At 42.9% G+C, this 142529-nt stretch overlaps 4 protein-coding genes, 1 long non-coding RNA gene and 4 other non-coding genes across 10 annotated transcripts; 8 read left to right on the top strand and 1 right to left on the bottom strand.

Moving 5' to 3' along the window:
- The first annotated feature begins 9541 nt into the window (after positions 1-9541).
- On the top strand, positions 9542-26221 carry LOC109871553 (flocculation protein FLO11-like). The gene is made up of 5 exons (XM_031824491.1): positions 9542-9654; positions 10530-10668; positions 15213-16418; positions 23590-23865; positions 24178-26221. Exons 2-5 carry the CDS (start codon positions 10633-10635, stop codon positions 24622-24624), a joined length of 1965 nt encoding a protein of 654 aa, XP_031680351.1. The 5' UTR covers positions 9542-9654; positions 10530-10632; the 3' UTR covers positions 24625-26221.
- A 7768-nt stretch (positions 26222-33989) lies between these two features.
- On the top strand, positions 33990-39516 carry LOC109893860 (60S acidic ribosomal protein P0). The gene is made up of 8 exons (XM_020487067.2): positions 33990-34110; positions 34622-34728; positions 36154-36329; positions 36729-36816; positions 37259-37405; positions 37828-38013; positions 38452-38592; positions 39039-39516. Exons 2-8 carry the CDS (start codon positions 34675-34677, stop codon positions 39192-39194), a joined length of 948 nt encoding a protein of 315 aa, XP_020342656.1. The 5' UTR covers positions 33990-34110; positions 34622-34674; the 3' UTR covers positions 39195-39516.
- On the top strand, positions 36527-36655 carry LOC116376303 (small nucleolar RNA SNORA63). Its single transcript, XR_004211727.1, has one exon. It is a non-coding gene; the product is annotated as a small nucleolar RNA SNORA63 (small nucleolar RNA).
- LOC116376302 (small nucleolar RNA SNORA63) lies at positions 37007-37135 on the top strand. The gene has a single exon (XR_004211726.1). It is a non-coding gene; the product is annotated as a small nucleolar RNA SNORA63 (small nucleolar RNA).
- LOC116376299 (small nucleolar RNA SNORD15) lies at positions 37521-37669 on the top strand. Its single transcript, XR_004211724.1, has one exon. It is a non-coding gene; the product is annotated as a small nucleolar RNA SNORD15 (small nucleolar RNA).
- Positions 38248-38376, top strand: LOC116376304 (small nucleolar RNA SNORA63). The gene has a single exon (XR_004211728.1). It is a non-coding gene; the product is annotated as a small nucleolar RNA SNORA63 (small nucleolar RNA).
- Positions 39517-64236: 24720 nt separating the features above from the next.
- On the top strand, positions 64237-72351 carry LOC109893871 (golgin subfamily A member 7). Of its 2 annotated transcripts, XM_020487075.2 has the most exons (6): positions 64250-64595; positions 64966-65091; positions 66171-66323; positions 66812-66913; positions 67084-67143; positions 68164-72351. In XM_020487075.2, the coding sequence occupies exons 1-5, from the start codon at positions 64587-64589 to the stop codon at positions 67129-67131; spliced, it is 438 nt and encodes a 145-aa protein (XP_020342664.1). In that variant the 5' UTR covers positions 64250-64586; the 3' UTR covers positions 67132-67143; positions 68164-72351. The 2 variants fall into 2 exon arrangements, 1 of the variants encoding a protein (XP_020342664.1); XR_004209952.1 differs by having other exon boundaries at positions 64237-64595; positions 66812-67143.
- Positions 72352-80057: 7706 nt separating this feature from the next.
- Positions 80058-84431, top strand: LOC109871627 (uncharacterized). The gene is made up of 3 exons (XR_004209951.1): positions 80058-80346; positions 80498-80622; positions 83569-84431. It is a non-coding gene; the product is annotated as an uncharacterized LOC109871627 (long non-coding RNA).
- On the bottom strand, positions 80781-133572 carry LOC109893880 (lysyl oxidase homolog 2A). The gene is made up of 14 exons (XM_020487086.2): positions 133458-133572; positions 127954-128293; positions 126674-126849; positions 95466-95674; positions 94086-94302; positions 93263-93446; positions 92382-92533; positions 90394-90561; positions 87622-87787; positions 87162-87402; positions 86741-86856; positions 86498-86634; positions 84926-85037; positions 80781-83380 (listed from the first exon to the last, which is right to left on the bottom strand). The coding sequence occupies exons 2-14, from the start codon at positions 128246-128248 to the stop codon at positions 83307-83309; spliced, it is 2247 nt and encodes a 748-aa protein (XP_020342675.1). The 5' UTR covers positions 128249-128293; positions 133458-133572; the 3' UTR covers positions 80781-83306.
- Positions 133573-142529: the final 8957 nt, after the last annotated feature.

Here is a 142529-nt window from a genome sequence, read left to right as displayed (position 1 = left end):
TAAACCATAGCAGATTCTCCCTCCATCTTTCATTCCCTCTGTCCATTCTCTTGTTGTTTGACATACGGTATTAGGGCTTATTACAATACATGTCCCTATACCAAGTAGCCTATTTTTAAGATGGGAACACACAACACAATGACATTTAAAGTACTCATGTTGACCTCTCATTCTGCATAACAGTGCCCCCCCACCCCCCACCTTTCTCTCGCTCAAAACCCAATGACATTTAAAAGCTCACTGTTGACTTCCCATTCTGCATAACAGTCCCTTTCTCTCTCTCTTTCACGCTCTTTTAACAATTCAATGTCGCCCTCTTCAGTCTGCAACAGACACTGGTTGATCTAGAATGAAGCAGAATGGTGAACAAGACTACTGAAACCCATATTAGCTCGTGGCATCTATATTTTATATCCTAAGCAGCAACACATAATATCATCCAGCATGAACATTTATAGTGAATAAAACATTTGTGGCTTACTTAAGAGAATAATTAGGTGATAATGCACGAGAAGCCGGTGTTTGGAGGATATATTGGCACGGGTGTTGTTAGGCTCAAGACGAAGTCGATGGCCTGCAAACCGTGCTAATATATCCTTCAAACACCGGCTTCGAAGGCATTATCACTTTTATACAACGGGTTGCCAACATATTCAAATAATGATTGACATGTTTTTATTAAAAACATTATTTTGCTGAATTTATTCATACTATTTCATCCTTCCACAAGATATAGTCCCGACACAAATCTAGTGTTGCTACCTCAGCCGGCTGGTCGTTTGTTCTATTGGTTCGGTTGCTAGAGACGGGACCCAGTCGTTCAGTCTTTTTGTTCTGTGCTTATGAACACGACCCAGTCGTTCGTTCTAAATGTTCTATTACCATACTGGCTGGCAACGTTCTTATCCCATGTTTGCTATTTAGACATCTACGGCTAACTTACAGTCACGTCAAACAGTGCAGCCAGAATAACAACAGTAGCTGCATTTGCATTTGTTTAAGCTGTTTTCTAGTGACATTTATTTGGATACATCCATAACAATGAGCAAATGAGGCACGATTTTGCCTGGCATAGAAAATGTGCTCACTCGTCAGGACACTTGTTCAGAGGAACTAGCCAACAACACAGCTAACACAATCACTTCAAACTGAAGCTGGAAAGACTGCAAACTAGCTGCACTTCGTTTCACCTTTTTTCAACTGACATTTCATTAAAAAAATGATGCCAGCTGATTCATGATTTGGACTCGCCTAGAAACGCTGCCTGCCTGCCTGTCTGTCTCATCCGGACACGTTCATTACTATGGGACAGCTGGAGATCGAATGTAAATTTTGAAACAATGTTAGAGAGACAGACAGCAAGGTTTATACAAATCTCTGATGTTGAATACTAAATGTTATTCTAAAAGAAATGTGAGATAATGTCTAGATTTAGCCTGTGGTAACTTGTAGAATAGACACCAGCTGGAATGAGGTTTTAACCAATCAGCATTCAGGATTAGACTCACCCGTTGTGTAAATCCTCTTAAGGATCGAACCCTTTAAAAAAAAAAAAATACCTGGTAATGACATACCTGAATCTAACAGCCTGTAGTTCAGGCCCTGAGGCAAGGATATGCATATTCCTAATACCATTTGAAAGTAAACACTTTGAGGTTTATGGAAATGTAAAATTAATATAGGAGAATATAACACATTAGATCTGGTAAAAAAAAAAACATGCGTTTTTTTTGGTATTTTCTTCTTCATCATCTTTGGCCATAATGTATTATTCCAGTCACAATTTAGATTTTGGCCACTTGATGGCAGCAGTGTATGTGCAAAGTTCTAGACTGAGCCAATGAACCATTCCATTTCTGTTCAGAATTTTGTATCAAGACTGCCCAAATGTGCCTAATTTGTTTATTAATTATTTTTCATGTTCAAAATTGTACACTCTCCTCAAACAATAGCATGGTATTATTTCACTGTAATAGCAACTGTAAATTGGACAGTGCAGTTAGATTAACAAGAATTTAAGCTTTCTGCCAATATCAGATATGTTTATGTCCTGGGAAATATTCTTGTTACTTACAACCTCATGCTAATCGCATTAGCCTCTGTTAGCTCAACCGTCCCGCGGGGGACCCACCGATCCTGTAGAGGATTTATGACATGCTCCGATGGAGAATTTTGTCTGTTGTGCTAGTATGGAAAAGCGAGTTTGTTAGCTAATTGTTGCCTAAAAGCAAGGCATTTTTGAAGACACGATCATTTACGATAGGCAGTGTCTTGGCAAAGGCCTGCTATATAGCTGTGTGGGTAGAACATGGGACATAGTGAGTAGCACTGAGAGTGCTGAAAACATTTTGGCTCACTATTTAAAAAGAAGATGTAGAACAAGCTGTAGGCTGAAAAATACCAGAGTTTTTGCGCAGGTACAGCTGACTAGCGCTAGCAAACGCTACCTAGCAACAACAACAAACAAAAAGGTTTATTTTAAAAAAAAAATTACAAATCGGTACTTCGAGTCAAAGTATAGATATAATCAAATCAAATCAAAATGTATTTGTCACATACACATGGTTAGCAGATGTTAGTGCGAGTGTAGCGAAATGCTTGTGCTTCTAGTTCCGACAATGCAGTAATAACCAACAAGTAATCTAGCTAACAATTCCAAAACTACTACCTTATAGACACAAGTGTAAGGGGATAAAGAATATGTACATAAAGATATATGAATGAGTGATGGTACAGAGCGGCATAGGCAAGATACAGTAGATGGTATTGAGTGCAGCATATACATATGAGATGAGTATGTAAACAAAGTGGCATAGTTAAAGTGGCTAGTGATACATGTATTACATAAGGATGCAGTAGATGATATAGAGTACAATATATACGTATACATATGAGATGAATAATGTAGGGTATGTAAACATTATATTAGGTAGCATTGTTTAAAGTGGCTAGTGATATATTTTACATCAATTCCCATCAATTCCCATTATTAAAGTGGCTGGAGTTGAGTCAGTGTGTTGGCAGCAGCCACTCAATGTTACTGGTGGCTGTTTAACAGTCTGATGGCCTTGAGATAGAAGCTGTTTTTCAGTCTCTCGGTCCCAGCTTTGATGCACCTGTACTGACCTCGCCTTCTGGATGATAGCGGGGTGAACAGGCAGTGGCTCGGGTGGTTGCTGTCCTTGATGATCTTTATGGCCTTCCTGTGACATCGGGTGGTGTAGGTGTCCTGGAGGGCAGGTAGTTTGCCCCCGGTGATGCGTTGTGCAGACCTCACTACCCTCTGGAGAGCCTTACGGTTGTGGGCGGAGCAGTTGCCGTACCAGGCGGTGATACAGCCCGACAGGATGCTCTCGATTGTGCATCTGTAGAAGTTTGTGAGTGCTTTTGGTGACAAGCCGAATTTCTTCAGCCTCCTGAGGTTGAAGAGGCGCTGCTGCGCCTTCTTCACGATGCTGTCTGTGTGGGTGGACCAATTCAGTTTGTCTGTGATGTGTATGCCGAGGAACTTAAAACTTACTACCCTCTCCACTACTGTTCCATCGATATGGATAGGGGGGTGTTCCCTCTGCTGTTTCCTGAAGTCCACAATCATCTCCTTAGTTTTGTTGACGTTGAGTGTGAGGTTATTTTCCTGACACCACACTCCGAGGGCCCTCACCTCCTCCCTGTAGGCCGTCTCGTCGTTGTTGGTAATCAAGCCTACCACTGTTGTGTCGTCCGCAAACTTGATGATTGAGTTGGAGGCGTGCGTGGCCACGCAGTCGTGGGTGAATAGGGAGTACAGGAGAGGGCTCAGAACGCATCCTTGTGGGGCCCCAGTGTTGAGGATCAGCGGGGTGGAGATGTTGTTGCCTACCCTCACCACCTGGGGGCGGCCCGTCAGGAAGTCCAGTACCCAGTTGCACAGGGCGGGGTCGAGACCCAGGGTCTCGAGCTTGATGACGAGCTTGGAGGGCACTATGGTGTTAAATGCCGAGCTGTAGTCGATGAACAGCATTCTCACATAGGTATTCCTCTTGTCCAGATGGGTTAGGGCAGTGTGGTTGATATTGCATCGTCTGTGGACCTATTTGGGCGGTAAGCAAATTGGAGTGGGTCTAGGGTGTCAGGTAGGGTGGAGGTGATATGGTCCTTGACTAGTCTCTCAAAGCACTTCATGATGACGGAAGTGAGTGCTAGTCGTTTAGTCGTTTAGCTCAGTTACCTTAGCTTTCTTGGGAACAGGAACAATGGTGGCCCTCTTGAAGCATGTGGGAACAACAGACTGGGATAGGGATTGATTGAAAATGTCCATAAACACACCAGCCAGCTGGTCTGCGCATGCTCTGAGGGCGCGACTGGGGATGCCGTCTGGGCCTGCAGCCTTGCGAGGGTTGACACGTTTAAATGTTTTCCTCACGTCGGCTGCAGTGAAGGAGAGTCCGCATGTTTTAGTTGCGGGCTGTGTCAGTGGCACTGTATTGTCCTCAAAGCGGGCAAAAAAGTTATTTAGTCTGCCTGGGAGCAAGACATCCTGGTCCGTGACAGTGCTGGTTTTCTTTTTGTAATCCGTGATTGACTGTAGACCCTGCCACATACCTCTTGAGCCATTGAATTGAGTCCAAAATAATATTGTGATATGTAACTTAATAACACATAGTAATGCACTCAAAGTTTATCTTCATTCCCTCTTCTCGTCCTGTTCTCTCACTCTTCTCTTAAATCCTTTTTCTCTTTTTCCTCTGTCTGGATCCCTTCATCTTCCTGCCGTCTTCTCCTAAAAAAACACACACCGTTAATTTGAACAGGGAAGGAGCCCCCACGGTCTCACCAACCCACTTCTATGCTCTAGGGAGGGGCTTCCCCTCTCTCTGTGTCTCTAACTCTTTCTCTCTTCCCTGTCTGGCCTTGTAATGAATCCTATGTGACTCTATGCTCAAGGCGGCATAGTAATAAATAAATGTAAATACCGCTCACCGTTAATATGAACAGGGAGGGAGTCTCCACGATCACACCAACCCACTTCTAGGCTTCTCTCTCTCTCTCTCTCTCAGATCTCTTTCCATTCTCTTTTCTCTTTTCTTTGTGTTGTGGCACCCTTCAACTCACCTAACTTGGCTTACAGGCTTCATTTCATTCAGGTGAAGTAGCCCTATTGTTCAGTATTTGGTTACGATACATTGCAAGGAAAAATCTAGAACCTTCTTTATGGTTGCTGATCCTGCAGTTTGGTCATGCTCTTCACCCAAGCACATAAAGCTCTGGTGGTGTGTATATTTAGGGGCTTTAGGCTTCTTATTTTAGCCAGGGGGTCGCTCAACCTCTTACCCGGGGGCTCAAGTCGCCCTAGTTACCGTCTGTTGGGCGACTGGTTTATGAACTTCAATACGGCTCATATCTTTTTACCGTATTACATTTAAGAAATGTATTCTGTCCGTGATGTTCTCTTCCAAAGGAGTCAGCATTTTTTCAAGGGAAGAGGATTTGTTTAGTATGCAGAGGTTGAAATGCTATCTCCCAGCTGCAGGCGACTCGAGGAGACACTCCCTCATTCGGGGTACTTTTGACTTTGCTGCAGTTTCATTCCCGGCCACTGAGGGACTTAGTTCCAGACAGGAGTGCAAGGTCCTTGGCCAAGTTCCAATATGCACACTAAGTCAATGATACTATGTATTTGCCAATGAGAGGTTTTGAAGCCACCAGAGAATACCAAAATGGAGGTGTGGTGGCTTCAAAACAGCGCCCATATCAGTCATCTAGTGTATACATAAATCATTGCTTAGAATTCGTTCCCAATATACAGTGTCTTCAGAAAGTATTTACACCCCTTGACAGTAACCACATTTTGTTGTGTTAGTCTGAATTTAAAGTAGATTAAATAGAGATTTTGTGTCACTGGCCTACACACAATATCCCATAATATCAAAGTGGACATTAGAGTTCAAGAGTAAAAATTTGCTTAACAAATCATATTATAAATTGCACAGACTCATTCTGTGGGCCAAAATTCTGTTTAACATGATTTTTGAATGACTACCTCATCTCTGTACCCCACACATACAATTATCTGTAAGGTCCCTCAGTCGAGCATTGAATTTCAAACTCCGATGCAACCACAAAGACCAGGGAGGTTTTCCAATGCCTCACAAAGAAGGTAAGTGGGTAAAAAAAAAAAAAGCAGACATTGAATATCCCTTTGAGCATCATGAAGTTATTAATTACACTTGGATGGTGTATCAATACACCCAGTCACTACACAGATATAGGCATCCTTCCTAACGCTTAGGGATTTCACCATGAGGCCAATGGTTGTGATTGGAGAAAACTCAGGATGGACCAAGGACATTGTAGTTACTCCACAATACTAATCTAAATGACCGAGGTGAAAAGAAGGAGGCCTGTACAGAATAAAAAATATTCCAAAACATTCTGTTTGCAACAAGGCACTAAAGTAAAACTGCCAAAAATGTGGCAAAGAAGTTAAGGACTGAATACAAAGTGTTATGTTTGGGGCAAATACAACACATCACTGAGAACCACTCTTCATATTTTCAAGCATGGTGGTGACTGTATCATGTTATGGGTATGCATGTGCTTGTCAATGGCGAGGACTAGGGAGTTTTTTAGGTTAAAAAGAAACAAAATAGAGCTAAGCACAACAAAATCCTAGAGGAAAACCTGGTTGTCTAATTTCCAACAGATACTGGGAGACAAATTCACCTTTCAACAGGACAACAACACAAGGCCAAATATACAGTGCATTCGGAAAGTATTCAGACCCCTTGACTTTTTCCACATCTAAAAAGTTATTAAATATATATATTTAATATACTTTTTTCCTCATCAATCTACACACAAAAATACCCCACAATACCCCATAATGACAAAGCAAAAATGTTGTATTTTTTTTAATTACAGCCTCGAGTCTTCTTGGGTACGACACTACAGGCTTGGCACACCTGCATTTGGGTAGTTTCTCACATTCTTTTCTGCAGATCCTCTCAAACTCTGTCAGGTTGGATGGGGAGCGTTGCTCAACAGCTATTTTCAGCTCTCTCCAAAGAGAGAGCTGAAAATAGCTCGGGTTCAAGTCCGGGCTCTGGCTGGGCCACTCAAGGACATTCCTAGACTTGTTCCGTAGCCATTCCTTCATTCTCTTGGCTGTGTGCTTAGGATCATTGTCCTGTTGGAAGGTCAAATTTAGCCCCAGTCTAGAGTCCTGAGAGCTCTGGTGCAGGTTTTCATCAAGGATCTCTCTGTACTTTGTTCCGTTCATCTTTGCCTCGATCCTGTCTAGTCTCCCAGTCCCTGCCGCTGAAAAACATCCCCGTAGCATGATGCTGCCACCACCATGCTTCACCGTAGGGATGGTGCCAGGTTTCCTCCAGACGTGACACTTGGCATTCAGGCCAAATAGTTCAATCTTGGTTTCATCAGACCATGGAATCTTGTTTTTCATGGTCTGAGAGTCTTTAAGCAGGCAGTTTTGTGTGTTTTACTGAGGAGTGGCTACCGTCTGGCCACTCTACTATAAAGGCCTGATTGGTGGAGTGCTGCAGAGATGGTTGTCTATCTGGAAGTTTCTCCCATTTCCACAGAGGAACTCTGGAGCTCTGTCAGTGACCATCGGGTTCTTGGTTATCTCCCTGACCAAGGCCCTTCTCCCCCAATTGCTCATTTTATTCGGGCGACCAGCTCTAGGAAGAATCTTGGTGGTTTCAAACTTCTTCCATTTAAGAATAACAGCCACTGTGTTCTTGGGAACCTTCAATGATGAAGACATTATTTGGTACCCTTCCCCTGATCTGTACCTCGACACAATTCTGTCTTGGAGCTCTCCAGACAATTCCTTCGACCCCATGGCTTGTTTTTTTTTTTCAATTTGTAGAAACATCTCAAGGATGATCAATGGAATCAGGATGCACCTGAGCTCAATTTCGAGTGTCATAGCAAGGGTCTGGGGATCTGAATACTTTCCGAATGCACTGTACACTGGAGTTCTTACCGAGATGACAATGGCTTGAAAATGGACATCTAGCAATGATCATCAACCAACTTGACAGATATTTAAGAATTTTTATGTTTAAGGTTTGTACAATCCAAGTGTGCAAAGCTCTTAGAGACTTACACAGAAAGACTCAACTGTAATTGCTGCCAAATGTGATTCTAACATGTATTGACTCAGGGGTGTGAATACTTATGTAAATGAGATATTTCTGGATTTCATTTTAAATACATTTGCGAAAATGTCTAAAAACATGTTTAGACTTTGTCATTGTGGGGTATTGTGTGTAGTTGGGTGAGATTGTATATATTGTTTTCTCCTCCATTTTGAATTCAAGCTGTAACATAACTAAATGTGGAATAAGTCAAGGGATATGACGACTTTCTGAAGGCAAATTGTTTCATTCTGAGTGATATTTGAGTTTGGATATTGTAACAGAGCCGTGTGAATGGCTGGCTATAAGCTGCTGCGTTTTGGCATGTTCCAACTCAATCCTTTGGCAAGGAGGACTGACACAGGCCTTTTTGTAAGCCTCCACACAAATGCTAATGTCTACAGCAATAAATTTAAAAAACTGCCTCCATATTGCACAACCTGTTGCAATCAGTTTCCTTCATGATCTGAGTCCTCAGAACTACCAGAAACAATAACTGGAGGCTGTCCTAAAGACTGTCCCTCATCCACTTCTTTGATGGCAGGTGTACTAGCACACAACCTTCCACACAAAAACCTTCAGAAACCCCTTTTACTTGAAATCAAACGGTAATGGATCTTTGAGCGTTTTCATTGCCCAATAAGAAGCCTGACTCTAGATGCTGAGGTTTGCTACTTCTCTCTCACTTCCCTCTGGGCAGTTGGTTTGTTGTTAGACTATCTATCTCCCCTGAGAGGGAGTATCTGGCTGTAGTTAAATAAACACCCGGCTCTGCTGTATCCAGAATCAAATCCTCTGGAATGTCTACACTGTCTCAGAGTTGGTGAGCAAACCCTTCTGCTTCGGAAACCCTGTCATCATCTGGCATGCTAATGACGTTAACTCCAGCCAAGTGGATCTGTTCAGTAGCGATCACCACTGTCTGTCTTTGGCATCCATGATTCCCTGGGCCATGGGATACGCTCGGTCTGTCTCAGCCTCTCCGTACTGATGAGGGAGTGTGTTGTGTTATGTTTTTAAATGAATTGGTCACTGAAGTCAAGTGCACCTGGACTGAACCTTGAGACCGACAGAACAAGAGACGCAACATATATTCCATCACTTTCACAACTTTTTCACAACGTTGTTTTTCCCAGGCTTTGGTATAATAAGTTGTCGAGTTCGCTCGACTTGCCTAGTTAGCCGACCGTTCTCGACAGCAGTCGTGTGAGTGAAAACAAACTCTTACCTCAGCCTTCATGGAGCCAAGAACACTGAAACTTCAAACTTGCATAGCTAGGGGTAAACCTAATCCTCCTGCTGCTACCAACGTGACGCCTCCCCTCTTCCCTCCCTCCTTTCCTTTCCTTCCCTCCTGTCTCAGTCTCTCATTACCAGTCTCTGGTGCTAGTTAAGGGTAGCAGTTCCTGCCTGTCAGCCAGTGTGTTTGGGTTGCGTTCTTCTTCCCAGTCTTCCTCTGCATTCCTGTCTTCGTCCTTCCGGGGTGTGTATGTGCTAGTCTTTATCGCCTCAGGTATGTCGTTTCCACATATGTGAGTCTCAAGGTTTTCTTTTTACTTCTCACCTTTTGTCGGCATCAGTTTTCAGCGCATAATGCTTCAATCATCATATCAGTTGCTTGGTTCAGTGTGGCAGTGTATTGTTGACTTCTTCAAGTTTAGGTGTATATCGTTCACAGTTCATTTATGGGTGTGCTTTTGTTTGTTTTTCTGTTTCAATGTTCTGACTGAAGCAGAGTCTATTTAAGACAGTAGGGTAAGTATTATTAGTGAAGAAGGGGGATTGCATTGCACACAGTTTCACACACTTGTGAAATCGGAGGCATCGATTTAAGATCTTAAGAGAAGTGTCGGGACATGGGTGTGTAACAGTAGAGGTGGTTTACAGAGTGGGTGTGGATGATGTCGTCTTCCTCAAGTTCTCTTCAATGCCCACAAACTGTCTGGGAGGCTAATTGGCTTGCCGTTTTGTTACCTCGGATATAATGGCTGCATTTAGAGGGGAGCTGGGGATGTGTGGTGTTGAATCCCAAATTGGGTTTGGTCCATGTTTCCAAGGCATTGAACGGACATGATCTAGATGAACCAATCAAAGGTGGAAAGCAACAATTGGTTGGCCGTGAATACAACCTGGGCAGAGAAAGTTCTGGTAGTAGGCTTACTCTTTAGATGAAGGTATACTTAAAATGATTCACAAAATGTTTATAAGTAGTATATAAACTGTGTATTAATAGTTTGTTTAAAGGACAGCAAAGCAGTGACACTGCACCTTATGTTCCCGGAAGACCATTTCATCTTACACACTGATTGTACTATTCTCCTGTGTGTTTCTCATGTTTGACTATGGTCATTTATGGCCTAATGTTTGTTGTTTTTATTTGATTTCTAGTCCCATCCCCTTGGTGGAGTTTACGGAGGGGGAGGAGGAGACACCCTCCCAGCTGCAGGCCAGAATCTCTGCCTCCTCCGCCACGCGGGAGCTCGATGAGCTCATGGCCTCGCTGTCCGACTTCAAAGTCCAGAGCAATGTAAGTTTTACAGATTCTTTTTTTTTTTTTTTTACCAGGATGTGTCTATATGTGTATGTATATACAGTAGCAGTCAAAAGTTTGGACACACCTACTCATTCAAAGGTTTTTCTTTATTTTACTATTTTCTACAAAATAACACATATGGAATCATGTAGTAACCAAAAAAGTGTTGAACGAATCAAAATATATTTTAGATTTTAGATTCTTCAAAGTAGCCACCCTTTGCCTTGATGACAGCTTTGCACACTCTTTTCATTCTCTCAACCAGCTTCACCTGGAATGCTTTTCCAACAGTCTTAAAGGAGTTCCCACATGTGCTGAGTACTTGTTGGCTACTCTGCATCTCACAAAGACATGGCGGTTGGATCCAAAAATCTCAGACTCATCAGACCAAAATACAGATTTCCACCGGTCTAATGTACATTGCTCCTTTTTCTTGGCCCAAGCAAGTCTCTTCTTATTATTGGTGTCCTTTAGTAGTGGTTTCTTAGCAGGAATTTGACCATGAAGGCCTCATTTCACCATGAAGGTCTCCTCTGAACAGTTGATGTTGAGATGTGTCTGTTACTTGAACTCTGTGAAGCATTTATTTGGGCCGCAATTTCAAATCAAATCAAAGTTTATTTGTCACGTGCGCCAAATACCTTACAGTGAAATGCTTACTTACAGGCTCTAGCCAATAGTGCAAAGATGTTAGGTGAACAATAGGTAAGTAAAGAAATAAAACAACAGTAAAAAGACAGGCTATAGTAGTGAGGCTATAAAAGTAGCGAGGCTACATACAGACACCGGTTAGTCAGGCTGATTGAGGTAGTATGTAGATATGGTGAAAGTGACTATGCATATATGATGAACAGAGAGTAGCAGTAGCGTAAAAGAGGGGTTGGCAGGTGGTGGGTGTCAGGACACTGCAGATAGCTCGGTTAGCCAATGTGCGGGAGCACTGGTTGGTCGGCCCAATTGAGGTAATATGTACATGAATGTATCGTTAAAGTGACTATGCATATATGATAAACAGAGAATATCAGCAGCGCAAAAAAGAGGGGTTGGGGGGGGCACACAATGCTAATAGTCCGGACAGCTATTTGATTACCTGTTCAGGAGTCTTATGGCTTGGGGGTAAAAACCGTTGAGAAGCCTTTTTGTCCTAGACTTGGCACTCCGGTACCGCTTGCCATGCGGTAGTAGAGAGAACAGTCTATGACTGGGGTGGCTGGGGTCTTTGACCATTTTTAGGGCCTTCCTCTGATACCGCCTGGTGTAGAGGTCCTGGATGGCAGGCAGCTTATCCCCAGTGATTTACTGGGCCGTACGCACTACCCTCTGTAGTGCCTTGCGGTCAGAGGCCGAGCAGTTTCCGTACCAGGCAGTGATGCAACCTGCTCTCGATGGTGCAGCTGTAGAACCTTTTGAGGATCTGAGGACCCATGCCAAATCTTTTCCGTTTCCTGAGGGGGAATAGGCTTTGTCGTGCCCTCTGCACTACTGTCTTGGTGTGTTTGGACCATTCTAGTTTGTTGTTGATATGGACACCAAAGAACTTGAAGCTCTCAACCTTCTCCACTACAGCCCCGTCGATGAGAATGGGGGCGTGCTCGGTCCTCCTTTTCCTGCAGTCCACAATAATCTCCTTAGTCTTGGTTATGTTGAGGGATAGGTTGTTATTCTGGCACCACCCGGCCAGGTCTCTGACCTCCTCCCTATAAGCTGTCTCGTCGTTGTCGGTGATCAGGTCTACCACTGTTGTGTCGTCTACAAACTTAATGATGGTGTTGGAGTCGTGCTTGGCCATGCAGTCGTGGGTGAACAGGGAGTACAGGAAGGGACTGAGCACGCACCCCTGTGGAGCTCCAGTGTTGAGGATCAGTGTGGCAGATGTGTTACTACCTACCCTCACCACCTGGGGTCGGCCCGTCAGGAAGTCCAGGATCCAGTTGCAGAGGGAGGTGTTTAGTTCCATGATCCTTAGCTTAGTGGTGAGCTTTGAGGGTACTATGGTGTTGAATGCTGAGCTGTAGTCAATGAACAGCATTCTCACATAAGTGTTTATTTTGTCCAGATGGGAAAGGGCAGTGTGGAGTGCAATAGAGATTGCATCATCTGTGAATCTGTTTGGGCGGTATGCAAATTGGAGTGGGTCTAGGGTTTCTGGGATAAGGGTGTTGATGTGAACCATTACCAACCTTTCAAAGCACTTCATGGCTACGGATGTGAGTGCTACGGGTCTGTAGTCATTTAGGCACGTTGCCTTTGTGTTCTTGGGCACAGGGACTATGGTGGTCTGCTTGAAACATGTTGGTATTACAGACTCAATCAGGGACATGTTGAAAATGTCAGTGATCATACCTTGTTCAGCACATGCCTAGAGCACACGTCCTGATAATCTGTCTGGCCCCGCAGCCTTGTGTATTTTGGCCTGTTTAAAGGTCTTACTCACGTTGGCTACGGAGAGCGTGATCACACAGTCATCCGGAACAGCTGATGCTCACATGCATGCCTCAGTGTTGCTTGCCTCGAAGCGAGCATAGAAGTTATTTAGCTCATATAGTAGGCTCGTGTCACTGGGCAGCTCTGGGCTGTGCTTCCCTTTGTAGTCTGTAATAGTTTGCAAGCCCTGCCACATCCGACGAGCATCAGAGCCGGTGTGGTACGATTCAATATTAGTCCCATATTGACACTTTGCCTGTTTGATGGTTCGTCGCAGGGCATAGCAGGATTTCTTGTAAGCTTCCAGGTTAGAGTCCCGCACCTTGAAAGCGGCAGCTCTACCCTTTAGCTCAGTGCGAATTTTGCCTGTAATCCATGGCTTCTGGTTGGGGTCTGTACATAGAGTCACTGTGGGGATGACGTCCTCGATGCGCTTATTAATAAAGCCAGTGACTGATGTGGTGTACTCCTCAATGCCATCGGAGAATCACGGAACAGGTTCCAGTCTGTGATAGCAAAACAGTCCTGTAGTTTAGCATCTGCTTCATCTGATCACTTTTTTTATAGACCGAGTCACTGGTGCTTCCTGCTTTAATTTTTGCTTGTAAGCAGGAATCAGGAGGATAGAGTTGTGGTCGGATTTACCAAATGGAGGGCGAGGGAGAGCTTTGTACGCGTCTCTGTGTGTGGAGTACAGGTGATCTAGAAAGATTTTTCCTCTGGTTGCACATTTAACATGTTGATTGAAATTTGGAACTGATTCAAGTTTCTCTGCATTAAAGTCACCGGCCACTAGGAGCGCCGCCTCTGGGTGAGTGGTTTCCTGTTTGATTTTTCCTTATACAGCTGACGGTCTTAGTGCGGACAGCATCTGTCTGTGGTGGTAAATAAACAGCCACGAAAAGTATAGCTGAAAACACTCTAGGCAATTGGTTGTGCGCCCGTAAAACTGCTACCATTTCTTCTGGCTGGTAACATATCTTCTACAGCAGAAGTAATTCTGGGTCTTCCTTTCCTGTGGCAGTCCTCATGAGGGACAGTTTCATCATAGCGCTTGATGGTTTTTACAACTGCACTTGAAGAAACTTTCAAAGTATTGACATTTTCTGGATTGACTGACCTTCATTTCTTAAACTGAGGATGGACTGTCGTTTTTATTTGCTTACTTGAGCTGTTCTTGTCATAATATGGACTTTTACCAAATAGGGCTATCTTCTGTATACCACCCCTACCTTGTCACAACACAACTGATTGGCTCACACGCATTAAGCAGGAAGGAAATTCCACCTATTAACATTTAACAAGGCACACCTGTTAATTGAAATGCATTCCAGGTGACTACCTCATGAAGCTGGTTGAGAGAATGCCAAGAGTGTGCAAAGCTGTCATAAAGGCAAAAGGGTGGCTACTTTGAAGAATATATAATATATTTGTTGTATCACTTTTGTGGTTACTACATGATTCCATATGTGTTAATACATAGTTTTGTTGCATTCACTATGATTCTATAATGTGGAAAATAGTAAAAAATAAAGAAAAACCCTTGAATGAGTAGGTGTGTTAAAACCTTTGACTGGTACTGTATGTGCGTATGTACAGTACTAGTCAAAGGTTTGGACACCTACTCATTCAAGGGTGTAGAGATGGATAGGAAAGAGGGGTAGGCAGATGCAGATGGGTGAAGGGACATACTGTAGGGTGAAATGTGCAGTCAAATGAATGGTGCATATGTTGTTTTTAAAAGGTTGGTTGTATATTGATTTTTAGCATGGATGTGGGGGTTCTTCACACAGGTAGATTGCTGTAGTGTTGCTGTGGTCTAGACTCTAATGTACATTCGATCAGGCATTTCCTACCATTTACCTTATTGATACAACAATTTATTTACACTGATGCAATGAGTGTGGAATGTGAATGATTTGTATATCCATCACAGTGATATATATATATAATTCCAATTTTCACACAGCTTTATTGAGGAAGTAGTCATGGTTCATTTGCCATGGTGCATGTCTGCCGCTGTGGCAACTTCCCTTTTCTACCTCTCCTGAAACCATTTCCCCTTTTTTTCCTCCCTGTCTTCTATTATTGTTTCTGTGCTGCCCGTCCTCCAGTCTGGTTCTCAGTTGTCTGTCAATATGAATACCCTCCTGATCAGTCAAGGATCAGAACCCTCCTCCTTGGAGACGAAGTCACCTGCTTCCCCAGTAGTTGTAACCAGAGACCCAACTGGGCCTGGTGATCTGCAGCTGGAGCCCCCCAGTGACACGTCCCCCTCCTGTAACCCTGTTCCTTTAGACCTCCACATAGATGAAGATGCCTGTTCTGGCCCGCCCTCCTCCACCCACCTCTCAGCTGCTTCACCCTCCTCCGTTTTGTTGGCCTCGTCCCAGAGCCTCCAGTACACCCAGATTCACACACAGCTGGGAGGAGTAACTGATCCCAGCGTGAGAACTACGCTGACCTCCCACATGGAGTCCCTCACTGTGGTCTCTAACACCACAAGCCACACTTTGCCAAAGACCCCCTATCCTTCTGTTGCCCCCGTTGTAAAGTACAACAGTCCTGCAGTGGATAATAAGACCACCAAGACGCCTAGTCCAGTAACTGTTGCCAAGACCCCTAGTCTGGTACCTTTTGCCAAGACCCTTAGTCCCATGACTCTTGTCAAGACCCATAGTCCTATAACTGCTGCCAAGACACTTGGTCCAGTTATGGTTGCTAAGAGCCCCAGTCCTGTTCCGATTCCTAAAAGCCTCAGTCCTCTTCCAGTTGCCAAGAGCCCCCGTCCAGTTCTGGTTGCTAAGAGCCCCGTTTTTGTTAGTGTTGCTAAGAGTCCCACTCCTAAAACGATCACCCTTCATCAGTCACCCTCCATTGATCCATCTTCCTCACTGAAGGAGAAGCATCCAGAAACACCTGCTGCTCAGCTAGCAGAGCCCCCTGCTGCATGTCCTGACTTGGGGATAACATGGCCATGTCGGGAGCCCTTGCTGGAGGACACCCTTGACAGATTGCTGTCCTTCGACTTTACCCTGCCAGAGGGAGAAGTGAAGCATGCCAAGGAGACCCATCGGGACAAAGAGGAGCTTTATTCCATGGCAAGAGACAAGGAAAGGACTTGGGAGGACAAGGAAAGTATTAACCCAAAGCACGGCACGTCCCTGGACGGGCGCGAGGGGACGATGACCCCCCTTAACAAGGCCAGCTGGATGGACGACTGTTTGACCCCCTCGACGTGTCCAGGAACCCCCGAGACCACCCTGGACCTGCCCCTGAACCAGCCTTCGGCCGTGGAGAGGCTGTCCACCTCGGGCCAAGTACGATGCTCCCTCCCAACAGACCACCCACCCGCAACAACGCTCTCCCAAAATAAGCTGGCACGTGAGATTAAAGGCACTATGACACCGTATGGATTATCTTTTATTAGGCCAAGTTTGAGGCCAAATCCCCACTTTGACACATTTCATCTTTCCCATGTATCCTGGCACTGGTGGTGTCACACACTAATAGGTGTAACGGAGCCAGTAACATACAGAGATGATAATGATCGCTAATATATATGATGCCATACATTTTTTATCTGATGATGGCTCATTCTAGCCTGGTGGAATCAGTCTGATCGCTAAGTTCACCATCCTTTTTCACTTCGCTTATATGTCTGGGATTTCTCATCTTCGAGTCTGTGTCTGTAATGGGGCATTATTCAAAACTAACTTGTCAGCGATTGGATCACCTTCAACCAATCAGAGGATGGCCTAATTCAAAGCAAAGTTTGACTGAGTTGGTTTTTGTCCAAAACCCACCCACTGTTTCTGAGAGGATGCTGATTGGACTGTCAATTTTCTGGCTTATTCCAAATGCACATCTTTTGGATTAAGCAGCGATCAGACTGTATCCACTAGGCTCATTCAAGTTCAACTTAGCTCTGTTACAGTATGCCAGTTATTATCAAGTTGAAGTGATTGAGATGGGCTCTTATTTTGGGAGAGTGACTCACATGAACACAACATGAGGACACAAGGACTTAAATGTATAGGGCATCTTGTCAAAGTTTTCCCTGAGAAGTTATGCATGGAGTTTGTATTTTCTGCCTTGTGTAGAATGTTGGCTATTGTGAACTTAACAAGGATATACAGCGCCTTCTGCAAGTATTCAAACCCCTTGACTTTTTCCAAATGTTGTTATGTTACAGCCTTATTCTAAAATGGATTAAATTGTTTTCATCAATCTACACACAATACCCCATAATGACAAAGCAAAAACAGGTTTTTAGAAATGTTATCTAATTTGTACAATAAAATAAATATCACATTTACTTAAGTATTGAGATCCTTTACTCAGTACTTTGTTGAAGCACCTTTGGCAGCGATTACAGCCTCAAGTCTTCTTGGGTGTCATACAAGCTTGACACACCTGTATTTGGGGAGTTTCTCCCATTCTTCTCTGCAGATCCTCTCAAACTCTGTCAGGTTGGATGGGGAGCGTTGCTGAACAGCTATTTTCAGGTCTCTCCAAAGATGTTCGATCGGGTTCAAGTCTGGCTGGGCCACTCAAGGACGTTCAGAGACTTGTCCCTAAGCCATTCCTTCATTATCTTGGCTGTGTGCTTAGGGTCATTGTGAGCGCTCTGGGGCAGGTTGTCATCAAAGATCTCTCTGTACTTTGCTCTGTTCATCTTTGCCTCGATCCTGACTAGTCTCCCAGTCCCTGCCGCTGAAAAACATCCCCATAGCGTGCTGCCACCACCATGCTTCGCCATAGGGATGGTGCTAGGTTTCTCCCAGACAAGACGCTTTTCATTCAGGCCAAAGAGTTCAATCTTGGTTTCACCAGACCAGAGAATCGTATTTGTCATGGTCTGAGTCTTTAGGTGCCTTTTGGCAAACACCAAGCGGGCTGTCTTGTGCCTTTTACTGAGGAGTGGCTTCTGCCTGGCCACTCTACCATAAAGGGCCGATTGGTGGAGTGCTGCAGAGGTGGTTGTCCTTCTGGAAGGTTCCTCTATCTCCACAGAGGAACTCTGAAGCTCTGTCAGTGACCATCAGGTTCTTGGTCAACTCCCTGACCAAGACCCTTCTCCCCTAATTGCTCAGTTTGCCGGGCGGCCAACTCTAGGAAGAGTCTTGGTGGTTCCAAACTTCTTCCATTTAAGAATATTGGAGGCCAATGTGTTCTTGGGGACCTTCAATGCTGCAGAAATTTGTTGGTACCCTTCCTCAGATCTGTGCTTCGACACAATCCTGTCTTGGAGCTCTACGGACAATTCCTTCAACCTCATGGCTGGGTTTTTGCTCTGACATGCACTGTCAACTGTGGGACCTTATATAGACAGGTGTGTGCCTTTCCAAATCATGTCCAATCACTTGAATTTACCACAAGTGGACTCCCCAAGTTGTAGAAACATTTCAAGGATGATCAATGAAAACAGGATGCAACTGAGCTCAATTTCTAGTCTCAAAGCAAAGGGTCTGAATACTTATGTAAATAAGCTATTCTATAAGCTATTCTATAAGCTATTCTATAAGCTTATGTAAATAAGCTATTCTATAAGCTATAAGCTATTCTATTCTATTTTTTTTAATTATATATTTGCAAACATGTCTAAAATCCTGTTAAAGCTTTTTCATTGTGGTCAAGGGAGTTAACTGCCTACCGTGGTCCATGTGGAAATGTCCGCTCTGTGTTGTTTATGGCTATATTGCACGTCTCAACTTGCAGCTGTGAGCTTGTCACTTGGACAATCAAGAGTGATGCAATCCTTCACCGCACTGCTGTGTGTAGTGCCTTGCAGCCAGAGGCCGTGCAGTTGCCATACCAGGCAGTGATGCAACCAGTCAGGTTGCTCTCGATGGTGCAGCTGTAGAACCTTTTGAGGATCTGAGGACCCAAGCCAAATCTTTTCAGTCTCCAGAGGGGGAATAGGTTTTGTCGTGTCCTCTTCACGACTGTCTTGGTGTGCTTGGACCATGTTAGCGGAACTTGAAACTCTCGACCTGCTCCACTACAGCCCCATCGATGAGACTGGGGGCGTGCTTGGTCCTCCTTTTCCTGTAGTCCACACTCACTTGATCACGTTGAGGGAGAGGTTGTTGTCCTGTCACCACACGGCCAGGTCTTTGACCTCCACCCTATAGTCTGTCTCGTTGTTGACGGTGATCAGGCCTACCACTATTGTGTCATCGACAAACTTAATGATGGGGATGGAGTCGTGCCTGGCCATGCAGTCATGAGTGAACAGGGAGTACAGGAAGGGACTGAGCACGCACACCTGTGGGGCCCCCGTGTTGAGGATCAGCTTGGCGGATGTGTTGTTACCTACCCTTACCACCTGGGGGCGTCCCGTCAGGAAGTCCAGGATCCATTTGCAGAGGGAAGTGTTTAGTCCCAGGGTCCTTAGCTTAGTGATGAGCTTTGAGGGTACTATGGTGTTGAACGCTGAGCTGTAGTAAATTAAAAGCATTCTCACATAGGTGTTAATTTTGTCCAGGTGTGAAAGGGCAGTGTGGAGTGCAATAGAGATTGCATCATCTGTTGATATGTTATGGCGGTATGCAAATTGGAGTGAGTCTAGGGTTTCTGGGATAATGGTGTTGATGTGAGCCATGACCAGCCTTTCAAAGCACTTCGTAGCTACAGACATGAGTGCTACGGATCGGAAGTAATTTAGGCAGGTTACCTTCGTGTTCTTGGGCAAAATAACTATGGTGTTCTGTTTGAAACATGTTGGTATTACAGACTCAGACAGGGAGAGGTTGAAAATGTCAGTGAAGACACTTGCCAGTTGGTCAGCGCATGCTCGGAGTACACGTCTTGGTAATCCGTCTGGCCCTGCAGCCTTTTCCGGACTAATGTTGACCTGTTTAAAGGTCTTACTCACAACGGCTGCGGAGAGCGTGCTCACACAGTCGTCCAGAACAGCTGATGCTCTCATGCATGTTTCAGTGTTACTTGCATAGAAGTTATTTAGCTCATCTGGTAGGCTTGTGTCAATGGGCAGCTCTCGGCTGTGCGTCCTTTTGTAGTCTGTAATAGTTTGCAAGCCCTTCCACATCCGACTTAGTACGATTCGATCGCTTTGCCTGTTTGATGGTTCGTTGGAGGACATAGCGGGATTTCTTATAAGCTTCCGGGTTAGAGTCCCACTCCTTGAAAGTGGCAGATCTTCCCTTTTGCTCAGTGCGGATGTTGCCTGTAATTCATGGCTTATGGTTTGGGGTATGTACCTACAGTGACTGTGGGGACGACGTCATTGAAGCACTTATTGATGAAGCCAGTGACTGATGTGGTGTACTCCTTAATGGCATCGGAAAAATCCCGGAACATATTCCAGTCTGTGATAGCAAAACAGTCTTGTAGTTTAGCGTCTGCTTTGTCTGACCACTTTTTTTATTGACTGAGTCACTGGTGCTTCCTGCTGTAATTGTAGCTTGTAGGTAGGAATCAGGAGGATAGAATTATGATCAGATTTGCCAAATGGAGGGCAAGGGAGAGCTTTGTTTGCGTCTCTGTGTGTGGAGTAAAGGTGGTCTAGAGTTGTTGTATTTTCCCTCTGGTTGCACACTTAACATGCTGGTAGAAATGAGGTAAAACGGATTTAAGTTTCCCTGCATTAAAGTTCCCGGCCACTAGAAGCACCACCTCTGGATGAGCGTTTTCCTGTTTGCTTATGGCCATATACAGCTCATTGAGTACGGTCTTAGTGCCAGCATTGGTTTGTGGTGGTAAATGGACAGGTACGAAGAATATAGTAGATAGTGTGGTCTACAGCTTATCATGAGATACTCTACCTCAGGTGAGCAAAACCTCAAGGCTTCTTTAGATATCGTGCACCAGCTGGTGTTTACAAATATACATAGACTGTCTTACCAGAGGCTGCTATTCAATTCTGCCGATACAGTGTGTAACCCGCCAGCTGTATGTTATTCATGTCGTTGTTCAGCCACGACTCAGTGAAATAAGATATTACCGTTTTTAATGTCCCGTTGGTAGGATATATGTGCTTGTAGTTTGTCCACTTTATTATCTAGCAATTGTACGTTGGCCAATAGTACCAATGGCAAAGTCAGATTAGCCACTCGTCGCCAGATCCTTACAAGGCACCCAAATCTCCTTCCGCGAAATCTCTGTCTCCTTCTCCTGTGAATGACTGGGATGAGGGCCTGTTTGGGTGTCTGGAGTAAATCTCTCTCGTCCGACTCTTTAAAGAAAAATTAATTGTCCAGTTCAAGGTGAGTAATCTCTGTTCTGATGTCCAGAAGCTCTTTTCGGACATAAGAGACGGTAGCAGCAACATTATGTACAAAATAAATACAAACAAAACTAAAAAACTAACAATATAGCATGGTTGGTTAAGAGCCCATAAAACACTTCCATCCCCCTCCGGCGCCATTATCTAGGTTTGGCCTACAGAAACAAAATAACAAAATGTAATCTATTCCATCTTTGCTAAATATGTAGGTGTTTAGGTGTTTGCGGTCCACATTGTATGAAGCCTTATTGTAATGGCTTCAATTTGGAAATATATTGTTAAATATAACATTCACACTGGCTAGGCCTACTGTAAATTGCATTATGTCTGAGCCATAGACATGCCAAATGTTGTTAATAAGCTAGATTCAATTCACTATTAATAAGGCTTATAATCAAAAATCTAAACTAAACTAAACAGCAGCTTGTTTTAAAAAAATAAGCTATGTCTAATTACAGTTGCAGGCACCATCATTGCTTCCCGTGGATATATAAAGGTAGACTATATGGAGTCTTTTACACACGTCCAAAATAATAATGGGAGCTAAAATAGTGATAAATGGGATGTCTGCTCACTATTTTGCTGCTCCCAAACTTGGTCGTTTAATAACGTTTTGGCGATTTCACATGTCATTTCAACGCAGTCTTACGAGCGAAATCCTTTATTGATTGGCTGCTATTTGGCGAATGCATTGGTCAGCTGTTGATATGGCAGTATAGGAGGACTGAATAGTTTAGATGAGCGTGTCTTTGGTAATCGTACCAGGTGCACTCTTTGAAAATGGGCATGGATAGCCTACTTGAACAAGCTAAATTAATTATGCAGGTATGTAAATTGTGAATCATAAAAAAGCATGAAGGCAAAAAAAACTCTTATTTTAAGGCACTCTCAGCGGACCATTTAAAACCTCTTTATTCATAAGCGACTTGGTTTATGCATGGCCAGGATTAAAATACACACCTATCCGAAGCTGCTAAACCAGCCTTGATTAAGGGGGAAGGTAGGCTATTCATGTTCTTTTATAAAAATAAAAAAATAATGAGATGGGAGGGAAATATTGTTTTATGTTTCTAAATACGAGATTCACTGGTGCAAAAGGCACATTTCTCGTTCCATAGGGACTGTGCGTCAAAATCCATGCGTTACCGTTAAGACCTGCTTTTGGTGGGTCTTAAAATTTCCCTTCAGCACTGCATGAAATTGTCACTTTTGCCCTTGTTTTTAAGAACACACCTCAAATATTGCCACCCCTCCCATCTCAGCGAGCTGATGTTACACAGGTAAAATCCAGAACCTGGCATAAAGGTTGTAAAATGCCCATTTTATCATGACGAAATTGCAAACTAACATGTTTGACACTTGTGCCTCCTTAGCGGCAGCCAAAAATAGAGCCTGTGGTGTTAAGGAAGAGTAATTTGATTTGAATTGACCGCGTTACCTCTTCTTCCAGGTGACGTGAAGAAGGTCTGTATTTGCACCGTGTTGTCTCACTACGGGTGTTCCACAGGGCTAGGTACTACACACATTCTCTGTGCACATGTTTGGGTGGAGAAGGGACAAACCTAAAACAACATGCGAGTGGAACAGAGAGGGTTTATATGGGCCTGTGGAACCAAGTTTTTGAATCTGTTTAAGGACATTAGCTGCTTCTCTACAGTGACATTACTACAAGAATCTAAGACCAGCGGTTTTGCTGCTTGCATTTTACTCCTGCCTGTGTATTGCATGAGCATTAAGTGTTCTAGTCGTTGTTTTGCACATCGTGTATTTTACATTTACATTTGAGTCATTATCTTATCCAGAGTGACTTACAGTAGCAATTAGGATTAAATGCCTTGCTCAAGGACACATCAACAGATTTTTCATCTAGTCAGCTCGGGGTTCAAACCAGTGACCGTTTGGTTATTGGCCCAAAGCTGTTAACCGCTAGGCTACCTGCTGCCCTGTATGTTTTTGCGCTGAGAAGAATGGACGTTTGCTAAGTGTTTTCAATCACCCAGCATGCTTACACACTGCAGTCTAGCACGTGTGAAATAGACTGCCTCGGAAAAGAGTGTAATGGAATGCAGTCGAGTGGAGTGCCGTTTGGCTTTTGCGATCAGCCGGCCTGGCCTGAAGGATTGTGCTTTCTGGTGTTTCGTGCCTGGCTCTGCAGCACAACCCATATGTGCGTTGTCATGGGAGGTATGGGGAAGCACCACCATGCCCCCCCCCTTACTTCATTCTACCCAACTCTGCAGCTCAAGTCGGTTATCCGCCGCACCAAAGAGACGCCCAACGTGCACCCAATGTACCGAGACGGGCATGTGTTAAGGCGTAAACTGGGTCCTGTCATCTTCACCAAGAGCAGTTCCCAGGACTGTCTCATCGCAGAGCTGCAGGGCAAGCTGGGAATCGAACGCGCCGTTGAGCGCCGACGCAAGAAGCAGTCAGACGACTGGCTCACTGAGGGGGTCATCGTCATGAACAACCCGCAGCGCATGCGGGAAGACAAGGCCTCGCCGGTGGTGGACAAGGTACAGAGATGTGGCCGGAGCCAGTTCTAAGTCATCTCATTGGGCCAAATTTGGACCGACTAGTTGTAGAGCAATACAGCACCTTCCAGTAGCGTGTTTCTTGATTAGTGCTGTTATTCTAGAGTAACGTTATCAAGGCAATGTTCTATACCACACAGATGGACTATGACTAGCGAACACTTTCTCAACCGTATTCTTCTGTAACCACTTGTTGATGTTTTTTTGCTCCACCTGAGGCTTTCTATTTCCTGTGGTTTAATTTCACTCATTTTTGATGTCTCTCTCTTGCTCTCTGTCTCTTCCCACACCCAGATCGTCATCCCTCCTGACTCGCCTGTCCCTCAGAGAAAAGTCATCCCCCCTCCGCAGTCCCCCCCGGCGCCCAAAAAGCAAACCCCTGTCAAGCAGACCCCTCCGCCCCTGCCTCCTCCCACACCCCCCTCGCCCCCTCCCAGGGTACCCACCCCTCCCCCGCCATGCACCCCTTCCCCCCCATCTGTGGTGCATCAGCCCACTCCTCCCTGGATGCCGACCCCCAGAGAGCCCACCCCTCCATCCAGGGAACCTGCCCCGCCCAAAATCCCCAGCCCCCCGCCCAATTCTGTCACCCCGCCCCCTCCGCCCAAGGTCTTTGTGTCTGTTGGCTGCCAGACTGAGTACGATCCCATCTTCCCACCAATGGAGGCATGGAACACTCAATCCACCTTGTTCATTTATCCTTCTGTTTTCTCTATTTCTCCCGTTCTCTCTTTGGCCTAATCTGCCTCTCACCTCTTTCTTTTCTCACTATCACCAACTTTATTCTCTTTTTCGTCGTTTGTATTGAGTCGTCTGTCTGAGTGTCAAAACCAAAACTCTTCTCTGTGTGTGTGTGTGTGTGTGTGTGTGTGTGTGTGTGTGTGTGTGTGTGTGTGTGTGTGTGTGTGTGTGTGTGTGTGTGTGTGTGTGTGTGTTGAGAAAACAGATGTATTTTGGGCCCTATCTCTAGCCACTTCTCCACCAAGAGTCCAGGAGAGGGGTTGTGATAAGGAAGGAGCTCTTTAAGGATGTGTGAAATCCATTCTGTAGAGATGAAAGAGTATGACATCCAGGCTGGCGAGTGAACCGTCTGGGTTTTTGGAGAATGGTGCCAACTTGGGCCATGTTGTTCCTTGAAATCAGTATCGGGTGGTTGGTGGGGAACAGACATCATGGCTCTCTCCTTGATATTACAGCCACACTGTCCTGATACCTGTCATGACGCTGGGATGGTTCCCACCTCCCAGAGGACTTGCCTCCAACAGAGGCACTTCAGACCTAACTTTTGACTGTTTAACTTGCCAAGCCCTTTTGACCAAGCCCAAATCTGAACAGGTTGAAATAACTTGACTTGTGATTTAGCTGACTGCATAGTGTTCTGTTAAGACACTGTTATTATATGCCACTTTTTCTCTCCGTACCTAATCTAATTTTCTCCCTACCTCTTTCTCTTTAACAAACACATCCAGGTCCAAACCAAGTTGGTATTTGATTTTACTCCAGATGGAAGGGTGGTTGTTTAGTGAGGGTTGCCTTTCGTTGGTGAAATTTGCCTGTACGTGACTGTTAGTCCCTGTGTGCGTTTATGTGTGTGTGTGCGCGTTCATGTGTGCGTTTGTGTGTGTGTGCGTTTATGTGCGTGTTTATGTGTGTGTGTGCGTGTTTATGTGTGTGTGTGTGTGCACGTTTTTTGTAAGCAGTAGGCCCACTGACAGGCTATTTTTTCCCTCTGTGGAATTTGACTGGGTCAGGAAGCTCCAATGACCAAACCATTTGAGAAGTGTAGTTCCCTCCCACCTTGCTTCTGCCCATCAACAACCCACAGACAATCAATAGGCTCTATAGGTAGCTAATAAGCAGCGTTACTCTTGGAGACAGTAGTTGGACTGCAGTGCTTTATGTAATGTCAGCTTTTATGCGATGAGCCGAACATGTTCTTTCTAGCCTGGCATGCATGCCAGCGGCATTCTCCATTTCAGCCATTAAAAAGACTGATTTCTGTGGCGGGTCACATAAGCCCAGGGAGAGTGTGTTCTGTTTCGTCAAGAATAATTACTGTTGTGTCAATGAAGACTGAGTTCAAACCAAAAGACTTGATCCCAGGGGAGCAATTACGTTCAGATGTAATCAGCAGAGTTGTTGAAGAGAGACTCTTCTACGCTTTAATGGGGTTTTCTGTGAGTTGAGCAGAACATGAGTTGGGAAGGGATCTCTATTTGTGGAACTGTGTTTGCGTGTGTACGTTTCTATATGCGAGTGTTAGTGTGTCTGCTTATTGTCTGCGTGTGTGTTTCTGTGCGTCTGTTTCTTTCTCTGACATGTCTGTCTGTGTGTGACCCATCCACAGATTATGGCCCAAGGGAAGAGCTTGCCCAAGGCTCCCCCCAAACAGGCCAACAAGCTGGACAACATGCTGGGAAGCCTCCAGTCAGACCTCCATAAACTGGGCGTCCAGACTGTGGCCAAGGGAGTGTGTGGGGCCTGCAACAAGCCCATAGTTGGACAGGTGACCTTACGCACACACATACACACACACACACAAACAGGCCATATTCACACACTTACATGCACCCTTTACTGTGCTTATTACATCCATTTCTTTGGTCCCCGTTGAATTTATTCCTAGATCCATTTTGACGGTCAATACCACAGTAGGTGTGAATAATGTGCTCATGATTAGATTGAGCTGCCTACATGGCTCGCATGGTTTGCATTCCTCCATATAATCAATGTTAGCTGGTAATGGAAATAAGGTTAAGTACTTTGTCCACCATAGGAAGGTCACTGTTCCACAGTGAGGACTGAATCTGAACTGGAGATATGCACCATTAACCGGTGGAAATCAATCATACATTGATGTCAATGGGACATTAGCATAGTCATACGCACATCTCTGATTAGGATTCACCCCTGGGGCGCGTATTCGTGAAGGGATCAGGGGTCTTTTAGATCATAATGATTACGTTTACATGGACAGGGGGTACCTGTTCCTACTCTGAGGCGATTTATGAATGCGCTTACAGATTCACAGAATCTTAGGTTGAGGCTCCTAGTTTAGATTTGTGATGCGTCTGTCTTGTGCCCTCCCTGTGCCCAGGTGGTGACCGCCATGGGGCGCACGTGGCACCCGGAGCACTTTGTTTGTACCCACTGTCAAGAGGAGATCGGTTCCAGGAACTTCTTTGAGCGGGACGGAGCGCCTTACTGTGAGAAGGACTACCACAACCTGTTCTCCCCACGCTGCCACTACTGTAACGGACCTATCCTGGACGTTAGTATTACACACACACACACACACACATTATGCCACCTTGAATCCCACAGACCCAGCTTTGAGCCACCCGTCATCTCTGTGTCTGTCTCACTCCGCACGTCAACACTCACTCATTTTCTTGCTCTGACACACTGCAGCATGTGTATGAGTCACTGCACACATGAACACACACACACGTGCGCGCGCACACACACACTGCCTGGGGTGAGGCACCGCAGCAAAAGGGGAGAGCGACTGGACTTTAGCCTCGGGATAGGTCAGATTAGTCCCGGTGGAGACAAGCTTCCTCATTGGTCCAGTGTTGTGTGTTCATATAACTCCTTTATCTCTCCTTTCTTTCTATTTCTCTCTCTTGTCACGCTACTATGTCCACTGTCGTCAGCCTCGCTAGTGCTGCCATCTGTTGGATATAAAATGGGCAAAAGGCCTAAAACATTGATTTTAGGAATTCAATCTGCTGCTAACTGGCCTCAGATTAAGGACTGACTCTCGTGTTAACTTCGAAAAGGGGGGGGGGGGGGGGGGGGGGGGGGGGGGGGATTGTTCCAGGGAGGGACCTCTTCAGACGGACAACTCTCCCAACAAATCACTAGGCAGACATGCCAGAACGTCGCGGTTCGGGCGATTTGCAGGCAAAAGCTTTGTGGTGGTTTTAGTGAAGGGGGGGGGAAACAAGCAGATAAGACAGCGACGTAGTTCCTCTATCCTCATAGCTTTCACCTGGATTCACCTGGTCAGTCTATGTCATGGAAAAGGCAGGTGTTCTTAATGGCTTGTATACTCGGTGTATGCTAACTGCGTCTAGGGAAAAATATTTCTCTTTTTTTTTTGCCCCCTACAGAAAGTGGTGACTGCACTGGACAGGAACTGGCATCCAGAACACTTCTTTTGTGCTCAGTGTGGAGCTTTCTTTGGTCCAGAGGGTAAGCTATCTCTCTCTCTCTCTCTCTCTCTCTCTCTCTCCTCTGTTCCTTTCTCTCTAGCGTCTCTTCTTTTGCTCTCTGTCTCTCTTCTTCTCTTCTCTCCTCCTCTCCACTTTTCTCTCTCTCTCTGTTGTCTTAAGGCGGTGTCCTTCTCTGCCCATCCTCCACAGGCTTCCATGAGAAGGATGGGAAGGCGTACTGTCGGAAGGACTACTTTGACATGTTTGCACCCAAATGTGGAGGCTGTGCCCGCGCCATCCTGGAGAACTACATATCAGCCCTCAACTCCCTCTGGCACCCCGAGTGCTTCGTCTGCAGGGTAAGTGGGTGTGTGCTGTGGTGCAATTCTAAGCGCATTATCCCGCATCTACATATGGTGAGACATACAGGTAACGGCCAAAATAAATGAAACGCCAACATAGTGACTTAATAGGGCGTTAGACCACCACGAGCCGCCGGCTTGACATAGATTCTACAAGTGTCTGGAACTCTATTGGAGGGATGCGACACTATTCTTCCACAAGAAATTCCATAATTTGTTGTTTTGTTGATGGTGGCGCCGCTCCAGAATCTCCCATAAGTGTTCAATGGGGTTGAGATCTGGTGACTGAGACGGCCATGGCATATGATTTACATAGTTTTCATGCTCATCAAACCATTTAGTGACTGCTCGTGCCCTGTGGATGGGGGCGTTGTCATGCTGGAAGAGGCCACTCCCATCAGGATAGAAATGATTCACCATAGGTTGAAGGTGCTCACTCAGAATGTCTGTGTTATTGGCATTTACCTTGCCCTCTAAGGGGTTGAGCAGACCTAAACCAAGTCCTGAAAATGCACCCCACCCCATAACAGAGCCGCCAGAATCCTCATTTACTCGTGAGTTTCTTTTATTTTGGCAGTTACCTGTAGCTTCCATAGCTTTCATACAGTTCTTGGGAAAAAAGGGTATTTAGAAAAACAGTATAGAAAGCCTTGATTGCCTCAGCCATTTTGTGACAACCTCCTTTCCTTCTCTTCCCACCTCTGTGCATTACAGGAGTGCTTCACCCCCTTTATAAATGGGAGCTTCTTTGAGCACGAGGGCCAGCCCTACTGCGAGGGCCACTACCACGAGCGTCGCGGCTCTCTCTGCTCGGGCTGTCAGAAGCCCATCACGGGCCGCTGCATCACAGCCATGGCCAAGAAGTTCCACCCCGAGCACTTTGTCTGTGCCTTCTGCCTTAAGCAGCTCAATAAGGGCACCTTCAAGGAGCAGAATGACAAGCCATACTGCCAGGGCTGCTTCATCAAGCTCTTCAACTAGGGAGCTAACCCACTCCCCAGCTGTGTGTGTGTGTGTGTGTGTGTGTGTGTGTGTGTGTGTGTGTGTGTGTGTGTGCGTGTGTGTGTGTGTGTGCGTGCGTGCGTGCGTGCCAATTCTCTACAGTTCAGCCCAAAGTGTGCACTTGCACCCTTCATGAATTTAAAAGGAAATGACAGGTGTATGAAATACTGTGGAAAGTCCAGCCCATGCCTACACCAATCCAATGCTTTAAAATGTGTGGGGAGGAGTACACAGGAAGAGAATCGGGGACACGTGCGTGTCAAAAGGTGAAGGCGTGGATAGAAGGCCGTCGGTGGCTATGATGAGAGGAAGCAGAAAGTTGTCCCTTACTGTGCATGTAGCAGAGATGAGACTGGCCATTAGAAAAGCTCCCCTACAGTCACCTGGAGGTTACTGCAGACAGGACTCAATGCTCAACAGAGCCTTCAGGGCCGTGGGGTTGACATTTCAAGAGTTAAAGCATGAGGTTTAAAGCGAGCCCAAAGAGATTTTTGTAAATGTAAAACGAGCAAGAGAAGCCATTTTTGTGTGAGAGGCGGTTTTATGTTCTGTTCGATTTATTTTCCTGTCCTAATAATGGTAGACTGCGTTATCATGTGACCGACGTGTGGAGGTCAGGTTATGGGGTCCTGGGATGGGTTTAGACAGGTGTTCAGGCAGTACTTAGTACACATAGAATGTTGTTGACATTCACTAGGCAGCGTTTTGCCTATTAGTCCAAAATATGCAGTATGTCGGTGCCATTGCAAATGCACACATATGAACTGTCTCTTGATCTCAAACGCAAACACACACACACAGACACACACTTTATACTCTGAGAAGAGGAAAAGCTCTCGTCTCCTCTTTCCCTCCTCCCTTTCTCTTCACTTCTCTGTGAGACCAGTTCAAACACTTGGTGCTCACTCAACTCAATCATAGAGTCCTCTCTCTGTGGCCCTCTTGGGGCCATTTTACAGCCTGGTATGGTCACGATATCAGGGTCCTATTTTTGTACACTTTTCCTATGGAAATGTTCATATACTAACAAGGACAGCTCAGCGGCATAGATTTAGTACATCCGTTTTCCTTTTCCCTTTTTGCTTCATTTGTCCAATGGAACTGTACAAAACTCTGAAATGTGTTTGTGCAAAACGAGACACGTTGTTCAGACACACATACTCACACTCTTTCTCCAGATTACTGCTCTTTTCGATGTGCTATGGACTCTCCGTTTCTATTTTCTGTAGATCAGCCTTTGCGCCACCGATCTCATATGAATTCTCATTAATGTAATCTGATTTTAAAAGAACGTGCATTTGAATGTTGTCTTTCCCATGATGTGGACAGAGGGTGGCGGTGTTTGGGTGAGTGTTGGCGACCTCTCATCTCGGAGGCACTCTGCTCGTCCCATACTTTCCACCCGCTTTGGGTAGGGAGGCAGCTCTTAACCTGGCAACCAAACTGAGCACAGCGTTCTTCAGTCTGGTGTGACCAGGCTAGGATTCTTTCTATAAGGAAACAGGACAAAATACTAGAGCATGTTGATTTGAAACAACATGTTAATTGTGTGTATTTGATTTGCTACTGTATTCGCCCACACATTTATCCAAGTCTTAAAATGAATAATTCAGAGTGAATGGGGAGTGCTTTTCTTGGGGCAATGTTTTGTTGTACAATTAGCTACTGACAATGTGTGTGTTTTCCCTCCGATACTTAAAAAGTAACTAATAGAGGGGTCCTTTTAATGTACGGGGGGAGGATTGGTTTTTAACCTCACTGCTTATTGACTTATTGAGCAACACACATTCTGCAATACAAGTTGTGTAGAGGTTTTTGTCAGCATTTTCTGCATAATTTTATTACAATCACAATATTAAATTGACTTTAACATACTTGGTTTAGTGGCATGGAGCAGTATTGTCACTGTATGATTTTGAGCTCTGAAGCTCACACTGATATGCAAAGAGCTGGCTCTATGGACAAGGACATAAATGGACCCTAATACACACACACACACACACACACACACTGGGTTGGTTTCCAGGCAACAGGTACATTTCTAACCATGGGGCCCTGAAATGCCCTCAGAGTCACATGGTAATCTGTACACACAGATCTGCAGTCAGTACCTAGTCTGTTTCCCAAATGACACCCTATATGTTTCCCAAATGACACCCTATTCCCTATAAAGTCTACTGCTTTTGACTAGGGCCCATAGGGCTCTGGTCAAAAGTAGTGCCCTATATAGGGAATAGGGTGCCATTTGGGATGCACACCAAGTCAATAATGGCATCCAAATATCCTCGTTACCTGATCCCAAATCACTGCAGTGGGTCAGGTTTGAGCATTTGTTTTTGATATGTACGTAATTGATTTACTTATTTCATCATTCACTGTTTATTTTTTTCAAGTGTCCTTGTAATGTTGCATATTTGAATCATTGTGAAGCAGGTGATTTTAACTTTACACATGTTGCTTATATTTTTATGCTAAATGTTTGTTTTTTATGGTTTTCAACCCAGTTGTCATCACTTGGCATGTTGGTTGTGGTATAAATACACACATACGTTTCATTTTAATTTCTTAACGCTTTGAAAGAATAAAGATAATTGTGCTAGTGCCAAATTTTCAATGCAATGTCTTTAACACTGTTGAGGTATATGGCGCACTTCCAAGTCCTTGCTGCGATCGGATTGGTGAAGCCATTTTGGATGTCGTAGAACAACATTGGCTGGATCAGCCAGTGCCATCGGGTGCATCTCAAACATCTAAATTGGCTTCCTCTGCTTATTTCCTCCATTTGTGTTGATGTGAAAGTACTGGACAGGTGAAAGCAAACCCCTCGAATACAACCTCAATATAGCTTACAGTGAAGTGTAAATTAAGAAGAGACAAATAGGGAAGCCATTTTAGACTATTGAGATGCACCTCTGGGTTTTGGGTGTCAGTAAAAGAGAGGCAAATAACTTAGAGGGGGCAAACAGGATGGCCTCAGCACAGTATAGTCGGCAGATTAAAGGTGTATAGTAATTGTTGCTTTAAAATTACTACATGTTACTATTGGGTGTTTTTTATGTCTGGCCTCCTCAGGCTCGGGTGCCATTTCTGGTGATGTTTGGAACGGTTTTGTTTCTTCAACCCGCTGAGACGTGGGTTTTTAAAGCACTTTCAGCGTTGCTATGCCATAGATTCCTTGAGCTTCTCTAGTAGTGCAACTGTGTTGACATGAACATGATGAATCTACAGAGGGGCATTTCACCTAGCCTGGTTAATGAGGAATGCTGCTAACATAATATTCTAATTTAATTTTGAAATTCATAGACTGAGGTGTAACAGAAGAAGGGTTAGTACTACTTCATATTGACCCTGTTTTAAGTCAGGCTCTCTTTCTAAGCCATTAAATCCTAAATTGTTCAAGTTAGTGTGCCAAATAATGTATCAAGCTCAATGAAATATCCCTCTGATAGCCTTTATAGCCTTGCTTTGGAGACCGGAGACACAGACAATGAAAACAAGTGTAAGTGCTGCCAGGGTGCCTGAATCTAGCCCTGGACAGTTACAGTTCAAAGTTGAATGAGTTCCTCAATCAAGGGGAAATTACTGGAAAGATTTCTTGAGAGTAGCCATGACCACAGGTTTAGGCACCAGCCCAAATGTTGTAATGCAACAAATGGAGCCCTTTAAAGAGAGGCTTGAGAGCATGTTACTTTGGTGTATCTCTAGACACCCTATGTAAGTTTTTATTTTTTTTATCTACACCCTATGTAAATCATCAGGGATTGTAATTATTATTAGTTTTTGCTACATTTATTCATCCTAAAACATTTATTTGCTTTAGTTCTATGCTCTCTCTGTTGACTCAGCAATCCCAGACCTAAGTGGGAAGCAACCCGTCTGTCTGACTACTCTCAAAGCCTTTTTATTTTCATGTTTACAAGTTAATCCCTGTCATTTAATCCCCTTAATTTATCTGAAAGGAACTATTTTACCCCAATACTCCTGAGTGGCGCAGTGGTCTAAGGCTCTGCATCGCTGTGCTAGAGGCGTCACTACAGACCCTGGTTCAATCCCTTGCTGTATCACAACCGGCTGTGATCGGGAGTGCCATAGGGTGGCGCACAATTGGCCCAGCGTCATACGGGTTTGTCCGGGGTAGGCTGTCATTGTAAATAAGAATTTATTCTTAACTGACTTGCCTAGTTAAATTTTTAAAAAGTGGTTTTGTTTTTTCCTTTCCTCTTGCCTGTTTTATTTGCCCATGTACCTCTGTTGTCATGTTTTATGGGATGGCTATATGGTACCTGATTGCTGATCATTTTTAATTCAATGTGATTGATGCCAATAAAAAAATAGTTTATTTCTGACATTCATTGTTTTTGTCTCAACGACTATGCACACAAGACACACAATGAATGCTCAGAGTTAAGACTATGAGCAGATAGGTTGCTTTTTTTCTTCTTTTGATCTTGACAAACTCATGTCCCCAATCTAGTCTGCATTTCCTGCCTTGCTCGTTCTGGAAATCCACAGGCGGCGTGGCTGCTTTCACGCGGCATAAAACGATCGCACCCACGGATAGCAACCGACAAAAAGATTGACACAGCTGGCCAATCATGTCTGTGGAACATTGTTGTCGTAGTGGATTGTGATTGGCTGTTAACGCTGTATATTACTTGTGCGCTTCCTTATGTAGCTCTCTTTCTTTCACGCGTCCTTGGTAAGAGGTAAGGAGTTTTCATGGGCTTCATTCTTTATGTAGAATTATACGTTAAAATGTGTTTCGTATTATTTGATAAAATACTTTGATTACGTTGAACTACAGTACTGTGACAATGTCACAAGATCAATAGGATGACTTACTTAAATGTATTGTGTTTCATCTGCGGCCTATTCGGCACACTGCCGCCATGTGCTACCATTATTTCCGTGACATTTTAGCCAGCCAAACTTGCTTCTAACCCATAATGGTACAATATTTTCACCTTAAAGACACTTCCAATAACATGTCTTAACTAGTTATCTAGCTATATGTATGTAGCCTACGTTATATTTGCTACGTCCGCTAGCTACAAGTTAAAGCTAGTCCTATTTCGCAGTGTATTAGCGTTAGCTAGGTGAGTAACGATAGTGACTGTCAGTTTATCTAGATGGCTACTAGCAAGTTTGGCGCGTACTGTGATTGTAACTTGACGTTGTGGACCTGCTACCTGTCTAACATAGTTTTATTTTCCATAGAAAATCTTGTCTTTAAACCAGCTGTTTAAGCGATCCTTCGAAGCACTGCAAAGATGCCGAGGGAAGACAGGACCACGTGGAAGTCCAACTATTTTATGAAAATCATCGTACGTTGAAATAACTTACCACTTTTGATGCACGAAAGTGTGTTAACTATGGAACGCCGTTCGGGTCTTTGCGTGTCTAAGGCACGTCAAATAAGCTTGTTGACCAATCAGGACCTGTATGACTGCACGTCACATAATAATTTTACGGACCTATTACACATTGATTACATTTACTCGTATTTCCTATGTCACAACGATTAGTCGATACGTATGCTATGATGCAGTTGTCTCACGCATCTACAGTGCTGGTCATACAAAAAAAGCTAGCTAACTTATGGATGCCAACAATGTTTTTCTCCAAAAACCTAGTAAAATTACATCTGTTTCAGTAGCTATTGTTTTATCTAGCTAGGTGTCATCTAAAATAGCCACAATTTATAAGATAGACAGTCCGACAGAGAGCAAATAAATACTATTTGAAGCTAGCCATAATAGTGGAATTTGCGTTTAGCCTTCAAATTAAGTATGCCATTTTTAAAAAACATTTTAACCAGGCAAGTCAGTTAAGAACAAATTCTTATTTTCAATGACGGTCTAGGAACAGTTGGTTCAGGGGCAGAACGACAGATTTGTAGCTTGTCAGCTTGGGGATTTGAACTTGCAACCTCTAACCACTAGGCTACCCTGCCGCCCCATTGACAGTGGTACAAATAGTGGAATTATGCCATAATTGCTAAACAGGGTTGGAATGTTATAGAAAATCAACAGACTAATCTGAAATCACTATTATACTTTAGAATTACATTGGGAACTTATTGAACTCTACAGCCTTACCTGTGGGTTGTGGCTCAATGACATGGTATCAGTCTGCTCAGTGACACCCAGAACATTAGTGTGGTAGCTCTTATTGCGGGAATCTGAAATTACTGAATTGAGCCACATTTATTGTCTTTGTTATTGAGCAGACTGATACACAATTTCTTGATCCCAATCCTTACCTAAAGCAGTGCAATATGAATGTCAATACACACAATAGGCTGACTGGGGAAGGGATTTCAGTCCTTTGCCCAGGTGAAAACTAGCTACCCCAGAAGCTGTGGTCCAACACACAGTACAATATAACTGTTTGATGTGTCAAACTAAAAGCTTATTTGACATTAATCTTTTTTGACACGCAAAGACCCAAGCGGCATTCCATAATAAACCGTTTTATTGACCATGTACAACGCAGGATAAGTTACAGTGCATTTTGTTCAGTACTGCTCTGTCGTTCCCCCTGCACACAGAAACCTGTCTCCTCGCTATCCCGGTCTGCCTCCATCCCACGGCTGACGGGGACGCATGGTCTCAGACACTTTTGTACAGACGTTATAGCCAACGGAATAAAGCGTTTGCAGTCTTGTTATCCCATGGTAGTGGGTTTACATTTCCCCAAGCGGTGAAATTTAGAAGTTGTTGGTCATACTTTTACTTTTCTTTTTGCAGCAATTGCTGGATGACTATCCCAAATGTTTCATTGTCGGCGCCGACAATGTGGGCTCCAAGCAGATGCAGGCCATCCGTCTGTCCTTGCGTGGGAAGGCTGTGGTGCTCATGGGTAAAAACACCATGATGCGCAAAGCCATCCGCGGCCACCTGGAGAACAACCCCGCCCTGGAGAAGTAAGTTCACAGCAAAAACCTTTTGGCTAAGAGGCTGACCATGGTTGCATTCACTAGGAAGTCAAAGGGACAGCCTGAAGTTGGCCAATAAGATGCGCTTGTTATCAATATAGGTTGCAAACTTTTGCTGCTGTGTGCACGACCAAGTTATCAAAAGCTTAAATGCAGCTATCGAGCCCATGGACTGGCTATTTATAAAGCAGGATAAGTTACAGCGCTGCGTGTTCAGTACTGCGCTGTCGTTCCCCCTGCGCACAGAAACCTGTCTCCTACTATCCCTGTCTGTCTGCATCTCACAGCTGGCAGGGACGCTTGGTCTCAGACAAGTGTTTTCTCAGTCTTGCTAATCATGTATCCGTTGGGGATGGATTGAGATGTTAAGTGTTGCTGTCTTCACAGGTTGCTGCCTCACATCAAAGGAAATGTGGGCTTTGTCTTCACCAAGGAGGACCTGGCTGAGATCAGGGACATGCTGCTGGCCAACAAGGTGACTGCAGTGTTGGATGCTCTGGTCTAGCAGGGAATTGTCAAGGTTTGTCCCAAATGGCACTCTTGTAGCGTACTACTTTTGAACGGCACTATATAGGGCAGGGTGCCATTTGGACCAAATACAATGTTATTTAGTAATACAATGTAGCCGATCCAGATTTTGGATTATGCTTCAGGATGGGATGGCGACGCAGGATAAGTTACAGTGCAGCTTGTTAAGTGCTGCTCTGTCGTTCCCCCTGCCCATATCAACTAGATTCCTACTATCCCTGTCTGTCTGCATCCTACGGCTGACGGGGACGCTTGGTCTCGGACACTGTCCTGTGGATTTTGCTCAGTCTCGTAATCGTAGACTCATTTGGCATGCATCCATGGACGTTGCACTTTTTTTTTTGAATTGGGTCTATAGCTCGATTGTTCACTGACCCTCTGCCCCTCAGGTGCCAGCTGCTGCCCGTGCCGGTGCTATTGCCCCCTGTGACGTGACTGTGCCAGCCCAGAACACTGGGCTGGGTCCTGAGAAGACTTCCTTCTTCCAGGCCCTGGGCATCACCACCAAGATCTCCAGAGGAACTATTGAAATATTGGTGAGTGTGGCAACTGTAGTCATAGTCCTCAGGCAGTATCTCAGCCAGTCTATGCTTAATGGGCTCTACTATAAACTAGTGGGATGGTTGCGTTCAGTCATCAAAATAAGAGATTCTTCAGTGATGAGACGATGACGAGTCGGAATTGGACACGATCTGTCTCTGGGGTCACTGGGTCAGGGTCACGTTCTGTGTCTTTGGTTTCAGGTCCCCAGAGCAGTGTGTCTTTTCACTTGAAGACATCGAGGCATTTGTCTGAGAAGGGTTTCTTCTTGATTTGATGAATTATGTTGCTAGGCTTGTGTGGGTGTAATGACCTGTCCTGTAGGATATGTATCATTTATTATCTAGAAAACAAACAGGGCTTCTGAAAATGAAACACTTGTTGACTAAGTGTCTGATTGCTTAATTTCTCCCTACAGAGCGACGTGATGCTCATCAAGCCTGGAGACAAGGTGGGAGCCAGCGAGGCCACGCTCCTCAACATGTTGAACATCTCTCCCTTCTCCTTCGGTCTGCTCATCCAGCAGGTGTATGACAACGGTAGTGTCTACAGCCCTGAGGTGCTCGACATTACTGAGGATGCTCTGCACGCCAGGTTCCTGGAGGTGAGGAAGCATATACACAATGCCTTGTAAAGCCACTTACAAAACTCGTTGTATTGGTGCTTTGGGTAGTAAATGGACTGAAGTGTAGCGCTGTCCTATTATGTTGTCATCGGTTCCCCTTCCTCCATAGTCTTCCATCACATCTAAAGTTCTGAAAGAGTAACACAACCATTGGAAGAGGAATGTAATAGAAGCTGTGAACTTCGGGCTATTTTTTTCCTTTTGTCTTTGAGGTAGCAGGATAAGTTACAGTGTAGCTTGTTCCGTGCTACTCTGTCGTTCCCCCTGCACACATTAACTAGTTTCCTACTATCCCTGTCAGTCTGCATCCCACGGCTGGCAGGGACGCTTGGTCTCAAAACAAATCTTGATGTGTTGAACAGACTTGGGTGATGTGCTGTAAGTTGCTGTCATACCTGACAACTTCGTTTCTTTCAGGGTGTTCGTAACATAGCCAGTGTGTGTCTGGAGATCGGATACCCCACTCTGGCCTCTGTCCCTCACACCATCATCAACGGATACAAGAGGGTCCTGGCAGTCGCTGTGGAGACTGACTACTCCTTCCCCCTGGCAGACAAGGTATGTCGTCCCACCCACATTTGGACCACATGGTATTGAAATGGATGACGGGCCAAATAACGGCCCAGTCCACAAACAGTTGCTGTAGGGTTGAAATAATTGTATAGGTAATATGGTTGTAGCTCCACCTTGCCGTCCAGGCTAAGGAATGTTCACCATCGCTTATGCCTATCAAATCCTTTACTCTTAACATTTACATGGGGAATAGGTGCCACCGTTTTGAGTCCCAGCTGCAGGATAAGTTACAGTGCAGCTTGTTAAGTGCTACTCTGTCGTTCCCCCTGCACACATTAACTAGTTTCCTACTATCCCTGTCTGTCTGCATCCCACGGCTGGCAGGGACGCTTGGTCTCGGACACTAGGTTGCCCATCGGCATGTTTTATCCATAGCTTTCTACATTTTAGTTCACATTGCTTCTCTACCCCCCCCCCCCCTTTACTCCCAGGTGAAGGCCTACCTGGCTGACCCCACTGCCTTCGCTGTAGCTGCTCCTGTGGCTGCGGCAGTGACTGCTGCTGCCCCAGCCGCTGCTAAAGAAGAGGCCAAGGAGGAGTCTGAGGAGGGCTCGGACGACGACATGGGCTTTGGCCTGTTTGATTAGATGGCAGTAAACTCCACTCCTATGGTTGCTGACCGAATTCAAGAAGATCATTGAATTTTAAATAAAATCTAGAAAATGAATTCATGTTTGCATGTTTTACCAATGTTGCTAAATGTATAGTCTGGTTCTTGGGCCACAACCTGATTGGTGTGGCTGGCACACCTGGATGAGAAGGTTCTTGTAAGTCTGACACCATGTATTGTAAAAACCTGTAGTCGTGAACTAGCTGCTTAGCTATTTAGTCTTGTGGACTTGACTGGAGGATGTCAATGTTCCCAATAGATCTATATGGGTACAGAAATAAAAACCTGTAGTACCCGTGGGTAGAGTTCTATGATCAGTTCTCATCTTTCTGAACATGTCTTGCACAGGTTGAGAAATGACCTCAGATATTTGGTGTGGTACAGTGTTCGACCTGAAGCAGCATATGATGCGGTGTCTGCCAGTAGTAGTACATAAAGGTCGTCTGACCTCTGAAGCCGGCAATAAGAGGCCGGTTTCTTTTCAAATGTACAGATTTGTTTTGATACTGCACCTTACCTGGTCCAAAAATTGATTTTCAAGTTCGTACCACTTTAGTCAGCACTTCACAAAACGTGAACACTTAAAATTGCGGCCGACTCAATTTTCTATTCAAAAGGCATGGGGAAATATGTTGCCAAAGAAGGTGGAACGGACAAAGGGTAATAAGGAAATTAACATTAAACATTACGAAGATAAAAGGGCCATTTCAAGTGGTACGGTCTGTATAGTGAAACAATGCAACTAGTTGCCATGTAAAAGGGAATCAACATTGAATACAGCGTATTTTCTTGTGGTGCTATGCTATTGCAGGTGGTTAGGAGGTGCAGCTGGGTCTGTCATTCTGCTACTGTACTTTTAGGGTCAAATGGTTGTTTGATTCTTTCTAATGTTTAAAGTTATCTTGATTTTTCTCATGCTTTGGTTGGGTCAAATTGTGTTGCTGTCCTGGGGCTCTGGGGTCTGTAGAGTCCAGCTGGCTTAAGGGATTTTTCTCAAGGTTCATGTCTGTAGGTGAGGGCTTTATGAAAGTTGAATCTCTTATAGGTGGTTGTAACATTTAATTGTTTCTGGATTTTTATGAGCAGGTATCATATTTCTGCTCTGCATGCTGTACAATGATGTTTTTGCAGAGCCTCAATTTAGTGAATTCTTGGTGAGTGGACCCCAGACCTCAGCAGAGGGCAATGGGCTCTAACTGCATGGCCTAAATACATTCAAGTAATTTTAGCCAGATCCTAATTGGGATGTCAAGTTTAGTTAATTTTGATGGTGTAAAATGCCATGGCCTTTAATCAGATCGTTCACAGCTTTGTGGAAATTAACTATGGTGCTGAGGTAGGTATCATTTTTTTGTGTGCTCTAGAGCAACGGTATCTAAATGGAATTTGTACATGTGCTGCTGTAGGCGCTTCTTGGTTAGGGGACAGAAGCACCAGATCATCTGCAATCTAAACATTTGACTTGAGTCAAGTTGGGTGAGACCCGAGTGCTGCAGACTTCACTCGCCAGTTAACTGATTTATGTTGAGGGTGGAACTCGAGCTGTATCCGTCTCACCCCCAGGCCCCGAGGAAAGAAATACAATTATAAACGCAGTTTGTTTACATTGATTTTATGTCATGTTTTCCCTCAAACACTGCTTTCAATGGATATGTATATAGCAGAACATCATGCCAAATTGAGTCAGGTGTTTTTTTAAACCGTAAATTGCTAAAAAAGCCAATTTGATGTCTCAGGACATTGTTTTCACTGAGGTAATGATAATGTAGAGGAACATCCAATGTCTGCCATGTTTTTGGATGTCGTCGCTGCACCTAGTGCACGTGTGATGTCCAAGTCTATTTTCTTCCAAACTAGGTTAGTTGAAACCACAGTTTTAATCTACGGGTGTGTTCTAGCCTACAGTCGTGGCCAAAAGTTTTGAATGACGCATATTCATTTTCACAAAGTTTGCTGCCTCCGTTTGTATGATGGCAATTTGCATATACTCCAGAATGTTATGAAGAGTGATCAGATGAATTGCAATTAATTGCAAAGTCCATATTTGCCATGCAAATTAGCTGAATCCCCCAAAACATTTCCACTGCATTTCAGCCCTTCCACAAAAGGACCAGCTGACATGACCATGATAATCTAACTAATTAGACGGGCATGTCAGTCTGTTAGGCATCGTCAAAACAGATTTCCGTTGTGTTTTAGTATGCGTCTCAATAAAGACGGTCGTTAAGCACCTGGGAAAGTCGGAAACATGTTCAAGTCATGTTTGGAAGCAACGTTTTATAATAGGAAACAAACCAAAATTTGATAAAAAAAATATGCATTTTTGTGAAAGTCCAAATATCAATTTGTAGAGTAGAAACTGCACTAGGCTATATTCATAGGTGAATGGTGTAGGCCTATCTCGTATCCCTTCCCAGTCCTTGCAGGTATATAACATGTTACATCACAAGCTAAATATATATTCTGAGTTCAATATGCAAAGTTTATTGCATTTCAGCTGACTTTAGACTTTGTGGGACACACATAGCAGCTGTGAGGGTGTAAACTCAATTCAATCATTAGCGATGCTTTTAAAAGGACACTAGATGGGGCAGTTCAATTGAATGTTTATTTTACTCCCTTTGGCACATTTTTCAGATGTAAAACTGTTAACTGATAACACTTGTAATGTCCCCATCTTATGTTCAGAACATTTGTTGTGCATTCATTGGAGTTGAACACATCTTTCACCCCCGAGCCATTCATGCAAATTACATTTTCTGTGAAATACCATTTCAACATTTTTAGTTCCCAATGGATGATGGGCTCATTGTTTAGTAATTTTAACTAACATTTAACAAATATATATATATATATACACACATTTCTAAACTATTCTATTTGAAGTGTCCAATATAAATCAAAGTAGATGGTAAATATTTTCTATACAATATTTGACTATAGCTTGGAGTTCTTTTTTGACAAACCAATAAAAGTATAATTTGTATCCAATGGCAGGTTGTGAGCATTTTGAGAAATATGTCAGTCTTAGAGTTTCATGATCCTTATACAGTATACGTAGGATGTGTGACTGTGAATTTGTTTGTTGTACTTAATTGAAAATGTGCTTAGAGTTTTGAAACATGGGCCATTTTTATGATCTGCTTAGATCTCTGTGCTGAGAGTTGTGAAAATATATCATATACTTGTGAGATGTGCACACATTTATGGAAGAAAAGTGGATTGTGTTTCTTTTTTATTCATGTATTTTTTTTTACATCTTATGGAAACTGCACAGCAATTCGGTTTTATTCTAAACTGCCAAAGTGCTCTGTTGTAGCACATGTATTTGTATAAAATATAAGTTATCCCTCTAATATGACGGGGAAAAAATGATTGGATTTAAGCTGATTTCCTGTTCTTAAAGGGACACGATATCAATGACGGCCTTGGGGGTATAAACTAGATTTGGAAAGTGATCCTAGGTAGAATGGACCCCACTTTTGCTGCAACACAATGTACAGGCAATTAGGTATGGTATGTCCAACATGAAAAATGTACTCCATTTCTTCTTCTTTGAGAATGAGTTGGCGGATCGCATCCAACTTTTAAGGTGCATACACCGCCACCTACTGTACTGGATTGAGTACTGCATGGCCTAAATACATTCAATTTTCTTCATTAGTCCTGTACCTCTAAGAAAGTGAAATAGAGCCCTCGACACCACTTCCCTACTCTTACCTCCCCCCACTACACCACCCAAACCCCAACCCTGTCCAGCCTCTCTAACCCTTTCACACAATCTCTCCCTATCTACGCCATACAGTTTACAAAATATCAACACATGCGCCACCATTTCCTCCACGAAACACTCATCATACAGACCTGTTTCATGTCTCCCTATCATCCACAATGTGGCATTCAAACCTGTGTGCCCAAACAATAGTCTACTCCACACACCATCTCTCCTACATCCCATATTCTCCAACTCTTCCTCTACTGACCGGTGCATGCGATAAAATAGCCTCCCCTTACTACTAGCATCCCCCTCCATGGTAAGCAAATGCTTACCACCACTCCCATCTTCTCCAATCCCATTAACAGCACCATCTTCACATACAAGTGTCCCCTATCCGACCTGCCCGTCTTCACACTACTCAACACTGCAGCCGAATCAGAGCAGATCCCCCCCCCCCTGAGTGGTTTCACGTTCTCCCCCCATGTCAAACCTATAAAATTGGCCATCAACTCCGCCGCATACACTGACACAATCAGTTAACCGCTTACATACTCTAACATTGAAATCTGGGATATATACCCATGCTCCCGCCATACCACTGACTGGATCCTTTGAACCATCTGTACATATCCTCAAAAATGAATAAAACCGATTATCTATATATTGTGTCATCACGGTGAACAACACCGGACTAACCACACTTCCCTGAGGAATATGTTTTTATTATTAAACAGTAACATACAAAACACACACAAAAAAGAACAGGCAGAGAGATTACCCAAAGAAATAAGGAAGAGAAAAAAGAAAAATACTAATAATACAAATGCACATATCAAATCAAATACAGACATGTAGCGAATACATTTTTTAGACATTTTGTTTTGTATATGTTTTAATGATTCTAAATAGTTTTCCAAATCACTTTAAAAAAACATTTCATTGTATTTTTCTTCATAAATTTTGATTTGTGTATGAAACATTTTCTTAATAAAAGAGATGTATGATATATTGACATTCGATTGTGGAATCAGTGTAGTAAAATCATTTGTCAAACTTTATTTAGTTGCCGATATATAGTTTCACATCAGTCCAGAACACCTCACTATGTAAACAATTACAAAATAAGGGTTAAATAGACTCAGTTTCTAGTAGCCAAGCACAGCGGCAGTTTACATCAAACGATGAAACCCAACAAAATATAGCAGGAATAGAATTTCTGTAGAAAATATAAACCTATGCCATTCACCTGGATATCGCTTACAATAGGAGATATTCCAAAATATGCATTATTCTGAAGTAAAGTTTTTAATCCCACTAGGTATAGCTTTCATAACAGTGTCATATTCCTTGCTTGAAACCTCAAAGTTGTATCTTTCCATACATTCTCGCTCTCTAAATTGATTCCCACAAATACTAACTAATTGGTTGTCAATGACAATGTTTTTCGAGAACTAGTTACGGTAAAATAACTTCTTGTTTCTATGTTATATCAACCGATTATTCCATATAACATTTATGAGGTGAAAATACTTTTCAGAAACGTTGTGTTTATACAGCAAAGCCCAGCACATTAAAGTCTGCTTGTGAAAAGCCATCAATTTCACAGGAAGTTTACCCACAATATAGGGACATTGTCGTAAAAAAATGTATCCCTCTGAGCTTCTGAAAAGCAAAATGAGGAATAATATTCCAGCAACTATTAGGGTTTTTAAAGTACCTTTTAACCCAGTTGACTTTTGATATCTGATAAAAGAGAGTGAAGACATCTAAGGTACAGCAAGTGGATTTGGGAATGTCAATTGATGAAAAAAGATGCACGAGCTAGCCCCTCCTTTTAGATAAAAGCACCCTCCCTTGAAGACTTAAATCCCTCCCTAACCACGAGGATAATTTATTTTTGATAGCTTCACTTGCAGGATTCAAATCATGATCATTCACAACCTTAAGATTTTTGGTGATCTTTACACCGAGGTAGGTTGCACATGGTTTATGAACTGATACGTAAAACGACACCGGACTCAAAACTTTGAATATTTCTATTAAATTATTGCAAACAATATAATGTTATTTATATGGGGGATACAACCTTCCCAGCTCTGCAGATTTTGCTATGAAGAGACAGAATCATTAGATAATTTGTTTTGGTACTGTCCATATGTGGCATGTTTTTTGGTCACAGGTCCAGGAATGGTTGAAGAATTGCAATGTTTTCATGGAACTAACTCTGCAGATAGCACTACTGGGTAATCTGAAAAGTCATAGTCAATCGATCAATAATATAATAATACTTTTAGCAAAAAAAAAATGTATTTTCAATTTACAATCTGTAGAAAAAATGACAATAGAAAGGTTCAGAACTTGTGCAAATGTAACAGGGTTGGTTATGTTTCCACTTGCCTCTAAAGAAATGTATATTTAATGTTCAAGCATTTTTATTGGTTAGTTCTATTTTCTATTTTACAATGTGTACAAGTTTGCTGTACGTTACTGATTTATACATGTGTGGGTATATGGTACCTGTTAGGGATTGAGGGGCTTTCTGGGATGTGCTTTGGCATATGATTGCTGTAAATAAGTGTGTTAGCTAACATACACCAATGTAATGGTCACAAGCCACTGCTAACACAGTTGTCTTTATGCTACAGATTTTGCCATCGACAGCCATCAATACCGTTAAGCCCTGCACAACTAACGTGCTGTTTCCCATTTAACAACAGGTATTTACACGTTATATTTTGTATTGTATTTTTGTATTTTGTTCGCCCAGTATGAAAATGTGATGCAAGGGATTTTGCCATCGACAGCCATCAATACCGTTAAGCCCTGCACAACTAACGTGCTGTTTCCCATTTAACAACAGCAGAAATAAATTATGCTCAACTGGGACCACTGGCCGAAGTGATTTATTTTGAGAAAACACAACCCATGGAGAATACATATACATCTGTTACACTGGTGCCGTGACCCGGATCACTGGTTGCTGCGGAAAAGGAGGAGGTCAAAAGGGGGGTGAGTGTAACAGATGTGAAACGGCTAGCTAGTTAGCGGTGGTGCGCGCGCTAAATAGCGTTTCAATCGGTGACGTCACTTGCTCTGAGACCTTGAAGTAGTAGTTCCCCTTGCTCTGCCAGGGCCGTGGCTTTTGTGGAGCGATGGGTAACGATGCTTCGTGGGTGACTGTTGTTGATGTGTGCAGGTCCCTGGTTCGCGCCCGGGTATGGGCGAGGGGACGGTCTAAAGTTATACTGTTACACGAAACATCACAGCACAGTTGACAATATATGGCAAATAGAAATCTAATATGGATGGCGATAAGAGATAGATGGGAGGGGTTGAATGGAACTGAAGATTGGGACTAATAACAACAAGATAACTAATGTAAAACATATGGGGTCTGTAAAATGTATATAGGTTCAGAACTTTTGTGAAAGAGCACAGTTTGAAAGATATGACAAATACAAATCAAACCATATGGAAATCAGAAATAGATGGGAGAGATTGAGGGAAGAGGAAGGACTGGAGTAAAAACAAACAAAATATAGCTATTGTAAAATAGATTGTGTCCATAAATGTATATAGTATGTATAAGCTGGAAGTAGAAACCTAAGCGTTGTTGGTCACTAGTTTACTCAAATTAGGGGAGGGGTGGTAGGGTTAGAAAGTAATAAAGGAAAATATATTTTAAAAGTGGTTGAAAAAATAGTTTTAATGATTTTCAACCACTCCACAAATGTCTTGTTAACAAACTATAGTTTTGGCAAGTCGGTTAGGACATCTGAAAAGTGCAAATCAATCCCAGAACAACAGCAAAGGACCTTGTGAAGATGCTAGAGGAAACAGGTACAAAAGTATCTATATTCTCGATAAAACGAGTCCAATGTCAACATAACCTGAAAGGCCGCTCAGCAAGGAAGAAGCCACTGCTCCAAAACCGCCATAAAAAAGTCAGACTACGGTTTGCAACTGCACATGGGGACAAAGACCATACTTTTTGGAGAAATGTTCTCTGTTCTGATGAAATAAAAATAGAACTGTTTGGCCATAATGACCATCGTTATGTTTGAGGAAAAAGGGGGAGGCTTGCTATCCGAAGAACACCATCCCAACCGTGAAGCACGGGGGTGGCAGCATTATGTTGTGGGGGTGCTTTGCTGCAGGAGGGGATGGTGCACTTCACAAAATAGATGGCATCATGAGGAAAGAAAATAATGAGGGTATATTGAAGCAACATCTCAAGAAATCAGTCAGGAAGTTAAGGACAACAATGTCAAGGTATTGGAGTGGCTATCACAAAGCCCTGACCTCAATCCTATAAACAATTTGTGGGCAGAACTGAAAAAGTGTGTGCAAGCAAGGAGGTCTACAAACCTGACTCAGTTACACCAGCTCTGTCAGGAGGAATGGCCAAAATCTACCCAACTTATTGTGGGAAGCTTGTGGAAGGCTACCCGGGAACGTTTGACCCAAGTTAAACAATTTAAAGGCAATGCTACCAAATACTAATTGAGTGTAGAGGTCGACCAATTAATCGCAATGGCCGATTAATTAGGGCTGATTTCATGTTTTCATAACAATCGGAAATCGGTATTTTTGGACGCCGATTTTGCAGATTTCTTACTTTTTTTAAAACAACTTTTTTTTTACGAGGCAAGTCAGTTAAGAACACATTCTTATTTTCAATGCCGGCCTAGGAACGGTGGGTTAACTGCCTTGTTCAGGGACAGAACGACAGATTTTTACCTTGTTAGCTCAGGGATTCAATCTTGCAACCTTACGGTTAACTAGTCCAACGCTCTAACCACCTGCCTCACGAGGAGCCTGCTTGTTACGCGAATGCAGTATGAAGCCAAGGTAAGTTGCTAGCTAGCATTAAACTTATCTTATAAAAAACAATCAATCAATCATAATCACTAGTTATAACTACACATGGTTGATGATATTAGTAGTTTATCTAGCGTGTCCTGCATTGCATATAATCGATGCGGTGCGCATTCGCGAAAATGGAAAATGGTCGTTGCTCCAACGCATACCTAACCATAAACATCAATGACTTTCTTAAAATCAATACACAGAAGTATATATTTTTAAACATGCATATTTAGCTAAAAGAAAGGTTAGCAGGCAATACTAACCAGGTGAAATTGTGTCACTTCTCTTGCGTTCCTTGCACGCAGAGTCAGGGTATATGCAACAGTTTGGGCTGCCTGGCTCATTGCGAAATAATTTGCCAGAATTTTACGTAATTATGACATAACATTGAAGGTTGTGCAATGTAACAGCAATATTTAGACTGTATTTCACTGAAATAATAAACGTTTTGTTTTCGAAATGATAGTTTCCGGATTCGACCATATTAATGACCAAAGGCTCGTATTTCTGTGTGTTATTGTGTTATAATTAAGTCTATGATTTGATAGAGCAGTCTGACTGAGCGATGGTAGGCACCAGCAGGCTCGTAATCATTCATTCAAACAGCACTTTCGTGCGTTTTGCCAGCAGCTCTTCGCAATGCTTCAAGCATTGAGCGGTTTATAACTTCAAGTCTATCAACTCCCGATATTAGGCTGGTGTAACTGATGTGAAATGGTTAGCTAGTAAGCTAACCATTTCAGGGGGTGCGCACTAATAGTCTTTCAAATGTCACTAGCTCTGAGACTTGGAGTAGTTGTTCCCCTTGCTCTGCATGGGTAACGCTGCTTCGAGGGTGGCTGTTGTCGATATGTTCCTGGTTCGAGCCCAGGTATCGGCGAGGAGAGGGATGGAAGCTATACTGTTACACTGGCAATACTAAAGTGCCTATAAGAACATCCAATAGTCAAAGGTATATGAAATACAAATCGTATAGAGAGAAATAGTCCTATAATTCCTATAATAACCACAACCTACATTTTCTTACCTGGGAATATTGAAGACTCATGTTAAAAGGAACCACCAGCTTTCATATGTTCATATGTTGGCGCTCCAGTACCGCTTGCCATGCCACATTGGAGAGAGTCTATGACTTGGGTGGCTGGAGTTTTTTGGGACACCACCTAGTATATACAGTGGGGAGATACACTGCTGATTTTGCTGCTGATTTTGCATGTTTTCCTACTTACAAAGCATGTAGAGGTCTGTAATTTTTTATCATAGGTACACTTCAACTTTGAGAGACGGAGTCTAAAACAAAAATCCAGAAAATCACATTGTATGATTTTTAAGTAATTAATTAGCATTTTATTGCATGACGTAAGTATTTGATCACCTACCAACGAGTAAGAATTCCGGCTCTCACAGACCTGTTAGTTTTTCTTTAATTAAGAAGCCCTCCTGTTCTCCACTCATTACCTGTATTAACTGCACCTGTTTGAACTCGTTACCTGTATAAAAGACACTTGTCCAAACACTCAATCAAAGACTCCAACCTCTCCACAATGGCCAAGACCAGAAAGCTGTGTAAGGACATCAGGGATCAATTGTAGACCTGCACAAGGCTGGGATGGGCTACAGGACAATAGGCAAGCAGCTTGGTGACAAGGCAACAACTGTTGGCGCAATTATTAGAAAATGGAAGAAGTTCAAGATGATGGTCAATCACCCTCGGTCTGGGGCTCCATGCAAGATCTCACCTCGTGGGGCATCAATGATCATGAGGAAGGTGAGGGATCAGCCCAGAACTACACGGCAGGACCTGGTCAATGACCTGAAGAGAGCTGGGACCACTGTCTCAAAGAAAACCATTCGTTACACACTACGCCGTCATGGATTGAAATCCTGCAGCGCACACAAGGTCCCCCTGCTCAAGCCAGCGCATGTCCAGGCCCGTCTGAAGTTTGCCAATGACCATCTGGATGATCCAGAGGAGGAATGGGAGAAGGTTATGTGGTCTGATGAGACAAAAATAGAGCTTTTTGGTCTAAACTCCACTCGCCATGTTTGGAGTAAGAAGAAGGATGAGTACAACCCCAAGAATACCATCCCAACCATGAAGCATGCAGGTGGAAACATCATTATTTGGGGATGCTTTTCTGCAAAGGGGACAGGACAACTGCACCGTATTGAGGGGCGGATGGATGGGACCATGTATCACGAGATCTTGGCCAACAACCTCCTTCCCTCAGTAAGAGCATTGGGTCGTGGCTGATGGGTCGTGGCTGGGTCTTCCAGCATGACAACGACCAAAAACACACAGCCAGGGCAACAAAGGAGTGGCTCCGTAAGAAGCATCTTAAGGTCCCAGAGTGGCCTAGCCAGTCTCCAGACCTGAACCCAATAGAAAATCTTTGGAGGGAGCTGAAAGTCCGTATTGCCCAGTGACAGCCCTGAAACCTGAAGGATCTGGAGAAGGTCTGTATGGAGGAGTGGGCCAAAATCACTGCTGCATTGTGTGCAAACCTGGTCAAGAACTACAGGAAACGTATGATCTCTGTAATTGCAAACAAAGGTTTCTGTACCAAATATTAAGTTCTGCTTTTCTGATAAAATGCAAATGAATTACTTAAAAATCATACAATGTGATTTTCTGGATTTTTGTTCTGTCTCTCACAGTTGAATTGTACCTATGATAAAAAAAATACAGACCTCTACATGCTTTGTAAGTAGGAAAACCTGCAAAATCGGCAGTGTATCAAATACTTGTTCTCCCCACTGTAGGTCCTTGATGGCAGGAATTTTGCCCCAGTGATGTACTGGGCCGTACCCACTACCCTCTGTAGCGCCTTATGGTTGGATGCCGAGCTGTTGCCATAGCAGGCGGTGATTCAACCGGTCAGGATGCTCTCGATGGTGCTGTAGAACGTTTTGAGGATATGGAGATCCATGCCAAATCTTTTCAGTCTCCTGAGGGGGGAAAGGTGTTGCCGTGCCCTCTTCACAACTGTCTTGTTGTGTTTGGACCATGTTAGTTTGTTGGTGATGTGGATGCCAAGGAACTTGAAGCTCTCAACCTGCTCCACTTCAGCCCTGTCGATGTGAATGGCGGCATGCTCGGCCCTCCTTTTCCTGTAGTCCACGATCAGCTCTTTTGTCTTGCTCACATTGAGGGAGAGATTGTTGTCCTGGAACCATACTGCCCTATAGGCTGTGATCAGGCCTACCACTGCTGTGTTGTCAGCAAACCTAATGATGGTGTTGGAGTCGTGCTTGGCCACGCAGTCGTGGGTGAATAGGGAGTACAGGAGGGGACTAAGCACACACCCCTCAGGATCAGCGTGACAAATGTGTTGTTGCCTACCCTTACCACCTGGGGGCGGCCCGTCAGGAAGTCCAGGATCCAGTTGCAGAGGGAGGCGTTTAGTCCCAGGATCCTTAGCATAGTCATGAGCTTTGTGGGCACTATGGTGTTGAACGTTGAGTTGTAGTCAACGAACAACATTCTCACATAGGTGTTCCTTTTGTCCAGGTGGGAAAGGGCAGTGTGGAGTGTGATTGAGTGTCATCTGTGGATCTGTTGAGGCGGTATGCGAATTAGAGTGGGTCTAGGGTGTTAGGTTCTCATTCTCAGAGTAAAAACTCAACAGACATTATGAAAGCTTAACCAAGTTTAATTCTTCCCAGAGGGTCAATACAGCTGCATTAGACAAAACATGTTTCCATCAACACAAGTATATATACTCCAGTTTAGATGCACTCCTCCTTCTCTCCAACCCTGACATCTGTTATGGTTCGACAGGAAGATGAAGTGATGTAATAATCAACCGTTACTCCTCCCTTAAGCTGACCTGACCTCAACTGCCTTGATGTCTTATCCTAAACTCTGCACCCGTGTCACCTATAGAAACTCCCTTAATTGCCTCCCCTCTACCCAGCACGTTCCAGAGCAACCTGGCTCCTACAGATATTTCTAATGTAAAAACCAGTCTCTATCACTCCTCAGATACTATAGTATTACTCCTGATGTATCATCTCTCTAGTATAACAGTGTTCCATGTTTAACCCAGAATCTAACAAGGGTTTCCGGGATGATGGGGTTGATGTGAGCCATGACCAGTCTTTCAAAGCACTTCATGGCTACCGACGTGAGTGCTATGGTGCGGTAGTCATTTAGGCAGGTTGCCTTCACTTTCTTGGGCACAGGGACTATGGTGGTCTGCTTGAAACATGTACAGTAACAGTCAAAAGTTTGGACACACCTACTCATTTAAGAGATTTTCTTTATTAACAATTAATGAAGGCATTCACACGTCACTACATTCATGATTTCTTACTCTAAATGGGCGGTGGTTCATGTGCCAAGTATTGGGATTATGTGAGAGTAGTTTCCAAGTGTATCCAAGTGTTGTGTCTCCCTTTCCCTTTCTCTCTACCCCTCCCTCTTTTGGTAAACAAGCAGTCATATTTTGTCAGTTCACTAGGGACCTTTGTCTCATGTAAAGGGTGTATGTTTATTCTGTGTTATTATTTAGTTAGCTAGTAAATAAATAATTCAACTAATTTGTGTAGTACTGAATCATGAGCAAGGCTGGGGTTTTTGCAGATCCAATAAGGTTACGACTGTTCAGAATGATGATATGATAAGAGGTTATGATTAATATGTTGACTGTTTTATGGATGTTGAAGGTAAAGACCTTATAGAGTTTCATTCGGGAGATGGTAACTTATTCTGTGGTGCCCCAAAATCCTACTGAGTTATTTGTTAATTATTAATTTAATCGGGTAACAATTAAACATAGTTAGTGGGTGAAATAAATAACAGTCATCAGATGAATGAAAGTAAATTCATGACACAATTCACACCTGTTAATTGAAATGCATTCCAGGTGACTACCTCATGAATCTGGTTGAGAGAATGCCAAGAGTGTGCAAAGCTGTCATCAAAGCAAAGGGTGGCTACTTTGAAGAATATAAAATATATTTAGATTTGTTTAACACTTTTTTGGTTACCACATGATTCCATATATGTTATTTCATAGTTTTGATGTTTTCACTATTATTCTACAATGTAGAAAATAGTAAAAAATAAAGAAGAACCCTGGAATGAGTAGGTGTGTCCAAACTTTGACTGGTACTGTAGGCATTACAGACTCGGTCAGGGAGAAGTTGAAAATGTCAGTGAAGACACTAACCAGTTCACTACACCAGCAATAAAAATGGCCTATTTATTGCCTTTACCTCCCTTATCTTACCTCATTTGCACACACTGTATATAGACTTTTTTCTATTGTGTTATTGACTGTATGTTTGTTTATTCCATGTGTAACTCTGTTGTTTGTGTCGCACTGCTTTGCTTTATCTTGGCCAGGTCACAGTTGTAAATGAGAACTTGTTCTCAACTAGCCTACCTGGTTAAATAAAGGTGAAATATAAATATTTTTTAAATAACATCTGCTGAATATGTGTATGTGACCAATAAAATTTGATTTTATTTTATTTTATCAAAAACTCTTCCCTCCACATGGTATCATAAGCTTTCTCAATGTCAAAATACACAACACTCATCCCCTCTTTTATTGACAGGGCCTTGGCTATCTCTGTACTAACTGTCACCAGGGCATCCATGGCAGACCGGCCTCTCCTGAAACCCCTCTGTGCTACACTCATCAAACCCCTAACTTCCACAAAATACATCATCCTACTCACTACCATCTTTTCCATCAACTTACACGTTGGAAGTCAGCGCATAGGCCTAGGTTTCAACAACACCGCACGTTTCCACCCGGCAGGTATCACCCCAGTCCTCCACACCTTCTTATACAACCCTAACACTGCTTCCAACACACTGTTCGGTGTGTGCTTAAACAACACATAACACGCCCTATCTTCTCCGGGAGCAGTCAGCCCTCAAATACCCTACCATCTAACCCTACACTCATTAAAAACCCACATTTCTGATCCCCAGCCCCATGGGCACCGCTACAATTAGTACATAGTGCTTCTTCCCTCAATGCGACACATTCCTTTGTCTCATGCCCTTCTGCACACTTCTCACACCTAGGAACCTCCCTCCTACATGTAACAGTACTCTTCTTGCGTTGTGTACAATCAATCATCGACACGAACTCCAACTTGTAGCACCAGTCACGGAGCTTTATTCTGATAGGAACAGCACAAAATTCCACGTCATGCAATGCACGGCTCACCATCCAACTCTGCACTCACGCACGCTGGTTTGGTGCTTGTTCACTGGGCATGTGGTTACCAAAATAATACAATTACAATATACAATATAATATCTTTAACAATGTACCTGATAGGAACAGCAGAAAATGAAACGTCATGCAATGCACGGCTCACCATCCAACTATGCACTCACGCACTGTTATATACACACTTCTGCCACATGCCCATAAGCTTGGCACATGTAACACCATAATGTATTCGGCACAAAAGCTTATACGAGATAACTTATATATCCTAACATCACTTTGTCGGGCAAAGAACAGACAAAGACTCTTCTGTTTCACCACTCACGCCACTGTGTCTGTGTCGAACCAAACGACGAGCATCACGGGAATCTTCCCCTTCAGTTGGTCAACTTTCACATTTACAACTACCCCAGTAATCACTCCTGTCAATGGCACCCTTTTCTCCGGAGCAAAACAATTCACTTGTTTTGTTCAATTCATCTCTTGTCCCCATTTGTTTGAGGCTGAGCGCATGCTCCCTCTGACCAAAAGAAACACAAACAATTATCACAAAACCATTTCTGGTGACCTTCACCGATTCCACAGCACCCAACTCTGTTTTCACCCAAAGGCACCTCACTTCCATTTCTCCTCCTGTCTTCGATCTGACATACAGCTTGCTTATATAGCGCTTTCTGAAAGTATTCAGACCCATTGACTTTTTCAACATTTTGTTACGTTACAGCCTTATTCTAAAATTGATTCAATAGTTTTTTTCCCCCTCATCAATCTACACACAATACCCCATAATGACAAAGCAAAAACATTTTTGCTAATTCATATTTTTTTAAACCCTGAAATATTCCATTTACATAAGTATTCAGACCTTTTACTCAGTACTTTGTTGAAGCCCCTTTGACAGCGATTAAGCCTTGAGTCTTCTTGGGTATGACGCTACAAGCTTGGCACACCTGTATTTGGGGAGTTTCTCACATTCTTCTCTGCAGATCCTCTCAAGCTCTGTCAGGTTGGATGGGGGGTGTAACTGCACAGCTATTTTCAGGTCTCTCCAGAGATGTTCAATTGGGTTCTGGCTGGGCCACTCAAGGACATTCAGAGACGTGTCCCTAAGCCACTCCTGCATTGTCTTGGCTGTGTGGTTAGGGTCATTGTCCTTTTGGAAGGTGAACTTTTGCCCCAGTCTGAGGTCCCGAGCGTTCTGGAGCAGGTTTTCATCAAGGATCTCTCTGTACTTTGCTCCGTTCATCTTTGCCTCAATCCTGACTAGTCTCCCAGTCCCTGCCGCTGAAAAACATCCCCACAGCATGATGCTGCCATCCCCATGCTTCACCATCGGGATGATGCAAGGTTTACTCCAGATGTGACACTTGGCATTCAAGCCAAAAAGTTTGATCTTGGTTTCCTCAGACCATAGAATCTTGTTTCTCATGTTCAGAGAGTCTTTAGGTGCCTTTTGGCTAACCTAGCTGGGCAGTGCATCTCTTGGTCTGTCTGTGTCTTGCTTGCTTGCCAGCCACTTCCAGGACTGTGTTCTGTGACTTTGTGCATGACACAAGTGAGAGTGAAATACAACTATTTATTACGTTTGATAAACGGCAACGGGCAACAGTGTTTATAAATTGCAACTCGAAAAAGATAACCGCGTCGAGCGTGAACATGCGTTCAAATGCGCGTGCACGAAATGAAACTTGCACTTTCCAGCAGAAACCTCTGTGGGGACCAGTCCAGACGATATATGGGTGTGATGACACTCCCCATTGGCACACATCATTTTAAAACAAGACAATGATTATCAAGTCTCTCAGTCAAGGTTTAGTTACAACTCTGGACTAATGCAAGATGGAAAGCAATGGATTAACACTGACTATTGATTTATATGTTGAATTTAAAATGTTGATTAGCTGGGCATACTGGGCAATATGGATGTCCAGCTCTCAGTAAATAATAACCATCAAGTATTCAGCCAAGCCATAGTATAAATAGTATTTTATATTTTAAAATGTATATGGGCCAGATGCAGTTGATAAAATTAATAATAGTATTGTTATCTATAATTTACAGGTGCTATGCTTAAGTTTGTCAGTAGAGGAGATCATCAGCCAATACAAGCACAGACTCAGTTGATCCACATCCAGCCTCAGCAAATACTAACACAGACCCAGTACTGGCAGTTTCAGCAAGTATTAACACAGACCCAGTACAACCGTCTTCAGCAAGTACTAACACAGACCCAGTACTGGCAGCTTCAGCAAATACTAGCACAGACCCATTACAGCTGCCTTCAGCAAGTACTAACACAGACCCAGTAAAACCGTCTTCAGCAAGTACTAACACAGACCCATTACTGGCAGCTTCAGCAAACACCAGCACAGACCCAGGTGAAGTACAGCCAGCCTCAGCCAGTACTAGCACAACCAGAGGTGTACAGCCAGCATCAGATACAAGCAGCTCAGGCCCTAATAGAACAGTTGCTGCTCCACCAAATGACCCAGCAGATTGGCCCCCAGTCTTCTTTTCAGCTGGCACACAAAGATGGAGTGTTTTGAAGAAACATGTAACTGTGAAGTCATGGAGTGACACAAGATGGGTGTGTAGGCGCCAAAGTGTTCATATAATCAGGTATCAGGCTTCTGAGGTTCGGAAGGCATACAGTGCCTTGCGAAAGTATTCGGCCCCCTTGAACTTTGCGACCTTTTGCCACATTTCAGGCTTCAAACATAAAGATATAAAACTGTATTTTTTTGTGAAGAATCAACAACAAGTGGGACACAATCATGAAGTGGAACGACATTTATTGGATATTTCAAACTTTTTTAACAAATCAAAAACGGAAAAATTGGGCGTGCAAAATTATTCAGCCCCTTTACTTTCAGTGCAGCAAACTCTCTCCAGAAGTTCAGTGAGGATCTCTGAATGATCCAATGTTGACCTAAATAACTAATGATGATAAATACAATCCACCTGTGTGTAATCAAGTCTCCGTATAAATGCACCTGCACTGTGATAGTCTCAGAGGTCCGTTAAAAGCGCAGAGAGCATCATGAAGAACAAGGAACACACCAGGCAGGTCCGAGATACTGTTGTGAAGAAGTTTAAAGCCGGATTTGGATACAAAAAGATTTCCCAAGCTTTAAACATCCCAAGGAGCACTGTGCAAGCGATAATATTGAAATGGAAGGAGTATCAGACCACTGCAAATCTACCAAGACCTGGCCGTCCCTCTAAACTTTCAGCTCATACAAGGAGAAGACTGATCAGAGATGCAGCGAAGAGGCCCATGATCACTCTGGATGAACTGCAGAGATCTACAGCTGAGGTGGGAGACTCTGTCCATAGGACAACAATCAGTCGTATATTGTACAAATCTGGCCTTTATGGAAGAGTGGCAAGAAGATAGCCATTTCTTAAAGATATCCATAAAAAGTGTTGTTTAAAGTTTGCCACAAGCCACCTGGGAGACACACCAAACATGTGGAAGAAGGTGCTCTGGTCAGATGAAACCAAAATTGAACTTTTTGGCAACAATGCAAAACGTTATGTTTGGCGTAAAAGCAACACAGCTCATCACCCTGACATCACCATCCCCACTGTCAAACATGGTGGTGGCAGCATCATGGTTTGGGCCTGCTTTTCTTCAGCAGGGACAGGGAAGATGGTTAAAATTGATGGGAAGATGGATGGAGCCAAATACAGGACCATTCTGGAAGAAAACCTGATGGAGTCTGCAAAAGACCTGAGACTGGGACGGAGATTTGTCTTCCAACAAGACAATGATCCAAAACATAAAGCAAAATCTACAATGGAATGGTTCAAAAATAAACATATCCAGGTGTTAGAATGGCCAAGTCAAAGTCCAGACCTGAATCCAATCGAGAATCTGTGGAAAGAACTGAAAACTGCTGTTCACAAATGCTCTCCATCCAACCTCACTGAGCTCGAGCTGTTTTGCAAGGAGGAATGGGAAAAAATGTCAGTCTCTCGATGTGCAAAACTGATAGAGACATACCCCAAGCGACTTACAGCTGTAATCGCAGCAAAAGGTGGCGCTACAAAGTATTAACTTAAGGGGGCTGAATAATTTTGCTCGCCCAATTTTTTAGTTTTTGATTTGTTAAAAAAGTTTGAAATATCCAACAAATGTTGTTCCACTTCATGATTGTGTCCCACTTGTTGTTGATTCTTCACAAAAAAATACAGTTTTATATCTTTATGTTTGAAGCCTGCAATGTGGCAAAAGGTCGCAAAGTTCAAGGGGGCCGAATACTTTCGCAAGGCACTGTAACTGGAGGCCAGACAGACAATCAATGATCCTGTGGCCAATGTGGAGGCACAAGCATTTGCAGAGGATGTTGAGTCCTACCGCTTCTTGATTTGCTGTGTCGTATGGTGTGAGATACTGACAATGACAGACAAGATGAACAAGCACCTCCAATCCAACCCAATGCAGTTGGATATCGCAGTGAATTTAATCTCAAATGCAAAGGCCTCCCTCACTAAATACCAGGAAACTGGATTCTCTGAGGCCCAGACAACAGCCAAAAGCATTTGAGAAGAAATGAATGTGGAGGCTGTTCTGATAGAGAAGAGCCTGAGAAACAGCAAGAGGCATTTCAGCTATGAGGCTTCTGATGAACCAGTGACTGATGCACCGAAAAACCTTGAAGTCAACTACTTCAACATTGTGGTCGACTCTGCTGTGACATCCATGGATGAGAGATTTGAAACACTCAACTCGGTGAAAACCAAATATGGAGTGCTGCTGACCTTCAGCACTGCCTCTCAGATGTCCAGTGAATCTTTAAAGGCTCGCTGCATGGAGGTTGAAAACACTCTAACCTTCAGAGATGACTGTGACCTCAGTGGAATGGATCTGGCACACGAGATTCAGAATTGACCAGATCTGCCATCAGATAAGATGACTGCCTTTGAGCTGCTTTCCTTTCTCTGTGAGAAAAACCCTGGAGGAACTCTAGTCTAACCTTTGGATGGCCCTAAGAATTGCAGTCACCCTACCAGTAACAGTAGCATCGGCAGAGAGGAGCTTTTCAAAATGAAAGCTCATCAAAAGCTACCGGAGGTCTTCCATGTCACAGGAATGTATGAGTGGTCTGGCCATCATGAGCATAAATCATGACGTGGGGAAACACATGTTCTATGATGACATCATTGATGATTTTGCCTCAATAAAGTGCAGAAGAGGAATATTTTGATGGTAAGATTTTCATTCAAACATTCAAATGTTTACACACTTAGTAACATTTAAGATTGTATGGCAGAAGTGCATTTGTGTAAATGACTGCTTAACTATGTGACATACTTTCTCAACCTCTTCCATTTGTGTAAATGACTGCTTAACTATGTGACATACTTTCTCAACCTCTTCCATTTGTGTAAATGACTGCTTAACTATGTGACATACTTTCTCAACTTCTTCCAGACAGTCCAGATGGACTGGTGCTGAAAATGCCCAGGCTGTAGAGGGAACCAAAGTTAATCACACAGATGTATAGGTTTTATTTTACTATTTTGAGACATATAGCTGCATCCATAGCCTACAGGGTTATGTTTACATTGTATAGACAAAGCTAATTGTATAATATTGTGGGGACTGGACTAATTACCAGGCAGCAGAGCGAAAGCTCAGTGTTATATTTTATTATTTTCTACATTTGATATTTTCTACAATTTCTTATTTATGTTAATATTAACTTATTTTAAGATTCTATAGAAAATCTTATATTCAATAAATATTTTTGGTTTATACCTCGTTCGGTATAGGTCTACTTATTCTTAGACCGACAGATGGAGCAAACTGTTTTAAAGGAGGGAGGATTGTAGTGGGAGCACTGGGGTGTCAGGTGTGACTGTGTGGCAAATGGTTTACATGGCTCAGGTAGGAGGGCCCGTTAGCATAATTTTGCTTAGGGCCCCAGAGAGGTCAGGTCCGGCTCTGCTTTTACTGAGGCGTGGCTTCCACCTGGCCACTCTACTATAAAGGCCTGATTGGTGGAGTGCTGCAGAGATAGTTGTCCTTCTGGAAGGTTCTCGCATCTCCACAGAGCAACTCTAGAGCTCTGTCAGAGTGACCATCATGTTCTTGGTCACCTTCCTGACCAAGGTCCTTCTCCCCCAATTGTTCAGTTTGGCCGGGAAGCCAGCTCTTGGAAGAGTCTTGGTGGCTGACCACTGTGTTCTTGATGGAGACCACTGTGTTCTTGGGGACCTTCAATGCTGCAGACATTTGTTGGTACGCATCCCCAGATCTGTGCCTCAACACAATCCTGTCTTGGAGCTCTATGGACAATTCCTTCGACCTTGGTTTTTTCTCAGACGTGCACTGTCAAACTGTGGGATCTTATATAGACAGGTGTGCCTTTCCAAATCATGTCCAATCAATTGAATTTACCAGAGGTGGACTGCAATCAAGTTGTAGAAACATCTCAAGGATAATCAATGGAAACAGGATGCACCTGAGCTCAATTTTGAGTCTCATAGCAAAGGGTCTGTAAAATAAGGTATTTCTGTTATTTATTTTTAATAAATGTGTAAAAAAATCTATAAAACTGTTTATTGCTTTGTCATTATGGTGCATTGTGTATAGATTTCTGAGAATGTTTATTTATGTAATACATTTTAGATTAAGGCTGTAACGTAACAAAATGTGGAAAACGTCAAGGGGTCTGAATACTTTCCGAAGGCACTGTACTTTCTACCATTCTTCTTCAACAAACCTCCCTTTTTTCAGCAATTTTTAACTGATTCAAGATCACCCTCTTCCTCCCTTTCTCTCTTTGACCTCTTCTACATCTCTTTCTCTACATTCCTCCTCTTTATTCCAAGTATATGTCTCATTATGATAATATTGCAATTCCTCTAATATACATCTCGTTCTTGCCCTCTCGTACTGCATTTAAGCTGATTGGCCACACTCTGAGGGCCGCGACGCAGCGAAGCTCCTCTGGGTGTAAACTCTGTGGATTTGGAAACTATATAAGTATTTTAATTTATTATTGATCCCCATTACCTGCTGCCAAGTCAGCAGCTACTCTTCCTGGGGCCCAGAAAAATTAAAGGCAGTTATACAATTTTAAAAACATTACAAGACATTCACAACAGATTTCACAACACACTAAGTGTATGCCCTCAGGCCCCTACTCCCCTACTCCACTACCACATATCTACAACACAAAAAAGAATATATAAATATATGGATAAGCAATGTCAGAGCACATAGGCTAAGATGCAATAGTATAGAATACAATGGGGCAAAAAAGTATTTAGTCAGCCACCAATTGTGCAAGTTCTCCATCTTAAAAAAGATGAGAGGCCTGTAATTTTCATCATAGGTACACTTCAACCATGACAGACAAAATTAGGAAACAAAATCCAGAAAATCACATTGTAGGATTTTTTATGAATTTATTTGCAAATTATGGTGAAAAATAAGTATTTGGTCAATAACAAAAGTTTATCTCAATACTTTGTAATATACCCTTTGTTGGCAATGACAGAGGTCAAATGTTTTCTGTAACTCATTTTGTCTGTCATAGTTGAAGTGTACCTATGATGAAAATTACAGGCCTTTTTAAGTGGGAGAACTTGCACAATTGGTGACTGACTAAATACTTTTTTGCCCCACTGTACATATGAGATGAGTAATGCAAGATATGTAAACATTTTTAAAGTGGCATTATTAAACTGACTAGTGTTCCATTTATTAAAGTGGCAAATGATTTCACGTCTGAATGTAGGCAGCAGCCTCTCTGTGCTAGTGATGGCTGTTTAACAGTCTGATGGCCTTGAGATAGAAGCTGTTTTTCAGTCTTTCGGTCCCAGCTTTGATGAACCTGTACTGACCTCGCCTTCTGGATGATAGCGAGGTGAACAGGCAGTGGCTTAGATGGTTGTTGTCCTTGATGACCAGTTTGGCCTTCCTGTGACATCGGGTACTGTAGATGTCCTGGAGGGCAGGTAGTTTGCCCCCGGTGATGCGTTGTGCAGACCGCACCACCCTCTGGAGAGCCCTGGGGTTGTGGGCGCTGCAGTTTCCGTGTGTACAATGAGTGAGAGGTTAGTTTCCTGACATCACACTCCGAGAGCGCTCACCTCCTCCCTGTAGGCTGTCTTGTCATTGTTGGTAATCAAGCCTACTACTGTTGTATCGTCTGTAAACTTGATGATTGAGTTGGAGGTGCATGGCCAAGCAGTCATGGGTGAACAGGGAGTACAGGAGGGGGCTGAGCACACACCCTTGTGGGGCCCCAGTGTTGAGGATCAGCAAAGTGGAGATGTTGTTTTCTACCTTCACCACCTGGGGGCGGCCCGTCAGGAAGTCCAGGACCCAATTGCACAGGGCGGGGTTGAGACCCAGGCCCTCAAGCTTAATGATGAGTTTGGAGGGTACTATGGTGTTGAATGCTGAGCTATAGTCAATGAACAGCATTCTTACGTAGGTATTCCTCTTGTTCAGATGGGATAGGGCAGTGTGCAGTGTGATGGTGATTGCATTGTCTGTGGACCTATTGGGGTGATCCTTAACTAGCCTCTCAAAGCACTTCATGATGACGGAAGTGAGTGCTACTGGGCGATAGTCATTTAGTTCAGTTACCTCTGCATTCTTGGGTACAGGTACAATGGTGGCCATCTTGAAGCATGTGGGGACAGCAGAAAGGGATAGGGAGAGATTGAATATGTCTGTAAACACACCATATGTGTGTATAGTGTGTATGTTATCGTGTGTGTGTATGCATATGTCTGTGCCTATGTTTGTGTTGCTTTACAGTCCATGCTGTTACATTGAACCCCCCCCCCCCTGTTTTTACACTGCTGCTACTCGCTGTTTATTATCTATGCGTAGTCACTTCACCCCTACCTACATGTACAAATTACCTTCAACTAACCTGTACCCCCACACACTGACTCGGTACCGGTACCCCCTGGATATAACCTTGTTATTCTTATTGTGTTACTTTTTATTCTTATTTTTTTACTTTAGTCAATTTGGTAAATATTTTCTTAACTCTTCTTGAACTGTTGGTTAAGGGCTTGTAAGTAAGCATTTCACGGTAAGGTCTACACTTGTTGTATTCGGCGCATGTGACGAAGTTGGATTTGATTTTGATTTGTTCCAGAATGTGTATTATTTACTGTTTTTTTAAATAAAATGTTACTTGATGTGGAATAGAGTTCCATGTAGTCATGGCTCTATGTAATACCGTGCGCCACTCATAGTCTGTTCTGGACTTGGGGACTGTGAAGAGACCTCTGGTGGCATGTCTTGTGGGGTATGCATGGGTGTCCGAGCTGTGTGCCAGTGAGTTCTAACAGACAGCTCGGTGCATTCAACATGTCAATATTTCTCACAAATACAAGTATTGATGAAGTTAATCTCTCCTCCACTTTGAGCCAGGAGAGATTGACATGCACAATATTCATGTATACTCTCTGTATACATCCAAGGGCCAGCCGTGCTGCCCTGTTCTGAGCCAATTACAATTTTACTACGTCCCTCTTGGTGGCACCTGACTACACAACTGAACAATAGTCAGGTGTGACAAAACTAGGACCTGTATGACATGCCTTGTTGATAGTGCTGTTTATAAGGTAGAGTAGGGATTTATTATGGACAGACCTCACCATTTTAGCTACTGTTGTATCAATATGTTTTTCTCCTGAGTAGAATGGACCACCCTTTTACTGTAACACAACAGTACAAGCAATTATGTACTGTGCAATAAATGTACACACATTAAAAAACATGGTTGACCATTTAGGCTTGGAAAAATAAACAAATAACTTACAGAAATATTTTCAATAATTCTTTGTATTTATTTTACCTTTATTTAAACGGGCAAGTCAGTTAAGAACAAATTCTTATTTTCAATGACGGCCTAGGAACAGTGGGTTAACTGCCTGGTGGCAGAACGACAGATGTGTACCTTGTCAGCTCGGGTTTCCGGTTACTAGACCAACGCTCTAACCACTAGGCTACCCTGCCGCCCCAGGCGTATGATAAGTAGTATCAAATATATCGATAGTTATGCAAATTACTTATCATTTTCGCCCTAGTTATTCTTTTAGAAAGTATATAGGAAAGGACTCTAATTCTAAAGGATTACAAAAATCCGTGATCAGGAAGTGCGTAGTTATTCTTGCCCGCTTCACAGTGGTGTCATGCAGCGTTCAAAACAACTGGAAACTTTTGACAAATACAGATCAAATCATGACGTCAGTGAGCCGCCTTCAAACCAACTGGGAGTTCGGAACTCGGTCCCAGAAATCTCAAACTTCCGAGCTTTCAAAACAACAGAACTCGGAAGATTTTTTTTTATTTGAATGGTTATCGAACTCAGAATTCCAACTCGAACTCGGGCCTTTTTCTTGAGCTCCGACTTTCCGACCTGAAGATAACTGACGTCATGATTTTACCTCGTATTTTTTCGAGTTCCCAGTCGTTTTGCACGCGGCACTAGAAAGAACCACTAGTTCCGGAGTTGGAATTCCGAGCTCGTTTTTCCTCGAGATCCCAGTTGGTTTGAACGCGGCAGTAGTGAGCTAGCTGGAGGAAGGAACACTCACTCAGTCCACTATGGCAGAGGTAAATTGCGTTCATATTTGTGTTTTAACTGTGTGTATTGAGACATTTACAACTATATTATAAGCCGTGTCTGACCAAATTAGATATCACCATTTGGTGGCTGCCTGTGCTGTGGTGCTTGGTCAACTAGCCTAGCAAACTAGGTACGTTAGCTAACGTTAGTTAGCGCTCTGCCTGTCCAGGGCCCGGTTTCCAAAAAAACATCTTAAGGCCCATAACGTTAGTCTGTCTGAAGCAGAGATTTGTAACGTTAGCTAGCTAGCTTTTCCCATTAACCCAATAACTAGAATTCTGATGGATTCAAGTGATCCCATGAGATGTTTTTTCAAGTCATGCTTTCCTCACTCAATTCATGCTTTACCCCACCCAGACGCACAGCTTACAGGAGCTGCAGCAACAAGCAGCCGTCGCCTCCAAAGTGTATGTCCAGAGGGACTACAACTCGGGTAAAATCTGCAAGTTCCAGACCAAGTTCCCCTCAGAGCTGGAGTCCAGGGTATGATAACGCACCAGTGCTGAGCGATTTGTGCTTTTTTTAAAAGGTCGTTTCGGTTCGATTATATACAAATAATCACGGTTTTTGATTATTATTCCTTTTTTTTTTACATTAAATGCACTATACATTGTGGGTTGAATGCTGGAACACAGAATAAAACAATTCATAAGTCACATGATGGTATAGATGGCCCATTACTGCTTATCACCTATTAACCATCATTTATTCACAACTTTAATAAAATATTTCAGTTTTGTATATTACATTTATTTTATAGAGCTGATGCCTATGCTGTCTGACTATTTTATAAATACTAGATAGTTCATCCATATATATCTAATGTTAGCTAAATGTAGTAATTAATTAATTGGCTACATTTCTTTAAATGGACAATTCTGTGAACTGTCTTGTGCAAGTTTTCAATGGACACAATATCTGTTAGCAAAGGTGCCGGCTAGAGATGGCGTGCAGGAGCTTTGCGTGATGTCTACTTTGATGCTAAGTAGTATTTTCAAATCTGAGAGTAAGTAGAGACAAAAATTATGTTATGACACCTCCACTCTTTTTATCACCTCACAATCGCACATCCTTCTCTCTTCGTAGCAGGCTTAAAAACAAACAGACCAGTCAAGTAGATGCACAATGGATTATTGGCCACATTTTATGCACTAAACTATAAAATATTACTGTTGGAAACAGCAACTCCCTACTACATCGCGCAGTTCAGGCTGAATCTGATTTATCTCTAGAGAAACTGTGTGATGTGCACATTGAACTCAATGGAAAAACAAATGGAATTCAAATAATTGAACCGATGCTGGTCAATTGTTGTTTTAAAAAATTGAAAAATACCTGAAATTCCGTTTAATCGCTCAGCACTTTATTAACATACATGCACACAGAGGTACTTAGAAATTAATTGGTTTCTGTAAGATTGTGTACAATGTTCACCCTTATTAGCACCTGAATTAGGCCCAATGTATGGATACAACTAGCTACTCACCTGTTTCCTTTTCAAAGGTGTGAATTTGGACATGCAGACCTTTTTACTGAGGGGTTGGTGGGCATTATTTTTTCAGGTTGATAAGCAGCAGTTTGAGGAGACGATGCAGACACTTAACAACCTTTACGCCGAGGCTGAGAAAATTGGTGGCAAGTCTTACCTGGAGGGCTGCTTGGCCTGCATGACCGCCTACACAATCTTCCTCTGTATGGAGACTCACTATGAGAAAGTAGGTCCCTAAGTCTTTTACTTTATTGACTTTATTGTCCCTTTGGGGAAATTTTGTTGCAGTATCATGTACACGTTTAAATACAAAACAAATTGACAGTACAACTTTCATAAGTTACATACCAATAAAAAGAGACTAGCCTGCTGGCCTTACTGGGTTTGATAGGAATATTAGCACGAGCTATTTAGGAGCGATATCACACCTGGCGCATATGTATTGTCTAGTTCAGTTTTTTCCTGCTGAGGGAAAAACAGAACTAGACAATATGTAGGACAAGGGTTGGTATAATTTTCCAAATAAAAGCAATCTGGGTCCCAAATGTCACCCTATGGGTCCTAGTCAAAAGTATTGCACTTTTTAGGGAAACGGGTGTCATTTGGGACTTAACCAATGTTGAATGACACGTGGACCAGTGGCCATATTGGATGTAGTCTTTTTATGAGGCCAAGCCATGAATGGGTGAAAGGGCTTACTTTCTTTGTCTCTAGGTATTGAAGAAAATCGCTAGGTTCGTCAAGGAGCAGAATGAGAAGATCTACGCTCCTCTGGGACTGCTGCTGACAGACCCAATAGAGAGAGGTCTCAGGGTTGTATCCATTACTGTCTTGGAGGCTTACACAAACAGGGTTCATCCCAAATTGCACTGGTCTGGTCAAAAGTAGGGTATAGGATGCCATTTGGGACACACTCAGACCTTTCATGTCTACCCTTCTTTAATGTCCTGCTGGATCCTAGTTTCCTTAACTAACCCTCTCACCAGGTTGAAATCACCATTTTTGAGGACAGAAGTATTGGCTCCGGAAGATGAACCACACCAAAGGTGAGTGTTTTCAGGGAAATCATTCACCTAATTGAAATGAGCTTTCTTCTCAACCTGCACTCTTATCTGGGGATATCAATGGAAAAATGTACTAAGTTTCACAGCAACCTCACTAAAGTTTCTAAATAATTTGAAAGAATGGAAGAATATTGACTTGTAGATGCTGTCAAATGATATGCCTTGATTCCCTGTGGTTAAGGAGCAGCAATTATAAGAAATGTTATTTCACGATCACAGCTCCTGGCCTACAGCTATAAGCTATCAAGACTACCTTCATTTTTATTTATTTATTTTACCTTTATTTAACCAGGTAGGCAAGTTGAGAACAAGTTCTCATTTACAATTGCGACCTGGCCAAGATAAAGCAAAGCAGTTCGACAGATAAAACGACACAGAGTTACACATGGAGTAAAAACAAACATACAGTCAATAATGCAGTATAAACAAGTCTATATACAATGTGAGCAAATGAGGTGAGAAGGGAGGTAAAGGCAAAAAAGGCCATGATGGCAAAGTAAATACAATATAGCAAGTAAAATACTGGAATGGTAGTTTTGCAATGGAAGAATGTGCAAAGTAGAAATTAAAAAAAATAATGGGGTGCAAAGGAGCAAAATAAATAAATAAATTCAAATTAAATACAGTTGGGAAAGAGGTAGTTGTTTGGGCTAAATTATAGGTGGGCTATGTACAGGTGCAGTAATCTGTGAGCTGCTCTGACAGTTGGTGCTTAAAGCTAGTGAGGGAGATAAGTGTTTCCAGTTTCAGAGATTTTTGTAGTTCGTTCCAGTCATTGGCAGCAGAGAACTGGAAGGAGAGGCGGCCAAAGAAAGAATTGGTTTTGGGGGTGACTAGAGAGATATACCTGCTGGAGCGTGTGCTACAGGTGGGAGATGCTATGGTGACCAGCGAGCTGAGATAAGGGGGGACTTTACCTAGCAGGGTCTTGTAGATGACATGGAGCCAGTGGTATTCATAGTATTCTTAATTTGACATTTGTTTGTTTTTGCTCTCATGCAGGATGGCCTATTTGACCTGGTGCATCTCAATTATCTCACCACACCCATCAATAATTCCTTCTGGATGTAGATGGATGTCTTTCTGGATGTAGATAATTGTTTTTATTTATTTCACAAAAGGGATGGGCTATGTGTGCTAGTAACCTATAACCCGCTGAAACAAACACTCCCTGTTTTTACATGTTTATTGAGATTATTAATTTGAACATGTGAAAATGTCTTATTCTAGTTAACCAAGACCACACCTTTAGTATGAATGGTGCCGTTTTCTTTTGTATTGCCATTTTAAACTCTTACTCATTAAAGGTGCATTGTGTAATATCTCCAAATACAAATAGCCTTTAAAGGTGTAGTTCACCCACAGTTTTTAAACCTGTGTTTAATAGCATGAACCCTCTTTGGTTCACCAAATTTACAACATTAGGAAGATGGTTCCTTAACTTGACAGTTGTCTACGGGCCAGGAGAAACTGTAATCCACGACGATACATATGTTTCTACTAAGCCGCTGACACCAACTGGGTGATTCTCACGAAGCTGGCACTTGACAACAAGAAATAAACACATTTTCTGCCACAATTCCTCTTAGAATAGGATCTCTTATCTATTTCAGAATTATTGTTATGTTTATTTATCAGATATTATGCATTTCCACAACTACCAATGCAAACATTTTCATTACCGTAATAGTTTTCTAAGTCCCCAAAAAGTAATAGACAAACCAATTTCTATATTTTTTTTTAAACATTGCTCACCTAAAGAAAAGGCCTGAGTTAAACACTGAAAACAAATAATTTAAAATTAAATTATTCATGTGTTTTGTAATTTTTCATTACTGCAACATACAACCTTTTCTGAATCTTGTTTTTTTTGTGATAATTATAGTTTTTCTGTAAACCTATTTGGATAAAGAACAAAAGGCACACTATCAAATTAAGCCAACATTACAAGTATACATTTGACTTTTTGTAATATTTCCTAAATATTGGTTTATTACGGTAATGATAAGTTGGATCCGGCGATGAGAATACATGTTTTGGTAATGAGTGTTGCATAGTTTGCAGTTTAAAAACGGTACTGAGCTCTGTTAGATTCATCGTCAAAATGTGTCATTTGTCAATCCCAAATGATTTGGGTAATATGAAAATCACTGGTCTTAATACAATTGACTAAAATACCTTAATTTAGCATAAGTACTGTAATTACGTGCATGTATTTTCAAAAGTGAAAGTGGACTTAAGCATAAAAAGGTGACACTTTCTACAGGTAATATTGGTGTATTAGGATGTGGATATGTGTGGTTCTAAGGTATTTTAGATGGGTTTGTAAATTGAATGGCATTTTATGGGCAAATGGCATAGCATGATATGCCCAAAAAATATCTGTGGGATATTTACCAAAAAGAGAGGTAAAACAGGTACACATGTCAAAATGGTGGATATCCTCCTTTAAGTGGCAGGGCTGCTCTTTGTTGAAACAAACTCCAGATTGTGGCTTTAGGTAAATTAAAGGGGTTTACACCCATAATTATTTGATCCTACTTAATCGAATAACTGATGTTTTACCAAAAATCTATACAATAGGTGTAAGCTGTAGTCCTAGTAAATAATTAGTTACCACCACAGCACACCCATCAACTACACATTATAATAAGGTTATTATCGTTACCGAAATTAAGGTTCTCATTAACGAAAGACATAAAAGTGATGCGGTAATGAGAGGCACTTAGCTCAGTCTGCTGTCTCCTATTGCTTGCAAATGGACCACATCACTAAAGCCCATTCATGCCTCCATGATTGTAAGGTGATGGTTCTCCAAGTTTTTGGTTTTTCCCAATTTTAGCATTTCTCTCATTTTGGTAATGAGGTCGTCAAGTGTCGTAAAGGGGAGAATAAGATCCTCATTCTGAAGACATAAATAAAGATTAAATTAACTTTAAGGACTACTTCTCTAGATGAAGCATCATGGGTGAATAAAACTTTATAAAATATGAATATAGGAGTTTTTACAGCCATTTGAAAAAGTGTTACGGTAATGAGAAACATGTCCACAGACACTTTTTTTATGTAATAAATATAGTTTAATGTAAACTTCCAACTAGTACAGAATTTTTATGATTTATCCTCAAACTGCAGAAACATATTGTGTTTATTCAAATAAGTTAGGATTTTCTAGTAATAGTAGTACCATTTTATAAAATTACCCAATTTGAATCCGGATGCATTTTGGTAATGATAATTTGGGGTGAAAATGTAAGGCACTATGCCATAAACTAAGCATCTTGGTCTTAATAATGATTGTTGCAGATGCATCATGGTTTTATAACTCAATTTGTTACTGCTATGGTTAAAAGTTGTTTCGTGAGAATCACCCAACTGCTAACTTGAGCATTAATGACCAAAAACAATGAGAGGGGAATGGGGCATTGCTAGCGCGTTCCAACTTGTGGATATTTTTTTTGTTCTTGGAGGCTGCAAACTTAAAACAGTAACAACATTTCAATCCTGATAAGTTTCTGGTTTATGATTTGTTATTTCAGGTATTACTAAATTGTACTCCTCAAAAATCAACAAAGTTCATGCTAAAATGTGACATACTGTACCTTTTATTCAGCCTCCTGTCATTTTGTATGCAAATGTTCATGAGAACTAAGAGAGTTGGTGTGGGTGCACTTTTGGCCACCTTAGCGGGCTATGAACTTGTTTCGTATGCAACATGTTGTGTGGGTCTGCATAGTATTATGAAGATGTCTGTTCTGTAGTGACGGTTAACCACAGTGTTTTAAGCACACAGGTTACCTGTTATTGCCAATATGAATCAGGTTTTCACATTTGCTAGTTTAATTTATGAATTTGTAAGAAAAGGTTAAAAATCACTTACCTAGATCTGACCTCAATATTGTCACTGCTTAGCTTGACTTAATGTGAATTGACAGGAATTGGGACTCCAACCCTGACTGTGGTTTAGCATAATTATGAAGTTTTTAGACTACCCCATATCCTTGATGTTGTCCAATTATGATGTGTAAATAATTATTGACCACAACACAAAATCACCACAGAAACCTTAAGCATGCTTTGACTCTCAATGGTGTATACGACTGCCTGTTAATTCCTAATTATTGTATTGTTTGTTCTTGTTCTTATTATATGTACTGTATCGATTTAATAAACTATTTTCTTGAAAAATCTAAAAAGCCATACTCAATTAAATATAGCATGCATCAAATTGCATACAGTTTTGTTTTTACTAGATCACCTGTGATGGTAGCTAGCTAGACAAAATGGCAAATGAGTCCTTACCATTTTTAATAGCAGTTAACAATATTCTGCAGTCAATGGCGTAATCGTTCATTAGCAATATAATAAAATGTAGTTTATGGGTGCATTCTGCGCCTGCTCATAAGGGGATGCATTTACACAGATGGAACCAGCAATAATTATTTGGAAGGGTCTGGCTACTTTTTCTGTTCTTTAAGCGTTGGCTGCCTATGCTTGGTAATGTTGTTTGTGTCTGTTGTGTTCATAGGTTGTAATGCTTTTCAATTCTTTCAACCCCCAAAAATTGCTTGGTAACTTATTACTTAGTAGTGATGGGAAAACAAAGCTTCCTGAAGAATTGAGCATGTCTAGTCAATTGTGTCAAACAGAGCCCCACAGTGGAGGTGTCATAATACCCATAAAACTGCTAAATGTTTCCAATCATTTTTCCCAAAGGGAATTTTAGAAATATGTAAATTAAGGGATGTGTTTGGTGTAGGCATACCCTGGCAAGATGTTTTGATAACCATGTACATTTCTCTCAGACAAGGTGACTTGAAACAACATGTATGATATTTTTTGTAATTTTTACCCCATTTCCCTCCCCCCGAATTTTGTGATTACGATATTGTCTCATCACTGCAACTCCCGGACGGGCTCGGGGGAGGCGAAGGTCGAGTCATGCGTCCTCCGAAACACCAATGTGTCGGAGGAAACACCGTTCAACTGACGACTGAAGTCGGCCTGCAGGCGCCCGGCCTGCCATGAGTCACTAGAGCACAATGAGCCAAGTAAATCCCCCCCCAAATTTGATGTCATTGTATGTGAAATTGTCGATATTAATATTCTTTGAAATTAATAAATCATGTAACTCCTCCCAGAAAGTGGTAATATGATCACAGGAAAATAAAATATGTTCAGTAGTTTCAATGTCATTCCCACAAAATGTTGTCATTACGCTCTACATTGAATTTCAATCTTATAAATGTATTTGACGGATAAATATAATTTAGAATTTTTAAATGGTTCTCTTTGGCCTTGGGTAATATAGAGAAAGACAAATATTTTGTTCTTATTTTCTTGGTTACAGATATATTAAAAACAATTGACAGATAGTTCCTTTAACTGTTCTGGGAAGAATTATTTGGAAATAACTTGTCTGATGTATATTGTTACACTTCTTATCCTGCAAACAACAGCCATTTATGTATAAAGACTCATCTGAATATAATAACATCCCTTTCATCAGCAGTACAACACTAGAAGGAATAGCATTTATGACTACAATATTGCTTGGGGTGATAAGGACAGTAATGTTTTATCTTAAACATTATAGCTGAGGATATTACAACTTTCATCTAAAAGATTCGGTCTTTTACAGATATTTTTGTTCATCCATTCTTACATCTCTTAGCTCCCGACTGGCGCAGCGGTCTAAGGCACTGCATCTCAGTGCTAGAGGCATCACTACAGACCCTAGTTCGATAACTGGCCGTATCACAACCGGCCATGATCGGGAGTCCCACAGGGGAGTACACAATTGGCCCAGCGTCGTCCGGGATAGGGGAGGGTTTGGCCGGGGTAGGCCGTCATTGTAAAATAATAATTTGTTCCTGACTTGCCTAGCTAAATAAAATAAAAAAGAAAGACTATGGTCTTGTTACGGTACTGAATACACCTATTATTCCATATCGGTGTGTTATGTGGAGTGAAGTTGTGTTTATATGTGGATTTCCTATATAATAACACTTGTTGGTGAAGTGCAGAAAGTTTCACAGGTAATTTGTTAATATTAAAGTCTAAGCAAGAAATCTATTCCAATCTTTTTAAAGATGGAAGCAGGGACACAGGCCATCCATATCACAGAGAAAATGTATTTATTGATTGATTTAACTATACGGACTACCAAAAGGCCTCCAGTGGGGCCGGGGGCTGGGATTAAAAATAATATTATAAATATAGGACAAAACACACATCACAAAAAGAAACGACACTACATAAAGAGAGACCTAAGACAACAACATAGCAAGGCAGCAACACATGACAACAACATGGTAGCAGCACAAAACATGGTACAAACATGATTGGGCAAAGTCAACAGCACAAAGGGCAAGAAGGTAGAGACAACAATACATCACGCAAAGCAGCCACAACTGTCAGTAAGAGTGTCCATGATTGAGTCTTTGAATGAAGAGATTAAGATAAAACTGTCCAGTTTGAGTGTTTGTTGCAGCTCGTTCCAGTCGCTAGCTGCAGCGAACTGAAAAGACGATCGACCCAGGGATGTGTGCTTTCAGGACCTTTAACAGAATGTGACTAGCAGAACGGGTGTTGTATGTGAAGGATACCTCAGATAGGGGGGAGTGGGGCCTAAGAGGTCCTCAAAATACTAACCACTTTAGTCTCAACATACCATTCATACATTCTAAATCAATTACATTCAAGCCCCCATCATTGTAAGGTCTTAAAACATCACCCTTATGTAGTGAACCTTGTTCTTCCTAATATAATTGACGTTGGTTTATCATTTTTATAAACTGAGCGGACAGCTAGTGATAAAGCTGGGTAAATTATCCTAGACAAACTTTAAATTTTTGCCTGTAAAATCCATTCATTTAATTACATAATATCTTGAAAACAATTTATTGAAAGCCAATGTTAATAACTTTGGCATTCAATAAATTGTTTTCAAGATATTATGTAATTAAATGAATGGATGGTCACTCACATGTATTCATATTTTGCCTCAAACCTGAGAAGAGATGAACTAAATTGATAGCTAAAGGGATCAGGTGGTTATTTGACAAAACAAAGCTTTGGACATCATTGATCACGTGCTTCTGATAAACTGATACAAGTATTCGCACACTACGAAGTAAACTGTTTAGCGATTTTGACGCATTCCTCTGGGCTCCGGTATCAAATGTAACAATCACTATTACTTAGCCATATTTTCAACTGACAAACTAAGGTCAGAATAACATATTTGATTAGAATCCATAGATCAGCATTGCATAATTGTAACGGCTTAATTGAACAATTTGTGTTCAGCATTTGCTAGCTAACGTTTGCAACTGGCATTAGAATTTAGCTAGCTAACCTAAGCAATTAGACACTACTGTACTGGACAAAGCCTCCTGTGTGATATAGCTAACTTATACTGAACAAAAACATAAACGCAACATGTAAAGTGTTGGACTCATGTTTCATGAGCTGAAATAAAATATCCCGAAATTGTCCATATGCACAAAAAAGCTTATTTTCTATCCAATTTAGTGCACACATTTGTTTACATCCTGTTAGTGAACATTTCTCCTTTACCAAGATAATCCATTCACCTGACAGGTGTGGCATATCAAGAAGCTGATTAAACAGCATGATCAATACACAGGTGCACCTTGTGCTGGGGACAATAAAAGGCCACTCTAAAATGTGATGTTTTGTCACACAACACAATGCCACCAATGCCAAAGTTTAGAGGCAGTATGCAATTGATGAGCTGACTGCAGGAATGTCCACCAGAGCTGTTGCCAGAGAATTTAATGTTAATTTCTCTACCATAAGTCACTTCCAATGTCATTTTAAAGAATATGGCCAGTATGTCCAACCAGCCTCACAACTGCAGAACACGTGTAACCACGCTAGCCCTGGACCTCCACATCTGGCTTCTTCACCTGAGGTATCATCTGAGACCAGCCACCCAGAAAGCTGATGAAACGGAGGAGTTTTTCTGTCTGTAATAAAGCCCATTTGTGGGGGGAAAAAGTCATTCTGACTGGGTGGGCCTGGCTCCCCCTGCCCAGTCATGTGAAATACATTCATTAGGCCCTAATCTATGGAATCTCTGTAACTCAGTAAAATTGTTGTGTTTTATATTTTTGTTCAGTATTGTTAGGTGCATTAGCCTGGAAATGGCGGTAGGCTGGCTAGCTAGCCAATACTGCGCTTTATGAACAAAATGTGCTAGCTAACTGTAGCATTGAGTTGTCACACTGAGTCAACTGTATCCCCAACATTGGTCATGAAGTAGACCAGTGTTTTCCCAACCCTGGTGCTCGAGTACCCTCAAAAGTACACATTTGTATTGTAACCCTGGACATGCACAAATGATTCAACTGGTCATCTAATCATCAAGCCCTCAATGAGCTGAATTAGTTGTGTTTTTCAATGCCTACAGCCACCCTGGCATTTCCTTATTTTGATGACTGTTATCTTCCCAAGCAAGAAAATGCATCTGTTCACACAGTCCTAGAAGAATTGAACGCTTACCTACAGATAGAGAACCAGAAAAGGTATGCTGACATTTCCTGCATTCTGTCACAATCATGAATTGAGGGCTTGTATAATTAATTTAATTTGCCTTGTGAGACACATTCCCTGGCAGTGACATTTAGCATTAATTGCCTTTAAATACCAGTGGCATTTAGCTATGTGTCGCAGATCATAATACACCTATATGTGATCAAAGCCTATTTGTGAATTGATGTCACCCACTTGCTACAGTTTGTATGCCAGATAATGTGTGATAACCAACTATTTCGCGTGTCTGACATTATTACTGGACTTTAGAGGTTTGCCTATAAAAACCGCCACCATAGTTTCTTCAACTAACCTGGTATTGGTGATACTCTCTTCATTATCTTATAAATGTCCATGTCTAGTTGCAGGTGGTTCTACAAACACCAGAGAACTCAGAAAGATAGTAAATCCATGTTTTGTATTGAGTGAGCATGTAAATCTTGGTGGGGCAAACAAAACAAAAATGCCAGCAAAGCCACTACACAACACTAAACAATACATTAATTGCACTATAACGGTGACAAATGGTGTCCACAAACTGTTAGGGCCTACCTAAAGCTGTCCCAACAGCAGAGTTCTATCAGCACCTTACCACTGCTACACCTGTCTATCAGCGGAGCCTTGTCTGGCAGCAAAACAGTTAATTCAACCTCATTTACTGCCATAAAAAAAAAACATAGCTGATATGGCTGACTTGTTTAAATAAATGTGGTTTCTACTGACAATTGAGATGTATAAACTATGGCATAAGGGAACGACGAGCGGATAAGAGGCAATCCGTCATTTAGATTAAGACATTAATGAGCGAGCTAGGATGGACGTTGTGAACTATTTGTTCAGCATTTTTTAAATGTACAGCGACAGAATTCAGAACATGAGCCGTTCTTACAGTATTCTCCCTGTACACTAAGTCAGAACTATAGGATAAGGAACTGGGCCATATAAGCAGACAATATTGTAAGACTCTTACAATATTCGATGATTACATTTCTCTAAGGCTACATGTGCACGTGCACCACCAAGTCAGAACGGTAGGCGAAATTAAGAGGGTAAATGGACCAAATTCTTAGGGAAAGGCACATGGGCTACTAACATCTTACTACACAACATACACTTAGTATTACTTTCTTAGCTACAGTATACATATCTCCCTGGCATATTACATCATTTATGCAGCAGCATACAATACATTTTTGGACTCACCTTGAGCTGTGCTCACTTCCTTCCAAACCACTCATTGTTGAATTTGCGATTTCCAACCAGGTTAGTTGAACATTTATGGCAACGTTTTTATATAGGCAAACCGGTAACTTCCAGTAATGGACACCAACATTTTATTGGTTGTATTACATTATCTGGCGTGCAAACCGTTGCAAGTCACCCACCATATTCTGAAATAAGGTTTGATTTGAGAATTCGCTACCTGATTCACAAAACCACCGAGAAGCACCCTAACCTCGCTACCTTCTGGGTGGGTGGGTGAGGGCTGGAGCTGCAGGGTAGTCATCTGCTACTCTCGCCACCGGTAGCGCACACACAACAAGGTCTTACATTCATGTCTCCCTTGTAAAATAAGTCTTCTGACCTTCAATGGGACTTCCTGGATAAACAACTGTCAAATACAAATTCATATGATGTATTATCAGGTCACACTGTAAATTAAAATGATCCAAGCCTGGCTGCCAAAGTAGTTCTAAAGTAACCCCATGGGCATCTTAATGTGAATTATTGCCCATTATTTTCACAACGTTACATGATGACTTTAGTATGGTGTGTGGGGGACGACAGCTTATATGAGGAGGCTCCCAGAGAGATATGGCGATGCAGAGCAGCAAAATGCCCCCCCCCCAGCCCAGATCCAACCCCCCGGCCCGGAAGAGCGGAGGTAACACCAAACGCCCCGATAAGGCCATCTACATCCCCAAGGCAGCCAGGGACAGGCAGCGGGACAGCGGGGGTTCCCTCCACGTACCACCAGCAGGGGTGGACTTCGACCTGCCCCTGCCCCCTCTCAGCTGCACCTCCTCGGGCTGCACCTCACCCTCAGAGTCCTGCTGCTCCTGCCCCTGCTCCTCAGACACCACAAAGGGAACGCCATCAGAAACGCCTTCCAACTCCAACCAGGATAGTGTGCCCTCTATTACCTCTAGCGCTGGGCAGGAGGACGACTTTATTCGCTTCTCAGCAGAAGAGCCCTACCCCTGGCCCCCTGCCTGGTACCAGACTGTCTGGCCGTAACCCTGGAGGACCAGACTGAGAAAGAGGAGGACGAAGTAGCAGAAGAAGTACTGACGGAGGTGGAGTCTGTGTGCAGTAGCAACGTGGCCCCCCACCAACACCATGTCTCGCATACAACACCAACCAAGGGTGCTGCTCGTGACACTGCTGATTTTAGCCAAAAGGTACAGTAACTAGGTTTCCATCCAATTAGCGACTGATTTTCATTGTAATATTCTAAAATCGGCATTAAAATAATTTTCTCACCAGAGTTTCTATCAAATTGACTTGTTGCGGATAAAAAGCTGTGCGCGATGACGTAGTGCGCATAAAAATAACTTTTGTGGTTAAATTACCATGTACAGAATATTTAAAAATGACCAGTTAAATGGGTTTATATCACATTTTCAACTGTACTTATGGTTATGTCTGAAAAAAAGTTATATTGCAAATGTGCCCACTCTGGTCTTGGCACGTCCCTTCTAGCCAACAGCTCTCAGATACAGTGCGGGTAGACAACCTACATGCTGAAATTATTTTGGATAAGGGAGAGAATTATTTTAAATTGTCCAATGGCAGCCAAGCATCAATGAAAATGTCACCAGAATAAGACTCTCAATATTTATTGGAAAAGAGCAAGCTCATCACTGTGCACTTTCATCACCCTGTGAAGTTCATCATAATGTATTTATTCTGTAGTCTAGTAAACTGCTTGCTTTCCCAAGGTGCATAAAGGGGTTTCACCTGCCATTTCTCGCAATAATAATTTTACCAACACAAAAATATCCCACATTCTCTAGGGAATTTTGTGTTGTCAACATTTGGAAAGTTTAAATTTTCTGTTTCCACCAGGCCTGTCGTGACATTTATCTGACATGTAGTTTACTCACATAAAAAGGTTGGATGGAAACCTGTTTAGTGTCGTGAGCTTCTGACAAATTCCATGACAATAGAGTGGGGGAGGGGTGATCTATCATTTCTGTTCTTCAAATGACTAAAATGTTGTTGTTTTTTTCTAAATCTGTATGGAAATGGAACACAAATTACCATGACATTTTAGATTGTCCGCAAGTTAAATACATCAACTTGGGAGGTATAGACTATATACAATATTGTCTCAGATATAGGCTATATTTCACATGTATTATATTTAAAGGGATTACTGAGAAACACTTAATTGGGATAGGTATATCTGTCAATAACTGGTTGAATTTCTCGTCAGATCACAGCCCACTTGACAGAGACAGACGTGGCCATCGAACACGCCCACAACGACTACTCGTGTTTTGGGAACGTGTGGATCAACCAGGACGAATATGCCCACGTTATCGAGATCTACGACTTCCCGGCCATGTTCAAAACAGACGACCTGCTGGATGCCTGTTCAGACTACAGGTAAAAGCCTTGGAGTAGGGTGACGTTGCCCCTAGATGCTGATCTTGGATCACTTTGACCTTTTCCTCACTGATGGTTAGGATTGGGGGAAGGGAAGCGTATCCTGGATCTGTACCTAAGGGAAACCTCACCCCGCAGCACAGGTGAAAGCCTCCCCATGCCCTTCACTAAAGCCGACAGCACACTCACAAGGGCTGTCTGTCTCTCTCCCAGTCTTATCTTGGTCTGTCTTTCAGTGACTGGGGCATGAAGATTATGTGGATGGACAACACTCGCGCCCTAGGCGTGTTCTCCAGTCAATCTGCAGGTATGGTTTTTGAGTATATCTTTTTTTTCATCTTTTGAGTCGTATTTGAAGTAACTGCCCAGTGTAAATCTAACTTTATTTAAAGTTCATATTCTATGAACTCCTATCCAAATAATGTTGACATTTATTTTTGTGTGGCTAAAGCATAAATTTAAGGAAAAAAACACTTCTAAAATCCCCCCCCAAACTTCTATCTCAGACTGTTTAATAAATGCTTATAGTTTCCTCATAGAACATGTCATCTCCTTGGGGAGGACGAGCTGGCCAGTCAGTGATCTAGAGGATGAGCTGGCCAATCAACGGTCTACTTGTGTGAATATTTGAATGACCAGTGTACACCCACACAGAATAGCTGCTTTTTAACATAGCTTCCCTTCCAATATTGTTTATTTAACTATTTCACTCTCATTTTGTAAGTAGTTATATTTCATAGAAATCTGGAAACACTAGACAGTTACTTTAAGTTATATTTTACTCCAATGAGTCACGAGTCCCCTTTGGCACATTGGAGTTAGTTGTGTGACCTTCTGACGGTCGATGAAGGGAAGTTGGTGTTCTTTCTTATGACAAAAGAGATTAAAATCTTTGAATCGGTTCCTGTGTTTGTTTAGCCCTCCATGCACTTTCCATTCGGCACCCTCTCCTGAAGACACGCACTCTGTCTGACGGGAGCAAGAAGGCCAAAGGGAAAGCCATGAGATGCGCGGGTATTGTTCTTGTTTTTTGATCCATCTATACTGTAAAAGAAAGTATGTGGTCTGTCGTGCTTTCGTTGTGAATAGCTAACTTATTACCATGTTAATACCATGTTATTACCTCTTTCCTTGCTCTAATGTAAAGTCCTTCTGTACTTCCCAGAGTTTATCCAGCCGGTAAAGGAGAGGCCATGGACAGACTCTGCAGTGGCCCGGAGAATGGTGATCACAGCCCTGGGGCTGCGGAGAGGTAGAGCGCTCTCACAACATTTCTGACCGCTACAGCAGGTGAGATGACATTTCAACGTAGGCACAGAGATCCAAAGTAAACCACAGAATCGGGACGACTAAACTGTGTTATCGGGTCTCGGCAAGATATTTTGTTCACATTGTTGCTCATCATCACATCATATTGCTGAGTCTCTGTTTAGGAAATCAAGAACATGTCATGGTTTGCTTGTTTATTTTTATTAGAGAAAATATGAAGCAAGCACAAAATGCTTTAAAACATTCAACTGTGTATACAGTATAGGATAATCACCCATCTAGTAAAGAGCACCCTTGTAAAATAAAGGGCCCTGTAGTTGAAGTGTCGCAAAAATAGAATGCAAAGATGCATTTTCACATGTCATTTGTGACTTGTACAATCGAGAAAACAAACATAAGAGTCCCTGACGGTAATAATTTAATTTAATGGATGTTTGAAAAATGAACTAAGCTGAGCAGAATATGGTGATAAGACTAAAATGTATATGTATCTTAGAATTCTAAGATGAAAGGTATTAAATATATTGCCAGAGTTGATATTAGGTGATGCAAGATACACTGTTAACTTGAGGCAGAATCCCAAGACCAATTATGAATAACTTACTCCCTTTCACCTAAATCATGCTGTTTGTCGCCAATTTGGACAAAAGTTTGTGTACATTTTAACTTGGGGATTCTGCCTTAAATGCTCATTGCCTCTTTAGAGACGTAAAAAAAAGCAGGTTTGATGAGAGGGGGGGTAAGTTTCTCCTTAGTGGTAGCTGTATGGTTGTAATAATACTGCCATATCCTTAGTGATTACCGTACAGCAAGAAAACAATCAGTTCTTCCTTATTTTATATTCACAATGGCTTCTACCACATTATCACGCCACAGACTTGCAAATAATATTCTCCGTGGATGTAAGACTATTCCGCTACTTTCCCCACCCCCACTTCATAGGCACGTGCACTGGTGGCCCATGTGTCTGTCATCCATGTCTATTTATTTATTTATTGAATAAATAGTTTTGACAGTAACCCTCCAACAAGTCTAATGCTTCTTAGGTAGTTCTATGAGTTTTAGTTTAGAAAACAATCTCCGCAGAAGCGGCAGTTACAGGGATCTTGATTGTCGCGGCGACATCAGGGGAAACTGGGCAGAAGGCAGTTGTTACAGAACTGCTGTATTTGAAGCACATCTTTAATTGAGCCTCTCATTCTCCTTAATTGCCGGCCTCAACACTTTAAGGAAAGAGACTAACTGTATAGGAAGCTCTGGGATAGTGCTGAGCGATTAGTGATTTTGGAGGTCTGTTTGGTTTCGGTTCAATTATTATTATTTTTTTAAAATCAGTTTTGCTAATAAAAAAAAAAAACATTCAATGCAATATGCATTGTGGGTTGAATGCTGTTACACAGAATAAAACAATGAATAAAAGTCCCATGATGGTAGACTGCCCATTACTGCTTATCAATTACTAACCATCATTTATTCACATTACTTTAATAAAATATTTCAGTTGTGGTGTATATTACATTTATTTTTTATGAATTTATTATTTAATTCCAAGTCATCTCATCTCTAAAGAGCTGCTGCCTAATGCTGTCTGAAAAGAAATCACTATTTTGCAGTTCTTCAAATGAAATTAGGCACTTTTATGACAACTGAATACCAACTATCAACCACTTAGATCATGTGTTTACCTCATGGAACAACAGCTGCTCTCTATATCCCTTAATGATCGCACATTCTTCTCTCTTGTGTAGCAGTCATAACAGGAACACAGAATGGATCTGATTTATCTTTAGAGAAACTGTGTGCATTGAGCTTACAGGAAACAGAACGGATCTGATTTATCTTTAGAGAAACTGTGTGCAATGAGCTTACAGGAAACAGAACGGATCTGATTTATCTTTAGAGAAACTGTGTGCATTGAGCTTACAGGAAACAGAACGGATCTGATTTATCTTTAGAGAAACTGTGTGCATTGAGCTTACAGGAAACAGAACGGAACTAAATTAAATACAAATAATTGATTCAACGTCAGTTGTTTAAAAACTGAAAAATAACACATTTCAGTTAATCGCTCAGCACTACTCGGGGGACAGGGTGTCTGCATACTGGACCAACAATACATTGACAGATGCAAATAGGTTATCATCTTTAGCAGACAACAGTTCTTAAGGGATTGAACAGAAAAACGGGTCAATCTCATTGCGGGGGGGGGGGGGGGGGTCCAGAGAAACAGCGTTACGATGGTGTTCATAGGTGCATAGTTAATTGCCTGCTCAACACACTGTCCTAAAAACAATTAAATAAACAATACAGGACACTGTCTCAAAGTGCAGCAGGTGTCGAAAAATATCACTTTTTTCCTTACGGTGGACCACAAAGGTTGGGTACAGGTAACTAAATAGCTCTGATTTGATAGCATCAGCACTCTGCTGTACATGTGACAGAAATGTTTGAGAACAGTAAAGACAGAGTTGCTTCTTCAAGCTGGATCTTTAAAACAGGTTTTTTTTCGTCTGCAACGTCCTTATATAAAACGTTGGCACTGAGGTGAGCTTTGCTTTTCAATTTTCATCCAGCACCGTTAGGGAGGGAACAGACGGCACAGTGCTCCCTCTAGCGGTTGGTAATTTCACAACAGTCTTGCTGGTCATTCATCAGTTTCGCAAAATAAAATGTTCCTCCTGGTCTTTCCATTGAGTCCGTCCACACTACCTGTATCCCAGCTGGTTATTCATGAGGCCACTGAAAGAGGATTCCTCTGACTCGGAGCTCACTGAGCCACCTGAAGAGGAGAGACAAACGGGACACATGAGGAACTGCACTCATTCAATCGTGGGCACAGTTTGAAAAGCACAGGGTACACTGGTTGTCAATATAAATGAATCTATATAGTTACAATGGTAGAAATCACTGAAGTCTTCACAAGCCTTCTCTTTTAACTGAACTGATAGTTTTCATGATCTTTTACAGGAATGCCAGGCTACAACTGGACGACACACCTACTGATGTCCTTGCTAATAAATAACTGTCAAACCAGTGCCATCCTATGTCTTGTTCCTGGTTTCAAGTTCCTATTGTTAATGCCACTGTAGCATTCGAGTGCCTGATTTACAGTATAGGGCCAACCTAAACCACACTATGCTGGCTTGGATATTTTATTTTCATGTGGTCTTTTCTAGCATGGTTCCAACAACTATGGTGGATGTATAACCAGGCCAACTCAGTAAAGCTTGGACTGGCTCCTTTTTTTTGGGGGGGGGGGGGGGGGGGGGTTGGCAACAGTTATTAATGTGTTTTACTTAGTAATTTGTTCTATGCCAACCACTTACATGTCAGTTTAACACTCTGAATGCGTCCATATATAGATGGATAAGGTAATACTCAGAGTTGGTGATGCATCGCAAACAGGCACCAGTTGTATAATTCCTATCAGTGGAGATTGTTGAGGGGAGGTCGGCTCATAATAATGGCTGAAACGGAGCAAATTGAATGGCATCAAACGCATGGAAACCATGTGTTTGATGTAGTTGATACCATTCCGCTCCAGCCATTACCACGAGCCCGCCCTCCCCAATTGCAAACTTGCATAGCAAAAATATGTAACGGTGCAGTGACTTAAATCAAATGTAAAGATGACATTAAATTAACACACAGAGATCTTCTGTCTGGAGATGGGAATAAAAAGGCAGGATGTGGACAATTTTGTTAGGAAAGCAAAGCAACTCTATCATTTATGTTGTAGGTTTCAGATAAATATATGTGATTAATGTACTTTTTGTAAAAAGATCTATGTAAATAAAGTTTAATTTGATAAACTGCAGCGACTTCACTTGTAACTTGACGCAACTTTTCAGGATCGCCATTTTACGCTCATGTCGTAAAACTAAACTAAAAACGTGTTGAGGGGTGAAATGTATTTTCATAAGCACTGTTATTTTCTCGAAAGACATTAAATTCCAGACAGAATAGTGGTGTATATATATATTTTTCAATGCTAAAAATGGCCACACACAAACATCCGAATCATTCAAGTTGAGCAATACACTAGATGAGGCAGGTAGCCTAGCGGTTAAGAGCGTTGGGCCAGTAATCGAAAATGTCGCTGGTCCGAATAACCGAGCTGTCAAGGTGAAAAGTCTGTGTCCAAGACCGGGATGCCGTACTATTAAAACATTTATTTACATTTTGCAATTGCCTTTTCACGCATTTATTTTCTCTGAATTTAAACCTCTTTGGAATGTGGTCATCCATAGACAAAATGGCTTTGAACAAGACAAGTGTCCATCACATTCAATAATGTTGTAGCCAGTAATCTCCGGTCTCTCACCTATATAACAGTTGTACATCCATATCCTGTGGCCGTCGTATCGACACCTGCACTTCATAACGTTGTTGGTGTAGTCGGACTCTGCTACCTCAAAGTTTGGGTTGATCACAACCTAGGGAGAGAAACAACGTATTGATGATGTTATCAGGGCACGCACATACTCTTGCTATGACCAAAAGACCGATCTGTGTTGGCAGCAACTATTAGTGAAATTCTAACATTTATAAAATGCTGGGAAAGTGACCAGCAAAACGACTAAAAGTGGATTCCATTGAAATGAATCGACTCCTGTTAACCCCATGGAATAAGAAGTGGAAAAAAGAACTACTCCAAGCTTATTACAGTGAAAAAAAGCATGAACGCAACATGCAACAATTTCAAAGATTTTACTGAGTTATAGTTATAAGGAAATTAGTGAATTTAAATAAATTCATTAGGCCCTAATCTATGGGTTTCACATGACTGGGAATACAAATACCTTTTAAAAATAAAAGGGTAAGGCGAGGATTAGAAAACTAGTCAGTATCTGGTTTTCTAACTGAAACACGCTGTCGATCCAGAGTGTTCCAAACATGCTCAATGGGTGACATGTCTGGTAAGTGTGCAGGCCATGTAAGAACTGGGACATTTTCAGCTTCCAGGAATTTTGTATGGAACCTTGCGACATGGTGCTGTGCATTAACATGCTCAAACATGAGGTGATGGTGGCTGATGAATGGCACGACAATGGGCCTCAGGATCTCGTCACAGTATTTCTGTGGATTCAAATTGCCATTGATAAAATGCAATTGTGTTCGTTGGGGCACTCTATCCACAACATTGACATCAGCAAGCCGCTCAGTTTAAACCGGGATTCATCTGTGAAGAGCACACTTCTCCAGCGTGCCAATCCACAGTTTCATCGGCTGTTTGAGTGGCTGGGCTCAGACATCCAGCAGGTGAAGAAGCCGGGTGTGGTCCTGTTGCTTGGCGTGGTTACACGTGGTCTGCGGTTGTGAGGCCGGTTGGACCTACTGCCAAATTCTCTAAAACGACGTTGAAGGGGTCTTATTGTAGAGAAATGAACATTAAATTCTCTGGCATTCCTGCAGTCAGCATGCAAATTGTACACTCCCTCAACTTCTGTGGCCTTGTGTGACAAAACTGCACATTTTAGTGGCCTTTTATTGTCCCCATTACAAGGCAAGGTGCACCTGTGTAATGATCATGCTGTTTAATCAGCTTCTTGATATATCAAACCTGTCAGGTGGATTATCTTGGCAAAGGAGAAATGCTCACCAACAGGCATGTAAACACATTTGTGCACTAAATTTGAGAGAAATAAGCTTTTTGTGCATCTGGAACATTTATAGGGTCTTTTATTTCAGCTCATGAAACATGGGACCAACACTTTACATGTTGCGTTTATATTTTTGATCAGAGTATAAGATTCACATGTTATACAAGGACCTTGCTCCCATATCATATTTGATGTAGAGATTCACATGCCTATCCTAACATAATTGTTATTTTAAATGATGGAAGAATAATTATTTTGTTGTTGAAATAAGACAAATTAAATACGATTCTCACCTGGAAGATGTAGTCTCCTGGCACAACGTCTGTCACATCTATCCACTGACAGTCGATGTCGTGTCTGTACGTATCCCAGCACCCAACAGTGATGCCCTGCTGCCCGAAGTTAGCACACTCGTACCTCTTCTCAATACCTGGCCGGCCAGAGAGACAACAGTGCTAAAGTACAGAATCAGGAACATAGACAAGGTTTGCCGTGATCATTTTCATCATTTGTTTTTCACATGAAATCCTCTTTACCCTCTTCACATTGGGTGTCCTCCAGACAGAAGCTGGCCTTGTGTCCCTCTGCCACCTTGGTGCCGTTGAGGCTCAGTAGATCATAGTGGGTGAACACCTCCATGCTGTGGTAGTGCCTGGACAGGGAGACGGAGACAGTCCATCATCATAACCAGCCTGTACACCCACAGCAGGCACTGCCTCCACATGACTACAAATCAGACCACAAATCTATGATCTCACAAGACTGCGACAATGACCACCCTCTCCAGAGGACTTTTATCGCAGCACAGTGATTGTTCTCAACTCACGTAACACAACGATGCTCGCTTGCATGCCATTGTCCAACCCCTCCTTCATCATACCTTTCACTACTTAACTCAATGACTAAAACTGAAGGACCCAGGAATTCATCCTCCCATCCGACGCCATGTTTCTATACCTGTGGCACTCGTGCCAGATCCAGGAGTTGTGTGCGGCCCTGGGGCGAAAGTCTGTCAGTCCGTTGTTGTGTATCTGGGAGGAGAAGCGCAGCAGGCGGCGGTAGGAGGACGATGTGGCGGCGGCGGCGCTGCTGGACAGACAGTGCTCCTCGTTGGCACACTGCAGTATGTACATGGGCCGGTCCTCCAGGTACGTGGTGTGTTCCACCACTTGGGCGTTTAGAACCAAGTCTGGGGCCGCTGTATGCCGAGGCAAAGGATAGGTTGTTGTTAATATGGAGATCAGAGGCTGCACTTTGAATAGAGACCCAATCAAGGATTCATACAACAGCAAAATGGCCGCCCAACACTTTTTGGAGGTAACATGGACTTGTTCAAAAACAACATTATTATTATTTTTTTTATGTTTTGCAACGGTGTGCCATAATGAATGCGACCCAGCTACTGTAAGTGACTTACTCTCAGAGCAGGAGACTCCAGCAGCGAAGCGTCCTCCCCCTCGGGGGCAGTCGAGGTGTTTCCCATGATGGAGGCACTGGGCCAGAGTCATCTCTGTCCCCGAGCACCTGACCCCGCTCATCACCACGTCATCAGCACTCACGTCTCCTGACCAGTACCACGTCTCCTGGTAGTGAGAAATAACACAGACAAACCGATCAAACATAGGCCGAGCTTCAATTCTTCCAACTCAAAATGGAAAACTGTCATTTCATCATCCTACCACAAGGAGGTTTCCCTAATCTACATTTCCATTCTTGCAAGTCATGAGACTGCACAGCTGTTGTTGCGATACGGGAACATCTGCCTAGATGTAGTTGATTGTGATTGTCCAAAACCCCTTCACAAGATAGACATAGATGAATATTGATTAGGCCACTCTTTCCTTGGATGATGTTTACTAGACTTCATGTATCTGATGAGACTTTATAAAGCAAGTAGCAAGATCCTTAAGCAAACAAAGTCTCTCCGTCTGAAGTCAAATGTTGCTATGTCGAGAGAGAGAGATAATGTATTACATCTGTCCTCATGGATCTGATTCAGCCTCTTTATAGTATCATCTGTATGTCTCTGACAATGCCCAAAGCCAAGGGAATACTCCTGTAAAACTCATTATTTCCAAGGTCTCCCACGGAAGGAGTAAGTATGGGTGGGTTGGAGGGAAGGAGGGGGGCTAGGGAGATCTACGGAACAGAGTTTTAGACTTTGGTATCATATGTTCCATCTGTCCCTCTGCCTGCAGAAACACTTAGTCTGCGTTACTAATGGAACCCTATTCTCCTGCTTTTGACCAGTCACTATATAGGGAATCTGGTACCATTAGGACGCAACCTTAGAGTGGGTTGAGTCACTGACGTGATCTTCCTGTCCGGGTTGGCGCCCCCCTCGGGTTCGAGCCGTGGGGGAGATCTTAGTGGGCTATACTCTGCCTTGTCTCAGGGTAGTAAGTTGGTGATTTAACGATATCCCTCTAGTGGTGTGGGGGCTGTGCTTTGGAAAAGTGGGTGGGGTTATATCCTGCCTGGTTGGGCCTGTCCGGGGGTATTGTTGGACAGGGCCACAGTATCTCACGACCCCTCCTGTCTCAGCCTACAGTATTGCAGTGTTGCAATAGTTTATGTGTCGGGGGGGCTAGGGCCAGTCTGTTATATCTGGAGTATTTCTCCTGTCTTATCCGGTGTCCTGTGTGAATTTAAGTCTGCTCCCTCTAATTCTCTCTCTCTTTCTCTCTTTTCTCGGAACCTGAGCCCTAGGACCATGCCTCGGGAGTACCTGGCCTGATGACTCCTTGCTGTCCCCAGTCCACCTGGTCGTGCTGCTGCTCCAGTTTCAGTGTCTGTCTGTCTGTCTGTCTGTGAGTGCGTGCACGTGGGTGTGTATGCTAGGTCCAAATACATTTAAAGGATCCCCAAACACATAATGACATTTTCATGTAAACTGCCATTAAAAGGGGCATTAGTACACAATCATCAAAATCACACAATTACTGTGCAAAAGAGTTCTATCAGCCCAGTCCAATTTCCAGTCATTAAACTCTCCCACCCATCAACCCAGTTCTTCCATGATTCATAAATACTTTCCAGACATATATCACCACTGCCAGTGGCATTCAGCAGTTGTTAGTACACTGCAAATTAGAGAAAGTCTCTCAAACTGTAGAACCTCACGAAAAAATGTATAAAGAACGCAGATAGTGCTTTCCTTTCAGCGTGTATCGAGGTGCTTTCCTTAGAGAGGTGTATCACACTGTGGGACTAAAGAGAGCTCTTGAATCACCCTTTAAATACAACAGATAATCAAAATAGCAGCACTAATCAGCAGATAAGCGTACCTACCCTACATACAGTTTGCTGATGGTGGTAGGCCAATTAAACTTCAAAGAGCAGGAATGAACTCCCCACCATCAAATGTAGCCTGTAGCCTTTCCTCACTCCATCACCTCAGTTAGTGTGGAGACTATAAGCTGTAAAGTCAGTGTGGAGACTATAAGCTGTAAGGTCAGTGTGGAGACTATAAGCTGTAAGGTCAGTGTGGAGACTATAAGCTGTAAGGTCAGTGTGGAGACTATAAGCTCTAAGGTCAGTGTGGAGATTAAGCTGTAAGGTCAGTGTGGAGACTATAAGCTGTAAGGTCAGTGTGGAGACTATAAGATGTAAGGTCAGTGTGGAGACTATAAGATGTAAGGTCAGTGTGGAGACTATAAGTGTTAAGTCAGTGTGGAGACTATAAGCTGTAAGGTCAGTGTGGAGACTAAGCTGTAAGGTCAGTGTGGAGACTATAAGCTCTGAGGTCAGTGTGGAGACTATAAGCCCTGAGGTCAGTGTGGAGACTATAAGCTCTAAGGTCAGTGTGGAGACTAAGCTGTAAGGTCAGTGTGGAGACTATAAGCTCTAAGGTCAGTGTGGAGACTATAAGCTCTAAGGTCAGAGCCCCTTTTACTTTCCTTCAGTGAACATCTCCAGCTGTTTACAGCTAAATGACGTATATAAGAGCCATATGGATATATGGGGTTTGCTGGTGGCATATATATAACTGAGACACACTTGATGATGTACTTTTGCGAAGTATTATGAAGACTATTTCCCAACAAAATGTATAATGGACCCTTTTAATATTATTACATGTTGTTGATACTTACACAGAAGCATATTTACCCTTTGTCAAAGAATGTTAGGCTCTTGATTGTCTGGCTGACCAGCCAATGTGATGATATTTTGTTGTGTATAAACTCACCTGGAAGGCGTTGTTGGCAAAACCGAGACCCAGCTGTCTGCACACGACTGTAGCCTCTATGGTACCCCAGCTGTCACTGCACACCGTACCCCACACCAACGAGCCGTTCTTCTCCGCCAGCACCTCCACACGCCCTTCAAATGGGTTCCGCCCACCACTCAGACGCAGCTGCAACCAGAGATGAGATGTTTATAAAGGCAGTCCCATTCTGCTCATATATTTGGTGTTTATTGGACAGGGTAGAGATGGAGAGGGAAGACAGGAGGAGAAAGTGTGCTGAAATAGCAGTGGGTCCAATTCGAACCCACACTGCAGCAGTATGTGTTCTGGGTCAGCGACTTAGACTGCTAGATCACCCGCTAGGCCACAGATGATCTGTTTATTATGAGGCCAAAAATCCACTTGATTCAAAGAGGTAGTATATTCCCTCACATATGTGTTAAGTATTCTGTTCTTCATGGAAAATTCAAATATTTGCCATAAATCCTATCTTTAGGCTTTACCTAAAGTATTTCCAGAGGCAATAAAACATCAAATATTTCTTATACTATGAAAATGTTTGGCAAAAATGTGTGGTTGGTTTTAGAATCGGAATCAGAATAACAAAAGAAATGTGCAAATCCACGGATGCACCCCTACTTCCCGTGGCTATGCCTACCGGTGGCTTCAAAGCCTCTCAACGGTCAATACATAGCATCAGTAATCCAGGGTTTATATAAATCATTGTGTAAAACCCATACAGTGCATTCGGAAAGTATTCTGACCACTTCACTTTTTCCACATTTTGTTACGTTACAGCCTTGGTCTAAAATGTATTCAATTGTTAAAATGATTCAATTGTTTTTTTCTCTAATCCATCTACACACAATACCCATAATGACAAACCAAAAACAGGTTTTTTGAAATGTTTGCAAAAGTATAAAAAATTATTAAATATCACATTTACATAAGTATTCAGACCCATTACTCAGTATTTTGTTGAAGCACCTTTGCAGCAATTACAGCCTCGAGTCTTCTTGGATATGACGCTACAAGCTTGGCACACCTGTATTTGAGAAGTTTCCCACATTCTTCTCTGCAGATCCTCTCAAGCACTGTCAGATTGGATGGGAAACGTCGCTGCACAGCTATTTTCAGGTCTCTCCAGGTCTGAGAGTCCTTTAGGTAGGTGCCTTTTGGCAAACTCCAAGCAGCCTGTCATGTTTCCATCTGGCCACTTTTACCATAAAGGCCTGATTGGTGGAGTGCTGCAGAGATGGTTGTCCTTCTGGAAGGTTCTCCCATTTCCACAGAGATACTCTGGAGCTCTGTCAGAGTGATCATCGGTTTCTTGGTCACCTCCCTGACCAAGGCCCTTCACCCCGATTGCTCAGTTTGGCCGAGCGGCCAGCTCTAGGGAGATTCTTGGTGGTTCTACACTTCTTCAATTTAAGAATGATAGAGGCCACTGTGTTATTGTGGACCTTCAATGCTGCAGACATTTTTTGGTACCCTTCCCCAGATCTGTGCCTCGACACAATCCTGTCTCAAAGCTCTACGGACAATTCCTTCGACCTCATAGCTAGGTTTTTTCTCTGACATGCACTGTCAACTGTGGTACCTTAAATAGACAGGTGTGGGCCTTTCCAAATCATGTCCAATCAATTGAATTTAACACAGGTGGACTCCAATCACATTTCAGAAACATCTCAAGGATGATCAATGGAAACAGGATGCACCTGAGCTCAATTTCCGAGTCTCATAGCAAAGGGTCTGAATACTTAAAAATACTTATAAATACTTATAAATTTGCTAACATTTCTAAAAACCTGTTTTCACTTTGTCATTATGGGGTATTGTATGTAGATTTATGAGGGAAAACATTACTTGAATCCATTTTAGAATAAGGCTGTAACATAACAAAATGTGGAAAAAGTCAAGGGGTCTGAATACTTTCCAAATGCACTGTTTGCAGCAACATGCGTGCTGCATGTGCTAGGTCTACTCACTCTGTTCTGGAAGCCCATGGCAGGAACATTACATCGAACTGCAGCGTCCTCCTCGTGACTGCAGCCCAGGGCATCTCTATTGAAGTAACACTCAGTGAGGGATTTCTCAAAGCCAGAACACTTCACCTCATTCATATGGACCGGGCCCATTCCTACAGGGGAGAGAAGACACACTGGGAGTCAGATCCACCCCACTCTCAATCACAGAATTAAATATGTATCTCTATGCTTTCAATAATCCAGGACACAGACACTGGACTGGTTTCCCGGACACAGATTTAACGTAGTTCAGGACTAAAAAGCATTCTCAACGGAGAGTCCTCCAATGAAAAAGCTTTTTAGTTCAGGACTAGGCTAAATCTGTGTCTGGGAAACCGGCCCACTATGTTTAATTGAATAGCAATAATGCCTAACAGGAGTAGAAATCCCACTGAGAGTGGATATGAACTCTCCTGCCAATTTTAAGCCAACTCTGACCCATTAAAGTGGGGCACTTGGGAACATTAAACTGTTCCTCCTCTCTCTTTTTAAAACTTTGTCAAGTCGAAATAATTCATGTGAATAAAAATGGATTTTCCACAATATAATGTGTGATCACTCCCTTCCTGCTGTGTCTGTCTCCAGCATATGACAGGACAGGAACATTTCTCTGGCAGTGTCTGCTCTGTAACTATAGCCAAGGTGGTCCGAGACACAGACTGACAGCAGGTCAAGAAAACAGAAAAGACACCATCCTCTGTTACTGTGTGGTTATACAGTATCTGAATAGTGGTGGCAGAGGTGGTTGGTCTGAGACTTGGATCACTATGGATAAGTGCTTGCATATTCCATTACAGCAGATTCATGTACTTGAATGGGAGAGAGAGAGAGTGGAGACCTACCTTGTCCCAGTTTGCCTCCAGTGAGGGCCTCCTTGGCACTACCGAAGCCCAGTTCTCGACACACCACGGTGGCTGCCTCCAGGTTCCAGCTGTCATCGCAGACGGTGCCCCATTCACCATTTTTCAGCACTTCCACTCGCCCTTCCCCTATGTTGGCCCCGCCTCTCAGGCGCACCAGGGGTTGCTGCGGAAACGATTGACCGTGTTAGACCTACTGTTACTGAGAAACAATAGTTTACAATCACTTGGCATAGTTAAAATATCCAATTACTTTGATGTGTGTATGTATTCTTTACAGAAACAGTCCAGTAACTCAAATTTGGATTTTGTTTGTTGAACCACACAAAAATAAACAGTATCGTATTGTTCCATACATCCTGAGCTTATTGTGAATCACAGAGAGAGAGAGGGAGAGAGAGTTTGAGATCTCAGTGTATCTATTTTCCCTTTTGTCCAGAGCCCATGAGTCATCTGTAAAGTGTTTGAACACAGTGTTCTGCAGTCTCTAAGTTGAATCACATGCAACGTGATATAAAACAGCACAGCACATAATGCAGAAATCAAAGAGTGGATTTTATAGGAAAGATCACTAAATCAAACTGTAATTGTAACTGTTTCTGTTGATGTAATTAACATTAACAACTAAGGTTTGTCTTTCATAATTTTCTCCTCTTCTGAATGCTTTCCATTTCAATACAAGATACAAGGCCAGAGACAGCTCAAACTCCAGTAACATCACATCTCCATCATAAGCAGTCTCTTGTACAGAGGTCCTATGAATCACAGTTCTATGCTCTCTCTCGTTCCAGATGATCCAACCTACCTCCACCCTGTAGGCCTTGCTGAAGCCCTGGGCGTGGCTGGGAGCAAAGGCCCGTCCTGGAACACAGTTGACCACCACGGGCAAGCCCTTCTCACAGGTGGTATTCCCCCTCAGCTCCACCTTGTGGCCCAGCTTACAGCCATGCAGGCTGGCCTCGTTCCCCGTGCAGTTCACCCCAAAGCCCCAGTAGTTCTTCTTCCTGCGCTTGGACAGCAGCCTGAGACAGGAAACAAAGAGATTGAGTTGAGTCTAGTTGAATTTAGTTGAATTGCACTGAATTTAAATTGTTAATTTTTCTCTTTTAGCCTGCTGTGAAAACATGAACTTGTCTACAGTACCTGATGAGGAAACATTATACCAACGTTTGTTTTTTAATACATAAAATGCTACCCTACCCCTCATTAATACATTTCCCCAGTTGAACTTGGGAGGTTTAAATGTTTTTATTTATTTACTGTTTTTAGTACAAAGTACAATGGCAGTATTGTAGTCAAAACAACATGCAATTCCCATCAGTGGAGGCTGCTGAGGGAAGGACGGCTCATAATAATGGCTGAAACGGAACAAATGGAATGGCATCAAACACATGGAACCCATATGTTTGATGTAGTTGATACCATTCCACTGATTCTTCTCCAGCCATTACCACAAGCTCCTCCTCAATAAAGGTCCCACCTCCTGTGATACCATTACCAGTCCAAGTCATTCATGGTCCAAGTCATTCATGGTCCAAATGTGAAACAAAATACTTTTGTGAGAATATTAGTGGACACACACAAAGTGTGATTGTTGCCCAACCACTTTCTCTTCTGCTCCAGTTAACACCACTTCTCTCACACGTGCCACATGAGTTTTAGTGACCACAGAGAGTCAGGGCCTTAGTTTAATATCTCATTAGAGACATGACCCTTTGTAGAGCCACCAAATGGAATGAGTGCCCCCTACTGGCCCCCCACACTACTTCCAACAGCATCTGGTGGTGCAAGGACCGACCCCCTCCCCTAGAAGAGGGCTATTAGAGGGATACAGGCCAGAATGGTATGGCTGCCTGCTGGAATAAACAATCTGTCTGATTTAAAGGAGAGATTCCATTTTTATATATATATATATTTATCTGTATTTTGGATGTAAATGGCGTGTTATAGAAGTGTCCAGGTGTGCAGGTCTTTAGATGCTGTATACGTGAAATTGTGTCATTTCAAACTTCATCGCAATGTTATATTCAATTTTGTTTGACCCAAGCAAAACTTTTCCATGTGCCCACGCACAGGCTATCGATCGAGTCCAACTAAATGGAATATGACGAGAGAGAGAGACACATTTGGGAGCACTTCATGAAGTCTGCATGTATCTTTCCCTCTTTTCTGTTATGCTGCTCACTTGTAGACTTTAGTGTTGTATCTTTTCTCTCCAGGGAAGCCGTACATCCCACAGATGACCCGGCTGTTCATCTCAGTCCACTCCAAGTCACAGATCTGTCTCCACTTCCCCCCGTCCTTCACCTCCAGGTAGCCCTCTGTCATGGGAACCCTTTTACGCTGTGAGGAGATGGCCCGGATACGCACATCTTCCACCTGGACATTCAGACTCTGCAGAAAGAGAGAGACACAGAGTCCCTGGATCAGCCACAGTCATTCAATCATGTATTATTTCACATGAAGATTATCAATGAAAGATTCGGGACAGTGCAGCCATGGCATGGAGCCCAACTGAGGCCTTATTCTTCATTTTTGAAGACATACTTGCCTTTAAAACCTCTACGGGATCGGCATCCCTATACCGGGACGGTTGAGCTAACGTGCGCTAATGTGATTAGCATGACGTTGTAAGTAATAGCAGATTTTACAGGACATAGACGTCTTATATGGGCAGAAAGCTTAAATTCTTGTTAATCTAATTGCACTGTCAAATTTACAGTAGCTACATTTTGTATTACCATATAATTTTTGTATGTTTTCTATAGTTATGTACTTGAAAATATATCACTTGACCAATTCTGAAACTTTACACACACACTGCTGCCATCTAGTGACCTAAATCTAAATTGTGCCTAAACTACAATATTATATTATGGCCTTTCTCTTGCATTTCAAAGATGATGGAACAAAACAAACAAATTGAAAACGCATGTTACATCTTTTACCAGATCGAATGTGTTATATTCTCCTACATTTCCACAAACGTCAAAGTGTTTCCTTTCAAATGGTATCAGGAATATGCATATCCCTGCTTTAGGTCCTGAGTTACAGGCAGTTCGATTTGAGAATGTCATTTTAAGCCAGAGAGGTGAGTTCAGGGTAAGGTGTATCAAGGGCCAGGTTGGGGTACACAGTGGCAGCACAGATGGCGCTTCTCAACATGGAGATAACCTTTGAACCACACGCATCATCAATTTGTTTTACTTGGTGACTTTTCACTTCCTGTAGGTCTATGTTACACAACTTTTGAGAAAGTAAATGAGATGTTGAAAATATCAAATCAAATCAAATTTATTTATATAGCCCTTCGTACATCAGCTGATATCTCAAAGTGCTGTACAGAAACCCAGCCTAAAACCCCAAACAGCAAGCAATGCAGGTGTAGAAGCACGGTGGCTAGGAAAAACTCCCTAGAAAGGCCAAAACCTAGGAAGAAACCTAGAGAGGAACCAGGCTATGTGGGGTGGCCAGTCCTCTTCTGGCTGTGCCGGGTGGAGATTATAACAGAACATGGCCAAGATGTTCAAATGTTCATAAATGACCAGCATGGTCGAATAATAATAAGGCAGAACAGTTGAAACTGGAGCAGCAGCACAGTCAGATGGACTGGGGACAGCAAAATATAATTGATTGGGACTAGGGGAATGGCATTTGCATAATCAATCATTCAATTATGTTTTCCCATCGATTTTCTCTCAATTATAATCAATCACTAAAATACAAAGTGACTGCAAAAACACAAATCACGCTTTTAGATCCAACATAACAAAAATCTGAATTGCGTGTATTTTAATTTAACCTTTATTTAACTAAGCAAGCCAGTTAAGAACAAATTCTTATTTACAATGCCGGCCAATTGTGCGCCGCCCTGTGGGACTCCCAATCACGGATGGTTGTGATTCAGCCTAGAATCTAACCAGGGTCTGTAGTGATGCCTCTAGCACTGAGATGCAGTGCCTTAGACCTCTGCGCCACTCGGGAGCCCAAGCTACACCAAGCTTTTCACCAAGCTACAATAACAGTCGAGACAAAAGCTGTTGCCTGAGGGCTGAAGTAAGCTGAGGGTGGTCCCCTAATTCTAAAGTATGGGGCTAACCCTAAACCCAACCGGCCAGTAGAGGGGTCATGGTCCTCAGTTACCCTCCTCTGTCTGTCCTGAGAACCCTTAAAGGCGTTTTCACATTTGAGGAAAAGGGAAAGGGGGATACCTAGTCAGTTGTACAACTGAATGCGTTCAACTGAAATGTGTCTTCCACATTTAACCCAACCCCTCTGACTCTGTTCAGCCCCATAAGCCCATAGAACCATAGACCCATAGTCTAACTCCTGGCTGTAATGTGTATGTGGAGACATGAAGTACTCAGTGCCAACCCTCTAAAAACTAATTTGATAAGCCATGAATGCTGAGCTCAGCCTTTTCTTCAAAAGCCAGTCGTCTCGCCTGCTAAGAAAGACAGTCCAACATTTCTGTGTGAATCCAGAAACATTAGCGTTTAGTAAAAATGGGGGTGGTTTTCCGGAAATGGCGTCAGCCTCTGGGAATGTTCGTATTCCCTCGACGCCAAAAATGTAGTGGTGAACGGAAAGACGTGATTGAGTCGAGACTGTTTTTGCAGTGACCCCAGTCACCCGACTACTGACTACAGTGGCAAGAGAGAAGAAAGTCTTTCATACATTTAAATCCCGACGGTCACTTTATCACTGTGAGTTTCCGTCAACAAAGCAGAGCAAGGCAGGGTGAACGTGGTCAAGGGAGAGAGTGCCTTGAAAGGACTTGGAGGTTCTAGACGCAAAGTGGGCGATGTTTCTCTCTATAATGTAAATACATGATGGGCGGAGGGGAAGCCGGTTTGAAGTGGGGGCTCTTAAAACCATCTCAGTGTTTGGTTTGGAAGAATGGTCCAAAAGGAAACCAAAGGGCTAAGAATGTGCAAGGGGGGACACATGAGACCTGCAGCTGGGGTGCATATACACTCATTTCCCCGAAACAAGACCACCAGACATAACACCGGCATCAGACAGTTTGCTCAAGGCCCACCTAAAACTACACCTTGTTTAGGAATGTGGAAATTGTGCTTAACAAACATCAAAACACTATTTTGGGAAGGTTCAGACACAAATGTCTCAGAACTAGTGACCTTCATTAATGACTAATATTGTTATCACCCTTAGCCTTGGTGATTGTGTTATGACCTCTCCCAAGCAAGTTTATTGTCTTTGGACCGTGGTTAGCTCATACTCATCTCGGGGGTCAGACGAGTGTAGTCATACTCAAGGTCTAACTCGAGGTGTCATTTAAAAAAAATGCATCTCCTTCCCCAACGTAAAAAATATTTTCACATGACCCTCCCCTTGTACTGTAAAATATTTTGCGCACCCTCCCCCTTCATAAAATGTACTCTAAAATATTTATTACCACCATAAATAACAAGAACCATAGCAAACCCTGTGTTTATGAATGTGGATATCAACTTTACCACTTCAGCATGGTTTTGTGGCACAGTCGATACAATGCAGGGCCAAGAAGATTGAGGGTTCACCAACCACCAAAGAGGAGCTCACTCTCGACTGCCTGTTTCATCACACTACGATCAGAGCCTGCTGTAGACAATGATCTGCTAAAGGGCAATCAGATTTTCAACAAAATTATATTTATGTAAAGATGAATGAAAATGAAAACATTAATTTACCTTGGTTAGATAAGTGTTCACCCTCCCTCATGCTAGAAAAACCTTTGGCAGCGATTACAGCTGTGAGTCTTCTTGGGTAAGCCTCACAAGAGCTTTGCACAACTAGATTGTGCAATAGTTAACCATTATTATTTTCAAAATTCCTCAAGCTCTGTCAAAGAGTTGGGGATCATGGCTAGACAGAAATGTTCAAGTCTTGCATTGATTTTCAAGCAGATTTAAGTCAAAACTGTAACATGGCCACTCAGGAACATTTACAGATGTTGTATGTATGGGGGACAGAGGAAGGGGCAGTCATTAAAAAATCACGTCAACTCCTATTATTTCACACAGAGTGAGTCAATATAACTTTTTATGTGATTTGTTAAGCCAAAATGTACTTCTGAACTAATTTAGGCTTGCCTACACAAAGGGGTGAATACTAATTTGTAAAAATTGATAGAACTTTCATTTTGACATTATGGAGAATTTTATGTAGAGCAATGACCAGAACATATAATTACATCTATTTCAATCCCAGTTCCATAGGGTGTAGACTTTCCATAGGCACTGTATGTGGCCACACTATATAGGACAACTTGGGAGAATGATGATCAGCAACAGCCAGACTGGACTGCTACCGTGTCTTTCTATAATCTGTCGAGAGTAGACCCACAACTGATCCAAATGGAATGAAACATTCAAATAACAGGGCTTTTGCGCCATCATTCAAATGTCATTTTACATTTACATTTGAGTCATTTAGCAGACGCTCTTATCCAGAGTGACTTACAGTTAGTGCATTCATTTTAAGATAGCTAGGTGGGACGACCAGATACAGTGCATTCGTCTTAAGATAGCTAGGTGGTACAACCACATATCACAGTCGAAGTAAATACATTTTTCTTCAATAAAGTAGCTATAAGCAAGGTCAGAGCTAGTAAGTGGGGGAAAAAAGTCAAGTGTGAGAATGAAGAGGTGAGGAGGTGGTACAAGGGGGTGTGCCGTTGGATTATTTAAGATACTCTTTGAATAGGTAGGGTTTGGCAGCAGGGACTCTGCTGTCCTAGCTTCAGGGAGAAGCTGGTTCCACCATTGTGGTGCCAGGACAGAGAATAGCTTTGAGTGGGCGCTGCCTTGACGTAGCGGTGGGAGGGCCAAGAGAGGATTTGAGCATAGCCCTGAAGGTATGAGGGGGGGGGGGACACCGTGGTACCAAAGGTTCTTTGCACTCTGGGAGGGGGACACCGTGGAGCTGTCAACCGTGATGGAGAGGTCTTGGAGCAGGCAGGCCTTACCCGGGAGGAAGAGAAGCTCTGTCTTGTTGAGGTTGAGCTTGAGGTGGTGGGCCGAAATCCAAGTTGAGATATCTGCCAGGCACACAGAGATGCGTGTCGATGCGTGTCGCCACCTGAGTGTCAGAAGGGGCGAAGGAGAAAAGTAGTTGAGTGTCATCCGCAATGATAGGAGAGACCATGTGAGGATATGACAGAGCCGAGTGACTTGGTGTATAGAGAGATGAGGAGAGGACCTAGAACCGGTAGTAAATGGTGCTGACACAGATCTTCTCCACGTCACCTGGTAGGAGCGGCCTTCCAGGTAGGATGCAATCCAAGAGTGTGAGATGCCCAGCCCTGAGAGGGTTCACGGTGTCAAATGCAGCAGATCTGAACAAACGACCCACCTACCACTATTGTCACCATGAATGGCTGATAGAGGGCAGGATAGACGGTTGACTGATAGACTATATTGACCTGTGGTATAGTGTATGCAGAAAAGCGTACTGCATAAGGGTAGTACTAAAACATAGGGGAGGCATATGCAAGCAGATGAGGAAATGTGGCTATATGGACGACCTTATATACTATAGTAGACCTGCAAAATGGCTCATGTGAATTAGGAAAAAGCACACTAACCTCTCCAAAGCAAAAAAAAAGTTTGACAATCCTCCCCTATTTTGGACAAGCCCACCCCACCCCAGTAAATTTCAAACTGTCCCTTGGTAGGCCGTCATTCTAAATAAGAATTTGTTCTTAACCGACTTGCCTAGTTAAATAAAGGTTAAATAAATAAAAAATACAAATAATAATTAGATCATAACTAAAAACATATGTTTGTGGGAGTTGCTTTGGTCAACCTACTTGTATCGCAAAACGGATACTCAAATAAACTATTCATCTATTTCTGTTTAGTCCTTTCAGTTCTCATCTGTGCAACCTAATGCTAACCTGAACTGACCTAGGGCCTGACAAGCCTGTTTGTATGATTCATCCTAAGACTATTCACAAACAACTTAAATCTTACAACTCTTACGTCCAAGTAAATACGTCTAAAAATGGTCATTGCCAGTTCGATGGACCTCTCAAAGTAGAAATGGAATTTCTACTGGACTGGACATGTCCTTATGTAAGTTAGACTTTTAATACCCTACTGATTACTCAACCATTTCCACAGCAGCCATCTGGAACAAGGAAGAATGTTTTCCTGTCTGGGTTCCCCATCCATCAGTAGGTGTCTATGTGAAAGTGAGGTAGGCCACGGTCATTCCAGTAACTGACTAATTCAGCCTGAAACTACTGTGCATTTCTTTCCTCTCATTCACCCCACTGCCCGACTGTGCTTCACGTTGGGCTTACACGTGCCTGGCTTCTCTTACTAAACATGGGGGGAAATTAATGTTAATCATGCTGCAGCAGTTTAGTAGCAAAAGAGCTCATAAATTATTTGAAATTACTTTCACATCTGGCCCTAGCCCTGCCGTTTCGAAGGCCTTTCCTCATAAATGACTGGAAACTGCATTGGCTCTGCCGGTGTGTGTGTGTGTGTGCGTGTTTGCTTGCGTGCATACGTTTGTGTGTTTCGCATCTGGAATATCTATTATTGTGTAACACCGAGACAGAAAGTACAAGGAACCCCTCCAACACCCCCACACACACAAGGACAAGCCCAGCAAAGCCAAGTCCCATCAGTCCTACCAGCAGACTAAACCATTATGTGTCCAGTCAATGGACAGCACAACACACACAGAGCATGTCGTCACATTCCAGTCTGAAACTGCTCTTACAGTGGCAGCCCTTAGAGCCTCGATGAGTGAATGGAGACTTAGTTGTGAAAATGGTAGTGCCACATTAAATAGGGTCCAAAATGATTGACACCCTTGATAAAGATGACTGTATCAAGTAAATAATTCAAACACTGAGTTATTTTGTATGCTCAAAAATATTTGAAATGATATTATTTTATACGAATACAACTGGTCAGAGAAAGAGATTTTGTTTGACATGTTATCTTTTTTTCTCCCCAAAAAGGTAGTGATTGACACCCCTTTTTTTAATACCTCACCTTGCGAGGATAATAGCACTGAGCCTTTTTCAAAAATGTTTTATGAGATTAGAGACCATGTTGGGAGGGATCTTAGACCATTCCTCCATACAGAATATTTCCAGATCCTTGGTATCCTTCATATGTGCTTATGGGCTGCCCTCTTCAGTTCAAACCACAGGTTTTCAATGCATCCAGAGACGGTCAATTAACCATTTCCCAAAATGTTTTTCATGTCAGCAATCACATTTTCAAGATATATAACTTTCAAAATACAGAAATGAAGACGGTATGCACCATAACGGCTGTATTTCTGTATTTTGAAAGTTATACAGTTGAAGTCCGAAGTTTACATACACTTAGGTTGGTGTCACTAAAACTTGTTTTTCAACCACTCCACAAATTTCTTGTTAACAAACTATAGTTTTGGCAAGTTTGTTAGGACATCTACTTTGTGCATGACACAAGTCATTTTTCCAACAATTGTCTACAGACAGATTATTTCACTTATAACTCACTGTATCACAATTCCACTGGGTCAGAAGTTTACATACACTAAGTTGACTGTGCCTTTAAACAATTTGGAAAATTCCAGAAAATGATGTCATGGCTTTAGAAGCTTCTGACAGGCTAATTGACATCATTTGAGTTAATTGGGGGTGTACCTGTGGATGTATCTACCTTCAAACTCAGTGCCTCTTTGCTTGACATCATAGGAAAATCTAAATAAATCAGCCAAGACCTCTGAAAAAAAATTGTAGACCTCCACAAGTCTGGTTCATCCTTGGGAGCCATTTCCAAATGCCTGAAGGTACCACGTTCATCTGTACAACAATAGTACGCAAGTATAAACACCATGGTACCATGCAGCCATCATACCGCTCAGAAAGGAGACGTGTTCTATCTCCTAGAGATGAACCTACTTTGGTGCGAAAAGTGCAAATCAATCCCAGAACAACAGCAAAGGACCTTGTGAAGATGCTGGAGGAAACAGGTACAAAAGTATCTATATCCACAGTAAAAAAAATATATATATATCGACATAACCTGAAAGGCCGCTCAGCAAGGAAGAAGCCAATGCTCCAAAACCGCCATAAAAAAGCCAGACTACGGTTTGCAACTGCACATGGGGACAAAGATTGTACTTTTTGGAGAAATGTCCTCTGGTCTGATTAAACAAAAATAGAACTGTTTGGCCATAATGACCATCATTATGTTTGGAGGAAAAAGGGGGAAGCTTGCAAGCCAAAGAACACCATCCCAACCGTGAAGCACGGGGGTGGCAGCATTATGTTGTGGGGGTGCTTTGCTGCAGGAGGGGATGGTGCACTTCACAAAATAGATGGCGTCATGAGGAAAGAAAATAATGAGGGTATATTGAAGCAGCATCTCAAGAAATCAGTAGTTAAAGCTTGGTCGCAAATGGGTCTTCCAAAGGGACAATGACCCCAAGCATACTTCCAAAGTTGTGGAAAAATGGCTTAGGACAACAAAGTCAAGGTATTAGAATGGCCATCATAAAGGCCAGACCTCAATCCCATAGAACATTTGTGGGCAGAACTGAAAAAGCTTGTGCGAGCAAGGAGGCCTACAAACTTGACTCAGTTACACCAGCTCTGTCAGGAGGAATGGGCCAAAATTCACCCAACTTATTGTAGGAAGGTTGTGGAAGGCTACCCGAAGTTGACCCAAATTAAACAATTTAAAGGCAATTCTACCAAATACTAATTGTGATGAAAGAAATAAAAGCTGAAATAAATCATTCTCTCTACTATTATTCTGACATTTCACATTCTTAAAATAAAGTGGTGATCCTAACTGACCTAAGACATGGAATTTTTACTAGGATTAAATGTCAGGAATTGTGAAAAACTGAGTTTAAATGTATTTGGCTAAGGTGTATGTAAACTTCTGACTTCAACTGTATATCTTGAAAACTTGAATGCTGACTGCAACACAATATCAACAATGGACAAATAAAACAAAGACCAAAAGATTGTTTTGTGGGGCCCCAGGACAATAGCCCAATAACATACAAAATATACCACCATATTTTACAGTAGGTATGAGGTTATTTTCTGCTCATGCATTCTCATTTCGACGCCAAACCAATCACTGGTGTATGTGGCTAAAGAACTCTCTTTTCACGTCAACTTAATGTAAATGCCTGGAGTTTGCTAAAATGCATTGGCACTTGGATTAGAACCGGTGCTTTGGTCAGATGACATGAAAATAGAACTCGTTGGCCACGCTCACCAGTGGTGGGTTTGGTGTCGAAATGAGAATGCATAAGCAGAAAAGAACCCCATACCTACTGTAAAAATATGGCATCCTCGTCTCGGAGAATTTTGTATGATTCTGTACGTAAATCCGTGATACTCAATTTAGTATGATATGTTATCTTTCGTATGGTGTGTATTCAGTTGTGGATGTCCATCATCCATTTCGTATGATAGCCTGGTGTTAGATAGGTGGCTAACTTTAGCTAGGCTAGGGGTTAAGGTTAGGGTTAGGAGTTAGGTTAAAGGGTTATGGTTAAGGTTAGGGGAAGGGTTAGCTGACATACTGAGTACTTGCAAAGTAGCTAAAAAGTAGTAAGTACTTGCAGAGTTGCTTATTAGCTAAAATGCTAAAGTTGTCCATGATGAGATTCGAAAACACGACTTTTGAGTTGTTAGACGTTTACGTTATACACCCACCCATCTATTCATCCAAGCACAAGTAACATTCTGTCTTATGTTAGCATACCACATTTTTATTATTATTTATTTTATTATTTACAACTTGCAGACTTGTTTTCGAGTTGCTGTGCGTTTTGTTGCCAACCTATTTTGCTACCTGACAACTTTACGGTTTACGGTTACTTTTTAATTACCGTTTATATTTTTGTTTTTTTTCCCTCAACTTTTTCACTCCGGACGCTTTATCTGGACACGATTCATCAGGACCTCCAACAGCCGAAGCTAAGTAGTAACATTAACATGATGCCTTCTAATTGCAGTCGCTGTACTCGCCTTATGGCGAGGATAGCTGTGCTGCAAGCCCAGCTTCAGACGCAATCGTTAGGCAAGGGTAATTTCAGTGTAGGAAAGGATGAAACAGCGTCTGTGCCACCAGTAAGTACAGATAGTAGTATAAATCCCCTGGCACAGTCCCCGCAGCCGGACAACTTTCTCACGGTTTCTGGAAGGAAATGCTGTAGGAACGCTCAACCGGTGTCGCTCATTCAGCCGACAGAAACTTTCAATCGGTTTTCCCCATTAAGCAGCGAGTCGGAGTCAGAGGCCGAGTCTTCTCTGGTCTCTACTCCTCTCGTTACGGGGTCTGAGATGCCGAAGCTTCCCACCATTAGCTCTGACAAATTTAAAACTCTAGTCATTGGCGACTCCATTACCCGCAGTATTAGACTTAAAACGAATCATCCAGCGATCATACACTGTTTACCAGGGGGCAGGGCTACCGACATTAAAGCTAATCTCAAGATGGTGCTGGCTAAAGCTAAAGCTGGCAAGTATAGAGATATTGTTATCCACGTCGGCACCAACAATGTTAGGATGAAACAGTCAGAGATCACCAAGCGTGTAAATCAGCTAGAAAGATGTGTCGGCATCGAATAATTGTCTCTGGCCCCCTCCCAGTTAGGGGGAGTGATGAGCTCTACAGCAGAGTCTCACAACTCAATCGCTGGTTGAAAACTGTTTTCTGCCCCTCCCAAAAGATAGAATTTGTAAATAATTGGCCCTCTTTCTGGGACTCACCCACAAACAGGACCAAGCCTGACCTGCTGAGGAGTGACGGACTCCATCCTAGCTGGAGGGGTGCTCTCATCTTATCTACCAACATAGACAGGGCTCTAACTCCTCTAGCTCCACAATGAAATAGGGTGCAGGCCAGGCAGCAGGCTGTTAGCCAGCCTGCCAGCATAGCGGAGTCTGCCACTAGCACAGTCAGTGTAGTCAGCTCAGCTACCACCATTGAGACCGTGTCTGTGCCTCGACCTGGGTTGGGCAAAACTAAACATGGTGGTGTTCGCCTTAGCAATCTCACTAGGATAAAGACTACCTCCATTCCTGTCAGTATTGAAAGAGATCATGATACCTCACATCTCAAAATAGGGCTACTTAATGTTAGATCCCTTACTTCAAAGGCAATTATAGTCAATGAACTAATCACTGATCATAATCTTGATGTGATTGGCCTGACTGAAACATGGCTTAAGCCTGATGAATTTACTGTGTTAAATGAGGCCTCACCTCCTGGCTACACTAGTGACCATATCCCCCGTGCATCCCGCAAAGGCGGAGGTGTTGCTAACATTTACGATAGCAAATTTCAATTTACCCCCCAAAAAAATGACGTTTTCGTCTTTTGAGCTTCTAGTCATGAAATCTATGCAGCCTACTCAATCACTTTTTATAGCTACTGTTTACAGGCCTCCTGGGCCATATACAGCATTCCTCACTGAGTTCCCTGAATTCCTATCGGACCTTGTAGTCATGGCAGATAATATTCTAATCTTTGGTGACTTTAATATTCACATGGAAAAGTCCACAGACCCACTCCAAAAGGCTTTCGGAGCCATCATCGACTCAGTGGGTTTTGTCCAACATGTCTCTGGACCCACTCACTGTCACAGTCATACGCTGGACCTAGTTTTGTCCCATGGAATAAATGTGGTGGGTCTAAAGGGTTTCTCCTCATAATCCTGGACTATCAGACCACCATTTTATTACGTTTGCAATTGCAACAAATAATCTGCTCAGACCCCAACCAAGGAACATCAAAAGTCGTGCTATAAATTCACAGACTACACAAAGATTCCTTGATGTCCTTCCAGATTCCCTCTGTCTACCCAAGGACGCCAGAGGACAAAAATCAGTTAACCACCTAACTGAGGAACTCAATTTAACTTTGCGCAATACCCTAGATGCAGTTGCACCCCTAAAAACTAAAAACATTTCTCATAAGAAACTAGCTCCCTGGTACACAGAAAATACCCGAGCTCTGAAGCAAGTTTCCAGAAAATTGGAACGGAAATGGCGCCACACCAAACTGGAAGTCTTCCAACTAGCTTGGAAAGACAGTACCGTGCAGTACCGAAGAGACCTTACTGCTGCTCGATCATCCTATTTTTCTAACTTAATTGAGGAAAATAAGAACAATCCGAAATTCCTTTTTGATACTGTCGCAAAGCTAACTAAAAAGCAGCATTCCCCAAGAGAGGATTACTTTCACTTTAGCAGTGATAAATTCATGAACTTCTTTGAGGAAAAGATTATGATTATTAGAAAGCAAATTACGGACTCCTCTTTAAATCTGCGTATTCCTTCAAAGCTCAGTTGTCCTGAGTCTGCACAACTCTCCCAGGACCTAGGATCAAGAGAGACGCTCAAGTGTTTTAGTAATATATCTCTTGACACAATGATGAAAATAATCATGGCCTCTAAACCTTCAAGCTGCATACTGGACCCTATTCCAACTAAACTACTGAAAGAGCTGCTTCCTGTGCTTGGCCCTCCTATGTTGAACATAATAAACGGCTCTCTATCCACCGGATGTGTACCAAACTCACTAAAAGTGGCAATAATAAAGCCTCTCTTGAAAAAGCCAAACCTTGATCCAGAAAATATAAAAAACTATCGGCCTATATCGAATCTTCCATCCCTCTCAAAAATGTTAGAAAAGGCTGTTGCACAGCAACTTACTGCCTTCCTGAAGACAAACAATGTATACGAAATGCTTCAGTCTGGTTTTAGACCCCATCATAGCACTGAGACGGCACTTGTGAAGGTGGTAAATGACATTTTAATGGCATTGGACCGAGGCTCTGCATCTGTCCTCGTGCTCCTAGACCTTAGTGCTCCTAGACCTTAGTGCTGCTTTTGATACCATCAATCACCACATTCTTTTGGAGAGATTGGAAACCCAAATTGGTCTACACGGACAAGTTCTGGCCTGGTTTAGATCTTATCTGTCGGAAAGATATCAGTTTGTCTCTGTAAATGGTTTGTCCTCTGACAAATCAACTGTATATTTCGGTGTTCCTCAAGGTTCCGTTTTAGGACCACTATTGTTTTCACTATATATTTTACCTCTTGGGGATGTTATTCGAAAACATAATGTTAACTTTCACTGCTATGCGGATGACACACAGCTGTACATTTCAATGAAACATGGTGAAGCCCCAAAATTGCCCTTGCTAGAAGCATGTGTTTCAGACATAAGGAAGTGGATGGCTGCAAACTTTCTACTTTTAAACTCGGACAAAACAGAGATGCTTGTTCTAGGTCTGTTTGGGGTTTTAGGCTGGGTTTCTGTACAGCACTTTGAGATATCAGCTGATGTAAATAATTTTGATTTGATTTGATATTTATTTAACCTTTATGTAACAAGGCAAGTCAGTTAAAAACAAATTCTTATTTACAATGATGGCCTACGCCGCCCTATGGGACTCCAAATCACAGCCGGTTTGTGATACAGCCTGGAATCGAACCAGGGTCTGTAATGACGCCTCTAGCACTGAGATGCAGTGCCTTAGACCGCTGTGCCATACGGGATACAAATGTAACATATCTAACTAATTTGAGTAAGTACAGATAGTAGTATAAATCCCCTGGCACAGTCCCCGCAGCCGGACAACTTTCTCACGGTTTCTGGAAGGAAATGCTGTAGGAACGCTCAACCGGTGTCGCTCATTCAGCCGACAGAAACTTTCAATCGGTTTTCCCCATTAAGCAGCGAGTCGGAGTCAGAGGCCGAGTCTTCTCTGGTCTCTACTCCTCTCGTTACGGGGTCTGAGATGCCGAAGCTTCCCACCATTAGCTCTGACAAATTTAAAACTCTAGTCATTGGCGACTCCATTACCCGCAGTATTAGACTTAAAACGAATCATCCAGCGATCATACACTGTTTACCAGGGGGCAGGGCTACCGACATTAAAGCTAATCTCAAGATGGTGCTGGCTAAAGCTAAAGCTGGCAAGTATAGAGATATTGTTATCCACGTCGGCACCAACAATGTTAGGATGAAACAGTCAGAGATCACCAAGCGTGTAAATCAGCTAGAAAGATGTGTCGGCATCGAATAATTGTCTCTGGCCCCCTCCCAGTTAGGGGGAGTGATGAGCTCTACAGCAGAGTCTCACAACTCAATCGCTGGTTGAAAACTGTTTTCTGCCCCTCCCAAAAGATAGAATTTGTAAATAATTGGCCCTCTTTCTGGGACTCACCCACAAACAGGACCAAGCCTGACCTGCTGAGGAGTGACGGACTCCATCCTAGCTGGAGGGGTGCTCTCATCTTATCTACCAACATAGACAGGGCTCTAACTCCTCTAGCTCCACAATGAAATAGGGTGCAGGCCAGGCAGCAGGCTGTTAGCCAGCCTGCCAGCATAGCGGAGTCTGCCACTAGCACAGTCAGTGTAGTCAGCTCAGCTACCACCATTGAGACCGTGTCTGTGCCTCGACCTGGGTTGGGCAAAACTAAACATGGTGGTGTTCGCCTTAGCAATCTCACTAGGATAAAGACTACCTCCATTCCTGTCAGTATTGAAAGAGATCATGATACCTCACATCTCAAAATAGGGCTACTTAATGTTAGATCCCTTACTTCAAAGGCAATTATAGTCAATGAACTAATCACTGATCATAATCTTGATGTGATTGGCCTGACTGAAACATGGCTTAAGCCTGATGAATTTACTGTGTTAAATGAGGCCTCACCTCCTGGCTACACTAGTGACCATATCCCCCGTGCATCCCGCAAAGGCGGAGGTGTTGCTAACATTTACGATAGCAAATTTCAATTTACCCCCCAAAAAAATGACGTTTTCGTCTTTTGAGCTTCTAGTCATGAAATCTATGCAGCCTACTCAATCACTTTTTATAGCTACTGTTTACAGGCCTCCTGGGCCATATACAGCATTCCTCACTGAGTTCCCTGAATTCCTATCGGACCTTGTAGTCATGGCAGATAATATTCTAATCTTTGGTGACTTTAATATTCACATGGAAAAGTCCACAGACCCACTCCAAAAGGCTTTCGGAGCCATCATCGACTCAGTGGGTTTTGTCCAACATGTCTCTGGACCCACTCACTGTCACAGTCATACGCTGGACCTAGTTTTGTCCCATGGAATAAATGTGGTGGGTCTAAAGGGTTTCTCCTCATAATCCTGGACTATCAGACCACCATTTTATTACGTTTGCAATTGCAACAAATAATCTGCTCAGACCCCAACCAAGGAACATCAAAAGTCGTGCTATAAATTCACAGACTACACAAAGATTCCTTGATGTCCTTCCAGATTCCCTCTGTCTACCCAAGGACGCCAGAGGACAAAAATCAGTTAACCACCTAACTGAGGAACTCAATTTAACTTTGCGCAATACCCTAGATGCAGTTGCACCCCTAAAAACTAAAAAATTTCTCATAAGAAACTAGCTCCCTGGTACACAGAAAATACCCGAGCTCTGAAGCAAGTTTCCAGAAAATTGGAACGGAAATGGCGCCACACCAAACTGGAAGTCTTCCAACTAGCTTGGAAAGACAGTACCGTGCAGTACCGAAGAGACCTTACTGCTGCTCGATCATCCTATTTTTCTAACTTAATTGAGGAAAATAAGAACAATCCGAAATTCCTTTTTGATACTGTCGCAAAGCTAACTAAAAAGCAGCATTCCCCAAGAGAGGATTACTTTCACTTTAGCAGTGATAAATTCATGAACTTCTTTGAGGAAAAGATTATGATTATTAGAAAGCAAATTACGGACTCCTCTTTAAATCTGCGTATTCCTTCAAAGCTCAGTTGTCCTGAGTCTGCACAACTCTCCCAGGACCTAGGATCAAGAGAGACGCTCAAGTGTTTTAGTAATATATCTCTTGACACAATGATGAAAATAATCATGGCCTCTAAACCTTCAAGCTGCATACTGGACCCTATTCCAACTAAACTACTGAAAGAGCTGCTTCCTGTGCTTGGCCCTCCTATGTTGAACATAATAAACGGCTCTCTATCCACCGGATGTGTACCAAACTCACTAAAAGTGGCAATAATAAAGCCTCTCTTGAAAAAGCCAAACCTTGATCCAGAAAATATAAAAAACTATCGGCCTATATCGAATCTTCCATCCCTCTCAAAAATGTTAGAAAAGGCTGTTGCACAGCAACTTACTGCCTTCCTGAAGACAAACAATGTATACGAAATGCTTCAGTCTGGTTTTAGACCCCATCATAGCACTGAGACGGCACTTGTGAAGGTGGTAAATGACATTTTAATGGCATTGGACCGAGGCTCTGCATCTGTCCTCGTGCTCCTAGACCTTAGTGCTCCTAGACCTTAGTGCTGCTTTTGATACCATCAATCACCACATTCTTTTGGAGAGATTGGAAACCCAAATTGGTCTACACGGACAAGTTCTGGCCTGGTTTAGATCTTATCTGTCGGAAAGATATCAGTTTGTCTCTGTAAATGGTTTGTCCTCTGACAAATCAACTGTATATTTCGGTGTTCCTCAAGGTTCCGTTTTAGGACCACTATTGTTTTCACTATATATTTTACCTCTTGGGGATGTTATTCGAAAACATAATGTTAACTTTCACTGCTATGCGGATGACACACAGCTGTACATTTCAATGAAACATGGTGAAGCCCCAAAATTGCCCTTGCTAGAAGCATGTGTTTCAGACATAAGGAAGTGGATGGCTGCAAACTTTCTACTTTTAAACTCGGACAAAACAGAGATGCTTGTTCTAGGTCTGTTTGGGGTTTTAGGCTGGGTTTCTGTACAGCACTTTGAGATATCAGCTGATGTAAATAATTTTGATTTGATTTGATATTTATTTAACCTTTATGTAACAAGGCAAGTCAGTTAAAAACAAATTCTTATTTACAATGATGGTCTACGCCGCCCTATGGGACTCCAAATCACAGCCGGTTTGTGATACAGCCTGGAATCGAACCAGGGTCTGTAATGACGCCTCTAGCACTGAGATGCAGTGCCTTAGACCGCTGTGCCATACGGGATACAAATGTAACATATCTAACTAATTTGAGTGTCCCAGATTTATATGTACTATTTTATGTGGAGTCTATGAGACCAGGGTGAATTTGGTGGTGGATCTTTGATGTTATGGGGCTATTTCGCTTCCACTGACCCTGGGGCGCTTGTTACGGTCAACGGCATCATGAACTTTACCCAGTACCAGGACATTTTAACTGAAAACCTGATCGCCTCTGCCAAGAGGCTGTGACTTGGCCGCAAGCGGATCTTCCAGCAACCCCAAGCACACATCAAAATACACAAATAAATGGTTAATTGATGACAAAATCTATATTTTGCCATGTCCATCTCAGTCTCCGGACTTGAACCCCTTTGAAAAGCTGTGGTTTGAATTGATGAGGGCAGTCCATAAGCGCAGATGAAGGACATCAAGGATCTGGAGAGATTCTGTATGGAGGAATGCTCTAAGATCCCTCCCAATGTGTTCTCCAAATCATAAAACATTTCAGAAAAAGGCTGTGCCGTTATCCTCACAAGGTGAGGTTTTGAGAGGTATTGAAAACACGGGAGTTAATAATCTACCGTTTGAGATTTTTTTTCATTACTTTTTAAACAAAATCTCTTTCTCTGAGCATTGTACAAGTATAAAATATCCTTTCCCAGTTTTTTTGAGCATACATTATAGCTCAGTATTGAAATTATTTATTTTATACAGTCATTTTTGCTCATATTTTTAAGGGTGTCAATATTTTCGGACCCTACTGTATATGAAATCAGTTATCAAATATATTATTAGTCTTATCATCATTATTTGTACGTTGTACACACACACCTTGAGCTAATACCCGGAGGAATCTAACTAACAAGGGGAGTCTTGTTAGCAACAGAATCTTCAGCGCTAGCAGCAGTTTGACCCCTAGCCTCTACCCCTTAGGCCTAGGCAGTCCTGTAGTGTAAATAAACCGAGGCTGAAAACCTTCACAATGACTTCACAGCCTGTTTCCTCATCTCATTTACAATTTTTCCTATGATAAAAACAGAACATAAGGCCAGGGTTGTTTATGCGTGCAACATGCCAAGCATGGATGAACACATGGGAAACAACACCTTTGCCTGCTAGCTGCGCATCATCATTTGGAGGATATACTAAACCTTAAATGATTTGGTACAGCTGTGGAACATGAGACGTTAGGGAAGGCAGTAAGTGAGGACATTCTGTTCCGATTGCCACCCAGGGAAACAACCGTCTAATACACGCTCCTTGTTCTTCAGCCAAATACGCAACATTCCTTTCTCCAATTCGCTCACGAGGCCCCTCTGAAGCCTGTCTCAAACTCTCCAACTCCACCGTGTCACACAGAATTTTGGAAACACCTTTGTTTGCCCGGTTGAAAAATGCAACCTTTGCCTGCCCCCCCCCCCCCCCGTAGCTGTATATGGACCTCAAAGGTCTGCTGCTAGGCAGTCTGTTGACAGTGTGTATGGCCGGGAGCAACAGACAAAATCGTAATCGACATCTGGAGAGTGTTAGCAGCTGCTGCTTCGCTCTTTTTAACGGAAGGACTTCACATCATGTGTTGTGATAACTCAGAAGTACTTGGGGGAAGACCTCTCAGTCAATACTTGCAATGACTCGGGAGAGAGCTCATCAAAACCGGCAAAGACTTTACACTCTTAGCGACGATTTCCCAAACACAGATTAAACCTAGTCCTGGATTAAAAAGCACTTTTAATTGAGATTCTCCATTGAGAATGATTTTTTTGTCTGGGACTAGGCTTAATCTGGCTCCAGGAAACAACCCCCTTAAGGCTTGGACACACCATAGTCTTCCAAATAGTTAATGTTGCATGGGTGTTGGTGTGTCTCTGAAAAGATCATTGCTGAAGATTCATCATACACGATCATGAAGCGTAATCAAATCCGATGTAGATACTGTTGGCAAGAAAACAAGGTGATAAACATATACTTACACAGCAAAATGATATCTGTAAATTGAACACTGTGGGTACTTTTGAAGTGTTTATGTGAGAATCACCAGAACGTGTTGAATTTACACTTTTCAAAGTGTTGTCCTTTGAACATTGATACTTTCCAACACCAGGCTTGCAAGTCACATTATGCTGGCTTGCAAAGTGATGTGCAATTCATATTGGAATCCAGCCAGAGTGGGAATATCCAACATTTGGAATTTGTATCCACCCGCAACCTGCATTCAGAATGACTGCCAGGTTGGGAAGACTAAGACATGAGATTACCTTAAGCATCTGAACTCAAACAACCATTTCAGTAAAGGGTGCAATAAATCCATATAATCCATATATCCATATCCAGTATTTATGCTGCAGTAGTTTATGTGTCGGGGGGCTGGGGTCAGTTTGTTATATCTGGAGTACTTCTCCTGTCCTATTCGGTGTCCTGTGTGAATCTAAGTGTGCGTTCTCTAATTCTCTCCTTCTCTCTTTCTTTCTCTCTCTCGGAGGACCTGAGCCCTAGGACCATGCCCCAGGACTACCTGACATGATGACTCCTTGCTGTCCCCAGTCCACCTGGCCATGCTGCTGTTCCAGTTTCAACTGACCTGAGCCCTAGGACCATGCCCCAGGACTACCTGACATGATGACTCCTTGCTGTCCCCAGTCCACCTGGCCATGCTGCTGCTCCAGTTTCAACTTCCACCTGACTGTGCTGCTGCTCCAGTTTCAACTGTTCTGCCTTATTATTATTCGACCATGCTGGTCATTTATGAACATTTGAACATCTTGGCCATGTTCTGTTATAATCTCCACCCGGCACAGCCAGAAGAGGACTGGCCACCCCACATAGCCTGGTTCATCTTAAAAAGCAAAGCCAGCTGGCGTTCAGTTCGTTCATAGTAACACCACATCAACACCAAAACTGCTTACACCAGGATATGAACACTGACGATTTTGCTTTGTAGCATCATACGATACATTGCCCATATCGCGTATAATAAGACCCATGGAATATCCCTCCACATCGAGATGCACCTCCCAGCTAACCGTCTGAGACCCAACTCCCTCGGCCACCTTGGCGATTGGTTCCACGTTTGGCAAGCCATTATCCCCACTTGCATGTGAACTATTGCGTGAGCAGCTGTCCTTGTTGAATCATGGCGTTAGTTAGCTAATGATAAACAACGCTTCCTGCCCACCTCCTAATGTTTGGGTCTGAAGAGAGAACCCCCCATTAGATGACTTCATTCAGTTCATTCTTTGGCTTCTTGGAGGAACCAAACAGAGGACAAACAGACCTACAGTATACAAAGCAGAGACAAAATATCACACGACTCCTCCTAAGATATGCAACACTAGCGTAAACACAAGACGATTCTCATTAGCGACATAGCACAGCAGAGCTGAGTCATCCATCTAGTACCATTCTCAAAACACGGCTGACACTGACCAAAAAAGGTCAACATGAGGCGGCACCAAAGAAAGGCTAACGTCACTGACAGGAAATAGCTAAATGACCGGGGTCAAAGCAAAGCGTTGTGATGGTCTGGGATGCTCTGCTTGGATAGAACTAACACATACAAGGAGAATCTGCCTGGAGCAGAACTGAACAACTGAGATGATTTATAAGGACTAAATGCTAGGAGACACCTGAAAGTCCCAGTGTGAAGTGAGATGGACGAAATGGTCATAAGCTACTATACCATGACATTTAAGTTTTGCTTAATTAACCAAAGAATATGTCAGCCAGTCTGTGAAACGATTATCAGAAGATTACAATAATTCAGTGTCTTTCCACCGAAAGAGCATTGATTTATTTGAAATGACGGAAAGACAACTTTTAGTCACCTGCAGTACTCATGTCTTCAATATGGACAACCTATCATTTGTGGTAAAGACTTAATTTAATTGCCAGATCTGTGTGGTCTTGTTCTTTTTTTGACAGCTAACTAGTGTAAAGTACACACAGATACATGCATACATAGACACACACACACACACACACACACACACACACACACACACACACACACACACACACAACAAACAAGAACCTCCAAAACACTCATAGACCTTTCTAAATAGTGCTTTTTTGTTTTTGCTTTTAACTTCAGGACAGGCTAGAGCATTACAAGATAGGAATATCTCTGATAAAATATGAATAACTGAATTTGCATGTAACACGGGTTTGCCTGGTTGGGTCTAACTAGGCTAAATACAGACATATTGACACAGTCAGGTCAGGGCGTGACCTGGTCGGAAACCCTGAATAGAATACCACTTCATCCCATGAATGAATGGAAGACAGTCAGTCACAGGAGCTGCTTGTGCCTGTTTCTGGCGCAAGGTCATGCCTGGTGAAGGGTCGAAGTGACACCTTTTCCCATTCCACTCCCCTGCTAGTTGAAAGACTGGTCAGTCCAGGGAAATATTGACAGGGTGGGGACAGTTAGCTGTAATAACACCCATAGAGAGGTAAACATAAATAGGGCACAAATTAACAGCGGGAGTGCCATATCCTTGTAAAGCAGGCATCTAGGTATTAAAAGGACAGGGTAAAGTTTGATGATGGGGATTCATCTATTGAACTAGCTTTGCCCATTTCGATTCCAAGCTAAAGCTTATGAAAGATTCCTGAAGCATCTTTATAGGTCTTATAAAAGGTGTATGAAAGGAGCAAATGTCATGACCACGTGTCCTATTTCACTGCCTCTCGTCCTCCACTCTCCATTTTCAAATCAAATCGTATTTGTCACATGCGCCGAATACAGTAGGTAGACCTTACAGTGAAATGCTTACTTACAAACCCTTAACCAACAACGCTTTAAAAATAAGTGTTAAGTAAAAAAAATAAAAAAATTAAAGTAACAATAATTAAACAGCAGCAGTAAAATAACAAGCGAGGCTATATACAGGGGGTACCGGCACAGAGTCAATGTGGAGGCTATATACAGGGGGTACCGGCACAGAGTCAATGTGGAGGCTATATACAGGGGGTACCGGCACAGAGTCAATGTGCCGAGGCACTTGAGGTAATATGTACATGTAGGTAGAGTTAAAGTGATTATGCATAGATTATAAATAGAGAGTAGCAGTGCCGTAAAAGAGGGGTTTGGGTAGCCTTTTGATTAGCTGTTCAGGAGTCTTATGGCTTGGGGTTAGAAGCTGTTAAGAAGCCTTTTGGACCTCGACTTGACACTCCAGTACCGCTTGCTGTGCGGTAGCAGAGAAAACAGTCTATGACTAGGGTGGCTGAAGTCTTTGACAATTTTTAGGGCCTTCCTCTGACACCGCCTGGTATAGAGGTCCTGGATGGCAGGAAGCTTGGCCCCAGCTTCCTCATCCTTTCTCACGGAGTTGGTCAATTAATGAGAAAGATACATAGGGATCTGAGACATCCTCCAGAGCCTTGTTATCTTATGAAGCCTAGTGAAAACACAGATACTGAGGGAGAATCCACTGAAATTTTAAACCGGGCAACACTGCCAATTCTCTAGTCTAGCACAGTATGTGGCATTTGACTATCCTGCTGCTCTCAACTACTAACTGTTAAAAAGATAAACCACAGACTGGCCTTTCAGCTTTAGATGGCTTTAAACTCTTATTTCAATTCAAACACAAACACTACTGGATGAGCTAGGCTCACATAAATGGCCATACTCATGCTATTCCTCGCTCCCTCCTCCCTTTAGGTATATAAATCCCACGCATACTTTCCGTCTGGCACAGAGATGCTTTCATTAAAGTGACGGGATGGGATGGTTTTCCCCCTGTGTGTGTGTGCGTATGTGTGCGTGTGTGTGTGTGTGTGTGTGTGTATGTGTGTGCGTGTGCGTGTGCGCCTGTGTGTGTTATCCACACTGTGGTTATCTCCTCCACACCAGTCAGAGTCTGGTTCTCTGTGAGTCACCTGGTTAGCATCCCAGATGCCAGAGAGGAGGTCGTTACTGTGGTTACACCAGAAAGAAGGGTGTATTGTGGTAAAGTCATCAGGCCACAGACCAACCATAGCTCAGTGGGCTAGAATGTCTCTGGTTTCCTGTTGTAGGCAAACGTGAGAGCACTAGTGGAAGATTTAACATGTGGCCCACCTGGGTCACGTCTGTTGACATTCTATGATGTCACGTTTCCATCCCACTGCAAAACCTGCTTCTCTATGAGTTCAGGGCATTCCAAGTCAAAACTTAGTGTGATCCCTAAACTTAGCTAAGGCTGTTTTCAACTCCCAGCGAACTGCCAAAATCAATACAGATACAGTCAAACTTGAGTTAAACTAAACTCGAGCTTTAGTGTTGTGGACATACTGATTGAAGTCACACAGACCCTCTCAATGAACAAACATTACCAACGAAATGTGTCTCTGTTGGTGCTAAGTGAACTGAACTTTCCCTACAGGAACTCATGATCTTCCTGTCTGGGTTGGCACCCCCCTTGGGTTCATGACGTGGGGGAGACCTTTGTGGGCTATACTCGGCCTTGTCTCAGGGTAGTAGGTTAGTGGTTGAAGATATCCCTCTAGTGGTGTGGGGGCTGTGCTTTGTCTCAGCCTCCGGCAAAGTGGGTGGGGTCATATCCTGCCTGGTTGGCCCTGTCCGGGGGTATCGTCGGACAGGGCCACAGTGTCTCCCGACCCCTCCTGTCACAGCCTCCGGTATTTATGCTGCAATAGTTTATGTGTCGGGGGGCTAGAGTCAGTCTGTATATCTGGAGTATTTCTCCTGTCTTATCCGGTGTATTGTGTGAATTTAAGTCTGCTCCCTCTATCTCTCTCTGCTCTCGGAGGACCTGCTGAGCCCTAGGACTATGCCTCAGGACTATGCCTCAGGACTATACCTCAGGACTACCTGGCCTGATGACTCCTTGCTGTCCCCAGTCCACCGCATCATGCTGCTGCTCCAGTTTCAACTGTTAGCCTTAGCCTTAGGCTATGGAACCCTGACCTGTTCACCGGACGTACTACCTTGTCCCAGACATGCTGTTTTTGACTCTCTCTCTCTACCGCACCTGCTGTCTCTAACTCTGAATGATCGGCTATGAAAAGCCAACTGACATTTACTCCTGAGGTGCTGACCTGTTGCACCCTCTACAACCACTGTGATTATTATTATCTGACCCTGCTGGTCATCGATGAACGTTTGAACATCTTGGCCATGTTCTGTTATAATCTCCACCCTGCACGGCCAGAAGAGGACTGGCCATCCCTCAGAGCCTGGTTCCTCTCTAGGTTTCTTCCTAGATTCCAGCCTTTCTATGGGGGGTTTTCCTAGCCACCGTGCTTCTACATCTGCATTGCTTGCTTGCTGTTTGGGATTTGAGGCTGGGTTTCTGTACAGCACTTTGTGACATCGGCTGATGTAAAAAGGGCTAAATAAATACATTTGATTGAAATTTGATTGATTCATCTTTACAATCACAGTCCAGACCTTTTAAGGCTGTATCATGACCTAGATTCAGCCACAGGCCGTTTTTTTCTTGCGTGGATGGTCGGGGGGCCAGAACATAATTACAAATCATTTGTAGACTGCAAATTAACTGCAAGAAGCCCAAACAGATATGTTTGACTAAAACATAATCATTTAAAATCTTGTTTACATTTGTATACGATCGCGTCTCTCTATTATGCATGGGAATACTTGATTTCTTTAATTAAAATCACTTGGAATCTGATTTCCTGGTGTTTTTATTATTTTATGTCCAACAACGAAAAAAATATGAAAAATATATATATATATATATTTAATTGTTTTGCTCAGAAAACATGGGGGGCCAAATAAAACCACCTGCAGCCTAATTTGGCGCGCGGGCCACCAGTTGGGAAACCCTGTTTTAAGGGAACCCCTTCTGCTTGTCTGGCTGGAATGTGATATCATGGAAACTAGGTTTAACGATGGTTTACTGTAAGTAGAGCTGTGGCGATGACATTTTGTCAGCTGGCTATTGTCATGCAAATTACTGCCGGTCTCACGGTAATGGTAGCCGGCTAGTGATGGCTATTTAATGATGGCCTTGAGATAGAAGCTGTTTTTCAGTCTCTCGGTCCCAGCTTTGATGCACCTGTACTTTCTTTCTTTATTTATTTAACCTTTATTTAACCAGGAAGGGCTCATTGAGATTTAAAATCTATTTTTCAAGAGCGTCCTGGCCAAGATAGGCAGCACCAAGTCATTACAAAAATAACAGACAAACAACATGAAAAACTACAAGTAATCTAGTAAAAACCACAGAATTCACAACAGTATAACAAAATCAAAAACAGAAAATTAAAAACATTAACAGGTCAGAGAATCAGTCTCAAGATCATTCATCAGTGATTTAAAAATACCAATCGGGACAAGTTCTTCCAGTTTAAAAGTATTTTGTAAGGCGTCCAAGACGATGGTGCAGAGTACATAAAAGTAAAAATTATGTTAAAAAATTTATAAAAATTCAGTTGGGACATTTGGAACAGTTAGCAGGATAAAGTCCAGCGAACGAAGAGAGTGCCCACCACATTTCTGAACAATAAAAATGCCCAAATAAAAAGGGAGTAAACCCAAAATGTCTTTGTAAATAAAAGTATACCAGTGCCTGAGCCTACGAGTGACTAGAGAAGGCCAGCCATCCCTGGTATACAAAGTGCAGTGGTGTGTAAGGTTTTGCAGTTTAAAATAAATCTCAAAGTGCCATGGTAAAGGGTGTCAACTGATCTCAAACACTGAGCGGAAGCATTCATATATAAAATATCCCCATAGTCTAGTAAAGGCATAAATGTAGCTGATACTAGCCTCCTTCTGGCTTCAAAAGAAAAGCAGGCCTTATTCCTAAAATAAAATCCCCATTTCAGCTTAAATTGTTTTGTACGTTGTTGAATATGCAATTTAAAAGAGAGGCCGTCATCAATTAAAATTCCAAGATATTTATATGAGGTTACAACCTCAATCTCCTTGCCCTGACAGGTAGTAATAGGTGAAAGGTTCAGAGGTCTATTTCTTGCTTTAGAAAACACCATTAGTTTAGTTTTGTCAGTATTGAGGATAAGCTTCAATTGACACAAGGTATGTTGAACAGTATAAAAAGCAGTTTGCTGCTGTACTGATCTCGCCTTCTGGATGGTAGCAGGTTGAAAAGGCCGTGGCTTGTGTGGTTGATGTCCTTGATGATCTTTTTGGCCTTCCAGTGACATCGGGTGCTGTAGGTGTCCTGGAGGATAGGCAGTGTGCCCCAGATGATGCGTTGGGAAGACCGCACCACCCTCTGGAGTAGAGGTCGACAGATTATGATTTTTCAACATCGATACCGATACCGATTATTGGAGGCCCAAAAAAGCCGCTACCGATTAATCGGCCGTATTTTTTAAATGTATTTATTTATTTGTAATAATGACAATTACAACAATACTGAATGAACACTTATTTTAACTTAATATAATACATTAATAAAATCAATTTAGCCTCAAATGTGGTTTAAATCATGCAAAAACAAAGTGTTGGAGAAGAAAGTAAAAGTGCAATATGTGCCATGTAAAAAAGCTAATGTTTAAGTTCCTTGCTCAGAGCATGAGAACATATGAAAACTGGTGGTTCCTTTTAACATGAGTTTTAGGTTGTAGTTTTAGGTTGTAGTTATTATAGGAATATTTATCTCTATACCATTTGTATTTCATATACCTTTGACTATTGGATGTTCTTATAGGCACTTTAGTATTGCCAGTGTAACAGTATAGCTTCCGTCCCTCTCCTCACCCCTACCTGGGCTCGAACCAGGAACACATCGACAACAGCCACCCTCGAAGCATCGTTACCCATCGCTCCACAAAAGCAGCGGCCCTTGCAGAGCTAGGGGAACAACTACTTCAAGGTCTCAGAGCGAGTTACATCACCGATTGAAACGCTATTAGCGCGCACTCCGCTAACTAGCTAGCCATTTCACATCGGTTACACCAGCCTAATCTCGGGAGTTGATAGGCTTGGAAGTCATAAACAGCTCAATGCTTGAAGCACAGGGAAGAGCTGCTGGCAAACGCACAAAAGTGCTGTTTGAATGAATGCTTACGAGCCTGATGCTGCCTACCACCGCTCAGTCAGACTGCTATATCAAATCATAGACTTAATTATAACATAATAACACACAGAAATATGAGCCTTAGGTCATTAATATGGTCAAATCTGGAAACTATCATTTCGAAAACAAAATGTTTATTCTTTCAGTGAAATACGGAAACGTAGACCTAGGGCCTTGAGCTTAATAATGAGCTGGGAGGGTACTATGGTGTTGAAGGCTGAGCTATAGTCAATGAACAGCATTCTTACATAGGTATTCCTCTTGTCCAGACGGGATAGGGCAGTGTGCAGTGCGATGGTGATTGCATCGTCTGTGGATCTATTAGGGCGGTATGCAAATTGAATTAGGTCTAGGGTGTCAGTTAAGGTAGAGGTTATATGATCCTTAACTAGCCTCTCAAAGCACTTCACGATGACAGAAGTGAGTGCTACGGGGCGAAAGTCATTTAGTTCAGTTACCTTTGCTTTCTTGGGTACAGGAACAATGGTAGACATCTTGAAGCAAGTGGGGACAGCAGACGGAGATAGGAAGAGATTGAATATGTCCGTAAACACTCCAGCCAGCTGGTCTGCGCATGCTCTGAGGACGCGGCTAGGGATGCCGTCTGGGCCGGCAGCCTTGCGAGGGTTAACACGTTTAGATGTCTTACTCACTTCGGCCACGGAGAACGATGCGGGCGTTGAAAGTGTTTAGCTTGTCCGGAAGCAAGACGTCGGTGTCCGCAACGTGGCTGGTTTTCACTTTGTAACGCTTTCAGTTTTGAGCGAATACTGCCATTTATCCACGGTTTCTGATTTGGGTAGATTTTAATAATCACAGTGGGAACAACATCCCCTAAACACTTCCTGGTGAACGCAGTCACTGTGTCCATGTATACATCAATGTTATTTTATCTCAATGAGCTCTTCCTGGTTAAATAAAGGTTAAATAAAAAATAATAAATAAATAAATCCGAGGCTACCTGGAACATATCCCAGTCCATGTGATCAAAAACTATCTTGAAGCATCGATTCTGATTGGTCAGAGTTGAATAGACCTTAGCACGGGTACTTCCTGTTTGAGTTTCTGCCTATAGGAAGGGATGAGCAAAAGGAATCATTATCTGATTTGCCGAAGGGCGGGCGGGGGAGGTCCTTGTAGGCATACCGGAAGTTGGAGTAGCAATGGTCGAGTTTTTAGCAGCGCGAGTACTACATGTTGACAGAACTTTGGTCGCATTTTCCTGAAATTTGCTTTGTTAAAATCCCCAGCTACAATAAATGCGGCTTCAGGATACATGGTTTTCAGTTTGCACAAAGTCCAGTGTAGTTCCTTGAGGGGCGTCATTGTATCGGCTTGAGGGGGAATATACACGGCTATGACTATAACCGAAAATAATTATATTGGGAGGTGATACGGTCTGCATTTAATTGTGAGGTATTCTAGGTCGGGTGAACAAAAGGACTTGAGTTTCTGTACGTTATCACAATTACACCATGAGTAGCCATTCTTCTTCCCGGAGAGTTCTTTATTCCTCTTTGCGTGATGTACTGGGAACCCAGTTGGCTGTATGGATAGGGACAGTATATCCAGAGAAAGCCATGATTCCGTGAAACAGTGTGTTACAGTTCCTGATGTCTCTCTGGAAGGAGATCCTCACCCTGGGCTCGTCTACTTTATTGACCAGAGACTGAACATTAGCAAGTAATATACTCGGAAGTGGTGGATGGTGTGTGCTCCTCCTGAGTCGGACTAGAAGTCCACTCTGAATACCTATTCTCCACCAACGGCGTCTTGGAGCAGCTTCTGGGATAAGTTCAATTGCCCTGGGGCAATTGTATTCGTATTCCTGGTCGTAATGCTGATGAGTTACCACCACTCTGCTATCCAAAAGTTATTTCCGGCTGTATGTAATAACACAAAAAATGTTCTGGGCTAATAATGTAAGAAATAACACACAAAAAATGAAATACTGCAAAGTTGCCTAGGAGCTAGAAGCAGCTAGAAGCAGAGCTGCCATGTCTGTTGGCGCCATCTTCATTTAGCAGACAAGGTATGCTTATAAGTCCCGTGCCATTATGTTATATTATATAATTTTATAGTAAGAAGAATATAATTAGAAAGGAAGAGTAAAATAGAAGAATAAAATAGAAAGGATTTTTTTCCCCATTCCGGAACGAGTGTGCATATGAAGTGGCTATGTTGAGCGTAAAAGTGATAATTTGAAACAGGTCCTTTATGATAGATTTAGAGGTATTTAGAAACTTTAGTTGTGAATTATACAAACCTTAGAATGTCTTAGAAATCAAACATATATGGGCTGCATGGTGCAACTATAGGCTATTGATGATTTGGGAAAGTAGCAAAAAAGCTTGCGCTCTGTTCCCTGCCTCAGGTTGCACACGCTGTTCTCTCATCAAGCGATCATATTTCATCCATCAGACAATACTTAATTTAATCTTATCTTTACTAAAAATATAAAATCAGTTTCGATTTAGAATGGCCTATTATCAAATGGGCAGGAACAGGGGCAGGGAAAAAAACAACATGTTATCCGTATGCAATCGAATGCCATGGGCTCTCCAACCCTGTTCTTGCAACTACCCAGTGCTTATTTTGTGATGCCAAGTGAAATCTGTTCAGGAACATCGATAGTAACATGTTTTCACAACTAAACATGTTTCATTAAACTGTTGGCCCTCAATTTTCTTCTGCTGTGCGTAATATGCGGTTGGCTATTAGACTACGTATTGTAGAACGGCACAATCATTATTTGAATTCATTTTTTGGGGGGAGTGCTAATATGCTGTATAGGTGTTTTGAATTAATCATCACCTTAGAAAGCGCTTTGAAACAACATCCACAACAACCATGTTTTCCACTCAGTTCCAACCTGTTTTTTTACTTCTTTCTTCAAATTGATCATCACAGTGAGGTGATTTTTAAAGAATGACGTGTTTGATGTGATTTTCAATTGCATTTATGTCAGAGTGGTTAGCGGGACAATAGGGCCCTGGGTACCAGGCCATTAGCGACCAGATGGTCGTTAGCAAGTTGGGTACTACCAACGCATGTCCAGAGCGCATAAAAGGAGATTACCATGACTCAAAGGTCACATGGAATTCGACTGCGGTCATGACTCATGACCGCAATACGGTTCCCGCAACCGAGCTAACTGTAAGACACACTAGATCTCTGATATCAAGTAAGTATTAATCTGTTTATTATTGAAACTTCAAAACACATATTCTCATCTGTCCTGCATTGCTGTGAAATTGCTGCACAAGCACCTTAACTTGTTGAGTGTAGGGGGCATTATTTTGATGATTGGATGAAAAACATCAAACTGCCTATTTCTCAGACCCAGAATCTAGAATATGCATATAATTGTCAGATTAGGATAGAAAACACTATAAAGTTTCCAAAACTGTCAAAATATTGTCTGTGAGTATAACAGAACTGTTATTGCAGGCGAAAACCTGAGGAAAATCCAACTAGGAAGTGCTGTTTTTCCTGAAAGCTCTCTGTTCCATTGCATGCCTTCCCTCCATTTAAAGGGATATCAACCAGTTTCCTTTTCCTATGGCTTCCACATGGTGTAAACAGTCTTTAGACATAGTTTCAGGCTTTTATTCTGAAAAATGAGCGAGAAAGATCCCATCGCATCAGTGGATGGCTGGGTGCCAGCAGCGTTTTGCATGCACCAACAGAGTGGAGCAGACATTTTCTCTCTCTCTCCTATTGAAGAAGCTATCGTCCGGTTGAAATATTATTGATTATATATTGTAAAAACAACCTGAGGATTGATTATAAAAAACATTTGACATGTTTCTACAAATTGTACAGATACGAGCCTGTGGATTTCTGAACATAACGCGCCAACCAAATGGTTGGATATAAAAATAATATTTATGGAACAAAAGGAACATTTATTGTGTAACTGGGAGTCTCGTGAGTGGAAACATCCAAAGATCATCAAAGGTAAGCGATTCATTTTATTGCTTTTCTGACTTTCGTGACCAATCTACTTGGCTGCTAGCTGTTTGTAATGTTTTGTCTGCTGAGTGAGATGTCCTTACATAAACGCTTGGTATGCTTTCGCCAAAAAGCTGTATTGAAATCTGACACGCCGGTGGAGTAACAACAAGCTAAGCTGTGTTTTGCTATATTGCACTTGTGATTTCATTTGAATTTGGCGCTCTGCAATTCAGCGGATGTTGACGAAAATGATCCCGCTAACGGGATGGGTGCATCAGGAAGTTAACAGCATCCAATCAAAGCAAAGATGCAATCATGTAGATGGCGTGTGTGCGCGGCCATGCGTACATACTTGTGTGCATTTCCGTGTGTGTGTGTGCACATTTCTATGTGCTCACACGTGTGTCTGTATGTTTTAAGGCTTACTTCCACATTGTTGGTGAGGGTACTGATGAATTTGAAGCCGGCGATTCGTCTCTGGCTACACACCACTCCCACATCCTCAGAGTGTTTGCAGTCGGAAACTCCGAAGCCATTGGACTCACACTGGGCCAGGGTTCTCTCTAGTCCCGAACAGTGGACGTTGTCCAACCAGATCCGACCTACGAACAACGGGGGACAGAGACATATTCTCTGATGACCACACATGAAGGTAAGGGGACCCTCTCCATTCTCCATTCTCAACACCCTATTTCCATTTTAGGCTTCAACAGACGACATCTTTGGGTAACAATTTGGGCTTGTCTACTTATCAACTTTCAATGTACAGTATATTCTCCATTGAACATTACTTTAAGTCCAGGACTAGGCTTACTGAGTTCATGACAACTCACCTATTGCTTAGGTTAGATTGACCACATTTGACCATATCATGCAAGAAATACGTGTTACAGAATTCCAGTTGCCATCACTTGTCAAAACAAATGTTTATGGCACTTTAGACTAATCTAAATGGTCTACTGTCCTCTTCAGATTCTGATAGGGCATATTAACTCAGCCTTTTGAGATTTTAAATGTTGCAGAATTGCTGCTGGGATGTTGGGCCTATGCTAGTGGATATCCACACCTTTTTCCTATTTTACTTGTGGAGAAAAAAAATCTAGCATTCCAAGCGAACAACTCTTCAGTCTACATATTTCAAGATCAAGAAATCATCTGGGCACATGCAGTGAACTAGACACCACAGACATTATATGACTTCTATCTCAGCAGCTCAGAACAGAATGTGATTTGTCCTATGGAAATCCTGGGACTGATGCAGCACGTTTCCCCTGTCTTGGACCCTAATCCCTCAAAAAGCTATGTTTTACTAATTACAGTCTATCACACCAATCAAACCCTACGTGGGGAAAATGACTGGCAACTGGAAACACACTAAGCCAGACGCATAGACATAATCTCATCAACCCCCTTGTCTTGAAGATCTCTAGTACTGTCATATGTCTAATTACTTTCCCAACTCCATAATTCTGATTGAAGGTTGTAAATTAAACGATTAGGTGAAAAATAACATGTGCCCTTGAGCAAGGCACTTAACCCTAATTGCTCCTGTAAGTCTTCTAAATGACAAAAAATGACAAAAACATGTATTTGTTTCAAAATATAGAATTTCTCTGAACTATCCCTTTAAGTAAAGTCTTAATGGTCAGAGTGGATTTCAAATTCCAACACGTTACTGAACCATCTCTTCTTCCTGCGTTCCTTACCTTCTCCCTTGCCATACTTGGAAGAAGGAGACCAGGATACAGCCTCCACATAGCCCAGCTCCCTGCACACGACGTTGGCTGCATGGATGGAGAAGTCATCGTCGCACACCGTGCCCCACTCTCCATTATAGTAGACTTCAACCCGGCCCTCGTAGTGCTTGTGTTTGTCCCCTGCCAGACGCAGCTGGATGATGGGGGTGCCAGGGGGTAGTTTGGTATCCAACTGGGCCTGGCAAAGTGCCCACACACAGAGAAGCGTGGCCAGGCGGCACAGGAGAGAGCAAGGAGGCGGCATTGCTAGGAATGGGCAGGTAACTCACCACACTGTACTGTAGGCCACCTGGAGGAGGGAGACACAGACCAGAGTGACCAATGAATGACTGCAATAAGCAATAAGCAATAATAAGTATTATGTCATGGGTATTTAACTTAATTTAGGCAACTTTTGCGGGCCACATCAAATCAACTCGTGGACCAGATTTGGACCACAGGCCGCCAGTTGAAGATGAAAAAATGATTGAACATCTACTTTATACCAACAGAAAACAGACACGTATTCAATGGACCGCTACAGTTTGGGTGGTGAGAGGTTTGAGTCAAGCACTCAGCATGCGTTTAGCATTTTATCGGACAGAAATAAGTCTTCTTGTGTTTTGAGCATCATACGCAGTCGTCAGCATCAAATCATTAGAGACTGACTATTTGGCAGACATTCAACCTCACAGCCTTCTCCAACAATCTAGAATTAACCACAATTCCAGGCCAGAGTAGATTGAGCAATGTTGGAGGATTGGGGATGGTGGGAGCAAAACAAATCTCTCGCAGTGAGCAATGTTGGATTGATTGATAGATAGATCGGTGGGTGGATGGATGGGAAGATTTCCCCATTCAGTTCAAAGTCCACAATACACCATAATACATTTTAGAGAAAACAAATTTACTGCTGCTCCTATGTCATGGCAATGTTACTGCTTTGCTTCACCATTTACTGACAGAGGTATGTGTAGGGTTGTCAGCAGTGCAGGCTTTTCTCCTGTTGCTGGGCTGAAGGGAACGGCATGCCCCAGACACTGACTCAACTTATATCTAATGCGTTTCACATGTGGTTGTGTTTTGTATGCTCCTATGTTTTCATCTCTGCCTGGGCCGGAGATCCTACTACCCCTCAGGGCTGTGGAACCAGATAACGGAACTGTTTGCTTTACCTCTCTTTTCTTTTCAGCCAGGCCATGAAAGTGGGGGGGGGGGGGAGGCAGCCCTGCACGTAAGCCCCAGCCTAGGGGCAACTAACCCTATCAACGTCATGGTAAAGACAAACAAACTGCTGAGGTAGCAAACTTGGGGGGGGCAATGGTCAAAATGATCAGCCTTAATTAATCAAATACTCTTAAATATCTTTGTTTTCCCTTAATATTATATATAACGCAGACCACGGCCGGCCCGCTCATTAGGCAGGATTAGGTGGCTGTCTCTGATGGCAGATTGAGGAGGTGGCATTTTCTGAGTTAAACTGACCAAGACGCACCTCCAACAACAACACATAAAACATCACATAATTATGCCCCAAAAAATGACAATTTCTCTCAACCAGTGGGATATGGGCTTTTTAGGTGAGCTCTAATGCCGCCCTGTGATAAACAGTGCCCACTTTGTCAAAGGCAGGGGCGCAAGATATTTAGCTTGCCCATTCCCTGGGGTTCTCCACCAACGTTCCATAAAAAAAATATTCTAACATAAATCACGTAGCAGATATAGGATATGGTAGAACGAGTATGTGGCCTTTTCTGTAGTCTACGGGCTGGAGGTCAAATGTACGACAATGAAATGAGATGGAGACAAATAGCCTAACCTAAATGGCGCCCAATCAAATAAAAAATGCACTGTCACATTAACAAACAACATATCCTAAAAGCAGGACGGGTCAAAGTAAAAGGGACAATATGGAATGGACAATCACATCTGTTGTCCAGGAGTTTCACCCCATTGTCATGATCAGTGGTTTCAAGTTTGTATAGGTCATTTTTTGACCAGCTGATCATAGAGAAAAATAAAATACTTCTGCATTTCCCACTGTGTAAACACATTGAAAATAGGCTCACAATAACTGCTGATAAAGTTGGGTAGCTGATATTCAGGGCTTAAATAGCTACATCGATTAGTCACAGGAATCAGGACTAATAAAGCCAATGAAAAGGCCAGTTTTACAAATGGTGGGCCTACCACATGGATGGGCATTTATAAAATACAAAGGTATGTGGACACCCCTTTAAATTAGTGGATTCGGCTATTTCAGCCATACCCGTTGCTGACAGGTGTATACAATCGAGCACACAGCCATGCAATCTCCATAGACAAACATTGGCAGGAGAATGTCCTTACTGAAGAGCTCAGTGACTTTCAATGAGGCACTGTCATGGGATGTGACATCAGATCGTCAAATTTCTGCCCTGCTAGGGCTGCCCCGGTCAACTGTAAGTGCTGTTATTGTGAAGTGGAAACGTCTAGGAGCAACAACAGCTCAACAGTTAAATTGGTAGGCCACACAAGCTCACCGAACAGGACCGCTGAGTGCTGAAGCACGTAATGCATAAAAATGGTCTGTCCTCTGTTGCAACACTCAATAACGAATTCCAAACTGCCTCTGGAAGCAACGTCAGGAGCTTCATGAAATGAGTTTCCATGGCAGAGCAGGCAAATAATTTTATACTGATACAATTGCTCAGAGAAATAGATTTTATTTAACAGGTCAAAAATGATTAGTACCCCTGTTTTCAACACGTTTTGCACTCTCCCCTTTCTATAATGTTTAATGATTGGACAACACATTGAAAGGGATTTTAGACGATTCCTCCATACAGAATCTCTCCAGATCCTTGATATCCTTCGTCTGCGGTTATGGACTGCCCTCTTCAATTCAAACCACAGCTTTTCAAAGGGGTTCAAGTCCAGAGACTGAGATGGCCAATGCAAAATGTAGAATTTGTGGTCAATAAACCATTTCTTTCTGGATTTGGATGTGTGTTTGCGGTCATTGTCTTGCAGGGAGACAGTTTCAGCCTCTGGGCAGAGGCAAGCAGGTTTTTTTAAACTAAAATGTCCTGGTACTTGGTTGAGTTTATGATGCAGTTGACCTTAACAACGGCCCTAGTATCAGTGGAAACAAAACAGCCCCATAACATCAAAGAACTATCACCATATTTTACAGTAGGTATAAGGTTATTTTCTGCACATCCATCATTCTTTTGACACCAAACCCACTGCTGGTTTGCGTGGCCAAAGAGATCTTCATCGACCTGGCCAAGGCTTTCGTCTATGTCAATCACTGCATTCTTATCGGCAGACTCAATAGCCTTGGTTTCTCAAATGACTGCCTCGCCTGGATCACCAACTACTTCTCAGATAGAGCTCAGTGTGTCAAATCGGAGGGCCTGTTGTCCGGACCTCTGGCAGTCTCTGACATCAATGATGTCGCTCTTGCTGCTGGTGATTCTCTGATCCACCTCTACGCAGACGACACCATTCTGTATACATCTGGCCCTTCTTTCAACACTGTGTTAACAAACCTCCAGACGAGCTTCAATGCCATACAACACTCCTTCCGTGACCACCAACTGCTTTTAAATGCTAGTAAAACTAAATGCATGCTCTTCAACCGATTGTTGCCCGCACCTGCCCGCCCGACTAGCATCACTACGGTTCTGACATAGAATATGTGGACATCTACAAATACCTAGATGTCTGGTTAGACTGTAAACTCTCCTTCCAGATTCACATTAAGCATCTCTAATCCAAAATTACATCTAGAATCTGGCTCCAGATCATCTATAAGTCTTTGCTAGGTAAAGCCCCGCCTTATCTCAGCTCACTGGTCACCATAGCAACACCCACCCGTAGCACACGCTCCAGCAGGTATATTTCACTGGTCATCCCCAAAGCCAACACATCCTTTAGGCCACCTTCCTTCCAGTTCTCTTCTGCCAATGACTGGAACGAATTGCAAAAATCACTGAAGCTGGAGTCTGATTTCTCCCTCTCTAGCATCAGCTGTCAGAGCAGCTTACCGATCACTCAACACCCAACTACCTCATCCCCATATTGTTATTTATCCTCTTGCTCTTTTGCACCTCAGTATCTCTACTTGCACATCATCTGCACATCTATCACTCCAGTGTTAATGCTAAATTGTAATTATTTCACCTCTATTTATTGCCTTACCTCCCTACTCTTCTACATTTGCACACACTGTACATAGATTTGTCTATTGTGTTATTGACTTGTTTATGTGTAACTCTGTGGGGGGGGGGGTTTGTCGCACTGCTTTGCTTTATCTTGGCCAGGTCGCAGTTGTAAATGAGAACTTGTTCTCAACTGGCCTACCTGGTTAAATAAAGGTTAAATAAAAAATCTAATCTATTTTTGTCTCATCTGACCATAGCACTCGGTTCAACCCAACTGCCAATATCGTTTAGCAAAGGTGTTTACATTTGTTGGTTGCTTTCAATAAAATAAAATAAATATGTCAACCCTTCCAAAGAGCCTATTGGCATGGAGGTGGCATCTAATTGTAGATTCAGAGACTTGATGACCCCAAGTTGATACCCAGTTCTGTATTTCTCCAACTGTGGCCCTTGGATTTTCCTTTGCCTCCTGAACCATCTTCCCCACTGTGTGTGGGGACAAGACACACATCCGTCCTCTTCCAACAAGTCTACCACTGTTCCAGTGATTTTAAACTGAGATTAATTTTTAAAAAGTAGAATGTTAATGCAGATTTTATTTCTAATGGGGTGCCTATCATTTTGACAACTATCTTTTTTGTATTTCTTTGTATTACTTGTTAAACCAAATCATTTCCTTTGAGAAATTGGATTAGTGTAAAACAATATAATTTCTCAAAATGTTTTGCAAACCAATACAGCTTAGTATTTGTATGATTATTTATTTATTTTATACAGTCTTTATCAAGGGGGACAATAATTTTGGAGTGGTCTGTAAATACCTCAAGCAGTAGAGAACACATATCAAAGCCCCGGCAACCGTTTCCCAGCAAAAGGCAGACAAAGATAAGCACCCCCCCCCCCCTAAATAAAAACAAAGTAGACAGGCCCAACCACTAGACTAAAAGTATACCAGCCCTTCTGGCATTTGCCTGAAATGCCAGATGGCAAGTCCCTCCTGCTCAACCACATAAAGCAAGTTATGGCAAGGGTAGACAGTTTCCTAAAGTTGACTTGGATAGCTATTAGCGTACTAGGGGGTAACTAGCCCCACTTAAGAACAATGTCTAATTGCTGACACAAAAAAGTAACAATGCTAAGGCGAATAAACCATAGAGGGAAATAAATGGCTACAGTTTACACTTTTTTTGTTATTTCATGAACTGCTGTTTTTAGAAAAAACTTGTTTTTTAAAAGTACCGGGGTAACTTCAATATTTTCCCGTTATTTAATTAAAATGCTCTGCATCTGGAACAGCTATAATGTGCATAGAAAATACCCACTTACTTGAAGAAATTCCGAAGATGACCTCGCGCCAAAAAGAGCAGCGTTTCAATCGAATTGGGCTTCTCTCAGCAGTGATGTCGTCAAACCTTCACTCCGGTCGTTCCTCGAAACGTTCTCCTCCCTTAATATCTATGGAAGTGGACTCCTGCAGTCATGACGTCTTCGGCATCCTTCCCGCCCCCTTGTCCACAGAACGGTTATGAAACAACTGAACTTGGCTTGTTGTAGCACTAGTATGAAGTTCTGCCAGTTGCTAAGGGAAGAAAACAACATTTCCACCAAAACAAATAGGTTATATTTCCATAAAGGCTTGCTAAAATGATCCCCATAAAATAGACTTTACATTGGACCAGACAATATAAAAGACCAGTAGGCATAGGCCTACCCTACATCACAGGCTACATAAGCTGCAAACACATTCTCTCACCTCAATTAGCCTAAAATTAGAATACTTTCCAACAGCTAAACAAAGACTATTCCAGAAGTGTAAACAATATCCTGTGAACAATAAGCTTCTGAAGTGACAACCCCTGGATGTAGATCTGGGAAGTGTGATGGAAGTTATTAACATAAAGACCGATGCTTGAGATAGATTGGCTGTCTAGCACCTTACTCTGTTGAGTTTCTCAGGTGTCTGACTCTGTCTAACTTTAAAATACATCATTTCATCCTGATCTGCCAATGATCCTGTGTGTGTGTGTGTGTGTGTGTGTGTGTGTGTGTGTGTGTGTGTGTGTGTGTGTGTGTGTGTGTGTGTGTGTGTGTGTGTGTGTGTGTGTGTGTGTGTGTGTGTGTGTGTGTGTGTGGTGTGTGTCAATAGCAGGTGATATAATGTATTCCACAGTGCTTTCACCATTTTTCCATGCCAGATCTGTGATTTCCTCAAGGAAGGAAAATATTCAAATGGTATTCAAACAGGACCATAGAGTGAGCCTACTCTATCCTGAAGTTGATATTGTCGTGCTATTCCCCCATCAAGTGGCCGACAGAGAGTAGGCCCCTGCAGGAGTGTGATCATACCCAATACAGACTTTGGCTGGAGCCTTCACACCTGCTCTGTGAATTTCTTTTAATACAAAATAGATCAAATACTATGAAAAATATAATATATATAAGTGGAGTCAGCCTGCATATTAGGTTGGTGTTTAAAGGGTACAATATTTAGGATATTTACTTCAGTTATTAATTATCATTAAAATATATATATATAGATAGAGCATAACCTACAAACAAAAAAGTTGACAGTGGTTATTATTCTAGTAAAGTAAATACAAGAAAAGGCTAAATTAGTAAACGCTGGTGTGGTACTTACGCCAAGGTGTCAGTTTGTTTCACTGGACTGTGGCTTGGGTTTATTGATACAGCATTGACAAAGCCCTTCACTTGCAACCGTTTGTATCACTGAACTTGAATCAGAGAAACAAAGAATTCACTACATAAGAGGAATGAATGGCAACCAGAGCTCCCAATAGAAATGTTATATAAAAGGTCATCCTTATTCCCAAATTATCCCTATCAAGACGGTTCCATATGCACGTTTTTATTGGTAATTCTATTGTGCTTCATTGTACTTTGCTTCAACTGATATGTTTTATGACTATTATATCGCTGTCTGTATTATTGATTCACTGTAACATACGCTGCATGTCTTTGTTTAGGCTCAAAGAGGCTCTCTAGGGAGAGAGGGAGGGGGACAGAAAGGGGAAACCTAGTCAGTTGTACAACTGAATGCATTCAACTGAAATGTGTCTTCCGCATTTAACCCAACCCCTCTGAATCAGGGGGGGGCTGCCATAATCGACATCCATGTTTTCGGCGCCCGGGGAACAGTGGGTTAACTGCCTTGCTCAGGGGCAGAACAACAGATTTTTACCTTGTCAGCTCAGGGATTCGATCCAGCAACCTTTCTGGCCCGAACACTGCATCTGATGAGTCTCTGTTGGGTTGAGAGAAGACGGGGCACTGCCTCTAAGATGAATCTCTCAGGGGAACATGACACTAACACAAAAGCTAAAAGGTGGGAGGAAAGGGAGAGAGTGCGTGCGTGCGTGCGTGCGTACATGCATGGGTGGGTGCATGCGTGAGTACACTGTAGCAATAATGCTCCGAGAGTGTATATTACATCATCATTAGACAGAATAGACTAGAGACTGAAGGTCTGACTCTGTTGTGTTGAAGCCCAATCCGGCTGGAAAGACGAGACTCCCCTCTACCCAGCTGTGCTCCCATGAAGAGTAACCAGTCTATGAAACTTCCATTTAAATTCAGCAAGAAAGACATATCTACCAAACAGAGGTACAAGAACTATATCTTAAAAATACAGGACATGATCATATGCCCATATGATATTTATAAACCTGTGTGTGTGTGTGTCCAGGTACTGTATGTACAGAGTAAGATGTATAATCTGTTTTTTCCACAGAGACCAACAGCAGAGATCAGAGTCAGATATTCCCAGTGGTCGGTCTGCCCAGCATCACACACACCTAGCCTTTATATAGTCAGGGTGAGATTATGTATATTGGTCTTGATTACCTCAGTGAAGGCATAGTTCTACAATATGTTGAAATAACTTTGGTGTTCCTTCGATCTGAACTTTTACATTTTGTGTGTTCAGTCACTTGGAGAGAATGTCATCACATTTGCGAGGAATGAGCTGAGTTCAGATCACCCAGAATTATTTTGAAGTCAGAGAGAGAATGAGGAAATGGTGGATGCTGATGACGAGAAGCAGGAGAGCAGTGCCAGAGATGGGGTTATGAAGATCACCATGCATGTCCTGAGGAACATGAAGCAGAAGATGCTTGCTGACACACTGGAGAAAAACAGTTGAGGTCTTTATCAGCCAAACAAAGTCTATCAGATTAAGTATCAATTATCATGAAGTCCCAAATAAATAAAAACATTTTGTGCAGACTTTCAGCTTGAAATCCTGAATTACAGTACATAAAATCTCTGGTAACGGATGTCCTCTATATTGTTTGAATCCCAGCCCAGATATGTTCTTGCTATTGCTTTAATCCCTTGATGTTAGTAATGTAAATATTTCCCTTTGTTGAACATTTATTTGTCAAATGTCGACATAGTATGAGTGAACTCATTTAAACTAAGTAGACTTTACATCACAGATGTAGCTTAAACATGCACACTAATTAGTCTAATTAAAAATAAACATTTATCACAGGTTCAATTCATCCCAAAGGTGTGTGATGGGGTTGAGGTCAGGGCTCTGTGCAGGCCAGTCAAGTTCTTCCACACGGATCTCGACAAACCATTTCTGTATGGACCTCGCTTTGTGCCCGGGGGCATTGTCATGCTGAAACAGGAAAAGTCCTTCCCGAAACTGTTGCCACAAGGTTGGAAGCACAGAATCATCTAGAATGTCAGTGTATGGTTTAGCGTTGAGATTTCCCTTCACTGGAACTAAGGGGCCTAGCCCGAACCATGAAAAACAGCCCCAGACCATTATTCTTCATCCACCAAACGTTACAATTGGCACTATGCATTGGGGCAGGTAGCATTCCCCTGGCATCCGCCAAACTCAGATTTGTCCGTCGGATGGTGCCAGATGGTGAAGCGTGATGTGGTTGAAACAGCCTAATCCACTAATTTGAAGGGGTGTCCACATACAACATATACACTAAGGCTGGGATTAAATCCAAGGCGCATTAAACGGCAGCACATTGCTCTTCACGTTTGAAGTGTCACGAACCGGCTCAAAGCCCGTAACAAAAGGGAGACAACGTGGAGATAAGGAGTAACAAAATATAAATGTATTAAATAAGTAACTAAGTATAATATACAATGGTATGTGTAATCAGTAGTGTAAGTGAGTGTTTTGCATGCATGAATGTGATAATGCAGGGTGTTGAAAGATGCTAAAGCAAATAACCAAAAAACACAACAAAATCTATGAAGGTGTCTGCATGGAGAGAGTCTCCTCCATAAATGGGGAAGTGGTGTATTTATCCTGGCAGACACCGGGCCCAGGTGTTTCCCATGTAGCTGACGACCCTCCCAACTCCGCCCACCAGCATCCTAATAAGGAAACAAAAAAGAGAGAATACGGCACACAGAGTGGGAGGGTCGTCACAGAAGGTCAGCCGACGTGCAGCATTTACTGTGAATGTGTCACGCCCTGGTCTTAGTATTCTGTGTTCTCTTTATTATTTTGCTTAGGCCAGGGTGTGACATGGGTGATTTATGTGATTTGTTTTGTCTAGGGGTTTTGTAGTTTATGGGATTGTGTTTAGTTAAGTATTCTAGGTAAGTCTATGGTTGCCTGGAGTGGTTCTCAATCAGAAGCAGGTGGTTATCGTTGTCTCTGATTGGGACCCATATTTAGGCAGCCATATTCTTTAGGTCTCTTGTGGGTGATTGTTCCTGTCTCTGTGTTAGTTTGCACCAGTATAGGCTCAGTCACTTTGGATTTTCTTTTTTCCTGGTTTTGGAAGAGAACGTGAGCCGGGTGCGCCATTCTCCTTGCGGAGATGGTGCAAAATCCACCAACACGGTCGGTCCCTGGGATTGGGCTGGCCAACACGATTCGGTTTGCTTGGAAGGAAAAGGATTTGGAGCCTTTAGGACGGGAAACCTTTGGAAGGACAATCTTGATGGGGATTGTAAAGCTGACGGTGAAGGACGTGTTTTGCTTCCAAGGCAACTCGTTGGAGGGAGCATACGACGTGGCACTAAATACAGAGGAGAAACATGATGATATCCTGAGAAGGGCAAGAGCAGTGGGAGGTGAGAGGCCGATGTGCCACTATGAAATAACAAGCCTGGCGAGGAACAACTTTAGGGTTGTAACTGTCAACATTTACAACCCATACGTTAAGGACGAAGAGGTGAGGGCCTTTCTGGGGAGATACATGGATAACATCTCCTCAGCAAGGCACCTCAAAGACTCCCTTGGGTTTTGGAATGGGAGGAGAGGCTTCCAGGCCCTCCTCAGAGAGGACCCAAAGGGACATGGTGGCGACCTCCATCCTCCTGCAATGTTCTCCCTAGGGGCTGACAGGGGGACGTTGTTTTATGCACGTCAGCCCCCATTTTGCAGGCGCTGTATGGCCTACGGCCACATCTTCGCCTCGTGCAGCACAAGAAAATGCAGATTTTGTGGATCTGGGGAGCACGAGGCGATGGATTGTGACAAGCCTAAGGGGTGCCACGGGTGTGGCTCGTCAGCACACCTGTGGCGGGGGTGCCCGGCTCGTCAGAGGTCATACGCGTCTGCGGCTGGGGGGGTGGAGCAGGAGCGGGGAATGGGGAATGGGGGAAGAAGAGGAGGGGAAGGAAGCACGCCTCATGACCAGAGTACAGGTCCAGAGGGGAAGGCCACAAGGAAGGAGGAGGAGCAAGAAGCGGCGGATGGAAGAGAGAAGGAAACGGAAGTCACAGGAGTAGGAGAACCAGGAAAAGCGGCGGAAGAAGGCAAGCGAGTGGAGGAGCATGAGAGAGAAGAAAGCGAGGGAGGGGTGGTGGAGAAGGAGACGGTGGAAGAGCAAGTGGAGTGGGGGGAAAGTGCCCTGGTGGAAGAGATGAGGGGTATGGTGGAGGAGCTGGAGGGGGGGAGGGTGGTATCTCTCCACTGCCGCCATCACCAAAGAAGAGAATGAAGAGGAGGGTGCGATTGGCCGACAGTGAGAGAGAGGGGATGGCCAAGAGAGCGATGGGGGTGGGAGAAACATCTGGGTTGCTGCTGGTTTCCCCAGGCCCTCAACTTCTGTTGGGTGGGGACACACCTAACAAGTCCCAGGACTGGGTACAGGAGGAGGTGGGGAGTTTTTTGTTTGGGGACTCAGCCTCTCTTATTTTTTTCCAAACCAGCTGCAGCGCTGGGGAGGGGGAGGAGTGTGGGAGTAGACCCAGGGTGCAGGGCACCCCGGAGCCAAACACTATTCCTGCATCCTGGGTTGGCGAGATGGAGGAAGAGGGGGGGATGTCGGGAGTACGGATGGTGTTTTCACCGGTAGATATGGAGCAGGGGAGCATCGGGTGAGTCTCCTGTTTTTGTTTTTTTTCTGTCTGGGTTTAGTATTTGAGTGTATTACATGTTTTTATTTGATTCTTTCATGGGGTCTAATTTTACTTTTGTTAGTTTAAATGTAAGGGGTTTAAGGGATTTTGTTAAGAGGAGGGCGGTTTTTAGTTATTTGGAGGGTGTGGGGTTTGATTTTAGTTTTTTACAGGAGGTTCACCTGAGGGATGGAGGGGATGTTAGTAGGTTTAAGAGGGAGTGGGACAAGGGGGAGTCGGTTTGGGGTATTGGGGGGGTACACTCATCCGGGGTAGGGATTTTGTGTGGGCACAGGGAGGTAAAAGTGGAGGGTTCTTTTGTGGTGATGCAGGGGAGGGTTATAGGGGTGGATGTCATGATAAGGGATTGTAAATTTAGATTAGTGGTGGTGTATGGGCCACAGGTGGTGGCAGACAGGAGGGAGATGGGGGATTGTCTGGCGCCCCTGTGTGTCACAAATAGGAAATTAGTGATAGGGGGGATTTTAATACAGATTTAGGAATAGGGGGGGATAGCAGTGCAGGCGCCATCACCGGGCTAATGGCTTGCCATGGTCTGGTTGATGGTGGCCTGCACACTACTCCGAAAATGGCCGGTCCTACAAGGCGCAACTCCAGGGGGAATGCGCGGAGGCTCGACTATATTTTTGTACCCAGGTCTTTGGGTAAGTTGTCTGGGCGGCTGTTGCCTGTTTTCTTTTCGGATCACGACGGGGTGCTCCTGCAGGTGGGGTCGCCAGTCTGCCTCTTTGGTAGGGGGTACTGGAAGTTAGATCGGGATGTGCTGGAGGAGCAGGCTTTTGTTGACGTTTTTTTTTTGTTTCTTTTGGAGGATTGAAGGCCTCAGATCCATGTGCGAGGGGGTGTTAGAGTGGTGGGAATTAGTTAAAGTGAGGATTAGGGCTTTTATAATAGGGTATTGCAAGAGGAAAAAAAGGGAGGAGAGGAGAGAGGTGGATCGTATCCAAAGGTTAATTGAACTCGAGTACGAGGCAGGCAACCTCGGCGGGTCGTTTGACTGGGAGAGATCCGCAACCCTAAAGGCGCAGCTCAGGGAGTTGCAGGAGCGGAAGGCTCGAGCTTTCCTGGAGCGTGCGCATAGTGGAATTCTAGAACACAATGAGACTTGTTCTGCTGTGTTCTTTAAGTCGGTTAGGGCCAGACAGAGTAGGAAGGTAATGCATGGCATTAGGGAAGAAAATGGTAGTATAGTTAGAAAACCAGAGGAAATGGTCAGGGTGACAACTGATCATTTCCAAGGTTTATTTAAGGAAAGGGAAATAGATGTAGAGCAGGGAAATGTGTTTTTAGAACACTTGTCCAGGCGGTTGCTGGAGGACATTAGAGAAGTGATGGAGGCCCAGATCTCACTAGAAGAGGTTGAGAGCGCTCTTAGGAGGATGGGAAAAGGGAAGGTGCCTGGGATGGATGGGCTGCCGGCTGAGTTTTATCTCAAGTTTTGGGGTATACTTGGACCAGTGGTCCTCGAAGTCTTGAAGGCCATCCTTGAGACGGGTGTCCCGGGGGGATCAATGGCTGTTGGTGTGCTGTCACTTTTATATAAGAAGGGGGAAGTAACAGACCTTGGCAACTGGCGGCCGTTGACCATGCTGTGTGTAGATTACAAGCTACTTGCAAAGGTTTTAGCAGACCGGTTGCGCACAGCCCTTCCCTACGTCGTCCATGAGGATCAGACGTGCGGGGTAGAGGGCTGCTCTATTAGATGGAACCTACAGTTAATCAGGGACTCCATCGCTTGGGTTGAAGATAGAGGCCTGCCTTTAATGGTAGCAGCGCTAGATCAGGTGAAAGCCTTTGATCGCGTGAATAGATCTTTTCTATTCAGAGTGTTAGGTCGATTAGGATTTGGGGAGAAGTTCATAGGATGGATTCGTACATTATATGTCGGAGCGGGGTGCCGAGTTAGTGTAGATAGTCACTTGGGTGACGTTTTTGACCTCTCGTCTGGGGTCAGGCAGGGGTGCCCACTCTCGGCTCTCCTCTTCGTTCTGTACATGGAGCCTCTGGGGGCTGCCATTAGGGCAGACACAGGGGTGGAAGGCTTGTTGATCCCTGGAAGTGGTGGGCTGCGTGTTAAGATGGCGCAGTACGCCGACGACACTTCCTTGCTGCTGTGCAAGGACTCGTGCCTGACAAGGTTCCTTGCCATCATTGGGGATTTCACCCCGGTAGAACGGATGTGCCCGGGGGGTTATCTCTCTGTGAGGGGGCCCTGAGGATTCTCGGGCTCCATTTTGAGACCTCCGGCTCAGCGACGCTAAACTGGAACATGGGTATCGCAGTGGTACAGAGGAAGCTAGCGATGTGGAAGGCTAGGTATTTGTCTTTTATGGGCAAGGTCCTGGTCCTAAAGGTGGATGTGTTGACGTCTCTTTTGTATTTGGCGTACATCTACCCATTGCCGGAATGTCTGAGGAGGTCTCTAGTGAGGCTTGTGTTTCAGTTCATGTGGGGTGGCAGGTACGAGTGGGTCGCAAGGGAACGCATGCTCTGTCCCATCGGGGAGGGAGGTAGGGGGGTACCACATCTACCCTGAGGTTGAAGTTGCCCGAGTAGGTTTAGATCACAGGCACCTGTACGAGGAGGTCAGACAGACAGGGAGTCTGGACAACAGGCTCAAGGACCTGAATTGGTTGAGCCTCCACAAGTGCTTGCCGGTACGTTCCATCATGTACCGGCATAGTTTGGCGCAATCACCCACCTGTCCAAGATCCTCTTGTGGCAGGGAGGAGTCTGTGCGCCATGTCTTTTGGGACTGTGCTTTTGCCGGAGTAGTATGGGCTAGGGCACAGGTGTTGTTAGGTTTGGTAAGGGGTGATTTTGTATTGACGTGGGCCAGGTTAGAGAGAGGTGTAGGGAGAGCGAGAGGGACGGATAGGGACAGGTTTCTGCTCTGGCTTCTCATGAGTCTCTTTAAATGGGGGCTGTGGGAAGCCAGGCAGAACATGGTGAAGACAGTGAGAGATTGGGGGGTGGAAGGGATAGTGAGGAGGGTGGAAGGAGATTTGAGGGGGAGGATGAAGAGGGAGGAGA

This window comes from Oncorhynchus kisutch, linkage group LG1 (assembly GCF_002021735.2).
Source record: "Oncorhynchus kisutch isolate 150728-3 linkage group LG1, Okis_V2, whole genome shotgun sequence".
NCBI lineage: Eukaryota > Metazoa > Chordata > Actinopteri > Salmoniformes > Salmonidae > Oncorhynchus > Oncorhynchus kisutch.
The sequence above is the reverse complement of the archived record's forward strand: the minus strand, read 5'-3'. Positions and strand labels throughout refer to the sequence as shown.

Coding starts and splice junctions, on each gene's coding strand:
- LOC109871553 (XM_031824491.1), top strand. CDS start 10,633: ATGGCCTCGCTGTCCGACTTCAAAGTCCAGAGCAAT. Junction 10,669..15,212: donor ACTTCAAAGTCCAGAGCAAT/GTAAGTTTTACA, acceptor CCCGTCCTCCAG/TCTGGTTCTCAGTTGTCTGT. Junction 16,419..23,589: donor GGCTGTCCACCTCGGGCCAA/GTACGATGCTCC, acceptor CCAACTCTGCAG/CTCAAGTCGGTTATCCGCCG.
- LOC109893860 (XM_020487067.2), top strand. CDS start 34,675: ATGCCGAGGGAAGACAGGACCACGTGGAAGTCCAACTATTTTATGAAA. Junction 34,729..36,153: donor ACTATTTTATGAAAATCATC/GTACGTTGAAAT, acceptor TTCTTTTTGCAG/CAATTGCTGGATGACTATCC. Junction 37,406..37,827: donor GAGGAACTATTGAAATATTG/GTGAGTGTGGCA, acceptor TTCTCCCTACAG/AGCGACGTGATGCTCATCAA.
- LOC109893871 (XM_020487075.2), top strand. Junction 66,324..66,811: donor TGGAGACTCACTATGAGAAA/GTAGGTCCCTAA, acceptor CTTTGTCTCTAG/GTATTGAAGAAAATCGCTAG. Junction 66,914..67,083: donor TAGAGAGAGGTCTCAGGGTT/GTATCCATTACT, acceptor CCCTCTCACCAG/GTTGAAATCACCATTTTTGA.
- LOC109893880 (XM_020487086.2), bottom strand. CDS start 128,248: ATGCCGCCTCCTTGCTCTCTCCTGTGCCGCCTGGCCACGCTTCTCTGT. Junction 87,403..87,621: donor TGGAGTCTCCTGCTCTGAGA/GTAAGTCACTTA, acceptor CTCGGCATACAG/CGGCCCCAGACTTGGTTCTA. Junction 86,635..86,740: donor GGACACCCAATGTGAAGAGG/GTAAAGAGGATT, acceptor CTGGCCGGCCAG/GTATTGAGAAGAGGTACGAG.